The sequence below is a fragment of the Crocodylus porosus genome, unplaced genomic scaffold (genome assembly GCF_001723895.1).
Source record: "Crocodylus porosus isolate Cpor-Errol unplaced genomic scaffold, CroPor_comp1, whole genome shotgun sequence".
NCBI lineage: Eukaryota > Metazoa > Chordata > Crocodylia > Crocodylidae > Crocodylus > Crocodylus porosus.
The window spans coordinates 3,152,112-3,278,465 of record NW_017728929.1 but is presented as its reverse complement, the minus strand read 5'-3'; the positions used below and the strand labels follow the sequence as shown (position 1 = coordinate 3,278,465).

At 42.6% G+C, this 126,354-nt stretch overlaps 1 protein-coding gene and 1 long non-coding RNA gene across 3 annotated transcripts; one reads left to right on the top strand and one right to left on the bottom strand.

The window, feature by feature from the left end:
- Positions 1-22,279: 22,279 nt before the first annotated feature.
- LOC109315295 lies at positions 22,280-45,566 on the bottom strand. The gene is made up of 3 exons (XR_002102466.1): positions 45,477-45,566; positions 30,249-30,326; positions 22,280-22,418 (listed from the first exon to the last, which is right to left on the bottom strand). It is a non-coding gene; the product is annotated as an uncharacterized LOC109315295 (long non-coding RNA).
- A 346-nt stretch (positions 45,567-45,912) lies between these two features.
- On the top strand, positions 45,913-70,127 carry PLEKHB2 (pleckstrin homology domain containing B2). 2 transcript variants are annotated; one of them, XM_019542927.1, is made up of 9 exons: positions 45,925-46,003; positions 46,712-46,910; positions 53,139-53,186; positions 54,154-54,306; positions 55,740-55,842; positions 56,657-56,696; positions 61,680-61,772; positions 62,860-62,968; positions 67,861-70,127. In XM_019542927.1, exons 3-9 carry the CDS (start codon positions 53,150-53,152, stop codon positions 67,995-67,997), a joined length of 672 nt encoding a protein of 223 aa, XP_019398472.1. In that variant the 5' UTR covers positions 45,925-46,003; positions 46,712-46,910; positions 53,139-53,149; the 3' UTR covers positions 67,998-70,127. The 2 variants fall into 2 exon arrangements, with proteins under 2 accessions (XP_019398471.1, XP_019398472.1); XM_019542926.1 differs by lacking the exon at positions 46,712-46,910 and having other exon boundaries at positions 45,913-46,003.
- The last annotated feature ends 56,227 nt before the right edge of the window (positions 70,128-126,354 follow it).

Genomic DNA, 126,354 nt, shown 5'->3' with positions numbered 1-126,354 from the left:
GGTAAGGCTGCCACACTTGCCTCGGGCTGCTCAGCTCAGCCGCAGAGCTCCTGCTCCTGCGGCAGCCAGAAGGGAACTGTGAGGCAGGCTCCGGCCTAAGTTGTTTATAAAGGCCTGGCCCTGCCCCCTTCTGGCCACGTGACTCACCTGGTCACCCCGGCAACCGGCACCTGAGCTGCTTGGGTGATTGGCAGCTCTGCCAATCACCCTCCCAGTCACGGGGCACCTATGTGACTCCGTGACAGCAAACTATTCAGTAGGGACCAGCTACCAGGAGTTGATTGGGAGAAGGCGGGAGGACAGGGGGAAGAGGACATAAGTCCTTATGAGGAAGCAGGAAAACGGTAAATTAAAGCATAGCAGCAAATTAACCACACTTTACTATATGTAGATTCTTGTTATACCATGTTCATCACTTCCTGTTTCCCTGAAAAAAAACATACTTTCATACCAGTCTTCCAGGTCTGTAATTTAACCCAAGCCCCTGTGATGATAATTTAGTTTTAGCATTGTTTGTACAGTAAGATTTTTAATTCTTCATGTTTATTGCTGATACACCAGGTGTTAGTATGGAAACATCTCAGATGGTTGGGATGTTTCTCCCTTTTGTCTTTTTTTCTGATCTTATTGGCATTCACCACCTCATTCAGACTTCAGTCTTCTGTTTACTGAAGGTGCTCACCAGGTTCTCATTTTATTTGTTCACCCTTCAGCTTTTGTCAGAAGCCTACTTTGGACTTTGTTTAAAATCCTCCTCCCTAGGTTGGTGAGTCAATGTCCTATGATGCTCTTCTCCCCCATAGATAAGCACCGTATCTGTCCTGTTATCATTTGTAGACTACCAGTTGCAACCAGATTTGGTCATCAAAAATACATAATTAAAAAAACTTCTGATTTTTTTTCTCCAAATGTTGTTTCTGTCTTCACAAAAGGATGGGGAAAGTACAGTTAAATGTCTAAATGTCTTCTGAAGCAAATGCACACAGGGGTGCTCAACCCTCAGCCAAATCTGGCCCATGGAGTCACAGTATACAGCCTGCAGGTTTCTCCATGAGTCAGAAATTTGACAGCAGGGAGCAGTGGCAATTAATACTGCCTCCACTGGCACCAGACTCCCAAGCCCTCTGTGGCTAGGTTGGGCCTCTTTCTCCCATACAGCTGGATCAGGACTAGGGCATGGACAGGGCCATGCCTCCACCCGTTCCACGCAGCTACATTTGGGTTGGGTCATGCCCCTGCTCCCTACCTCCCTGCACTGGTTCATGTTCCACTGTGCTTACCTCAATCTGGATCAAACCCATGGAGGGATTAGGGACCACCTATCTGACCCATGGGGCAAAAACATTGAGTACTATTCTGTAGCCAGGTATTATATGGAATTAATTTATATTAAATAGCAAGATTAATCAAGCAATGCATCAGCCTCACATCTTTCTTGGCCAGCCTCCTTTGTCATTGTGGTATGTATCTGCAGAGCCAGCATCATCTTTGTCCCAGCCTACAATTCCCAGAAATGACTAAGTGATGCAGTGGTGTGCTAGGCCCTAGTGGGACATAATTTCTGAACTCTTGTCAGTGGAGATGGTGCTGGACTTAATTTTAATGTGGTATTGTATATTTCTAATAATCTTTTATTTAGAAAACTTGTTCTAAAAAAACATGAATTCTATGATACTGGGGCGAATGGAGCATCCCACAGAAGCGTGCCTCCCTCCCCCCCCACTCCGCTCCCCAGTATGCTCCCCAGCGGACCTGGAAGTGGACCGGAAGTACTTCTGGTCCACTTCCGGGTTCGCCACTGAGCATGTGGCGGGCCCCCCCCACTCCTCTGGGACGCTTCATCCGCCCCAGCATTGCAGTGTTTACAAGCTGTGCTAGTACCTCAAGGTATGTAGAAAAAACTTTTAAAACTGTGTCCATCTCTGAATCAGCATCAAATCTTCAGATTCAGCCAAATTGAATCAGGGACTGTGATCCGAATCAACTAATCAAATCACTGTCCCTGATTTGGGCCGAATCTGAATTGAATAGGGCCCACTTTGCGCACCCCTAATAAGTAGTTGCCTTTCTGAGTCAGCATTTCATGCCACTTCAGCTACCGTGGACATATGCATCCATGTCTGGATTTACAGATGTAGGCTTGAAGAACTGCAGTATCCAGTATGCAACCCCTTTCCATCAAAGAAGCTCCTGTTTCATTTCTAAATTACAAATTTCACAAAAAAAATGCTGCTTTACAATGACATTTAGAATTACTTATACTAGTTAACCTTGTAATCAGTGTTTAGGCAATGCATAATAATTTGCATGATTAGCAGAAAGAACTCTTAAATGAGAACCAGAGTCACTATTTGGGTAATCTTGTCATGCTATCAAAAGGTACTGAAATAGGGGTTTTGCCTTGCTTTCAAGAGACACAAGATTTGGCTCACAGGGTAAATAAGTATTAATATTTGCACTTCATGAAAGTCAGATTAATTTGCGGACAACCACTAATACTCTTCTTGGAAGGGTTATTAGCAGACAGGTGTGGGTGAATTCCTTAGTTCCTCATGTGAAGAAATCATCCTCAGTCTGTCTCCTCTATAAGAGGACAGCCCAACCCCCTCTGTCTTTTTTTCATACTGCTTGGTTGCTTTGGCAACTGAGCCCAGTCACCTAAGGGGAGCTAGGCTGTAGAGATCCTTTGCACTACTTTCCCGCCAAGATACCTGTGTGAACAACCTGTATGACCCTGTCCCCTCCACCTGAGGATGCTGATGACTGTTAAAAGGATTGGTCTGCATCATGTAGCCCCTGTTTCTGGTTGGGATGTAGTGATGAGGTCACAAAAGTTTTAAAAGGGGTCACTCCATTTTGGAAAAAAGGTCAGTCATTTTGGACCACTGAAACAAAGAATAAGTCTCCAGAGCTCCATCAGTCTGTGGATGAACATATGAGTAACTTGCCAGTAATTTAGGATTAAATGAACTAGATGCATATCAAAAGGGCCGACAAACCCATTCTGTCTTGCTCAAGTAGGTTTTCTTTCAATTTTCCATTGTTTTGTATTCCTTCCTCACTCTCTCCCTTTTTGTTCAATAAAGCTATCTGTTATAGTATGCCTTGCTGTAAATGCTTATGAGTGTGAGACTAGCCTTTAAGGCTCGCTTCACTCAGCTGGCTAAGGTGGTATGACAGGAGTGCCTCTTCTGGCGTCCATCTGTCGGTGACCCCCGCCCTCCTGTTATGGGCCAACCGCCTGCCTTCTTGCCTGCCATGCCTTGATCTTAATTAATTAATGGAAGTTAATTAGCAGGAGGCTGCCCATTTATTTTCCCCAGTGCCAGGAGGCACTATCTGCGGCTCCTTTTCCTCCCCTACACCGCAGCCCAAGCCTCACAGATGATACTGACGTGGTTTGATCTGGACCTTGTTGTAATTTGGCCTTCCCCTTGTCTTCCCTGGGCTTTCCACAACCCTGTCTCACTCTGTCTCCCTCCACGTCTTCCTGGCGCTCTGCTGCCCCCTTGCTCTGGGGCTCCTTGCTGGACCCTCGCTCTGGGGCTGGGGTTCCCACACCGCCATAGGTCCCCTATGAAGCCTCCTCCACCCCCTAATAGCCTCACCCAAACCTCCAGTAAAAGCAAAACACAAAACGCAAGCCTTTGGGCTATAACAAAAATCCAAGCTGCCCGACTAAAACGTCATTCAATCCCTAACAGGGAATACTCTCTCTCACACCAGCATCACAAGCTGCTTGTGCAGTCAGGCCTCTCCTCTCTGCTTACTCCGGCAGAGCTCCCTTCTTCCTTGGCTGCCAGCAAGGAACTGCCCTCCTGGCCTCAGGCCTGGGATTCATATGGGAACCCAGTCCTGCCCCTTCCAGTCAGCTGACTGGTGCAGGTGCAGTGAATTCCCTCCTTAACCAGTTGTCATGCCAACTGGCACCTGGGTTCCTGCCTCTGCTCTGAGAGTAGCAGGCACCTTAGTGTCCTGCTACAGGTGGGCATTGCTTTTTACTTTCCTCCTATACAGGAGGTTACTTGTGAATGCTTCAGGCTAAAATAAACAACCCAAAATACCACGGTGGGCTAGGCACCCCCAAGGTCAACAGTGTCTGTGTATCCCAGGATGCACAGAGCCCTAACAAAGACTAGGGCCTGTGTGGTGGTAGTGGTTACCCAAGGCTTGCAGGTGTGCTTCAGGAAGGGGGTTGGCCAAACATAGGCACCCCAGGGGAGACACCCAAAGCCTGGCTTTTGGTCGGGCACAGTGAAGTGGGTGGCTCAGCACAGGAAAACCCTCTACTGGCCCACCACACCTCATGCATATACCCTTCCCAGCCAGTAGTGTGTATCAGGAAAACTGTCAGGGACTCACTTCTCTTATTTATTCCCCTTAATGTAAGTTAAGGGCCTGATAAAATTACCATTATCCCTGTTTCACTCTTGAACAAGGTCTCTGAATTTACATGTATATCAGAGACCAAACTGACTGACATCAAAGGAACTTCATTAGTCCAAATATCTCCAACCAGACACTTCATCTAGACTCTGTCTAGAGAAAATGATATAGTTGGCACACCTACACCTGACATAGAAAACAAGAGGCCGCTCCAAACCTGAACCGGAGTAATTACCTAGTGTGTATGTCCCAAAAGGGCATTGCCATTAGAATGCAACTGACATGCATTCATCCCTAAGCTGATTTGACTTCTTCTCTGAAGTGGCTTTGGAGTGGTCAAGATGAGTTGATCTGCTTTATTTTGACACTGAGTCCCCTAAGCACTTTAGAGAATTTCACTATGCATCAGAACTTCTAGGCACCTAAACAACAGAAATTAGTTCCTTATCAACTCCTTTATTTTTTCAGAAATAACAGGGGTAGGATGGATAGAGTCTAGGTGCTGGCATCACAAGGTAAAGCAGAAAAAGTTACACCTACAGACTGGGAAAAAATATTAGGTTCTTCCAAATCTGCTGTTTAAGAGACATCATTTCTTTCATCTCAAGATTTTTCCATGACTCCAAGTCAGAACACCCCAGGATCCTGAGGAACCATACACCATAGCTTTAGTCTGTTTTAGCCAAAATTGTAAAATTTTGAACAAACTGTATATGAACAATGTAATACTTTCATCCAGCCCCTTCTGTTGATTCAGATAATTCTGCAAACTTTAAGGTAGCAACTGAGAAAAAACAGTGAGGTTTCCAGTTCCCCAAATGAACATAAAAATCTTGCTTGGAAGTGTCCTTGAGTGCATCTACACATCTTTGTATGATGATGTTACTATAGCGCTGTGCTTTAGTGCTTCTTTATGGAAGTACTAAAGCATGGTGCAATATGGGCAGTTACTACGCCATGAATGCAGAGCATGGTTAGATTTTGCTGCTACGTTGCCACAGTGGTGTGCTGCATCAGGAGAGCACACCAATCAAGCAATGTAGCCGGCAATCGTGTATGGACCTGTGTGATCACTATGTCACTGTAGTGCACCGTACGGCAACATAGCAGATCACTACGTCACCATAGGGCAACATGTAAACACGCTCCTTGTGATATTTAACTCTTTAGTCTTCAGAGACTGTGGAGAAGACAGACAAGAGGGAACCCGCAGTTACAATCCCTGTATTTTCTGAGCACATCATCCCAAACAGGCCACTGGAGATCTCCCTAGCTTGATGAGAAGAAAATGAACAAGGGTTTGTATGGTTTTCCCCTCCACATTAGGGAATTGATGACAATTAGGCATGCAGATCACTTACTGAAAATAGTTGGTCTTTTCTTTGTGAAGTCCTATGTACAAGTCCTCCCAGTAAAGTCACAACATATGCAAGTGATGTTTAGCAAGTAGAATTTTCTAAAAATTCCTTTATTTCATATGCCTTTTTTGGAGGAATCAGACAAAATGATTTCTCACATATAATATGGCCTGAGAACAGTAGCTCTTAAACTGAGGTTGAGGAGATTAAAAAGTACAGCAAGAAGCACAGTGCTACATTATGGACATTGAGAATTAGAGAATTATTTAATGTGAATGATAACCACAACTGGCATGTAAATTATTGATTATACTATGTACAAAATATTATCAGATAGTTTTCACCCACTGACTCCTCAATTTATATCTTCACTGACTGGCTCTCTTGCATGCATACCAGCCTCTGGCTTCTTTACTATTCATTCCATCCAGGAAGAGCACACACTTGTTGCAGGTATTTCCTTAGCCTGATGAAGGGTTTTTGTACCCAAAAGCTTTCAAAGAAGAATTTTTCCAACTATTTGAGTTGGTCTGATAAAAGATATCAGAGTTACCCAAAGAACCATATCTGCCATCAGATAGTTCTAACATTCACCTGGAAATGCTAGGTGGTGACAACCTGTTCCCAGAAAACATGGTTGCCATAAAAGCATAGAATTATAAATTTAGAAAGCAAGTGAAACAGCATATACTTCCTTGTTTGTTTAAAATCTCCTCAAGTGATTTTACTTCATGCTGCTATACATAAAATTAATCTACTGTTAAAGTATTCTTGATGGAATGGTTGTGCAAATTATTATTTTGTGTAACTGACTTCAATACAAAATTGCCTAATTTTTTATTCCAGTTGGTATTTTCATCAGCTCAATGTTCTGGGATTTCATATGAAGGAAGAATAGCTTGGCTTCAGATCATATGATTTTTCTTTCTGCACTGATTTTGGATACCCATGTTTTTATTTTTTTCACATTTCTCCATTTAACCTAGGCATACTTCAGACAGCTGATTTATAGGCATTTTTCATAGGTGGAATGTAATAGCATTTTGGTATCTAAGAATTTTAAGACAGGAAACAATATAGCTTAAGGAAATACACAAGAATGTTTCAAAACAACGGGAAGAAACTGAGGAGAAAAGCAGTGACTGGTGGGACATTATGAAAGCACCATTCTGCAGTGGTAAGGGCTGGATGCAAGAAATGGTATTTGTGGTGCCTTTCACTGGTCATCACCACAATTAATTATTGGCTCTGCTGCTGCAGAAATGCAGTTGAAACAATTAAGAAAAGTCAGCTTTCTGACAACAAGTATTCAAAGCTCTGTTGCTAATTTATCAGGAGACACAAATCTTTACCAAATGGTCTCTTACCTACAGCCTTACAACCTTGCATTGTAATCCTGTCAGATCTCATATGCTAAGCAAATTTGGGCCTGTCAGTGTTTGGAAGGGGAGCCTGCTAAGCACTGTGTGCATAGTAGGAGGCGATGGGAATCTTGTTTTAGAATCACTACAAAGCCAATGTCCCAGCTGGAGGTTAGATGTTAAACTGAGCTTTAATGTTAACCTTCTTTTTAAGGATTACATGACATTTTGTAGAAGGAATATGGTATTGGCACTGCCGTCGTAGCCATACCATACCTATGGTAATTATATCTGCCAGATGTTTCAGGCTAAATTGCAAAAATACTCTATAAAAGTCAGTGAGAAAATCACCTGCCTGTATGGCAAAGTTGTTTCCTATTCCAAGGCGGTTTGTAGTTGACATATGCTATGATGAATTAAAAGCCATACCTTCTGAATTATTTTATTTTATCCAATGTAAAAATAAATGTAATTCTTCAAAAAATCAACTTGCTCTTTGTCTTCCCCTCCAACAGCAGTAGTTGCTTTAGGGTTTAGCATTCGGCAGCTACAGATTCCTTTTCTCATTACAAAAGACGCAGGGAAGTCCCTTGATGTGTCTGTAGAATGTTGAAACACTAAATCAAAGTCCCAGAATATAAATTTCTGAGAAACAAGTGATTCACCTATATACTTACTTGCTCTATTTATCAGCCAAATTTTTTTTATCCTGTGTCTTCTGAGGAGTAAACCTAAGGTAAATTATGCACACATTTTGTAATGTAAGATATATTGTAATGTAAGACCTATTATTTTGTAATAATTTTATACTTAATGCAGTAAAAATAGAAATGGCACATCCTTCGCTATAAAAGAGAATTTAGTTATATATTTTCTTATCTGTTTCCTGTTTAAGCTATTTTTTAAGTTTGTATCTAGTTTCACAGAGTCACAGAAAAGGAGGGCTGGAAGGGAGGTCATTTAGTCCAAGCCTCTGCTCAAGGCAGGATCATTCCTGTCTAAACCATCCTAGGCAAGTCACTATCTAACCTGTTCTCAGAAATGTTGTGAACAACCCTCTCAAACATCTACCAGGCATGATGCCAGGAACATCAAACACAGCCTAACTTCCCACAGGTGAAGCAGGGGGACAAGGACACTGTTAAGGGTCTGACACAAGGGCAGGAGGTAGTACATTTAAGAGATCCAAGAAATCATATGCAACAGCTAATGGATTGTCTTTTAATAAAGCTACAAAGAAAATATAAAAGCGGAGGATGCTTATGCTTGGGCAAACATAGTGTGGACAAAGGATACTGACTTTTTTTGTTCTGATGCTATTGTGCTGCTGAACAGCTTACTTTATGTGGCTTAGGAATGACATTTAATTTTTTTCTCCTTGCAGCTTGCGAACAGCAATCTTAGCAGGTAGCAAAAAAAAGATAATTTGTCTTTAATAGTTAGCATGCATTCTGTCATCAAGTCTGAGTGGACTATTCTGTCCAAGTAGTCTGGCCTTCCCTAAAAACAGTACAGTGCTTATCTTTTAGCTATAAGTACAGCTGGTGGTGAGACCTGGCCAAGGCATAACTGTACTGGAAAAGAGAGAGTAAAGCCTGAGGAAGAGACTGGTGGAATTAGAACAATTAGAGACTGTACTGTCCATTCTACTCCAGCCTTTCCATATAGGAATATCAACATCTTCCAGGAACTCCAGCAACTCATCTTAGCAGACTTTCCAAGTAACTGTTCTATCAGATGGGAGATTTTGGCAAAAGGATGGGAGTGGCAGGGGAGGTGGCCTCCAATGCTATGGGACGTAGGGATTTAATGAAAAAGAAGCAGAAGCCCTCTGGACTGCTCTTCGGGGCCCCATCTGCTTCAAAAATTACTTTGCTATTGGTAAGCCTCACCATAGGTGTGCAGGAACAGCCATACAAGAACTAGGAATTAATGCTTCTTGAAGCAGGTTTAACTTTGAGTCAGGTGATTGCTGGGATACCTCTGGCCTCTATAAAAAAGATACAACAGTATAGGTGGCCCCTGCTCCACTCCACCACTTCTTCGTGCACAAATTCTCACAGGAACAATCATTTGCATTCAGAGTCATGGAGCTTCTTCAGGCTCTCAGAGTACAGGGGATGGCGGTGTCTTAGAACCAACTGTTCTCCTATAGTTTTGGAAGAGGTGGTTTTAGCACTCTTGTTAAACAATATTCATCAGTTAGAACTCACATACTTAATGAAGCAAACCTCTGTTAGACACTAGCTCAGTGATTTCTGCACAACACTTTCCCCACATCAGAATTTCCTCTACTTCTGAAAATACAACTTACCAGTGGTTATGGTTAAATATATAAGCAATACATTTCTGGGGCTCTTCAAGTTTCTACTGCTTAAGCAAAGCATAGTCTTGTATGTTAAATGAAACTAAGCAAAGTTTATAAATGATACGTATTTACTTATCGAATTTATATGTAACGATGGAAAAATGTATACGTATTCCATACAAAATGACAAACAATTTGAACTCTTATATTTTAACAGCACAGATATAAATCAGTTACTCCTTGATGAATTCAAGTGATTTATTTTATCAAGTATTAGGTAGTACATTATACCCAGCTATCTATAATGAATCCCCACCAAACTTTAGCCCCAAGCCAAAAAACAACAAAAACCTACAAGCATGGTAAAAAAAAGCATCTGGAAAAAGACAGAATTATATTTTTAAAACTAATGAAAAAAGGTGTTATAACATTTGTGGAATTTTCTTCATATGATTTTATCTCCTTGGTAGCAGCAAGTTAATGGTAATATTCCTTTCCTCAGCCTAGTTGCAAATCAATTCTTAACTCTCTGACATTTATGACAGGCAGGACCATTTTCTGTTTTGTAATTGTTCTCTTCAAACATGTCCCTTCCAAATCATCATCTTCCAGAACTGCAAACTGACATGCACCAGTCATTCTGGCCAACAGCAGATGGATATTACAGTAAATTATGAGCTATAGCAGGGACGGGCAATTATTTCAGGCAGAGGGCCACTTACTGAGTTTTGGCAAGCCATCGAGGGCCGCATGACAGGCAGCCAGGGTCAGATATATATTAATTTTCTAAATTTTTTAGGGGACCTGCGGGCAGGACAGAATGGCCTGGCAGGCCACATCCAGCCTGCAGGCCCCATTTTGCCTACCCCCGAGCTATAGGATTGACTCAAGTTACATTACATAAAGAACAAAATCATTAATATCTATACGGGACTGAAAATTTGATGAAGAATCTAGGATAGTGCTTTCAACAAAACTATGCATTGAAACTTCCTTTTTATGGTTGTTGTTTTTTTGCATGCATATCACTGTAATGAGACATACAATATATCACCTGAAAAAATGGAGTTTCATCTAGTTCTACTGATCCAGTGGAGAAAATACCATGTTGTTTGTTCTGACTCATGATGAAGTGATGATAGAATCAGTGGGAGGTAAGAGGTAAAGATACCATGTAGAAAAGAATACCTACTTCCTCCCATATTGTTTCTTCATCTTATAAAACACTCCACACATTTGCACAAATGCCCCAAAAGAATTTCCTACTTCTCGACAAACATTTTCTAAGCTACCCCCTGACTTGTATTTAAAAGCTTTGAACTGTATACTCCTACACACAAGACATCTCTAACCTGCCCCTGAACTAAACAAGGAAGTACCATAATTTTTTGCATACAACAAACCCAAGAATATAATACACATCTTGCATTTGAAAGGCAGAACGAAGAAAAAAAGATCTTTCCCTCTAGTAAGTAACTGTCTAGCAGCAGCTAGGGAGTGCAGCTTGGTTACTGTTCTGGATCACTGCAGATTTTACTTTCTGTAACCAACAGAACCTGCTCTTACCATTTTTTCACATATAATGTACAGCTGGATTTGAGGGGAAAGTTGCATGTTGTATGCAAGAAAACATGGTATAAGTCTCATTTGCTTTGTCATTGCTTAGTGCAAATTAAAAGCAACTTCAGTACTGTAATTATGTCTTGATCACCACCTTCTGGCCATGTATATAGAAACATGAACAAATATTTACTGCATTCTTACTTTTTAGGGATTTTCGATAGCCTGATCTGGGAACCACAAACCACTGAAAAATGGGCTAATGAAATCAAAATCTCTCAGCAAGAAGTGTCAGCTAAGGTCTACCAGGAGGTCATTTTAACTTATGTTAATTTAACTTGTATATATGATACAGGAGCAACTAACCATGTGTTTCAAGAAGAAGCTCAAAAGAATCCAGTGAGGCAGAAATATCCCCATTAGTATGGTGTCTAGTCTAAATAATTTCTGTAGGGAGTAGACATAACTAAATGACTTCATCTATTTCTTTTTTTTAATGACAAATAAGAGGAACCATTCTTTAATTTTCAAATGCCTTGATGATTAACAGTGCAATAAGCCTGTGTTTAAACCTTCTCCAGTTGTTCTCCAAGTTTATGGAGAATTTCAGCTCTGATGGAGCTTTTAACTTCTTCATTCTTCCAGCCAGGGTATTTTCTAAGTTCGGATTCCTCCTGGCTCTGTAGGTTGCTCAGAAACCACCCAAAGTGAAGGAGTCTGACACACCTCTGTTTCATCAGTGTCTGATGAACACTGTGTGATATGACCTTCTGTATTATTCAAGTGCTAATTCCTCCTGAGTTATACCAAAACCTCTAAAAGGTACTTTTCCCCACATGAGGAAGTTGTGCATTTTAAATATTTAAGATAATGCACATATGTGGTCAAGAATGTGATTGAGCATGTAGTAACCCTCCTTATGTCATGCCTCAGAAAATGTTGCTGCTTGAAAGCAATGAACCAGTTCAATGAAACCAATTTCTGCCTGTACACTAAAGCACCTGAGGACAATAATCCAACAGTGTACCAACAGCATCCAGCTCAGAGAACTCTGACATGTAAAGTTTGTGGAACAGCAGAACCACAGATTTTATATTTGTTCTATGGGTAAGGGAAATGGATAGGACTCAGATAGTCATGACTTCATGACTGTAACATGCACTGCTAGGTGGGGGGGAAATAAGCTATTCTCCACCTGTCTTGTTCTCCATAATTTGCGGTTATTTATATGTTAATAGGGAAACTGATTCTTGGTTCCTAATCACAAAATGGTTAAAAATAATGGATATATTTTTAATAATATTTACAAGTATATACCCAGCTAAGATGCTTTTTCTTTCACTGTGTGTATCAGTAGCATAAGGGTGAGAAACATCAAAAGTACTAGGCAGTAGGGCTGTGCGAAGCTTTGGTCGCTGATTCAATTTGGCAGAGTTTTGGCCTGATTCAGTGGCTGACTCTCTGAATCCAAATTGAATCAGAAGACCCTTTAATCTCTCCAAATCAATCTGGAACCCTCTGAATTGATTCAGAGAGATTCGGAAAGATTTGGAGATTCAGACATAGACATAGCTCTAAATGTGTTTTTTACATACCTGAAGGTACCAGGCGGCTTGTGAATGCTGCGATACTGGGGTGGATGCAGTGTCCCACAGGAGTGCGGGGTGGTCCCCAGCGTGCTCGGCAGCAGACCTGGAAGTGGACCAGAAGCACTTCTGGTCCACTTGCAGGTCCCCCAGGGAGCGTGCTGGGGGCCCTGCATGCCTGCCCAGCTTAGTGACTCCTCCTGGGTCTGGGGTGGCACCTGGGTTCCCCCCACAGCTGCTTGCTGAGCCAGGGGGAATGCAGGGGGGACCCTCCCCTGCGCACGAACCAGCAGGCCCAGAAATGGACCAGAAGTGCTTCCAGTCCACTTCTGGGTTCACCACTGAGCATGCAGGGGTCCCCCTTGCACTCCTGTGGGATGCTCCATCCGCCCCAGCATCGCAGTGATCATGAGCCATGCCTGGTACCTGAAGGTATGTAGAAAAAGTATTTAAAGTTGTGTCTGTCTGAACTGCTGATTCTCCAAATCAGCACTGAACCTCCAGATTCAAATTAGGCTGAATCAAATTGGGGACAGTGATCTGAATCAACGAATCAAATCACTGTCCCTGATTCGGGCCATATCCAAATCCAATAGGGCCCGGTTTGCACACCCTTACTACGCAGTTATTGAAAAGCAAACATTAGATAGCTAGAAATATGAAGGTTAAGAGGAAAAATAAAAAATACAAATGCTGGCATATATGAAGATAAGTCACTTAATCTTACTCCACTTGCATAGATAAGCCTAGCACATAAGGTGAAGTATTGACCACAGTGAAGACAATGGAATTTTATCATTTTCCATTTATTGAGCAACATCTAGATATTTTGTGCTGACCAAAAACATAGCACTAAACAAATAGAGAGCAACTGTCAGCCTGCTCAACTTATTCCTCACATTTCTATGTAGTCCTCTCCTCTGCTTGACTGCCAGGTCAAATATATCCCCCTGGATGGCCTGTATAATGGCCCTGAGTCTTTTATAACTGATGGGTCCTTGAAGACATTAATAACGATGTCAGGCATATCACAAGATAGGGGCACTGATTGGAACATTAGAGGGGCTCCTGATGTTACAACCCCCTTTTCATACTGTAAAGTATCACCCCTCTTTTTCTTCAATATTCCTGAAAATTCTGGGATGATCTTTAATTTTAAAAGTAGAAGAGGAACATGTTCTTTAGCAATATATAGGCCATTAGCAATGGTCCTGGCACAGTGAACTGTAATAATTAGTTATAATGCCAAGTATATCTGGGCCTTTACAAACAAAACAGAATCTTCCCCAAAAGCTTGCATTGTAGATTCTGAACAGGGCTAGCTGACAAGCATTTAAGGGCTTTTTCAGGGTTTTTTTGTCAAATAATTTATACAAATAATAATTGGGATCATTTAACTTCATATACTATTGGTACAAGTACTGTACAAGTACTGAAGGGATTTAGGAGAAAATTATTGTTCTTTTTTTTAAGATTTGACAATTTTAATTCTGAAAGGTTCTAAGTGCCTATATATCTTAGCATTTCTCAGGTTTAGGCCCTAGATTGACTGAATGATATGTGAAAGAAATGTTTTCTCAAATAGAAAATGGCTTGCAGCTGAGAAAATGACTGGAAGTATAACATTTGGAAAAAGAAGCCATTTAATATTTTCTGTCAATGACCTGTCATTTTTTTATTTGATGACACAAGTGCTATACAAGGCAGGTAAGAGATATCTATTCTTCTTCAACGATTTGAAAAAATAAAACCTTTATTTCATCATTTCACTGTGTAAAACTCTTCCTCTTTTATTTGATGTAATTGTCTACTGATTTCCAGTACTTCAACAGTATTGAAATTAATTGGCAAAAGACATTTTATTTATTTAGGCAGTTTATTATGTTCTCAATAATTCTTGTTTCTATTAAACTCTCTGTTTTCCTGGGATTTGTCTAGTCTATTATAATCAACACTGGTCTGAAATTTAGCTGAGAAAGAAAAGAGATGAGTTAGACAAAAAAGAAGAAAGTTGGATGTATTTCCTAGGATCTAAAAGGCATGGAATGAAAAATCTAAGAGTCAGAACATAATCTAATTATTACCCACCTACGTGCAATCCTATTTCATCCTACTTGAGTCCCACAAAAACCATTAATACAAAAGGTTGGTGGCTTGTTGTTCTCCTAAGTTTTAAGATTAAGTCACAAAAAGTAAGATGATGACACATTACAAAAATAAGTGTGTTAATGTTTTTCAGGGACTCAAGCAGGGAAGAACAGGATCACTGAGGTGACCAACAGAAGGAATCTGATCCTGAATGTTTTTTTCTTGCATAGCCCTATTACAGTATTCCTACATCTTAGGTCTTCTTCAAACAGAATCTATTGTTGAAGGTGTTAGTTAACGGTGGGTGCATCTACACATTCCATTAAGGTGATGTGATAGACTCCAGCACAGTTAGCACTGGAAAAAACTGCTCCTGGGTGCAGCGTTTACATGTGCACCCAGGACACCAGCATTTTCAGCCAGGGCTGAGCAGCCTGGGGCTGGTAGGAGGTGTGCGGGTTCAGCCCTGGGCTCTGCATGTTGTTACTGTTTATACATGTACTAAATGACTGCACAGTAACCCGAGCACACATTCTCTGGGACTCTAGGGCATGGAAAGATGCTAGCTTAACATGCCTATGGTTATGTGCTCTGATGCATTGGAACCTTTATTAACACTGGTGCCTTACCCTGGAAGCCTCCTGTTGAAAAGGGAGTGTGGGCAGCACTGAGATGACAGAAATTCCATCATTGCAGCCACTGCAAGGATCAGATGGCAAGGCTGCATACACCCACTGTGCAATCCTCTACCTAACAGAGCTAACAGAATAATTGACAGCTTGTCACGGAGTAGGGCCTAGGAGCGGCCGTGATCTCACTAGTGCCCCCTGTTGTGTCAATTAGGTGATCCAGCACCCTCTACTCACCTGCCACGTCTTTGATGTTATGAGGTTCAATATGGGAGGCTGCCTCTTATCACCCTGGACACCGCTGATGCTATTCCTCCGCTCCATGTGGTGTGCCCCAATGCACCCTGGCCTTATGGGCTATGCGTGCCTCCTACCTCCCCTTCAGCATGCCCCAAGCCTCGCAGCTCTTCCTGGACGTTATTAGGTCCTTGCCCTTCAGCGCCCCTGGGCTTGCCACGCACCCGGCGCCCCTCTCTGGGTTCTTGTCTCCAATAAGTAATTTGTTAGGCTCAGGTGACCTAAGCCTTACCTGGCCTCTCTGACCCTTCTGGGCCCTGGTTAAGTATTAGGCCTCCCCTTAGGCTCAGGCGACCGGAGCCTTACCTGGCCTTTCTGGCCCTCCTGCAGCCCCACGATTGTGGAGGCCCTCAGGGATCCTTTTAGTCCACACCCCGCTGGGGTCTCAATCAATTCGGATTGGGGCTCAGGCAGCCTAAACCTTACCTGGCCCCTTTAGGCCTTCCGGAGGCTCCAACTCCGTGGAGCCCCTCTGCGATCCTTTCCTGGTTGTGCCCCCCATCCCCCCGACTGGGGCTTAGGTGGCCACAGCTATACCTGGCCCCCTAGACCACCGTCCAGGTCCTTAGCCTTACTACGGCTTCTCCGTGAATCGCCCCACAGGGCCGGGGTCAACAGCCCTCAACACGCCCCACTGACACGAACAGCTGTGCCCACACGACACTGTTCACTGTGCCCACTGGGCACCAGGAGTCCCCAAATTACTGGGGAGCTCCCGTGAGGCCTCCTCACACCCCTACAGCCTCACCCGGTCCTCCGGTGTAATAATCACAACAACCAACCGAAGTCTCCCCCTCTGGAGTCACAACAACTTCAAAACCATAACAGAACACAGAGCCTCTCAGCTGTAACATAAACCTTAAGCCAACCTGGCTAACCTTCCGTCATCTCCTTATCAGGGTCTTCTCCACCCTGTATCTGCATGCCGACACTCAGGCTGCTCTGCTCTGCTCTGCTCTGCTCTGCTCTGCTCTGCTCTGCTCTAGAGCTCCTGCCACTTAGGCTACCAGAGGGGAACTGCTGGCTAGGCTCTGGCCTGGGCTATTTATACAGGCCTGGCTCTGCTCCCTTCCGGTCACATGACCGCCCGGTTGCCGCAGCGACCGGCACCTGAGCTACCCCCGGAGATTGGCAGCTCCCCTTCTCCACTCCTTAGGAACAGGACACCTAAGTGCTCCTGTGACACAGCTGAAGGACAGTGTTTTCTTTGTGGACTTACTTCATGATACAGAGGAGGATACAAACTTTGCCAGCCAGTTTCACTGAAGTATTCTAAATTGATGTTGAGATTTAGGAGCAGTAGATTCAATTGTTCAATTACAGGTCTTTCAGTGGGATACATCTAATAGGTTACAGACACCTCTGCTTCTATCTCTACAGCCTCTTCCTGTCCCGTTCAGTTCTTTTTGTCTTGGACCATACCAGCTTCCCCAGCTCCTGACCCTGTCTCCAGCTCCCTCTTGCACTGGCTTCTCACCATGTTCCCTCTCCCTGAAACAGCTCATCCCTTCTCATCCATAACTCCCACTCCCCTTCTCCCCTCCTCTTGAGTTCCTACCTCTTCTCCTCTGTGTTGTGCTCTTCCTTTCCTCATAGCTCATCCTTCATATTTGAATAGCGGGTAACTGAGCACAGGCCCTCTCAGAGGTCAAGAGGCCCAGGCCACTTTCATTTTTTGAGGCTCCCAGTATATTAAAAAAATATTAATTCATAGTGCACTACAGGCGGTGTGGCCCGGTAATGGGACCCAAGTTTAAAGTTGTATGATGAACATCTTCTTCTTTCCATCCTGTCAGTGTATCTCTGTGTCTGTATGTATAACCTCATTTGGAGATAACGTTAAAAGTCCAAATCTGAGGCCCTCCGTGAATGACAGGCTTGGGCCAAATAGCTCTCCTGGCCCCCACTGTGATAGGCCCTGACTGAGCAGACACCTGGCAAGGAAAATTTCAGCCCAACTCAGTTTGACTATGTTCTAAGCAACTGTAAACAGGGTCTTATAATGGAATGTGCCAGGCAGCCTTAACTACATCTGTGCAAAACTAACCTAAAATATCACAGACAAGAACAATGGTCACTAATTACAATTATGCACTGGAGGTAAAGATATAAGAATACCGAATTTAGAGTTCTTCATTATCTGTCTATATCATGGCAAAAGCCCTGCTGAGTAATCACATGCGCCAGACAAATGTTTGTTACATGGGGTTACCATGGAAACTTAGGATGTAGTTTCTAGAGCTCTGTTGTGGAGAAGAAAAATGTAGTTAACCTTAGTATTAGAATAACCTTTGCTGGGAGAAAAGCAAAATCTCCAACTGCTGTGGTAATTGGACTAAAGGGCTTGCTGTCCCTCCAAGGGAATAGAAGGTTGCCAAACTGCATGTTTGTTTCTGTGAGCAGCTGAACAATGATGTCTTCAAATTAAAAACCAAGTGAAAAAAAAGAGAAGCCAAGGTTGAGGATTGCACATAAGGAAACACTTAAGCACTAAAGCTCAATCTGATTCTGTCATTTCCCTTCTTGTTACTTAAATGGTAATTAAAAACAAATCTTTCACAGCCTTCTCCACTTTTCTTTTCTGTCAGAAACTTGTATATAACCCAATACAATTTAATATTCTACACATAGGCCATGTCTAACACAAGTGGTGGACTGCACAGTTGTTATTGCACAGTCATTTAGTGCTTGCATAACCCTGTACTAAATGACCAGTAACCAGTGTTACTGTGCAGTAGCATCCTGGCATAGTTTTCTTCTGATGCCACTGTGCAGTAGCAACGAGCAACTCATTACTACTTTGCAGTAGTACAAGTAGCTCATTACTACTGTGCAGTAGTGTGTCATGGTTAGTGCCCCCTGTGCTACTACACAGTAGCGTCTTGTGTTGGTGCGGCCATAGGGTACCATACTTTTGGTTAAGGCAGTGGCTCTCAACCTTTTTAGACTTAAGAAACCCCTGGATATACTGAAGGCATCCCGGGATAGACTCACGGCACCACCTGAAAAATGCCAGCTCTTTGTTTTCACTCCCTTTTTTTCACTACATATTTTTCTGTTGCAAAGAACTGAGAAAGACCACAGCTATAGATTCCAATATGAAATTTCTGTTTATCTGGTGAATCATGTTTGTATACCTACTAGTGCTAACATTGCATGGCAGGTACACTGTGGTACGCTTGAAAGGATTTCATGGCCCCCCTAGGTGCTGTGACAACCTGGTTGAGAATCACTGGTTCAAGAACTTTCAGCAATGAGCTGAAATAACCTTTTAAACCCATTGTGAATAGCCATGAAATAGTCTTAACAGGGAGAGCATACATGCTGTACCTGCCAGCCTGAATTCAGAGTGTCACTATTCACTGGATAGCTCTATGCTAACAGAGTGGTAGTGAAAGTGCCAAAGATGGTGGGAAGCCTGTATCTGGGCCACATGTTAGAATGCTTGCTATATCCAAGTTAGACAAAAATCCCTTTAATTGGGTGGAAGTTCCACCCAAGTAGCTACTAAAACCCTGATTGTGCAATGAGCTCCACACAGATGGTCCCCTGTATTGAATCCCGCTATCTGTGAGGCTTTCTGTGGGTGCAAGCATCTGCTCACACACAGCTCATGGTGGGACTGGCCTCCCATGATTAATCTGGCCAATACTTTGCAAGTGCTTAATGTGGGGAAAGGATGCATGGACACAGCCCATTCTCCTGTATGCTTTTGCTCATGCACCACTGGGACCAACAATCTTGTTCCTTCCTTGTTCCCTTATCTCCCAGGGTTTCTCAGTGACCAGGAAAATCTGCCTTGGTAGCAGCACAAAAAAAAGAGAAAAACAGAAAAAAAAACAAACAAAACACTGGATGGGGAAACAGAAAGTATTTTAGATGTTTATGATAATTTTTAATAACAAATGAATTTCAATATTCTTATTCCATGTTTTATCTAAAATTAGTAATATATTTTTCTGAAAAGTACCAACCGGGTCTGTGTGTGGGTGTTGTGCTGAAATAGTTTTAGTGCTGAAATAGTTTCCCTCCTACTTTTACCATAAATTATTTTTTTTTTTATATTAAACCTTCAGGACAGTGATTGTCAACCAGGGTAGGAGGGACCCATGGGGTGCCACAAAATCCTTTGAAGGGTGCAGCAGGACGTATGAGGAGATAAGCAGAAAAGAGCAGGTTCAGGCTTTTTCTGCCTAACTGCTTCCCCACCCCCACTGTCTGCCCCTTTTGCAAGAAGATACGTTTTTGAAATGAGGTGCTGTTCAATTCACAAAAAATATTCAGGGTGCCTTGAGTCTGTCATGGGGTGCCTTGAGTCTAAGAAGATTGCGAACCACTGTTTTAGAAAAACGGGTTACCATATTTTTGCACAAATAATACGTTCCCCCCAAAACAGCTGGCAGATATTGAGGTTGCATAACATGTAAGAAATATGGCAACATCACTTTCTGCTGCTCATGGATGAAACTGAAGGTAAAAATCTCCAGGATGCAAAAGGGAGCAGAACAATAAGCAAGCTTGGTTCCCTACCTGCTGCTATTGGGCTACTTACTACAAGGGAAGAACTTTTCTTCTTCAGTCTGCCTTTCAAAAATAAGGTGTGTATTTTGATTGGGAATAAAAATAAGGTCTGGGTCATATTACATGCAAGAAGGTATACTATATTTCCACAAGTTTTCCAAAATTGCTTTGTATTTCATAAAATTAATTTTGTTCATTTTATTAGGCATAAACAAATAGTGGGTTAGCTCATGTAATCCTGTGATGATCAGCAGAGCGTTATTCAATTACAGCAGCTGAAAACTTGACCCAATCATTTTGTTATTTTTACTGAGAGGAAAATTAACTCTCAGTGTAGTTTGCAATAAGACTAGAATTGCTTGGTACTGATATTTTTCTTCCTCTTTGGACACACACTGATATCTCATTCCTATGTTATTTGACAGCTCAGTGGTCTTCAGCTTAGTTGCTCTTTGTGGCATTTTTAGAGTGCCTCCAAATTATTAAAATGAGCAGTACTAAGGCCTTTGCAGATGATAATCCCTTCCACTAGTCTGCCCTCATAGATGCTTTTGTCACTAAGATACATCTGTAGAGCATTTTATTGTAGAAGAACCCTCTAAGGTTAATAATCAGTAATCAGCTTTGCAGTTGCTATTCTAAGCACCTATAATGGTGAAGAGACCCCATAAGAGTTAATTCCAGAAGGGCAAATGATGATTACCTGAAAAAACAATTTATGGCATTTTAAAGAAGCATTGTTATGTCCAGTGCCCTTTGGACCTCTTTCAACATACAGACTCTGGGAACATTTATTATTTTCCTTTATTTTTTGTCTGAATTTGAACACAAGAAAACATTCTCAACTATCAGTTTGCATGTAATAGGCCTGATTCTAAAACTATTCTGGGCCCTACTAGTTGTTGTGTTGTGTTTCTTTTCTGTCAGCACAGAGCATAATACTGGGTGCATCTACACATGCATTTGATCTGGAATCAGTTTACTTGCAAGTAAACTATGCACAAGTAAATGCTCCCAGCCAGGTGTCTGCACAGGCAGGGAAGCAGGAGCAGATCTGGGTGTTAGCCCAGGGGCTGGGACATGGTACCCTACCCCTGGGGGGTTGCCTGTTTCCGGGACAGGGACAATGTCCCCCTGTGCCAGCAGCAGGAAGGTCCTGGCCCTGGATCCCTGACGGGGGCAGAGGACTTGGAAATTGCTGCAGGGAAGGGGCAGGTCCCAGCCCCCTGCCCCATCCACCAGTTGGGAAGCTAGCAGCTTGTTCACTGCTAGCTGCCCTGCCAGTGGATTGGGGCAGGGAGATGGGACCTACCCCACCCCTGCAGCTCTTTCCAAGTCTCATGCCTCAATCACTCAATCAGGCACAAGGCTGGGACCTCCCCTTGACCAGGACAGTTTGCAGACCCTGCTCCATGACTGCAGGATGGTGGCTGGGGAGCCTGCTTCCTGCTCAGCTCCATAAGTGCAGAACTAGGCAAGGCACAGGCTGCGATGCCTGTTTCCCATCCAGCTCTGTGCTCGTAGAGCCAGCCTGTTCCCGCCCAGCTCCATGATCACAGAGCTGTTCAGGGAACAGATTTCCCAGCTCCCCACCAGCCGGGAGCTCCCAGTACCAGGTCCATAGCGGTGGAGTCAGCACTGGGAGATCTTTCTCTCCTAGCCCGAGCTCTGTGGTTGTGGGGCTTGGGCTGGGAGACCCTTATCTCCCAGTGTCCATTCCACAACTGTGGGGTGGGCACTAGGATATCATAATCCCCCAGCCTGAGCCCCTCACAGGGCTCCCACCAGAAGATAAGTATCTCCCAGTGTCAGCCCTGCAACCACAGAGCTGGTGCTGGGCAAAAAGGAGCTCCCAACTCCCCTCTCCCCGATTGTGATGGTGAAGCTGGGGCAGGGAGATCCACAAGAGCTACTGTGCCATTATTAATCGTGAGTAAATTTGCTATTTGTATTTGCACGTTTACTTGCAATTAATGAGGTTTAGTGTGTAGTAAGCATGTGCACATGTAAATGCACATGCTTACTGTGCAGTAAACTATGCTACTTCGCAGTAAAGCACCTTGTGTAGATGCTCCCACAGTTACATATCTTCCCAACATGTTCTGCATGTAAAGTTACACCAGTTTGGGGCAAACTTCTCACATTGTGTGATGATAATTACAAATTATGAGCAAATGCTTTCTTCTAACACTGGACAAAGGACTTTATTACAATTAGAAAATTCACATAATCATTAAAGCATTCTTCTTTACACTGTCTGTCTTCCTTCCTGTAGACCTTGTGTCCAAAACCTTTTCCAGCCCCTTCTTCTGACTGGCTTTCTCCTATGTAATTAATAAAACAATATACTTATGCCTCTTGTTGATGAAAAAAGTCTGATGTCTTTTATAACATGCCACATAGATTTGTGGAATGCTTCAGTGAAGGAGCAGTAGTATAACAGTTCGTTTAGATTTTTGCAAGACACAAAGGAAATACGTTAAAAAATGCTGGTGTCTTTGTACATCTTGATACAAGCAGTATTCTCTATTCAGTCGCATTCTCCCATATATGATGTCAAAAAATTACATAAAGGTAAGACTATTTCTAACTTGAATTACTAACTTCCATGGAACTTTACTAGGACAAATTAATACATTATTACCCAACCCATATAAAGATTAGCATAATTCATTCACTGATTTATGTACCCAGAGTTCTCAAGAGACTGGCACAGATTTTCATAAGATGTAAGAACACATGATTTGGGAATCCTTTCTTCAGTGACTCAAAGGCTCTTTGGTATTTGTGCAGGAAAAGTTGCTTTTTGTTAGCCAATATAATAATGCTGTCTGCTCTACAAACTATTATACATATATCTTAGAGAATCTGCAAAGACTTCCATACCACTGTACCTCTTCCAGGTATATAGAAATGTTCTAGTCCCTTTTAATGGGTAGTTTCTAGGGCTGTAGCTCTAATCCAGATTCACAAACTACAAGACAATGGCAGAAATGGAAAGAAGTGGAGGAAAAAAAAGTAGCTAACACAGCGTAGTAAGAAAAGAGAGTATTAGGATCCAAATTCATAGAGTAGGGCTGGAAGGGACGTCCAAAAGTTATCTGGTCATAGTCACTGCCTGAGGCAGGATCATCCCTATCCAAACCATCCCATACAAATCCATTGTCTTAGCAGAACTACACAGTCAGTCCTGATAACCGCAAGACATGCCATCCTAATCTGATACAGGTAAAGCAGGGGGGCCATAGCAGCCAATATCCTGCTGCTGCAAAGTTAGTTAAAATATGCTTGAGAGATCCAAGGAAAAGGAGCAAACAGCCCTGCACAGTTCATACCAATCTGACCCTGGGGTAAAATTCTTTCCTGACCCCATATATGGCAATTGGTCTGACCCTGAGTAGAAAGACAAGACCCTCTAGATAGGTAAATGCAGGTTTAAGTCCCAGCACACCCAATCAAAATCCCCATCCTTGGCTGCAACCAACACTCAATGCTTCTGAGGAAGGCTTAAAAAACCCCCTCTAACACATGTAGCAGCAGAAGGGGAAAAATTCCCTCTCAGCCATGTGGCACAAGCCTGGAAAAATCCCATAGTAGAACAAAGGCATAGATACTCCTGGATCATCCCTGACCAATGCTTGTCCAGTGTCTTCTTGAACAACTTCAATGATGGAGCGTCCACAACTTCTCTATGCAGTCTATTCCACTGCCTTGCTGTTCTAGTAAGTTTTTCCTCATATCCAATCTAAACCTGCTTTGCTACAACTTAAAGCCATTGGTCCGTATCTTACTTTAAGCAGCAAGAGAGGAAAGGTGTTTCCCTCTTCTTTATGGCAGCCCTTCAGGTATTTGAAGAATCTTTTCATATCCCCTCTTAAATGCCTTTTCCGCAAGCTGAACATGCCTAGTTCCTTCAACCTCTCTTTATATGACCTGCCTTCCAAGGTCTTTATCATTTTTGTCACTTTCCTCTGGACCCTCTCTAACTTCTCCACATCCTTTTTAAAATGTGGAGCCCCAAAATATGCTCTGAGTACATCTACATGAGATGCTATTGCACAGTGGTTACTGAGCATTTATTTAGTACTTGTCTAATAAAGTACTAAATAAATGAGAGTTACTGCACAGCAGTGCTGGCAAATGCCTTTGTAGTGACACTACTGTGCAGCAGCCTAATAATACTGCATGGTAATGTATTAGCACTGTTTGTGCTGTGATGTGCTACTGCACAGTATTATTCAGCTACTGCGCTGTTTGCATCTCATGTAGATGCACCCATTATATTCTAGATGAAGGCTAATCAGTGCCAAGTAAAGAGGCACTATCACCTCCTGTGTCTTGCATCTAATGCTTCTATTGATGCATCCCAAAACTGCATTCACCTTTTGTGTAGCTGCATCACTTTGCAGACTTATATGGGACTCCCAGATCCTTCTCTGCAGTACTGCCATTCAGCTGGGTGTCACTCATTTTGTATTTTTGACTATTCTTCCCAAGGTGTTAGCTCCAGCCCAGCTTTCCTATCTGTCAAGATCCTTCAAAACTGTGCTTATGCCTTCCAACATGTTTGCAGTCCTTCCCAGAATTATGTCATCTTCAGACTTTGTCAAAAAGCTCTCAGTTCCAGCACCCAAATCATTAATGAACACACTGAACAGCTGGGCCCAGGTGAGACCCCTGTGGGACTCCACCTGAAACCTCCTACCATTCTGACATGGATCCATTTGTAACTACGTTTTGCTTGAGGCTATTGAGCCAGTTGTCTATCCACCTTATAGTCCTTTTTTCCAGCCCACATTTTGCCAGTTTGTAAGATCATGTGAGGAGTCCCACCAGGTTTCCGTAATCCCTACTAGATTGTAATGCCCACTGGAGATTAGGAGGGTTAGCTCCTCTTGCTTGTTCCTCATGCTCCTGGTATTAGTGTACAGGCTCCTGAGTCCTCCTATTGACCCGTGGCTTCCTGTCATGCTGAAGGAGAGCTATTCCTTCAGCTTCCGCAAGAGTGGCTCTCCTAGTATCCCTATCTATGGCGCTTTCTTGTATGTAAGTCCCTGGGCAAGCTCCAGTCAGTGTTTCCCCATCCCCCAGGAATCTTAGTTTAAAGCTCTATCTAGAAGATAAGCCATCCTGGCTGAGATCAGGGACTTACTGCTCTGCGTCCCTTCCCAGGAGTCCTCTATCCCTGAAGTGCACACTGTGGTTGAGGAAGTCTCTCATTCAGATTTAGGTGTTATCTCTTTTGTACTGAAAAATGCAAGTTTCTTTCAGTAAGAAGGATAAATAACAAAACAAGAAAGCATAAAAGTAAAATTTCCAGGAGAGGGCACACAGCAAGTCTCTTATGCAACAGTCTATACAAAGAAGTACCCAAAATGGCTATAGAGAACAGTCCCTAGGTTGACAGGTGCAGTACTGAGAAAACAAAGCTATAGTACTAGCTAATAATGACCTTCAAATATGCCAGAGGCATGCTTGGGAAAGCTACTCATTAGATCTGCTTGGTAGATTACATATCAGTAATAGGCTTTATTTAGATAAGAAGTATCAGGAATATTCTGAGGTCTTATTGGCTCAAAATAGCTGAATCTCAATATATGAATTATGATATCTGCTACAGTGGGAACCTTTTACTGTGTAGGTGAGCTCAGGAAGAGTGGTGTGAGACCATCTGTCGGCAAACAGCATGCTGACACATGCTGGCAAAAAAAGTAAAGAAATACATTTCTGATCAGACTTTGCAAAAATGAAAGTGAGACTTTGCTTGTGGAAAAATAGGATCTGTCACAAAACAGTCTGTGTTCTGTTGTGACATTTCCCAGAATAAAAATGGTGTCACACAGCTCCTGACTAGATAGCTCTTATTTTTGGAATTCATTGCCAGGCAAGACCACTCAAGTGCAAAGCCAGGTGGTTCTGTCATGCTAAAAGCTCCATGTGTATGCTGCTCTTAGTCCATGCTTGGCCATTGGTGGGGGGTGACAGTAAAGAGACTGAAGGATGTGTACTTAAATGCATGTAACTCATTAAATAAAAAAACACCAAAGCGCCAGCTCCATGCTTCCTTAACAATCTGTTTAAAGTGCCCCAACTCTTTCTTAACAACTAAGGGTCTTTTTCAGTTATGGACTCGCATCAAGTCCCTTTCTGCTCATCCTTGCTTTGGTGTCTTTGGGACTTTCTACAGTTCCTAGCCTTGGCAGTAACAGAGATAAGACAGCCAGCTACTGTGCTAGTGTAAGGAACAGAATCAGAGGCCTGCACAGTTAAATGGGAAGGAATGTGGAGCAGCAAAAGGCTAATAGGTGGAAGACAAGGCAGGTGCAAGTGACATCTGCCAAACTATTCATCTCCAAGTAAGAATATTGACATCTATGTATTCAAAAACAGGCAGCAGTAATGACAGATACAACCTCTCTAGCTTGCTCCCAAATGCCTCAGCTCCTTTGGAGAAAAAAGCAAGGAAAGACATCATGGGATTCAGTGTCTCTGGATACTGACCACTTGGATTTTGATCTGCCCTAGCAGGGGAGAAGAAATGGGTCTTGGATCTAGCCAGATGTTCTCTTTTTCTTCCAGCATCCTTCAAAACAAAGGAGCCATTTCCTCTCCTCTCTAGATAGGTTTTGTTCAGCTCTTCCTGAAGCCACACCAAATACACTTCTAATGGATAGAGTACTCTCCTGTCAGCTGGAAGAAGGAAGAATCCCTTTGCATCAAGTCATTTTTTTAAGAAGTGCCTGCTCACAATACAGAAAGACCTGACTGCTAGACTTATTTCTCTGGGATCAACTGAGTTAGTAAAAGAAATGTGCAGAGTATTCATGGGCTCAGGTAAACAGCTTCCATTTATGTGTAAAACAAATTAAACACATAACAATAAATATCAGCGTGAAATGATTTTATAAGTGTGGCCATGGTGCTTGAAATGAAAAATCCGAAGAGAGTTTTTCCCAGCTCTCCTGCAGGCTCTATTTACTTTAAACTTAACTAATCATGCTCTGAATTGCTGACAACAAAATAATTGAACCATTGTCCCTGTCACATCAGTGACTAGTTCATGCTTTGCCAAATCTTACAGCTGACGTTGGGTAGTACAATTGCAACACTGTTGATTTTTCAGTATCACCCTATAGAGTGTGGCATGAAAATTAGGGAGCCTAACTCCTTCCCTGCTCTCCAGCTAGGGCAATCATATTACATGTGTGGGAATGGCCTGCAAAATTTTCTCATTCTTGGTATAACTTGACATCCACCAGACTGACTGATTCCACAAGGTCAAGGCAACAGAAAATCAGATCCCCAGAGGGTCTAGTTAATGAAAAGGGAAAGATGTAATTTGTAATGCATGGTGTTGATAACATGTTTCTTTCATGATGGTATTAGCTGTATAGATAGTGGACTACATCCTCACCTATGCAATGTGAATAAAAGAGAAGAGAAAACTGACAAGTTATTAAGGAAACTGTTGGGGATGCTAGATAGTTTCTTGCAAAGAAAGGGCATCATAGTAGGTCATCTAATTTACAGCTCCTTCTGTCATCCTTTCCTCAGGAATTCAAGGCACAGGGAAAAGAGTTAGAACAGGAATGACACAGAGAAGTTCAATGGAAGAAAAACAAAGGGGAAGTATGCAAGTTAATTAGTGACCCAACTTGGCAATGACAGCAGCTGTGCTTCAAAGACAACAGAAGCTTCTGTGAATGATTAATACATTATACAAGAGATGGGGAATTTAGCTCAGCAAGAACAGGGCAGATTAGAAGTGGGCTGTGCATATGTTGGTGGCAAAAGAAGAGAAGTTTGCTGTCACCCATTCTATGGCATTTCACCTGTTGTATAAATACCATTGACTAAGAAATACTATTCTGTAGGTGTGCTTCTTGAAGATACATTTCCTTTTCTGGAGCCATGCATCCTGTAAATACTCAGCTCCATCTGCATGGTAATGAAGGAATAATAAAGGTAATTTCCAGACCGCTTAGCCCCACGGAAACACAGCCAACAGATCTGTATAGAAGACTTGGGGAAACTTGGTGCTTCTGAACAAAATGATCTACTGAGTAAACTGATATCAGAAAGTGATTCTAATCTTGGAGCCAGTGCAAATGAGGAGACACTGCTCCAAGGAAGTAGCCATCTTGGAACAAATTTTCAAAGGCACTTCAAGACACAGAGAAGAACCTAGTAAGATTTTCAAAATTGCCTAAGCAGCTTGGGGGCTAAGTGCTTGGGCACCGATTTGCATCTTTGGGTGCTTGAATGCTTTGGCAAATCTGGTTCTTTCAGTAAAGACAGACCTCTGTACATTGATGAAGATGAGGGAAAACTGTGTGGGCACTAACACACATATATACACAACCTGATTCTTCTTCCAGTTGCACCTGTGTTAATCAGGAGAAGCTCCAGAAAAGCCAGTGGACATCTACTGATTCTAAGCTAACCTAAGTGAGAGGAAAATGGGAGCTGCACTTTTACGGCTGGATTTTTCCTTTTTCAGGTAGCTATATTGCAACTTTTTCTTTCTGGCATTTCACATATTCAAATGTATGAGTTAAAAAATGCATTCTGATAAATTCAAGAAAATTTGGCACTGACTTGAAACTACCAAACTGAGCATGTAAGTAGCCTAGTTTAACACTTCATGTTATGGTTCTTCCCATGCTCCCACCCCATTTCATCCTATTGTTTATTACACTTACTTCTTGCTTTCTGTTTGAAAAGAGATGGAAAGCTCTTTGGAGCAAGGAGTCTGCACTGTGCACAGGAACCACAGAAATAGATCACAGCAGGAGTTAAAATGAAATACATCTAGGAAATCACATAATATTTACTAAATTGACTGATTTTACAGCAGCTAAAAAGGAATTAGCTTAATATATTAGCTTTGAGGTTAAGAGTGAGAGGTGTTAAGGCAAGGGGATCTGAGGAAAGTAGCAGTTTTTTAATTAAACTTCATTAGAATAACAGTAGTCTCCACAGATTTTTAGAGTTTAAAGTCAACAAGGGACCATTAGATCATCTAGTCTAACATCCTTTATATTGCCATTGCCTTTTATCCTGGGTACCCCTACACTTTCATTAATGCACTGTAGTTACTGAACATTAAGTTTAGAACTTGGATAACCAAGTACTAAATCAATGCACAGTAACTCGAACAACGGTGCAGCAGCAGCAGCACATGGGTTTTTTTGGATGTTAACCATGCAGTAGCCTCATACTACTGTGCAGTAGCATATTAGCATAGGTTTTGCCCAGCATGCTACTGCACAGTATTATTAGTCTACTGCGCAGGTAGCATCTTGTGTAGATGCACACACTGAGCCTAATAACTTGGGTTTGACTAAACCAGGGGTGTGAAACTCATCAGGGTGTGCAGGCTGGAGGAGTGGTGCAGGACTGATTCATGGACCAAATCGGACCCACAAATTGGTCGCACTTTCTGGACCCAGCATGTGTCCTGAAACAGCCAGTGTGGGCACCATGTGCTGCCCAATCCTGCTCCAGCCACTCCAGGGTGTCATGAAGAGAGAGAGACAGTGACGGCACAAACCAACACCGGCAAGAGCCAATTAAGGAAAGGAGGGAGCCGCGTTTTCAAAGCAGCTGGTCAATGAAGCTAGAGAGGTCCTGGATAGAGAAAGAGGGCAGAACAGCCTCAGATGAAAACAGGGAAGGAGGCGAGGTATACTGGAATGAGAAAGGAGCTGATTGGGAATGTGGGTTGAAGGGGAGTGAAATGCTGGCTGGCTGGGGAAGCCGGAGAACTGCAATGAAATGGGAGATGCTGACATAGGATTCATCGTTGGGAACGATCCAGGAGCTGGCGCGGCTTCAAGAAACAGAAGAGACGACTGAGTCCTACAGTACAAAGTAAAACTGTTCTTATGTTTCTTTTCAAGTTGTGAGTCAGGCTAGAGCACCATTATAAAGAAGAAATGAAAAAAAACCCAAAACAATAAGCCTGATATCGTTTAGAGACTTAAAGGGGAAGGCACCATTTTTATTTCCATTGGACTGATACTCATAAAAAAAGGGGAAAAAAAAAAAGGAAATTAGGTTTGCTGAGCTGAAAGGCCAGGAACTATTTTTTTTTTCTGATTTCTGATTCTACTGTGTGATGCTCAGAGAAGTATCTAGGACATAACACTTACCTCCACTGAAGGAAAAGTTGATCAGTAGCTTGAAGAACAGACTCCTGTCACTTCTTTCAGCCCAGGAAATGCCAATACCTAAGAAATAAGAGAAACCAATGTAAAAATTTTAGATAGATACCTAATAAAACAACCTTGTTATAAAGGACACACTGTGAGTTTTCATCTTTTGTCAATCAGTTAATTTTTATGAGAAAATTCAAAACCAGAAGGGAATTGATCAATGACCCCTTTTTTCCAGTGGTGTTTTAAGTTGTACCCTCCCGGTATAAATCCTCTAACATCAAGATGTGGCAGGTGAGATCTGGGGTCAGCACTGAAGAAAAAAAGAAAAATGGGGAAAAATATCAGGTCATTAGAGATTAATTTGGGTGACAATGTTTTTCATAGAACAAGAGACTAGACAGAACCCCTCACACAGGGCTGTGCTGCACACAGCAGGCGGTCTGCAGGATGTTGACTGAAGTGGGTGCTGTGTGCAACACATGGGGCCATCTGGCATGCCAGCCATGTTGTCTGTGGGTCACTCTGAGACCTTCAGGCAGCACCAGGATTATACAGATCTGCAAATTCTACCTTTGACACACCCCTGAACTAAAGCATTTTTCAAGAATGGCAACCAATCTGAGTTGGAAGAACTGAAGAACTGAAGAATCCACCACTTCTTGTGGTAGTTTCTTGCAGTGGTTAATCACCCTCAGCATTAAAAAACTGACTTGATCTGTTTCCAGTTTTCCGCAGCTTGGTCTTTTACACTTTTTTGTTGGATTAACATGCTCATAAATTCTCCATATTTTCTCCCCGTAAAGATACTATCAAAGTCATCTCTCAAGCTTCTTGCTGATAAGCTAAACAGATTGAACTCTAAATCTCTCACCCAACACATTCTCTCCCACATTCAGAACATATTTTGTGGCTTTTTTCTGCACCTCTTCCAACTTTTCAATGTCGTTTAAAAATGTTGATACTAGAACTGCATTAAGTATTAAAACACAGGCCTTTCCAGAGGTAAAACCACCATCTTACTTTTGCTAGCTATTCTCCAGGTTAAATATCTACAGATCACGCTAACCCTTTTTGCCACAGCCTCATGCTGGGTATTCACATGGAGTTGTTTGTCTGCTAAATCCTTTACCGATTCATTGTTTGCAGATCTCAGAGTCACTTCTTTCCAGAATACAGTGATTCATTCTGTGGGTATTGCCTGCATTCTTTGGTCTGAAACGTACGACCTTGTCTTTGACTCTATTAAAATTCATTTTATTTGAATCGGTTCAGCTTACTCGGCAATGTAGCTCATTCTATCTGACTCCCCTGCCCTGATCATTATTTACCACTCTGACAATTTTGTATAAACCACAGATTTTAATCATTACTGATTTTATATTTACTTATAGCTCATTGATTTAAAAAAAAAAAACATTGAATAGTGTCTGAAGAAGTATTGAGGCCACCAGAAATGCCCCACCCAAGGGTGATTTCCTACTGACAATTTCCTGTTGCACCTTTAGATCTGTTATAGCTAGTTCTTAATCCATGGAATGTGAGTTTAATCAATACAGACCTGTTTTTTACCAAATGTCATTAACTGCTGTTAATTTTACTCCCATCCTTTTATTCTGTTAGTTGAATCCCATATCAGCTTTTCCATTATTTTACCAGGAACTGAAGACACATTAACTGACAATTAACTAAATTATCTCCTTGCCCTTTTCAAATATTAGTCTAATGCTAGGACTTTTCCAATATTCTTGTATTTCTCTGGTGTTGTAAGATTTATTACAAATTAACAGCAGCAAGCCACAGATCTCTACAGCCAAATCTTTTGGGGATCTTGAGTGTTGATTTGAAAAAGCTTTTCCTAGTAGGTGAGATTTAACAGCCTCCTCAGTTATGAATGGTCTGAAAAGCAGTTTATTATCCTGATGGGCTATAACAGGGGTCAACAACGTTTTTGGCCAGAGTACCAAAAACACTCAAACCTTGATCCATGACTCAACTTGGCATTCCTGGGTCAGATGACAGGGAAGCCGCGAGGGGCCCAATCCTCATCGCTGGAGGCAGGTGTATGTGTGCCTCTGGGTGGATTGCGAGGGAGGAGCCAGGGTTGCACTGCCCTGGCCCCTTTACTAACATTTGCCCAGAGGTGTGTGTGCAGCCACCACCAATGCCAAGGAGACAATGCCAGGGATTCAGACCCTGGGGGCAGCTGTTTGCAGCCTTCCAGCTGCCTGGCACAGTCAACCCTGACTCTGGGCAGCTGCTGTCTGCATGGAGCCCGGACTGCTTGCAGCAGGGCTTGCAGCTTCCCAGCTGCGAGCAACTCAGCTTCTGTGGCCAGTGGCAGCTATCCAGAGCCTGGGCTGGCTGTGGCATGCCAAGCAACATGGCCTTTCATGCCATGCTTTGACATGTGCTGGGGGTTTCTGATCCCTGGGATACAGGGATATCATCCTGCTTCATTCCAAATACAAAATAGAAATATTTACTGGATGCTGCTATGTCAATATTCATAACATTACCATCTGCATCTAATTAGATGACCAAAAGCCTTGGGAGTACTTCTGTAAGATGGGACTAATGACACCAACCTCCTCTGAAAGCACTTCAAAACATTCTGATTAAAAGATCTATATGAGATTATAATGATTTTTACTGTTGCTGTTATTGTTATTATTATTGCTGCTACTGTTATTATTACATCTGTTATCTTTTAACAACTGAAGGATCTAGCCTCTTGACTATTTAAGAGACTCAATTTAAAAAGTTTTTACATCTTTGCATAAATAAATTCCAGTTGGCTTGTGGGTTCAGAGGTCCTTCTAGTCTTCAGAAGAAGGATGGCATAGCTGTAGGAAAGTCAGACTGAGCCTGAGCCAAATCCTTGTGAAGGAAAAGAAAAACTCTGGTTTTCTTCCATGAGGTTTTGGATCATAGCTGTTATCACAACCTGAAGAAGAAAAGTAAACCAAAAAGAACAGATATCAGTGAAAGAGAAGGGCAATCAAGGTGGCAAACAAGTTAAAAAGTATTTATAGTGAGCTGAATGTAGGCATGTTATTAAGGACCAACTAAATGACTCCTATTAACCCTGAAGGACTTTTGACAGGTCCCGTATTAAACTGGACTCAATGAAAGTAATTTTCATACAAATCCCATCTACCAAGAAAATCATTGCTTCTTTCTGTTACACTGAAAGCGAGTCTTCTGTGTGAAGTGGCTGCTGAATGGGACAGGGACCTCCATGTTGGAGCCTTTCAGTGCACCATTGGGCTTTTGATCAGGCCTAGAGCTAAACTCCTGTTTTCTGGCTTGAAAATGGAAAAAGTGCACAAGTAACAAAGGCGTATACTCTAGTTATTCATGAATTATAAGCTTTAAAGACAAAGTACTAGAAGCAAGGATTAGAGCCAGTGTGGGTTACTTAGCCACTGTCTTGAAGGCTGAAAGGCAGAGAAAAAGCAGAGAGGGACTGTGCTTTAGGTATAATTTCTGCCCCAATTTCTTTGCCTACAGTGAGATTGATGTAAACTAAAGCCACATTAAATGCACTGGCTGCTTTTGGATTTGGTCTGGGACTTTGCCTTCAAGTGAATCAGAGACTTCAAATAAAGCACAGATCAGGAGCTGTCCAGGCCAACACTGGAAGAAGCTGTTGTTTTAATATCACTTATAAAGCAAAACCAGAGGGTTCTTTAGCTTTTTTCTAAAATCATTGAGCAGGGGTAGTCAGCTTTGAGAAATACAATTCATTTGCATCAAAAGTACTAGTGAAAATATCTTTCCTGCCATCTATAACAGTCCCTCGCAAGCCAACTTCTCAATGGCTGTCAGGTGCTGTTACACAAGGAACTACATATAACTGTAATAGCAGAATCTCATCCTTGAAGAGTTTGATCTGGTCAGTTACAAACGTTCCTAAAGCCTCATAAAAGTCACCATAGATGCCAAGATACTATTATGATGCATGTGGTACAACTCCCTAGAGCAATGTGGGAATGAATGGATATTTACAGCTTTCCTGAACTGAGATTCTTTACCTGTAAATTGCTTCACATGGTTGTTAAGCACCATTTTAAGGTAGTCAACCCTCAATGAATGTAGGCTGTTAATAATTTTGACCAGGGGTTTTGCCTGAGACTGTGCATAACTTCAAGTACATTAATACTCTACATTTCAGCATGACCTAGACAATTTGGAGGACTGGGTCAAAAGGAATCTCATGAGGTTCAACAAGGACAAGTACAAAGTCCTGCACTTAGGATGGAACAATCCCATGCACTGATGCAGGCTGAAGGCTGACTGGCTGAGCAGCTCTGCAGAAAAGGACCTGGGGGTTACAGTGGAAAATAAGCTGAATATGAGCCAGCAGTGTTGCCCTTGTTGCCAAGAAGGCTAATGACGTATTGGGCTGCATTGGTAGGTGTGTTGCCAGCAGGTTAAGGGAAGTGATTATTCCCCTTTATTCAACACTGGTGAGGCCACATCTGGAGCACTATGTTCAGTTTTGGGCCCCCCACTACAGGAAGGATATGGACAAATTGGAGAGAGTCTAGTGGAAGGCAACGAAAACGGTGAGGGGGCTGGGGCAAACGAGTTATGGGGACAGGCTGAGAGAACTGGTCTTATTTAGTCTAGAGAAGAGAAGGTTGAGGTGGGATTTAATAGCAGACTTCAACTACCTGAAGTGGGGTTCAAAAGAGGATGGAGCTAGGCTGTTTTCAGTGGTGGCAGATGACAGAACAAGGAACAATGATCTCAAATTGCAGCAAGGGAAGTTTAGATTAGATTTTAGAAAGAATTTTCTTACAGGAGGGTAATAAAGCACTGGAACAGATTACTCAGAGAGGGGGTGGAATCTCTGTCCTTGGAGGTTTTCAAGACCCAGCTAGACAAAGCTTTGGCTGGGATGATCTAGTTGGGGGTGTGCCTGCTTTGAGCAAAGGTTGAACTAAATGCCCTCCTGAGATCCCTTCCAACCCTAATTTTCTATTATTCTAATAGTCCCAGGGAAATCAGTTCTTGAAGTTAGACACATACTTAGCTACTTGGCTGAATCACTGCCCAAGTCACTGGATCTGAAACTAATGCTAATTGTGAGTGAACCCGTACTCATCTGACAGGCATTAAATTATGCAAGTATGTCCACTATTATTTCCTGCATGTACTGCAGTGATAATTAGTGTCCCCAGTTGAGACTGAAGCTCTATTTTGGCAAGTGCTGAACAAGTATAAAGTATGAAAACTCATTGAACATCTGGAGTGAGAGGGTAGGGAAAGGAGGTACATGAGGGGATGCTAACCACTACAGATGGGGAGACAGGTGTGGGGAAGAGGAAGGGAAGACTTACCTTCCCAGGCTATTGCTGCCACTGTCACCGCTATGGTTGGGCTCCCTGGGAGTCGACCATGGTGTCCCATTCATTCCCTCCCTAATCCCCGATACAGACATACTGGGTGTAGGGCTGCACCTACTCTGGAAAAGGGTCCTAGGGTCTGGGGCTCACTCCATTTACCCCGCTTCCCTCAGACACACTGCTTGGTGAGACACTGCCCTTCCCAGCTTCTCTGGTCAGGCAGGGTAGTACATAGTAAGACTCCTGGAGGGGAGGGGAGGGGAAGGGGTTGATTCTGGTGCCCCCTCTTAGCACCTAGGACTAGTGACCTGCTTTCCCTGTCCTAGTTATGCTACTGTATGAGAAGTTCAGGCCCCAAGGAGCTTACAAGTTTTTTCAAGTTTTGTAGCTTCTGCTTGAGTAGTGAATTCCACTTGAGTTGTGAGTTCCCTTAATTGCTTTCTTTGTTGGCGGTGGCAGTAGCAGCAATCCCTCACAGTCAAGGATTATCACTCCCATGGGTCAAGTAAAGGGTTGAGGATGAGTCTGTTGATGTCTAAGAAAGCCAATCCTAGAGCCACAGACTCTCAGGGAAATGCCACAGGTGGTGGTTAAAGGGAGAGTTGGAACAGGGATTTCTCAGTCTTGTTTCCTTTCCTTCCATTTCTGTCATTTTTCTGGCTCTGGGGCAAAATGGTTTTCCTCAAAGAGAGATGCACCTTCTCTAACAATACATAACCATGTAGCCCTGTCCCTGGCTGTGTTGTGGTGTCAATTTGTGGTGTCAACGCCACACTTCTTAATGTTTGCCTTGAGGGTGTCCTTGAAGTGTTTCCTTTGGCCTCCATGTGTCTGCTAAGTAACTGCTTTATTACCAGGGTTAGTTTGCCACACTGCATAAATTAATTCCTTTGTAGATGTGGATTTTTTTTTTAATGCTATACCAGATACAAGCCATGTGGTTTACCTTGGGCCCCTCTACACATACAGGTAAAGGTTTGATGGGATCTAATGCCCAATCCACACAATTGCACCTCCTGCCATGCCACCTGTGCATGGCAGGAGGCATGATTGTGGGATTGCAAATCCTGGGCTCTCTCTGCACGGGCAAGAAGCACTTGGCCACATGTTCAATTAATGGCACAATAAGAAGCAGCCATAAATGTTTTCCACATATTTTGCGGAATAACATTGTAGTTTATTCCTCTCTTTATCTTGCCATTAATTGACTGAATGTATGGCCAGGTGACTACTTAAGGCACGATTAACTAGTTAATGATGCCTTAAGTGCAACACATAGATGGGACCCTTAAAATACTGATACAGCAGGCAACAAAACCAAAGTGAAACTGCTGTCACTCAAACCACTGTACTTGTTTTTCCTGCTAAAGTCATTTTGAAAGCAGAATAGATGTGTACCTTATAGAGTAACCAAAGTGAGTGCGCACATGTATGCATGTGTATGTATATATATGTACACACACACAAACACACACACACACACACACACATAGCACAAGCTTGTTTGAAAAACAGCTTTCAGACTTGGGAGTTAATTCAGTGTGCGTGAAGAAAGCAAACAGGACCTTATCTATTAACCAGGCTTGAGAGATATACTGGATTAACCCTTTTAGCGTCTCATCTATTTAGGCTCTTACGTACCTCAGACTAAAGACTTTTTTCCTCTATGGGTGTGTTCACATGTTCATTAATGTTCAATCATTACTCCACATTTAATTTAGTATTTGTATAATCAAATGTAAAGTAACCTGAACTAAATACATGTGCAGTAACCTGAGTTACTGCACAGCGAATGCCTTTTTAGTGACACTACTGCACACTAGCTTAATAATATTGCGCAGTAGCATATTAGCAGTGTCTGTGCTGTGACATGCTAGCGTGCAGTATTATTAGGCTACTGAGCAGTTAGCATCTCATGTAGATGGGCCATATGTGTATGTACCACACTTAGCTCAAATCTTTGTTGGAATTTCTAGGTGTTATTTACATACAGTAACAACTGGTCTTTTCATCCCTATTTTCTGCTAGAATAATGATATTTACTTGACAAGCAAGGTAAAGAGCTTTCAATACATGCTCAGAAATCTTTATCATGTAAGCACAGTTATTAGCAAGTCAGACATTTACATATCACAATCACTTCCAGAGTTGATAATTACACGAACCATTATTTTTCCATTCTTTACTTTCTGGTGTACGCTTTCTCCAAGGTAGGCACAGATTGTGATGGAATAGTCTCTTAATTGTAATATATAAAGAACATGAAATATGACAGTCTCTATACAAATTGTCTGTAATATTTTTCTCTACAGACTATTAGAAGTTTGTCTTTTTCAATAGGCAGTGCTGGCTTGACATTGGGAGGATACCTGCAATATTAAAAAATAATAACCCTCGGATTTCATTTCCCTGCAATTTTAAAGAAGGGTCAGCAAATTCTGAACACTTGGGGTCCTCAGTAAAGAAGCAGCCCTTGGATAACATCTGCTCTCTGTGGGCCTGATCCTCACTAATTATAGGCCAAACTGGGGGAAAAGACATTCTGCTCCTCCTTATTCCCTTGCATTAAGGGAGTAGACCAAGTTACTCTCTAGCTCAAACAGGCTTGCCTACTGGACAGATCCATTTTAGAGATGAGAATTCAGAATACGTGTGTCCTGGTTTATATTTTACTCTATATTATTTTCAAACTGTCTTTCTGGAAAGGAGCTGTCAGATTAGACTTTCATTAAAAAGTGTGAAACACTGAGGCACTATGCGCCTGAGCCTATCTGCAAAACTACAAATATGTTGTTTGGAAAGCTCTGCCCTTAGCCAGAGTTCCCACTGCTTAATCAAAGGGACTGCTGGGGCTTCTGGGACATGCAGATACTGGAGTTTGCCCTGATAAAGCAGTCAAATAAAAACAAAAACTCCCATGGCAATAGGATGAATTTCAAACTAGCTGTAGGTTTTAGTTCACAGCAGAAGGGTTCGTGTCAAGAAGACAAGAGACTTAAATATTTTGGCAAGCTATTTGATGTCTGGCTAAGGGGAAAATAGGGTCAAATGCAAAATCCGCTGAAAACAATAGATGATTCAAATTGACTCCAATGGGCTTTATATTAGACCTTAAAAGTGCAACATCAACATCCACCTGAAGAAGAAGAAAACTGCAAGGAGTTAGCTTCCTGGCTCCAAATGGCTTTCTGAAGTAAGTGAAAGCTAGAGGTCTAACTTCCCCAGGTACTTTGAAAATCCTACCTCAAAGTCCTTGCTGTTCTTTACAAAACAACTGGAAAAATACTTGACACTGAAATTTCCTTCCCAATATGATTGAATTACCTTACAACAGCAATCCAAAGTGGCAAGTTCATAGGGCAGTGAGAACACTGATCAGTGCCTCACCTTTATCAAAGGAGAGGCTCTGGCCAGAGAACAAAGACAATCAATGAAACGAAGTACGGCTTTGTAGTTGTAGCACTAAACTGGGAATCACAAGACTGGATTCAGTTCTCAGTTCTGCCCCATACTTTTTGTATAACCTTGGACAAGTTCCTTACTACCTCTGTTCTTCCACCCCATCTCCAAAACACAGATAATAAACCATCCATTTAGGCTGCAGACTCTTCACCACAGATGTTGCCTCCTGTCTACCAGTAGCACAATGGGGCTTCTACCTGCTACTGAAGTATTATAACAAGCCTAAAAGCCGAGGGCTTGTTTCAGTGCTCACTGCACTTAACAGAAAAATTCCCACTGACTTCAGTGGGCTCTGGGTCAGGCCAGAACACCTCTACAGTGGAGGGTAGAGGGAGTGTTGTCAACCTGTTATTTTTCCCCCTTGCCAGACTGGCTGTGACGAGGTGAGTCTCTTCCTAGTGAAGTGGAAAGAGGCTGGACCATCACCAACAGTGATTTTTTTGTTTGCCCTGTCTACAAATAAAAGCTTATACTAAAATTCTATTTCTGTCCTGCAAGTTGGCACCACCAAATGAGAAACAGCACAGCTAGCCAGGGCCGGCAGCTATGTCTGATGAGTCTGTGGTCTCTCATGCCAGATTGATTTTAATTAATATAAAATAATAGAAGCTGACAATGATATCTGGGCCTCTCTGATGCAAAGTATGCCAGCTCCTGGCTGTGCTTCTTGCTTTGCTACCATCATTAGAGGATTCAGCACACTGATGCAGTCTTCCCTGCCTGGAAGGCTCCTTTGGCAGCTTGCCAGGAGTCCAACAATTGCATCCAATTTACATGCTAAGTTACTTCTAATTTCATTCTGAAGTAAATGCAGAGAGTAATTACTGTATTTGTGACCCACTTTATAAAACACACAGAAGGCAGGGAAATGAGTGGAAGAATGGTTCTGCAGTTACCTTAGATCTGAGTTACATACCCATTTTGTCCGCAGTCTTCTCATGTATTCCTGAACAAATTGCCTCATCTTTCTCACTATAGTTTCAGGTGATATAGGCATTGCTCTGACATGTGTGCAAGGCCTAGATGATTTAGATGGCTAAGTCCTATGTTCAAAACTGATAAAGACACTTTGAAATCTAAGTCCCACTGGCTGCGCCTACACGAGATGCTAACTGAGCAGTAGCCTAATACTGCTGCACAGTAGCATGTCACGGCACAAAATGTGCTACTATGCTACTGCACAGTTAGCGTCACTAAAAGCTGTGTGCTGGCCCTACTCCACAGTAGCTCCAGTTACTGTGTATTGATTTAGTATTTGGCTATACAAGTACGCAACTTAATGTGCAGTAACTATGGTGCATTAAATCTGTGTCCTGCATCTACACATTTATCGACACAGATAAATGTGCATGGTGCATTAATAAATGTGAGACTTAGGACCTGAAGTAATTTTTTAAAATAAGCCATAACCTATGTCTACACACCAAAATGATGGGGTGATGGTGGTAAGTGATACCATACCTATGTGAACTTAATTAATCTAGCATGGGTAACAACTACAATAATAATATCCTGGCATGGGCTTCAGCTTGCACTAACAACCAAGTTCCTTGTGTCATAATAGCAAAAGTAAGGTAGCACATCTTATGTCATCCTTTTTTTGCTGTGTAGATGAGTCACTTAGACCATGCAATCTTGAGTGAATTGATACCTAAATATAGATAAAAATCTGTGCCTCTCTGCCTGCATTTCTTATGTGTATAATACAGCTAGTATTCCCCTTGTCTAACCAGTTTGGATTTTAGCTCTTCAAGGCACAAATATCAGTTTATATTTTGTTCTGCACATCCCTGGTTAGGGCTGCCATGCAAAACCAATCCAAACCTATCTTCACACATTTATAGAAAGAAGGAGGCAGTTGTTTGTTCTGAAATGTGAATTCAGATTCACAAATTATTTTGTTTTGCAGATTTAATGGTCATATGTCTGAGATTTTTACACTGGGTGTCTGTCACTCACTAGGGAAGTTCTAAGGAGGCTCAAAGAAGTTTATCATTGGGATAAGGGAAGACACTAAATGTTGACTTAGTAGCAATGTTCCTTCAAGCCTGTGGTTCAGTCTGCAGGCTAAAGAATACAGTCTCCTGTTAGATTAGAAATACAGTTGATCTTTTTCTTCACCATGACACAAAGGAAACCTGTCAGAGTTTGTACAAACTGTTGCTTGGTTTGCTCATTACATGAATATTTAGACTAATCCTGTGGTTGCAAACTTGACATTTTTTTGTAGCTGTCCTCTGTTCTTATCCTATCTCCTAGTGCCTTAAATATTTCCAAATGCCTATCACTCAGCTATCTAAGCCCTGAACAAGATTAATCATTGTTGAAATCATATAATCAATTTAGGATGAACTTTGAAGTCCATACTCAGTTCTCTATTGGCCAGTACTACCACTGACTCTTACTTGTAACTGATGTCACTTTAATTGGCTCCTTCATATTTTCTGTTTTAAATAAGCTTTACTTTATTATACATTCATCAGTGCTGTACTTTGGTTTTGCAGCCCTGGTGAGCACTTCATACATACATCTATTAATAATAATACCTGTAATAGCAGTGTATCCCTAATCAGCACATATATCCTATCCATCTGTCTGCGTTCTCTCAGATTAGGATACTATTTTATAAAAAGCCCAGGCACATTTTGAAGTGTGGGTGTCAACAAAATAAGAAGGATCCAAAGAGGCTTTGAAAGGACCTGGGAAATTTAAACACTTAAAAGAGTAGTTGATGGCAAGAAAATCTTAACATGTATTGAAGAAGGAAACTAAAATGCATTGTGTAAACAGCTGATTGGTTAAGCATCAGTCATCACTGTTTCCAAAGACGTTTTTACAAACATCAGTCCTCTGATACAGCTCTTGATACCGAGCACTCAGCAGGCATTTAGAAATCTATTTTTTTCTTCAAATTGGAACTAGGGTATTGTAAAACCATTAGATCTAGCTGAAGTTTGCCTCCAGTATCTTTAATTTAGATGGTGTATAAATATTTTTGTTCTGTTAAGTTTCTAAATGATTGGTTAAAGGAATCTTCCCTGAATGATGCACCACATTGATGACTGTCCCACTACATTTAAAATGTATGTAGGCCAGATGAAAATGAAGCCTATTAAAAATCCTTCAGGTTTCAGCAAAAGTAGCCATTTTCATGCTTCACTGGTATGCTGTAAGTCCCCCTCTGTGCCCTATCTACAAAGAAAGTGAGTCTATAATAGTTCTCAGCTGAACAACTTAACTTCTTAGCTCAAGCTATATAGACTCAGGCTTTTCACTTTTCCTGCCACTTAACTGGGCCCAAAATGTTTCATTCAAAACATTTCAGGTTTGATGAACATAGGCCAAAGCCAAGGCACAGTTCCTGTGGGATCTTGCCTGGATACTATGCAGACTGTTTCACAGCTGGGAACCTGGTGTTTCCAAGGTCAATAGTGCCATGGCGCACACAGCAACAGGAATGCTCCACACCCAGAAACCCCGACTGTGACCTGATGCTTCCAGGGTTCCCAGCTCTAACATAGACTTGCCAAGGGAACTCTGCCAAGGACAAAGATACCAGGAGTTCCAGCTCCTAGGCAGTCAGTTTTTCCCGGGCCTCCAGCAAAGCCTGAAATCCCTGGGAGTTCCAATTTTAACCAGAGCACCAGACATGGAGATCCCAGGTAGCTGGCCTTCTTGTCAGATTCACTGAACAGCTGGAAGGTCCAGGGAGCATATTTCATTACAGAACCTCCCATGACATTTTCTTGGAGTGCCTGATTCATGGAAAATATGAGAACAGGTTTTGTTTCTCTGTAACTTGGACTCAAACCAAATTTTAAAAAACGTAATTTTCTACAAATTAGAGGCCCTGTTTTTTTAGCCCTTTCTACTACACAGGTCCCTATGACAATGATTAGTGTCTGCCAAGATGGCAACTGTCATATCAGTAGGAGCCCACTAAGGATTAGAGCTACTGTGAGTCTCAGATACTCAGGATGAGTTTCCCCAGTCTAGGGGAAGAATGTAACCCACTGGTGAGCAGATTACTTTTATTTCCATTGCTCGTTTAATAGTTTCAAACACCAGAAAAGATCTCATCAACTGTTGAGATAACACTTAAGTCTCCTTAAATGAACAGCTCTCCACAAGCAGCTGAACTGGAAGATGTGCTGCACCTCTTTCTGGACCTATTACTGTGAATATATCTATAAGTTCTGGTCTTTAAATCTGTAGTGGGTTGGGGAAGGGAAAGGTTCCCAAGAGAAGCTTGGCAGTGAAGCGTATACAGCATTTGGAATACGACCATTTTCCTCACCTGAAGAAGCAACTTCATCAAATGCCTCAGATTAGAAATTAGACAGAGATTCCTAACAGTTCAGGTAATTAACTAAACCAGGAAAAGCCTTTCATCACTTGAAGTCTTTAAATGAAAGCTGGACATCTCTCTAAAAGGGTTATACCAATTCATCCAGAATCTATGGCTTTGCTGCAAGAATCGCTGAGTACAACTCTCTCATGTCCTATGTGGATCAGACTAGAAAGTCCTGCTAGTCCCCCCACACCTTTAATCCTATAACTCTCTATGACTATTAGAAGAAAGAGGTGGCTAGCATGATATGGTGTCAGATATTGTCACATTTTCAAGCATCCCAAATGAGAGTAACCCAAACAGTAAATTCAGCCTTCTGGGACTTTCAGTTTGATAGGGCTGTGGACCAACTGATGCAAGAGGAAATGGACTTGAAAATATTAATTACCTGTCTTGGCTGAACGAGATGAAAATAATTATGACTCCATGGGTGCATCTACACAAGACACTACTGTGCAGTGGTTACTGCACATTTATTTAGTACTTATGTAAGCACTTGTATAAGCAAGTACTAAATAAATGTGCAATAACTGGAGTTAATGAGCAGTAGTGCTGGCAAACATCTTTTAAGTGATGCTACTGCGCAGCAGCCTAATAATACTGTGCAATAGTGTATTAGCATTGCCAGTGCTGTGACATGCTCTTGTACAGTACTATATAGCTACTGCACAGTCAGCATCTTGCGTAGATGTGCCATACTACTGAAAGATCTCTGAGTATTTCATTCCATTCAGCAGTCTAGTACAAGAATATCCATGCCTTCACCGAATGGAGAAGAGATGCAGAGAAAGTATGAGAGCTTTTAAGAGCCCTGTATGAACAAGGACTGTATTATGATTTTGGTCTCATTTAAAAAAAAAACAACAACAAAGCAGGAGATCATTTAAATATCTGGGATTATTAAACAAGGAACTTTCTGAACAGTTGCAGTAAGTATTAGAGCTAACAGCAGAGCAAGGGCTCTGCAATCTGAGTCACAAGGTAAGGAAACAACAAAAACATAGTGCAGGAAATAGCAAGGGAAAAAAATCCTTTGCAGGAAAAAGGGAAAGGCATTTGAAAGTACTGAGGTCTCTGGACTAAAAAAAAAGCAGGGGGGGAATTCAGGACAGGAGAGGTTTGTCTAGCAATCAGATTTGGGCATAGGAAATGTAAAAAGAAAAAAGACACAGGAGCATTTCTGCTGAAGCAATGAATCAGGGAGGTGGTCCAACAAAGGGTGGGTACTATGTTTGGACACAGGACCTGGGAAGTGAGTTTAATTTCTGAGCAGACCCAGATTTGTAACTGTGAAATTTGCAATCAAGATCAAAGGTCTTCCGGAGCCTACATACCACAATCATCTGCCTTTGACACCCCAGCCTGATTGGCCTGGTGCCCACTTACAGGTTGGTCAACTGAGGCTAGCTTTTTCTGTGACCTTGAAGCAGGACTCAAACTCCCACCGCTGGATTAGCAGAGACATCACCTCACAATCCTGAGAGTTACGCTGCTGTTATCAAATCTAAGGTTGAATCGGGATGCAAATTTGATTTGCAGACACTTCTAATGGGATGAGGCTTCATCCAAAATGGGAGCAGCCCAGGAGCAGGAGTCACGAGCACATGACAGCTTAACAGCCCACTGCCTGGCTTAAGTCTACGCCTGTTATATGTACAGAGGTAAGGAGCACTATATAAGTATGACACCTGCACACGTGACTCTGTGGCACGACACCTGCTACTGAGGAAACCACCACAAATGACTCATTTCACGCCTTGCTAAGCAGCCATCAGTCAGCCAACAAAACAACAGAGCCAGTCGGTTTCAAACCCTTCCTGTTAACACGAATATGAACCTCAATAAAGTAGCATTCATAATTGTATTAATAGATTTGGAACCTGCTGTAAAGGCACTTACACCCTGCCTAAAAATTCTCGCGGTCTCCCCAGGAAAGAGGGTGGTGCCTTTGTCACAAAGCAAACATCCTTCCTTCTGGCATCCTCATGGGAGCGCGCGTGGGAAGCACACCTCTTACAAAGCTGGCGAATGTGTCATTATTGTGACCATAATCCTTACCAAGGGCGTCACTCTCTCACAGGTCTAGGCGCACTCCTTGGGGAGTGGGGCCTTGCTACCGGGGCGCCCCCAAAATGCAGAGAAGCAGCGCACAGAGTCGGCAGCGCGCGCGCTGCTGCTCGACGGGCGCCTGTCTGACAGGGCGGTGCACCCAACACGGCCGGTGCGGGCCACCCCGATGGCGCCTGCCTTTCGCTCCCACGTTCCCCAGCGCCAAGCAGTGACCGCACGTCTGTCCCGAGCAGGAGTCGGGCAACGGTGCACGGGGGCCAGGGGGCTGGAGCGGGAGCGGAGGCTCTTCTGAGCCGAGCAAGGCCCCGGCGGCGCTGGGTGGGGGCGGAGCCGGGCCCGGCCCGGCCCGGCTCAGGGGCGCAGCGAACTACAGCTCCCGGCAGGCGGCGGCGCCGGGCAGCTATGACATCACGGATGACAGGGGGCTGACATTCAAAGGGGAGGATTTCCCCCCTCCCCTGTCCCGGCCACTCGGTCGGCGCCGGCGTTGCTGTGACCCGGGAGGCGCCGCGCAGGTCGGTGGGGCCGGGCCGGGCCGGGGCAGGGGGACGAGCGCGGGGCGGGGGCGCTCGGCCGCGCTCGCCCCACGCCCGTGGGGAAGGGGCTGGGGCGGGGTCTCGTGGGGCGGGGCTGGGCCCGCTCCTGGCTCCTGCCCCTAGTACCCGGGCGCTCCCGTGCCTGTGGCGGCGGCGACAGCCTGGGGCCTACCCCCGCCCCCGCCGGGGCTCGGGGACAAGGGCACTTCGGGGCCTTCCCGGGCCCAGCTCGTCGCCCAAGGGCCGGGCCGGCTTCTCGCCCCGTCGTCTGCCCGCATCCGCCCGCGTCTCCCCGGGCAGCGGTGGCCGCTTCATGGGACTGACTGTGATGCGCGGGCAAGGCTGGAAGTGCCAGGCCGCAGGGGCCTGCAGCTCCCTGGCTGCCCCGGCACCGGGCAGTGCGAGGGGGTGGCGGTGGCGGTGACGGCAGGGCCAGCGCAGCGGCCAAAGTCGCTGTCCGGCGGCAGTGGGAAGTGACAGGCTGTTCCTGGAGAAACACTCAGGTAGCAAAAATCAGTGTGAAAGATTAAGCGAGAAAGCGGTTGGCTTGTTCTAAGCGCGGCCCCTCGGTTGGAAAGGGAAGAAACCGGTATGCCATTTCTCTCAGCTGTTTGTTTCCAAGTCCCTCTGAGTCATAGGTATCAAGAGGTTTTTCAACTGGATGACTGTGGCCCTTTCTGGTTTCAGGCACAGACCCAGCCATTATTTGGGCACAGGGCCGTGTGTACTTCAGCAGAAGGAGAGCTGCCACCACGGTGGAGAGCCAGCTGCAGGATTGGGACACTTAGGAGGCAAAACACCTGGGTTGTTTCACTGGTCACAGCTGGAGTTGGAGTTAGCTCCTGCACCATTTACTGTGGGTGATTGGAAGCAGGAGGAGGATAGGGTAAGGACGGACACTGTGGGTAAGCGTGAAATCCTGCCTCAGTACAAAGGCAGGTGGTGGAGGGCTAGTTATTACTGAGACTCAGCACCGGCACCCTTCCAAACACAATTTTCTGGTAAATGGGTGTTTCTGCGTGTGACTTTTCAGTTCAGTCTTGCTCTGGCTACCCTTTGCTATACTGCAGTTTTATAGGTGAGAGTTAACATTTGTGTGGTTAACAACAGTGAAATGTCTGTGCATCTAACTGGGGGACCCAACTGGGTACCTTGGGGTGTTTTTACACATGCAGCAGAGGTGAGGGGCACTTTAATTAGAGCAGCTCCGAGAGCCGCTCCAATGAAAGCTCCTGCAATGTCTTGTGTATCAGCATCCCTGTGCTTCAAAATTGTGGTGGGGGCACTTTAACCAAATCTTGGCCAACAAGCTGTAGTTAAAGCACCCCCGCTGCCATTTTGAAGAATGGGGATGCTGGTACATGAGATGCAGAAGCTGCTGCAACACACTAATTAGCACGCTTCAGCAGACTCACTCCAGTCTGCTCTTACACACTGTAATTACACACTGCTCTTACACTCTGCTCTTACACACTGTATGTCGGAGCAGCCTCCCCACACATCTACAGGTACCCTTGGGACTTAGCCTCGTAGCCGGACTGTTGCACCCACAAAGAGCCCTACAAGATCCAGCTCTTGAAATATGGCCGTTGCAGTTTTAATTATATTAACTCTTTGTCATTTTCTTTGCCCTCCAATAGCTGGAAATAGGGAAGGTTATTATTATTATTTTTTTTTAAATCTGTTTTTGAGTATAGTATAAAGTTAAGGGAAGAGACATTGTAATTCTGGATCACAATTATGCTTACTGAGAAAAATGTTACTAGTGTGTATATCAGAGGAAGAAGAAGTATACGTCCTCTTTAGCCTTGCTTATAGTTAATTCAGGTCTAGTGTTTACAGAACTCCATTATATTCTTGCTGTTAGATTTCCATGACTGAAAAATTTGTTCAGATCAATAATCAGTTTCTAATATTTTTTGATCCTGTGTGTATATCAGTTGTATTTATGTAAAACTGACTTAAAGTGATTGCCGCTTACTCTGTTCTATAATTGTGGGGAACCTTTTTTTCATATGTTGTTCATTAACTGCAAATTCATAGATCTCATAGACATTAGAGCTGGAAGGGACCTCACAAGATCATTGGATCCAGTCAAGGGGCAGGAAGTCAGCTAGGGTCAAAGGATCCCAGCGAGATAGGATCCAAGTGTTTCTTGAAAGTGTCTAGAGGAGGTGCTAGCACTACTTCTGGGGGGAGTCTATTCCAGGTCATGGAGACTCAGACAGTAAAGAAGTTTTTCCCTATGTTCAACCTAAAATGGTCTTCCATGAGTTTGTGACTATTAGACCTTGTCTTCCCTTGGGGTGCCCTGGTGAATGGACGTTCTCCCAGTTGCTGAGGCACACCCCTTATGTACTTATAGGCTGCCACCAAGTCACCCCTGAGCCTTTGCTTCTCTAGGTTGAGGAGTCCCATGGCTCTCAGCCTCTTCTCATAAGGCCTGCTCTTTTGTCCTCTAATCATGTGTGGGACTCTCCTCTGGACTTTCAAGCTTTTCCATGTCCTTTCTGAACTGCAGAGCCCAGAATTGGATGCAGTACTCCACCTGCGGCCTCACCAAGGCTGAGTAAAGTGGGAGGATGACTTCCTGGGTTTTGCTTGAAATGTATTGATAGATGCAAGCCAGAATTTAGTTTGCTTTGCCAAGCTGTGGCATCGCATTGGTAGCTCGTGTTCATCTTGCGGTCAATCATGAACCCCAAGTCTCTTTCAGTCACAGTGATAGTGAGTGTAGCACTGCCGAGCCTGCAAGTGTGATGTGAGTTTTTTCTCCCGAGGTGGAGCACCTGGCATTTCTCTGTGTTGAATGCCATCAGGTTTTTGATCTGACCATTTTATGAGCCTGTCAAGGTCAGCCTGAATCACCAGCCTATTTTCTCAGGTGACTGCACTCCCCCATAGTTTGGTGTCATCAGCAAACTTGGTCAGTCCGCTTCTGACACCAGAGTCCAGATAATTTATAAATACATTAAAGAGTACAGGCCTGAGAGAGGAGCCCTGGGGGACGCCACTGGTCACCATGGGCCATGTTGATTCGGTTCCAAGGACTATACCATATTTCATCTAAAAATGAAGCTTTGGGAGGCTCAGGGATGGACATTTAATTGTTTGGTACCTACCTTACTCCCACTTACTTTCTACCTGGGTATCCAAGTAGAGAACAATTATATACATTTTACCCTGGTGCATAACATGAAATCATACACAAGGCACTGTAAAAATGCCAAGGGCTGGGACAGATACTGATGAGGATGACAACTACTAGAAATGTTTCTGTTGTCTCAGTAATCCCTGGTAGTGGTTCAGTGCGATTCCTGATAGTAATTCAATGAGACACATCCCTAGATGTATTGTAATTTTTCTTTTTGAAAACAGTGCCCTCTTAAAATGATATAGTAGTTCTTAACTTACCAATAATTCTTGTTCTTTCCCTTTTCTTCTAACAGTTGATTTTTTTTTTTCTTTCTTAAGACAGTCTCATGTTGCTTTGAGTGACAGTTGCATCCTTGCCTCATCCTATACTCCCAACTCTTACTGATGTCAACAGAAGTTCATTGTTGGAACTCTCAACTCTCATTAACTGTCTCCCCAGATGGGGGCCCTGAGTACCATACAGGATTGTGCCCTAATAGACACAGTGGTGTTTCCATGGTAAATGTCTCCCAGGAGGAGAGAGCTGAGGGGCTGCCTGTCCTTCCTTGCTTGCTTGCTTGCTTCCTTCCTTCCTCCCTTCCATCCTCTGTTTTATTTTAAAGCTTTTAATACAACTAAAGCTTTGGAAGCTCTCATGAGTGATCCACAGGATCGAGTCCTAGCCTCTGCTGTTCAAATGCTCTGCACTTCAACAGGCTTCCTTTGTGACTACCTCTACCTGTGTCTCCTAGGATAAGTTACTTAGTCTCTCAGGCCTAAATCACCAAGTGGCAATAACAACAAATCCCTACCTCCCTGGGGCACTGTGAGGATAAATACACTAAATGTTGTGAGGTACTCAGCCCACACTATTATAATAAGGGCTATGTAAGTACCTTAGCAGGGGGAAGAGGTTGGGCAGGAGACTTGTAGAGAAGAGAGGTTAAAATTATTCTTCCCCCCAGGAAAATACAGAACTGAACAAACTGACAATAAGTTCCAGGGCTTTATGCACTGATTACGGACATGCAGTGCAAATATAGAAAGACTCCAGTGTAACTTTGTTCTTTCTGATGGCTCTAAGCTACATTTCTCTCCAGACTTCACATTAATAGTTTGCCACTTTAAATGTGAATAAAGACTATATAAAGAAATGCACAAGAATAAAAGCACCCTGCAGGTAATATAATTGAAGGGCTGTAACTTGAATATTTCATATGCTGTTTTCCAGCAAATGCTAACTTTCCAGTGCTAGGGATTAGTGGGGGAATGGGTTTCTGTGCCCAGTGCTAGCAGTAGCTATATATTTTGCTGAAAAGGAATGCATTTGTGATCCTGTTGGCACAGCAACCAAGCACTAGAGCACGTTGATCCTGGTTTCATTAAGCCCTGCAAAGATTTAAACAAGTACTTAATTTCATCACTCTTAGTGTCACCAGGACTGCTTGCAGTGCATACCAGTATACACTTGCAAAAGTCTTTGCACAGTTAGGAGCTTTAGTGTGTAATATATTTTATGCCAGTAAGCCATCAGTGAAGCAGGATAGGAGCTTGCTTAGGACCCCTCACAAAAGACTCCAAGCAGGATTGGTCCCCCTGTCAAAATGGCTTAAATACCAGGTGTAATTAAAATAGATTTATTTCTGAGTACATTTCACAGTTTAATATCTGTCTAGAAACTGTTCTTGACCTACCAACCCTTCATAATTTTATGCTCTGCACAGTGGGAGCAGTTTTTTATATGAACAGTCCTGGACATAAGATCATTAGAATGGAAAAACTTACCTGCTAGCAGTTTGGTTTTTTCCCATAGATTTTTGACTATACCATAATATAAGGGTCAGTTAATATGGAAGAACACAACACTGCAAGTAATGAGGTACATCATAGGATAGGGCATCTACAGTCCTATCAGAATAGTATCATGGAGTCATAGAAAAATATGGTAGAACTGACCTCAAGAGGTCATCTAGTCTAGCCCCCAAGTGTTGGAAGTGCAAATGTCTGTTACAGTAACACTGAAACTATGCTGCATTGTAAAACAACAGAAATATTTTTTCCCACTTACAAACTGGGTTCAAGTTGGATTAATTTAGCCCATCCTCTCCACTTTACTGCCCACTACGGCAGTATTTCAAATTATACCTCTTTGGCCTTACGTTACAACAAGTAAATACTGGGGTTTAGGTACAAGGGGGTCTTAGTTGCCTTTAAATGCTTCTGGTTTTCACCAGGTGGCCTGGGTTTAAATCAAACCAATTTAAATCACTGGTCAGGAAACCTTGATTTAATCATTTATTTATTTATTTTACAAAAAGCGCGTTTTTGTTGTTGGATAGCCTTTATTCATTTAACTTCTTGAAACTTTGCACTTTACAAAAAGTAAGAGCTTGACTTCATACGCAAACTTGCAGAGAGACAATAGGGCTGATGGGTGGGTAATCAGGTCTGTTATTTCATTTCCATATACTGCTACCAAGGTTGTTATCTAAGGAGACAACAAATTCTCCCTATGCCTGAAGAAGGGTGTTTGTGCCCAAAAGTTTGCAAAGAACAAGTGTTCCAACTACTTAGTTGGTCTAATAAAAGATATCACATCTACCCAAAAAACCTTGTCTCCCTATGGTCTCTGGAGAGACAAATCCACAGTTTGAGAACTGAAACTAAGCATCACAGAGATGCTCAGTGGGATCTTCTTCTAGACTGATTTTGATATATTTTTTAAAAACTGTTGATTTTTATCCATCCTGGTTTTTCATACTAATTTACAAGTTTAACAAATTGTAGCAGAAAAGTTGACTTTGATGGAAATATGAAAAGTACTTTGATTCTAGCTGTTCTCTCTAATGCAGAGGTTCTGAAACTTTTTCTTATTGCACACCCCTACCAGATTTACCAGCTGCCTGCGTATCTCTGTCCTCCCTCCCCCCGGTATGTTTTGTGTACCCACAGGGGTACATGTACCACAGTTTGGGAACCCCTGTTCTAGTGAATCCTATTAGGCCAGATAGGTGGACTCCAGCCCTTTTAAAGCAAAACAGTCACAATATTTGTGTGCTAACTTCACAAACCCTTCCCTTCATATACAACTTATTTCATCCATGTCCATTGTAATGCTTCCAAAGCCATAACGTGGTGGCTAAGCTATTGAGTGTCATGCAATGCAACTTCTTCCTGCACAGTGACTAACTTCTTATTCAGTCACTGAAAAGCAAAAAAGGAATAAGAACTGTCCACTTGAAAAGTGCAAGTTCAAGAGCATAAATGCACCGTACAGAAAGGCACTGAAAAATTTGGTGATAGCAAAAGCCATAAAAGGTACCCTTTGCCTCTCTATTTAACATTAAACTGATTTTTTTTCTGTTATGGCTTTTTTTGTTAGCTGGTAGCAGCAGTTCAGCAGGAACAGGAAGAAGGGGAAGTTTGGTAAAACTGAGCGAGTGGGGAAATGAGGGTGGCTATGTGACTTACAAAGTGACGGGGATAAAATAGAGAAGTCCTTGGTGTCATGAGAACAATTTCAAAACTGCTGGCAAATGAATATGTCACTCTGTCACCTGCTGAAGCAGATGGTCTCAGGCTCACGTACACCACCCCAGCTTGACAGTGGCGGCTTTCATGTTGAATGTACTATTTTTATCAATTCAGACTGACCTCAAAACTTACCTTTAATAATCAGACTAGACCAGTAATTGTGACTGGGTCTCCTGATACCACTGGATAGTTTATCCCCATTCACTAATTTAAGATGGGCTGGAAAATCTTCATGCACCCTTGGCAGATCACTTTTCAGATGGTATTCACTGCTGCATCATATTCAAGGGGCCTACATGTCAGAGATGGGTTACTTGTGTGCACCCATCAGCTGGATGTACCTGGATGCTACAAGGATCAAGGACCCTTAGAGAGTCTTTTTCCTGTTCTCTTGTTGCAAGATATTAAAGTCTCTCTATGGTGTTTCCCTTCTTTCTCTCCCTAGATTAAACAGAGATGGCATTTGTGAAGAGTGGATGGCTCCTGCGGCAGAGTGAGTGGTGAATCGTTTGCCTGTTCTCAGTGCATATGCCAATGGCATGTCTAACTCTTTCTTCTGGAAGAATCACAATTAAAAAATATTACCCAAGGATCTTACTTAAATGGATCTCCAAGAATGTTGGGGATGGTCCTGCTTTGAGCAGGTGGCTGGACTAGATGACATCCTGAGGTCCTTTCCAACCCTAATTTTCTATGATTCTATGTTCACAAGGACCAAAGAAAATGACCTATCTTAATAACACCCCCCTCACCCCAATCCCTGGGATTGTATAACAGTCTGGACCCTACAGACCAAAGGGACCACCTTTCCCTTATGTTCCATCTCAATCCCTAAGGTTGACTAAAAGTAACCTCCTGCAAGTACAAAATGCACCAAATTTAATTGGTACAAACATGTAGGAAGTCATTTTCAGCAGCAGTACCCTCTGCTCCAGAATGTCTTCCCCATTGTGGCCTGCAAAAATTTGAACCTGGATATCTTCCAAAAGTGCTGTAATACCTTTATATGTGTAACGTTAAACAGAGGAATTTTTGTTATATACATATTATTTAATATTTTACCTGCTTTTATAAGTTTATTTTTCCCTTTTTTAGTCTACATGGCCTTGAGCCTTGTATTGGGAAATGTAGCATATAAATCTAATAAATAAATAAATAAATATTGGAAATGTCATTCTTGAGGATCTGGTAGCCTCAAGCATTGGGCTGTATGCTTAAAGTAAATTGCATTAGTGACCTTCTTCTTTAAATAAGAAACACTGGGCCCAGCTTTACAATGCTTGCCCTTTCATTGTTTTTAAGCTGGGATTTCCTTATGCAAAACCTATTAACAGCAAGTTTTGGGGAACTTAGAATACCCTGTTTCCAGAATCAAAGTGAAAAGCTTTTTTGGTCATTTTTTCCTAAATGGATAATAACATTTTGCAGTCAGTGTCCTCAAAATAACTTTGTTCTTTCAGGTACTATTTTACGGCGTTGGAAGAAGAACTGGTTTGATCTGTGGTCAGATGGTCATTTAATATTCTATGATGATCACAATCGGCATGACATAGAGGATAAAATCCACATGCGAGTTCACTGCATCAACATCAGAGTGGGAAATGAATGCCGAGGTAGTATGTATGGGCTTTGATTTGTTTTGTTTTTTTTCAAAGCTGCTCTCCAGCTAGGTCTGTTTTTTTTTGTAATCCTGCTGGAAAACTAAGGAAGTAAAATTGACCTGAAAGTGCATTCTTTCAGTTCCAGGTGTCACTGTAATGACTAAAGAGAGTGTTTCTTTCTCTTTTTTTAATGTGGTGTTCCTAAGTATTAGAATGTGATAGAGCATCTCAGAGTTTGTTGCAGTTCTATAAAACAAATGGAGCAATGATAATCTTCTAGCAAGTCATACTGGTTAGAAGGGAGGTGAGATAAGTTGCTACCTACCTGTAACCAACTGATGATCCTAATACAGTGCAGTTCCATTAGATATGGAAGAGCTGGAAATGACTTGAGGCTGGGAGTGGTGGGGGAGGCAAGAGAACAAGACAAGAGAATAATCCTTCTGCAGCCAAAATACTATCAAGCATATTTATAGCATGTATTATTTTGTTATAGGGTTCATCACTGAAAAGTGATGCCTTTCCAAAGGCACCTTTCCTCAAATCCTAACACAGTCTTAACTGGCAGTGTGTGAAGTGGTGTGAGGATGTGCTAGTGTATTTTTACCATGCAAATATGGTCTCAGACTAGTGTTCCTGTGGGGGAATCTAGTAAATGAATCTCCCTCCTGAGAGTCTCCCTATTACTCCCCCTATGCCTGAAGAAGGGTGCCTGTGGCCAAAAGCTCGTAAAGAACAATTTTTCCAACTATTCAGTTGGTTTAATAAAGATATCACATTTACCCAAATAACCTCGTCTACCTATGTCCTTAAACCAACGTAGCTACAACCAACACTCTTTATAATTTAATGTGTTTATCTCTCTTAACCAGCTGAAGCTTCAATATAAATGACTTGTGTTGTGCAGGGCTGTTGTATCTTTCTCAAACCACAGAACTGCTGGGGAGAACTGATCTGAAGAGTTGCCATCTGCTCTTTCAAATACTGATTTCAGATGAAGGAAGAAAACTAATTTGAAAATTAAACCTGGTCTCTGACAAGGGATCCTTAGCACTACAGTGACACAAATAAACTGTGTGTGTTTGACTGTGTTTTTTTTTTTACCTTTTGGGGCAAGGGAGAGCTATACATGTGATTTTTGTCTCTAGTGGAACTTTCAGTCTTAACATGCTGCAAACAGGAACAGTGGGAGTGGAGCTGGTTAGATGGTGATCTTCCCTAAGACCATTCCATTTGTAGCCAGTCCGAGCTGCATTATCTTTTTCCTGACCTGGTGGGACCTCTGGGAGATTAACACTTCTATAACTGAAGCTTCTTGCTGTGCTCAAACGTAGCTTGATGGATTGAAAACACTGGATTTAGAGCCCTCAAGGAGCAGAAGATTTAAGATTGTTTGTTTTCCAAAGTATCAATTTTCTTGCCTCTTTTGCTTTTTCCTGGATCAGATTTCCAGCCTCCAGAGGGGAAGCCAAGAGACTGCTTACTGCAGATCGTTTGCCGCGATGGGAAAACAGTTAACCTCTGTGCAGAAAGTGGAGATGACTGCTTGTGAGTTTCCCCAAAAATGTTTTCAACTGCTTCCCTTCTTTCTTGCTGTCTTACCTTTGGTTGTGTTGCAGTTCCAAACAGCCAGTGCATACAGTTCTCTCCTCCTTTCCTGTGCCAATAAAGGCAATTCCTACATTGGGTTTGTATTTTATAGAAACTTAATTTACCTAGTGAGGAAATTACAGCTTCTGTGTAGCTCTATACATGTCAAACTAGCTGCATTATCTAAAACAATAAAAAGTAAAGGAATTTCATTAGGGCTACTGGGAGACAAGATGATTCATGGAATTTAACTTTGCATAGTTTAGGAAAAAGTCCCAACTCTTCTGGACTTCCTTCATGATAATGTATACTGAGGAGGAAAATGTTCTTTTAATTGGGCTCTCTTAATTGAGCCAGCCTCTTGTAGATCCTTCCCTTCCTAAGTCACAGTTTGGGAAGGACAGGGTTATGGGACCCAAAGCCTGTCCTTTTCAGTTTACGATCTTAACAGTGCCCTGCCTTCAGCTTGGCTGCAGGTCTCCTTCCTCGTCATTCCTGGCCCTTTATTTGTTGTCTCTTGTATTGAGTATGCAAGCCTCCAGAACAGCCCGTGTTGTTCCGAACATAGGCCTAACATGTTCTTTATATGATAACTATGTGTATATATCCTAATGTAGTATTAGCCTACCCCTCTAAGAACTTGGGTAGACATTTCCAAATTGTTTGCCTGCTGAAATTTGGCTTTTATGATACCTTTTCAGTGTCAACTCGTTTTCATAATCTTAAAATAAATACCAAATATTTTTATTCAATTAAATGATGTTTCTTGCAGGGCATGGAAAATTGCTCTCCAGGATGCCAGAACAAATGCAGTAAGTATGCGGTGAATATGAAGAAACATGCCCGAGTGTCAGTCAGTAGCCTAGCAGCTCATTTTGTGTTTCCTTCAAGAGCTCATTTGACTATTGTGCTTTGTCCCTCTATGGCTTGGCCAGAAAGAGGGTATGACTATCACAGATCTAGTACCCACAAATCTGGGAAAGATGGGTTGTATGACAAAGCCTGGTGGCTTAAAGGGAAAGAGCAATCCACTGGATCAACACAGCATTTCTGTTGCAAGGCCTGTCCAAAGTGGCATTGTTAAAGGTTGGCAGGAATGCGCTTCTCTCATGGAGATGGGAGAGTGAGGATTGGACCTGTAGACAATGATGAAATCTTTTGTAACTGGTAAAGATATGTCTTCTGACTTTCTCACCTTTTGCTGCCTTTTGGTAGTAATCCACAAGGAAGCCATGTGTGTACATGTGTGTCGGGAGGCCTCTAGCTTTAATGAGCAACTCATGTAGCAGATGCAAAATTTGCCTTTGCATTGTACATTTTTGCAGAAATCATGCTGTGTAGGGCTAACTATAGGACATGAGCAAAAATGGTTCATATTGTGTAATAAATAAATACATGTATAAAAGCAATTGCAGGCATGAGGTGTAGCTTTTTCCAAGTAGTGCTGTATCTATTATCCAGAGGGCGCATCTACACATGAAATTAATGCTCAGAAAGCTCACTGCACAGTAAAATAATATGCAATAAGCTTTCTTTGAGCACGTATCTACACATGCACTCTTCAGGAGCAAATTTGGTCCTGATGAGAGCAGTTCAGGGCAGGGATACTTTTGCCCTGCTCTGTAATTATATGGTAGCCAAGGAGAGCTCTAAGCTGCCCTGGGTGCAGCCCCAGGCTGGCAGGAGGCACTGGTGTCATGCCTGGGCTCTGGGAGTGGGGGGAAATGTCCTGCCTCCAAGGTAGCTGCCTCCCACCATGCATCCTTGTCTTGGGCAGTTGCCTGCTGACTAACCCTCACTGATCATGGAGCTGGGCCGAGACAATGTCTCACTGCCCCAGAAGCAAGCAGCTCCGGCCGTGGCTCCATGATTGTGGAGCAGGGACTGGGAGATTGCTCCCTGCCCCTGGCAACTGCCTGCTGCTAGCCAGGCTCCGATTGTGGAGCCCAAACTGGGACAGTGTTCCCCTGCTCCAATCACAGAGCTGGGGCTGGGAGCTGCCTGCTGCAGAAGCAAAAAGATATTGTCCCTACCCAAGCTCCATGATAGGAGCTGGCTCCAGCTGCAGACAGTCCCTGGGAGAGGGGATTGTTCTCCTGCCCACTGCTGCCTGGGCTGACTGGGATCCATTTGCTCTCAATTCGATATCTAACCATTCACTACTGCTCAGTAGCTAATGTATGGTAAATCTACTACAGGCTTGTCCAACATATGGCCCACAGGCCACCATGTGGCCCGCCAAGCCATTTTCTGTAGCCTGTGGTGCCGCGACGGGAAACGAAAGTAAACGCTGTTTACTTTCGTTCCCACCCCTTGTCCCTCCCCCAGCTCCTCAGCAGCTTCCTCATGGCTGGGGAAGGGACAAGGTTCCCACCCATACCACGTCAGCTTGACATTGCCAACATGGTACGGCTCCTCCCCTTCCCTGCCCCACCCCTCCCCTCCCCTCCTCATTTGCATGCCAGCTCCTCCCCTTCCCACACTGCAGGGTTTCCATTCCTAGTCCCGCCACTCCCTTCCTCATTTGCATGCCGGCCCTGCGCCGGTCCCTGCCAGCCGCATGGGCTGGAGCAGGTCACAGTGCAGCAGGCGGGCGCAGGGGGCGCAGATGCTGCTGGGCCTGCAGGAGATTCTGCTGCTGCTGTGGCTGTCGGGGCAGGAAGCTGGCGCCACTTCCGCCTCCCAGTATCCCCCCGCACCCATAGACCTCACGCTAGGGGTGGTGAGTCGTGGGCCCCAGGGAGGGAGGGATTCCTGCCGCTTGGGCTCGGGCTGCCCCGGAGGAGAGGGAGCAGAGGGGTGTCCCTGCACATCCTGCACCCCCATGTAGAGTCCACACATGTCCCCCTGGCTGCTGAGCCCAGGCGCGCAGGTGTGGGAGCATCCTCAAGGCTGCCCAGGTGGCAGGGAGGACACGGCGGGGTCAGGAGGCACCCCTCGACCTCTGCACCCCCAGGCTGCAGCCAGACTGGACAGGCCATGCAAGCGCCCGCTCCTGCCAGCCCAGTGGGTGATAAAAAGTTCATGATCCGGCCCCACATTCAAAAAGGTTTTACATCCCTGATCTACTACCTGTTTTTACGGGTAGTAGAAAAACCACACAGTAGACTAATCTACTGCACATAGTTCATGCACATGGTTACAGAGTGATGCTTTACTGTGCAGTAGGTTAGTCTACTGCACATTAAAGCATTTCATGTAGAGACAACCAGAGATTACCACTATGAGCTCCATGAGAAAGGGAACTGGAAATCCTTTTTTAGCAACTAATACTTAGCTCATTTAAATTGGCTGGTCCAGTGCCTCATCTGTACAAGGATGTCTGTACAACTGCTTTTCTGATAAGAGCCTTTGAAGCCTGTAAGTTAACTTGCTCTTCTAGAAACATGATTGTTGACAGCAGTATTTTGTAGGGTCGAAATTATGGATTGTATAGGATGGCGTGGACAGGAATGATCCTGCCTCAGGCAGGGGTTTGGACTAGATGACCTCTGGAGGTCCCTTCCAGCCCTACTTCACTATGATTCTGTGATTACTTTTTGCCATACCTTCATTCTGCCTTCCAGAACACTTTGATGTTAGCTTTTCTTGGGTAAATAAACAGCAGTGTTTGAAGACTGAATCTGAAATATTTCAGGTCCATTGGGAAATCTTGATCTTTCCTTCCAGCAGCTTATTTCCTGTCTTTGATTAGTTGCACTCAAATTGCCACAACAGCTGACACATCATCACATGGCACTATTTATATTTGGGGATGTCTGAAGCTAATATTTATCATATGGAAACAGCACTCTCTTGTACAACATAATTACTGTAGAGTACAGCAAAGTTATACTGTATTAAGATAAACAGGAGGCAAAGAAATTAATTGCTATAAAAAACAGGGAGATAGAGGTGGATTTTACTTGTGAGCCAGTGCAATTGCACAGTGGAGATCAGGCATGGGGAGTTTAATATGCAGCCAGGAACTTCAAAGTTCTGAAGATAAGTAAGAGGTGATAGATCTGAATTTTGTATTGGTCATTGGTGCTTTAGGAGACATCAGCTTAACACACCATACCTTAAACAGGGTCTTTGGATGTTATTCAGTGTCAAAGCTTTAGAAAACATATTTTAAAAATCAGAGCCTAAAATTAGTCTCATGGTCACTTACAGTTATCTCAGTAATTGACCCAGTTTTTCAAAACTACTGAGTATCCAGTAGCCCCCACTGACTTCACCGGCATAGCTGGGTGCTCCTCAGTTTTGGAAAGTGGTTTATTTTGGCTGCGGTTCTGCAAACACTGGACCACCGAGTAGATCCAGTGGGTTCATTGGGAACCTGGGTGTATAAGTCCACTCAAGTACTTGTGAGATCGGGATTGGTTTCAGCAGCCAGTTAGAAAGCACAGCAAGATCCATGCAGCTGAAACCTTGAACATTATTTAACTGTTTAGTGATGTACAGTCACAAGATCAAATAAATATCTTTGACTGGGACTATTTATTCCATCAGTGTTAACAGAATAGGCCTGATTAGGGATTTAGGAACTATAGATTCTTTCTTTAAAATATTACCTCTATGTCCCTTATTTGGTGTATGAAATTCAGTCACTTCAAGTGCTCTGGGATCTACTGTTGAAAAGGGCTATCTGGAAGCTGGGCATTATGAAAGGGAAGTGCTGGACAAAAAAACCCAAACAAAACAATCCCTAGAATCTCTGACAAAGACAAAAACACGACTGAGGGCATAAAGCAAAAATTTATCTGACTAAGATCTTCTGTATCTCACCTACAGTTCAACAGAGAAATATTATTAGGAATGCAAAGGAGCAATGCATCTATAATGTTAGCTGTTTCTTTATAGGAAACCTGTAGCTTAAATAAGAGCAGTATTATGGATCTCCACAATTAGTGGCAAAAATCCAAGACTGTTCTGAAAAATTTAAACTGTTGAGAATTCATGGTAGATATTGTGTAACTCACTCACCACCCCCGCTCCCTTGCTGCCTTTTGAGGGGTATGGATTAACAGAATACTTTAAAAATTGCTCCTGGTGTAACATTATAAATTATGCATGCCCTTTTTCATAAAGAGCTGAAAGAAATTCAGAACTTTTTAAAATGTTGAACTGCTAGTTTCAGGACCTTGGCTTGTTTTTTCATAAAAAGTGGGTTTTCCTGAGAAGCTTAAATCCACAAATATAAATGTATGAACCCAAAGGTATAACTCTAGGCTTTTCTTGGAGGAAGTCATCTGCACTTGGTTGAACTAATGTAAGCCCAATGAAGTCAGTGGAACTTGTATGGGGGAACAAAGCAGAATTGATGGACTTGTATGAGAATAGTTGCTGTCCTCCTACCACCCCTCCAAATGAATGAATTAGTTCTGAACAAGAAAAGAATGATCCTTAAATTGAAAGCATAAAATGAGCGGAATAAAATGAGTCAAAAAAGCAAATGGCTTATTCAAGGAGCTGATCAGACTTTATCTGCATTGCCCTCTCTTACTCTCCCATCCTTCTGACCTCCCCTAATCAGGCTCCTACTGCAACACTGTAAGATGCACTCCTTTTCCTTCTGGAGGCAGAAAAGTTATAGCCACTGAAATATCCCCACAAACTATTTGCATTGTGCACTACTGTAATAAAATTACTCTTTAAGCAAGTGATGCTGATACTGTGTTATTGGGAAATATTTATATGCAGGAATTCTAGAGATACTTTATTGCTGGATAATTTGGTATTGATGTCACTTTAACTAGCACTTATTATATGGGCAGAAGTAATGATTGTCTGTTTCTATTAATGATGTTTAGGGTTACATTGGTTCTGAAGTGATGTATGATGAGACTGCCATTTCCTCAGCTCCTCCTCCTCCATACACAGCATATGCTACGCCATCACCTGAGGTAAGTGTAATAAGGAAGCACAACAAAAAATTTGATAGTGCAGATCAGTCATGCCATGCACAGGCAGGCATCTGCACTCTTACTTCACTCTTACTTCTTGGAAGAGCTGTTACTCCGAGTTTATTTTATTCTTGGGAAATGGAAAAAAAGTGGGCAAGTTTTTATATACTAGTGGTTTTAGGTGCCCAAATTGAGACACTTTATATAGGGACCAGTGTGTTTTTTGGGAAAACAGTTGCTTAGCAGCTCTGAAAACTCAGGGTCTTATCTTTGACTGGACAAATAAAAATGGAAACACCTCAAATAGCCAGTCAGTCTTTAATTTTGAACATTCACCCCCCAGCATAAGGAGACCAGATGTCTCTCATAAAAGGTTTCACATGATAAAAGCACTGCCAGGATTTAAAACAAACAAACAGCCAAACCCTCTTGCCCCTCTATTTTAAAAATTCTTAGGGTCTTAATAATGCAAGTTGTCATTACCACCACAAAGTAAGGACCTTATTTGTATCCAGGATTTCATGGCAACACACAACAATTATAACTTCTTTATGAGTGTTTATTTATTATGTATTTTACTGTGGGGCAATGGGGTGGAGAAAGGACAAAGTATGGACCAGTATATTTGCTAACCTTGGTATGTGCTGATTTGTGTACTATGGGATATTATCCAAACATCCCTTTCTGAACCTCTGGTTTCTTGGTCTTACAAGATCTAGTAACAATTATGAACAGTCGTCAGAGAGCAGTTTGCCTCGTTCCTCGAAAGGGGAGAGAAGATTTATCAGGGATGTAGGGGGCGGTAGGTGATCTTTATGAGGAATTGAGGTGGTGTTAACAGGAGATACTGACTTGCAAAACAGAAGAGCATATTTCTCTGTTTTATAGACTCAGAGGGATATGTTCCTTAATAAGCATTTGTACAACAAACTCACCCATGCTTATTTTACAGCCCAGTGCTACCATCTATGCAGGGGATTTCAATGATATTGCACTAGTAATTAGGCAGACTTAATCAAAGCACTTAAAAACTTGGAAGATACTTGATAAAGAAACTGCTTCTAATAGATCCTTTTAATTTTGCTAGGTTTATGGTTATGAGCAATACAATGGCACATATCCTCCTCCTGGTCCTCAAGTCTACTATGCCTCTAATGGACAAACGTATGCTGTTCCTTATCAGTATCCATACCCAGGTAACAAAGACCAGCATTTTCATTTTTCTTTGTTTCACCCTTTAAGGCAGTACTAGAGTTACTAAAGAGTTTTATATATTTACAACGAGGGAAAGATGTAGGCTTAATATTGAATTAATTGCCAGTATTGCTGTGACTTTTTACAGCTGTTTCAGAAGACTGAATAATTGATGCTGGAGGCCAAACTCTGAGGTGGTGCATAAGATGGTGTTTGACAAGGCTCACTACTGAGACAGATGATAGGTTGGTTTAACTTGCATGTCAAAGAGTAGGAACAAAGTATGGGTTAAATGGCTCCTGTTTTACACACCAAGGAGTAGGCAAGATGAATAAAGCCCAAGATTAATCAGCTGAGACTCAAACACAACAGAATAAACAAAAGTAACTGTAAGAGGGTCTTCATTGGGATTAGTTCAGAACCTACCCCAGCCTACTCTGCCAACTTAAATTATTCTAACTTGGCCTTTACTGTCCATTTTTTCTTCATTTCAAATCCATATGACATTTGAGTATACTTATTATACTTTCCATACCAGAATAGAAAATCCACAGAAGAGACAACACTAATTCAATTTGACTTCTAGTTATTTCATTTTGCTCATTCATAGGGAAGATGCAAACAGAGCTACTTACATCTTCAGTCACTCATAATTCTGGCCCATACATAGTACATGTGCTCCATAACACTTTAAAAGAGAACCTCACCTAGCTATAAACGAGTTCTGAAATTTATTTTGATTTTCCTAATGGGACAAATATGATTTATTAGTCCACTGAACAATTCCAGGCCTGATAACACTGCAAAGTGTGTTTTTTAAATTAATGTTTGCATGTCTCTTACTGGGGCTGAAGTTAGAGAAGAATTGATTTGCCCCTTTTATTAAACTGGTGTTTTACCTTTTCCAGCAAACAAAATGAAATGCTTCCTTCCCTCCTGCCCCTCCTTCCCCCTGCCAAAAGCCAGAAAACCTCAAGATATAACCTCTTTTTGGTCTGAAATATACCTTATTTACTTGATCTCATTGTTATTTAAATTTTGGGCACATTTGGAAGATGAATAATCTTCTTTCAAAGGAAAGATCTTTGCAACAGTAAAGCAGCTATAGTACTGGACTTAGTACTCTTAATATCGCTAGAGCTTTTGGGGTAACAATACCATATCTTTAGCTTCCTATTATGTCTCTTTCTCTGCACCCTGCTGTCTAGCCTAGCAATTCAAACACTAATGTTTAAAAACTAAATGTGACCTTTCAAACAGTTAAGAAAAGAGTTCTGATTGTGAAGCCATCACAAAAGCCTGCTGACAGTTCATTTCTTTTTAGACAGTGTGGGATCATTGTGAACCAAACTATCTTCAGCCATCTGAGAAATGTTCCTAAACATTATAGCTGCCTTGCATGAAATGTTATTGCATCCATAAAATGTATTAACCTTGCTGAAAGTGTCACTTAATGTTTTTTCCTAAGGGGTGCGAACATTAAAAATTCAGTCTAACATTTTACAACCCCTGTTTTCTAAAGACTTAGGCATGTGCTTAAATGGGTGTATTTCTGCACAAATTCCAGCGTATGTCTAAACTTCTTCAGGAACTGGCCCCTGTTTTATAGACTCAGAGGGATATGTTCCTTAATAAGCATTTGTACAACAAACTCGCCCCAAGCTACAATATTGAACTAATTGTTAATAAACTTAACTTAAATGCATCTGTTAACTAAATGCTTCCAAACTCTGTATCTGGCTTTGGCAAACCAGCACTCTTCCTTGTGACGGTCCCCATCCTGGCAGTCTTTTCCACTCCCTCTTTTCATATGGGGGAAGATGGAGTGGATGGGTAGGGGACATCTGACCAGCAAAAGTAGACAAAGTTCTTGAAACTTTACTGATCCATCTTTCCAATTTGTCCTGAAGCAGATGAATCATTTTTGCTTTTCAATAGCTGACTGCCAGCTGGAAAGTGCAAGAACAGGTTTAAAAAAATTCTTCTGACTTTGAGACCTAAAGGGTTTCTCAAGTCTGTCATATAAGAGAAGTGTGACATGGTAATTTTTAGAAATGGACCTAATTGCAAGTCTGGTGTAAATGAACAACTAGTCCTAACTTGCATGTTCATGCTTGATACCTGCATTGTTGCTGCTGTTACCCAGAGGTAGATGTTTCCTTGCACAACATATGTTTTTAAAAAATGCATGTAAACTCTTAAGGTCAGACACATGGCCAGGGCTTAATTTGGCTGATCCATCTCCAATCTCCAGATTTTTCACTGAATCTGTGTTTGCAAATTTAAGTCAAAGACCTGTTCTTACAATGGGCAAAGTGCCCTCAGGTCCCTTTCTGGGTGTTGGGACTGATAAACATTCACCACCTTGCAGGATCAAGCCCCAATCTCTAAGCAACCAATCTTTACATCCTGGAAGTCAGTGAGAGGTTTGTCACTAAATCCAGTGGCTATACCAGATCAATCCTGGAGATGGAAGTTACTCATATACTAGCCTATGATGCAGACTTATGTGCCTTACCTTGGGGGAAAGTGAGTGGTATAAATGGAGAAATGCACTGTGACACTTACACTCAATTAAATTACCACCATAAGCCAGTGGTTCTCAACTGTGGCTCTGCAAGAACCTGCCAGGGGTGCTGAAATGCTGCCTCCACTGCAGGATGAAATTGCCCTGCGTGCCTCATCTCAGGAGCCATGCTGGAGTCAAACCGAGAAGTGACTGCAGCAGAAAAGTGCAGCTGCCCGAATTACATCATGCAGGCAGGCATATTGCTTCTGTAGCAGCTTTTCCTGGTTTGCCTCTCATGTGCCTTCTGGAAACGGAAGCACGCAGGGATGTTGTACCTGGTGGCAATGGCATTTATGTCCAAGCTGTTGCCACCGTGGGGTGAACCTTCCCCTCATGCTTCTGTTTTCACACATCAAAGCTGGATTGGGAATAGCTGCAGCAGAAATGGTGCACCTGCCTGCTTAATGTAATGTAGGCAGGTGTGCCTTTATCCTGTGGCTGCTTCTCAGTTTGGCTCTGATGTAACACTTCTAGTTGCCCTGAGCACCTTTTTCCAGGACACATCCTATGGGGTCAGATCAGGACAGGCTGCAGCATAAGTGCTTGTTCCTGCCACAGTCTGACTCAGTGCAGTTCCACTTGGCTGTGGCAGCAGCAGCAGGGGGGTTGAGAAATATAGTATGATTATAATGATTTAATCCAGGGGCGGACAAAATATGGCCTGTGGGCCAGTTTCGGCCTGCCAGGCCATTCTATCCAGCCCACGGGGACCTTAAAATATTTAGTAAATTAATATTTATTTGCTCCTAACTGCCTGTCAAAGATGACAGGAGCTAGGGGCAGTAGGACTCCAGGGTAGCCTGCAGGGCTGAACAGCCCAGCCCCGCCCCTCCCACAGCCATTTCTCTGCCTTCCTGCACCCACCCTGCTGCAGTACCACGTGGCTCCCACCTGCATTGGGGGTGTGTGTGTGTGTGTGTAGGGAGAGGCAGTGTGTGTATAGGGTGAGTTCCACATGCGCACCCCACCATGCACATGGACCCAAACCCCCCTTGCACAGCCATACATGCAGACCCCCACACCCACACCCTCTCACACACACCAGCCACCTGTCCCCCACACAATCCCCCACAAGCTCCATACCCACCCACACCCTACATATCCACATGCAGACCCACATCCCCCACACCTATCCTACCCCCACACACACCCACATCCTCCACCACACTCCACATACCCATCCCCCCCACAATATACAAGAGTAAGACTTCATTTTAAGCTATTATATACAGTCACCTCTATGTACACTACACAAATACATGTAAACCTGGACAAAAATATTTTTTTGAAATAAAATTAATGAATGTGGTAGATGTTCAGTTTTTAGAATATAATTTGGTATTTTTCTAGTGCTGAGATGGCAAAACCCCTTGCTGAAAGGAATACTTCTGGGGACAAGGGGAGGGACTTCTGGTGGCAAGGGTTAGGGGGCAGGACTTCTAGTCACAAGATGGCAACCAGGGTGCAGGGCACCTGTCAAGGGGCAGGGCTACCCATGCGGCCCTTGACAGCTTGCCAGAACTCAGTAAGCAGTCCTCTGCCCAAAATAATTACCCGCTCCTGATGTAATCAATGCATAAGATTATTAATTAATGCTATCTATAATATTTATATTATAATCTTGGGGGGGTGTTTAATGGGGTACTGCTAATTTTTTAAAAGTTTTGGAGAGGTGCCTTGAGTCTTAAAAGGGTGAGACCCACTGCCATAATCTCTTCCAGCTACATCTAGATTTGTTTTCCCTGAGATTTCTTCTTCTACTGGTTTGAAGTGTTGCAGAGGCTTCAAGACTTGATGCTAAATATTTGGAGACCTAAACCAATGCAGAGAAGTGTTTGGCATGGCCTTATCAATAATAGTACTGCTGTGCTGTTCTTACATAGACCATATGTCATTTGGAGATCTCAAACTAACTGACAACTACACAAGGATTAAGCCTCAGCATCTCTTCAAGGCTGCTGAGGATACAAGATCCCCATTTTGATTACTGCATAACAGACAAACCAAGTGAGAGTTGCTTGTCTATGGTACCAGCCATATGGCACAGTAAGGCATAGAATCCGCAGATGTCTGGATGTCCATCCGTGCGCTCTTGCACAGGACTGCTCCATCTTCATGAGATACTGAAAAAGGTTATTGTGTACGGTCTCTCTTAACAGGATGGAGAACTTTCCAGGGTGGACTCTAAGCAGTGGTGCTGTCCACCATACCAACAAGATGAGATATACTTATGGTCTTTACGTTTTAAATTAAAGAACATGTTGATGCTTTTCTGTCAAGCTGTACATGCTCCAGTTTTCCTAACCAAACTTTTTTGTTTCCTAGGACCTTATGGCCAGCCCCCTGCAAACCATGTCATCATTAGAGAACGCTACCGTGACAATGATGGAGACCTTGCTCTGGGCATGCTTGCTGGAGCAGCAACTGGAATGGCCCTGGGGTCATTGTTTTGGGTCTTCTAGATTTCTTGGGATCCTCCTCTTTGTAGCTCCAAAAACCTGTATTTATTCTTTGTGTGTAATAATATATTTTGCAAAGTACTCTTGTTTACTGTAAAGGTTTTTAATGAGAAATGCAGTAGTTCTGTCTTTAGTAGTAACATCTTAATTGTACTTAACTGATTCTTAAACTGTCCTGAGGCAAGAGTTAAAAAGCATAATTTAATTGACATATGGCTAAATATGGCACTTGCTGATTTTAAGAGAACCTGTCTCTGAGGCTTTGTATGTTCTGTACACTGAGAAGTGATCGGCACTACTATCAATCTAATGTGATAAGTGATGCCATTTGTCACCACTCATGGAACAGACTGTTAATGTAAAGACTCAAGAAGAAGCAGTTATTTTTAAGCTGTGAACAATCCAGTCAGTCCAGCTGCTAATGCCAACTCCACAGTGCGCTAGCAGCAAACTCTACTGAAATAGAGTAGGTGGGAAGTGTGCACCACTGGTTTCATTAAACATTTCTAAGACAGATATGCAGTTCAATAAAATCCTCTTGGGATTAGATTGATTTTTCTACTTGTTGGGTATTTTCCTTTCCAGGAATGTTACTGTATTCTCAAATGGTGAGGACTGTTGCAGTGTATACTCAAGGTGTAAACCTACTTTACAGTCCACCTGTTAGCCTCTTCCCCAGGCACTTGGGACTGGGATATTAGAACTAAGAGAATTGTATGAAGGTGAGATAGGCAGGGGTTGAAATCAGCCTGCGCTATTGTAGTGAGATTCTGGGAACAGGATAAGCAGAAGATATTAATTCCCCATACTCAGTCCCAAACATTGATGGGGAAAGAGCTGTTGTGTGGAAGGTCACATTTCTGTGTTCAGTGCTTCTCTCACTATTCTGTTAATTGGAAGAAATGTCAAACCTGCATGTGGTTAGGAGGAGTTTGTTTGGGAGGAGGCAGAAAGACTGAGAGGGAAACAAGAAAGGCAGTCTTGCCTGCAGGCTGCAGCATGACTCTTTTGATGGTATAAACTAGCATGATGTAGCTGAGATGCAGGCCTACTTTTCCTCATCCGTTTCTCCACTGACCTCTGAGGGTTCCCGCCTGTGTGCGTGAACAGTCCTGGTGTGTCTGAGTTTTATTGTACATGTACACCTTTCCCTTACCTCCCACAGTGAGTGTTATCTCACCTTTACCACAGTTCCTCTGCCTCTTTCACACCTCCCATTACAGAAACACTTGTATGTGCTCTTCCCTCCCTTGACTAGTTAGTCATGCACAGATTCTTACTATGTTGCAATGGTCTAAGTGCAAACACTGAAACAGGACATAAGCTCACACCTGACCAGAGTCCTGCTTTATAATATAAACTGAGTTTGACTGGACTGGGTGGAAAAAGGCCAAGGAAGAGAACTGTACGTACTCTCTTACTGGATGGAACGTGGGGGTGCCTAAGCTTTGTTCTTTATAGAAAGATGAGTTATTTTTATACTTCCACTTCGAGCTTCCTGTAATGATTCTATCTGAATATTTCAAGGCTTTTCCTCTTTAATCTTTCAAATGGAAGTAGATTAAAATCTTCAAGGTTGGAAACCAGAGAAATGAAAATAGATAGAATCTGGCGGCCATATATGTGGATATGTGATTTTTTTTTCAGTTAACTTCAATGGGCCTTAGATCAGAGCTCGTTTTTTATCCCCCGCCCCCGGATGAATACAGTGGTTCCTAGTGAAATCAACGGGAGTTGCATGCGTTCATCCTAGACTGTGTTACAAGATATTGTCATACCAAAACAGTACACATTTGTGGCCTTTCCAGATTGGAATAATTCTGTTTAAAGCAATGCATTTCCCAAAAGGCAAAATGGCCCATGTACCAATCCAACTTATTGAAGTGCACTTGAAAGAGCCCAATCCTTGAAGTTTGTGGAGGATGAGGATAAACAGCAGTTCCTAAGATCAGGACCCTAAATTAACACTTGTTGATCTTTTCAACCTTAAGTTTTCTATAAAAGTGATTGTATTATGAATAGCAATAACAAACTGTATACTGAGTCATGCAATCTGATTAGCTGTGTGGCATCCCCATGTGTAACCTCCTATGCTGTTCTATGTAACTTACACAAAACAACAACTAAACATAAGTCCAATTTCTCGTGTATCTTGTTAAATTCCATAGGTAGTGGAAATAAAACACAAAATAGATCAAGCTGGTAATTTAGCAGGTCTACATTTTTACAAGCACTATTGACTGCAGCAGGGGAGCTTGTGCTGTGCAGAAAGCAGATAATTATATCTAAATCCCCAGTTGTGATAGCATAAGGAAAACGAACTTCATTTTTGCTAAGACTTTTATACATATATTTAATTACGTTTTAAAAGTGATCAGTTTGATTTCTGATTTGAAAGAGGACTTTGCAGGATAATACATCTTAAAGGGGGCGGAGGAAGATCTTTAAAGAGGAAGGTTTCCACTGGTTCTTTATAAAATAAACTGCTTTTAACAAGATCCTATCAGCTGATTATAGTTAAACATGCAAGGTGAACTATATTGGAACGTATGATGAAGAGTTTAGTTCTTTGCTGGGAGCCAGGATAACACAACCTCCTGTTCATGACAGAAAGCCCAGACGCTGTAGTAGAGATGTTCTGCTTTAGATCCAGAAGGCTTTGGTGGACAACCACCTCAACTTGATCACAGGCAATATATAGAAGCCTGGGCAGTATGTCTCCATAGTACTGTCTTGCATCTAATTCCTCATGATTAAAGCAACGGTTTAATTGATCTCCTGTGCAGTGTGTGGATTAGCAGAATTGGTTTTCTCCAGCCACCCTGAGCATCTGCGGTGTACTGCTCAGGCCATGTAAAGTCATGTCACTGGTGGGCAAACTTGCTTTTTCCCCTTGCAGTTCAAAAGGGAAGCAAAAATGATGACATCAAGGAAGAGGCTGCCTAAGGGTGGCTGGGCGTGGGTTATGTGAGTATACTTTTACAAACTAGCTTAAAATTTGGTTCTAAAAATACACTTTCTTCTGAATGGTGACGTCCTCTGAGACCCTGATTCCTATTCACCAAAGCAGTCAAGCCCGTATGTTTCTGACCTGCAGCCTGATACCTTTTCAATATCAAACTCTGAGAGCCACACGGATGCTACAATGACAATGATTTTGCAGAGTAAGATACTTATTAATGTAAGGAAGGGAGAATTGATTCTATGGTGGCAATTGTGGGTTCAGCTTAAGCTGAAGTATCTGCGAGTGTCATGTACCCACATTTTTAAATGTGACTTTTGACTTCTAGGATGCTTAGTCTGAGGCATCAGAAAAAGGCCTGAGTTTTAGAGGTGAGCATTCAGGCCACATCTACATTGCAGCAAAGAGTTCAGTCATGCTGCCAGGGAAACACTTTGCTCACCCGCTACTGCTGTATGTTTTTCAGCTGTGGATAACAACACCCTAATGGCAGCCCAGCATCCTCAAGGCCAGCAGCAGATGCTTTATAAGGTGGCAAACTACTCCCCTCCCCATTTCTATTTATTCTCCAAATTTTAGGCCACTGGCTTTAATTTAAATAGAACACTCTAAAAGTCAGGGTGATGACTTGATTGTAGAGGCATATGTGCCAGTGGGCTGGGGGTTTGCATACTTTTGGGAAGAGAAAGAGTGAGGTTTTTAAGAAGATGATGTTTCCTTTGGTAGTTTTGGAGCTTACTGTAACCAGTGCTGAGCTGGGTAGCAAAACTATTTTGATTTTTCTTTGCATGTCGGGCCTTTGCTTATAGAGCTGGCTAAAAAAGTTGAACAAGGAAGCAAGACAGAAAATTCCCCAATAGAATTTCTTAAGCCAAGTGTCCTCTTCCCCCTCCATACTTTGAATATATAGCATGATATGAATAATAATGAGGTAGACATACTGTATAGATCAAAGTAGCATACACCATAAATGTCTTACATTTCTAGATACTTTGTGTTCTATGCTCTATTCTTATGCTCTGTATCCTACCTGCTGCTGTTTCCATATGTCCCCATTCACCCTTCTGCAGTTCTAAATTTATAGTGAAAATATTCTTATCAATAAAATGCTTATTAAACTGCAAGATCGTGTCTTGATACATTTGCTGGTCTTTTCAGTCTGTCTTTTGTTTCAGCAGGCAGGCATTCGCTTTCAAACATGTACCAAGTGTGTACCAAATACGTTTCACTTTACCAGAAAATCCACAGGGTGTACCTGACTTTTCTGCTGCTACAAACTTTCCTGAGCAATTATCAAAGTAGCACTTTGATTTATGCAGGATAACAGAGCAAAAATAATGGAGCCAACATTGTTTAGAGCTGGGTGGACTTTTGTCTCTGAATTATGTGCTCTAGGCTGAAAGCATAGAGTCTGATTCTGGTTTATTTTACACTGTGGTAAAGCTAGAGCAACTTATGAAATCAGGGATATTAAGAAATTGGGGACTGAGATATCATAGATTAGAATCGGACCCACAGGATGCACATTTCTTCATTTCTTAAAAATCTAATCAAGTGCATCGATACAATAAGGTATAGAATGGTCAAATATGATGGAGTTTTATTAGATTCAAAAACACACATATTACTCAGGATTAGAATATGTACTCTTTGTCTCCTGGATGAACCCTGTGCAGTGTGTGTGTGGGGTGGGTGCACAATCTCAGCTGAACTGTAACTGAGCCTAACAGGTATTTGCTGTTTCTTAATGATTCCAGTGGGATACTACTAATCAGCACAACCAGTCATTTCCATACCAAAGCAGTGGACTTTCCCCAACTCTCAATAAACGAGCTATCAACAGAAGTGACTACTGTAATTTCCTTTCTATGGGTAGATTGTCTTCAATTCATTACTGTGATGAAAAATAAATTTACTTGTCAAAAAGGGTGCAAGGCATTCTGTAAAACTGAACTGGCTTTTTTTGGGTGTTTTGCTTTTCACTTGCTAATTTACAAAAGTCAGCAGTTTGCAAATGATCACCCACCCATCGCTATAACTGCAAGAAAAGAAAAATACTTAAGAAACTGCTTTGGTCACTGGTATGCAGGCAGCTTTCTGCAGCAGCTTTTTTGTACATATTTCAGGCCTATGTGGGAGCCAGGAATCCTTTGCTTTCCAAACTTGAGCCACTAGATGGTGAACAAACACAAGCAATGTTTTTGCCATGCAATAGTATTCAATATGAATTTCCTCTATGTATGCCTTCTGGATTGCAATGTTTGGTTACAGCACTTATGTTTATCTTATATAGAACAAAACAAAATACAATGCAACTTAATTTTCTGCAGTGCCTTTCATACAAATTGTATCCCAAATAGGTGGCCATCATAGAGGACATTCCGGTTTTCTGCCACTCTGTCCTCTATTGATCTGAAACCCTGATGCCTTTAGAAAAACAGGACATAAAGGCATCTGGTTTCATATCAATAGAGGACAGAGGACAACTGGATTGTCCTCTATGATGGCCACCCTAATCCCAAAGCACTTTACCTAGTTAGAAAATGTGTTTAGAAAGCTAAAACAATGAGAGCTATGGAAAACTAACTGGGAGACACTGGCAAGGAAGAATAGATATTTAGAGGTAAAAGGGCAAGCCAATGCAGTGAAGCTCTCCAGAAAGCCCACTGCAGAAAAAAGAGGAGCAGCAAAACTGAAGACTATGGTGACAAAAGAAGCTAGATTGTGAAGAAACAGAGAGAACTGGTAAGAGAAAGAAGAGGAAAGATGGTTATCTGAACTAGGTACTGGGAGGTCTAGCTGCAATGTATGGCTCTCCTGCAGGCTCACTTTGATGGCCTGGACAAAGGTACTTAAACTCTCTGGGCCTCAGTTCCCCATCCATAAAATGGGAATTGTTCTTCCCTGTAAAACATTTGTCCTAGATTTTTATTGTTTAAGGAGAAAAGCTTTAAAAAGCATAAAGAAGCCCCTCTATTTTAGGTCTTTAAAGGTCTGCTTCTGGGAAAATGTGACAGCAGTGTGTCAAATCCATGACATGAGCCTATTTGACAGGACAACAGTGGACAATGCCATCCCACGTTAAGATCTCTTTGGTATACAACCCATTTGGATCGCACCTCATGAGGCCCATAGGAAGGTTCCTACATCCTACTGTGGTTAAATACAGCACAATTAGAGCTTCTTTTTGGAAACCTTGCAAAATATACAGTTACTTCTCTGATTCCTTTTGTATCACACAATATTGGAGTCCTTTGTTCAACACCCACGTACATCGTTACTACATTTTTTTTTTTTTAGGTGGCGGGTTAAATGAGGCAGCAAAATTCTTTGGGGCTGGAACCATCTTTTTCTTCTCCCTCGTATAGTGCCCTAGCCAATAGCCATGACTGGGGTCCCAAGCACTACTGTTACTCATCAAAACTAATTTTCACTGGAACTCTTGGAGACAGGCATCTTTATTAATGAACTATTTCCCTGCCAAATTTCAAACTTTCAGCTGCAAAGCTGTTGTAAAGAAGTTCACACGTATTGTTTTTGCAATGGGGAAGTATCTTCATTCTAGAGTTGCCAACCCTCCTGGATTGGCTGGGAGTCTACCAGAATCGGCATCAATCTCTCCATGAGTATTGAAAGCAATCTGGGAGATTGATATTGTGAACAGGTTGAACAATACGTTACGTCATGTTGGGGAAAAAAATCTCCAGAAATAGCTTCAGTCAGAGTTGGCAACCCTAATTCATTCACATTTTCCTTGTACTCTAAGCCTGGCTAAACAGTTTTGCTTCAGACAAACAAACAAAATAATCTACTCTTTGGGCACATAGCAAGCCTAGGAAAGCTGAGCAAGGAAACCATTGTGCAGCCTGAACAATAGTTGTTGGCTGTGCTTACTATACACTCATAATCAGCGTACATGATATGCCTAACAGTTCTCATGGAATGGTATCTTCCCAAATAGCTCCTTAAGGAGGTAGATTGATATTATGGCTCTGGATCGAAGCTTTGGCATTCTGAGTGCATTTATCAGTGCAAAAACAGAGGATGATAATACACCCTTCCTCTGTCTCACTTATTCAGATTGCAAGCTCTTCAGGAGGGTGACTGCATTGCTAGGTATGTGTGTATCTGTGTGCACAGGGCCTTGATTTTGCCTGAAGCTTCTAGGCATTTCTATTAGTATAGGATGATCATCATCATCATCAACAACAACAGTAATAAGTTGCAAGGTACCTAAGATTTGGATCACTGGATTTGCAGCATCAGAGTAGGCTTATTTAATCGAGTCTGCTGAAGCAGCTAATTAGCACACTCCAGCAGTCCAGCAGCCTCTGTGTCATGTGAATTCAGTGCCTCCATGCTTCACAATACAGGTGGGGTGCTTTAACTAAAGCTCCAAAGGAGCTTTAATTAAAGCGCCCCACCACCATTTTGAAGCACAGGACACTGAATACATATGACACAGCAGGAGCTTTAATTTGAGCTGCTCTCTCTTACAGCTCAAATTAAAGCCATCTCACACCCTCCATAGCACATGTAAAGATGCCCCTACTGTTCATGCACTCCAGGGAATGGGATGGCTACACTGTCACAATAATGATTTAAAAAAGGGATGCTCATAGCTTATTTACTTTAATGCTGCTGAATTTTAGGTGGGGGGCTGCCTTCCCAGTGTTCATTGTAGGTATTTCTCCTGGCAGGTACAAACATCACAATGTTTGTCCTTTTTGCAAATCAGTGTGTGCAGCAGCAGATGGAAACGTGAGGGTGAAATACATAACAGACCATGCATAACAACAGAGGGACTTTTTGTGCATGAATTTAATGCCTGAAGCATAAGTTCTCACAAATTTTGTTTTGATACATCTTTACCACTGCACCAACTGGTTGTCAAAGAAGTGAGACTGTTTGCTGGGGAATACTTGCCCCTTATCTACTTAGAAAAAAAATTGAAGTAAACCATTTCTATGTTTTGGAGTACAGTTCAGTCTAATGAATAAAGTCAGCACAATACCCCAAACTGACCCTCTGCACAGGAAAGAATATCACCCACTATAATGTGGGGCTGGTGAATTAGTCTGAGAAAAATAGAATAAAAAATCCACCCCTTGGCCTAAGATTTTTTTGCCCCTTTCTAGAAACGAAATTGAAATGGAAGTTCTCATTTGGTTAAATGCCCCTTCCCCGTTTTTATTTTTTGTTTCAATGGACCTCCATTGCACCTAGGACCAAAATAACTGAAATGCTACAGCAGGCTGGCTTTGCTCTATTTCCAGGCAAAGTTTGGAATGGCAGCAAAAACATGTGAACATGTGTATGTAACTACAGCAAATCCTAAATGCTGCACCTCACCCAAAAGTACAGGTGACTGGTAGGAGGGATACAGGGGGCATGTGCCTCCCCACCCTCCCCACCCCCGAAACTGGCCCTGACTCGGCACTGCTCAGGATGGGGCAGTTTTTTTGTGGCATGGGCCGGCAGTGTGTTGGGGGGGTGCATTAAGCCATGGCACAGAAGTATAGGAGTGGATATGGGGCTTTTGGCCTGCTCCCGGGCCTGCCCACAAATTATGACCCCCAGACTCAGGAGGCACCAGTCACTCCTGCCCAGAAGGAATCAGAACTCCGAGTAGAGGTGATATCTTTTATTAGAACAACTAGATATTTGCAAAAAAATTCTTTATTTGCAAGCTTTTGGGCACACTCGCCCTTCTTCAGGGTGAGTGGGCCTGAAGAAGGGTGAGCATGCCAAAGCTTGCCTGTAGACCAATATATCTACAACCAGTGCCTCACCCAACAAACTTAAGTATCCCTTTGAACCTTAGAAATGGGCTTCTATCATGTATGGTGGCAATTGCACCTTAAGGTGTACAACATGCTGCCTTCCCCAGGAAACATCCAATTGCCTCTGCAATACTATTGAAACGTTACTGCTGCTGCTTTCTATTTTAACCTTTTTTTTAAAGCCCATCCTCAAAGTCCACAGAGTGTGGAAAGTCCTGACAGGTTAAGAAAGCAAAAGAGTACGTCTAAAGGACAAAACAATCCACAAATCAATCGATAGCTATATTTCTGACTGTTTTAAAACCTCTTGTTTCAGATGTCACTATTCTGAATAGCTTTTTGTTCTGATCAATACCTCATGGCAGCTGTACAGATAAGCTATCAGTGGAACTAATTGTTGTTGAAGCTATGCCCATTAGATCAGCAAGGCTGAGATTTTTTTTCCTTATGTAAGCAGTATGGCATGGTTTCAATTTAATTTCACTCGTGCCAGGTGTCACTAGCTCACTTCCAGGGACAGGCACTAGTTTAATGGAACAAAAACTTTGCTGCTTCCTCATTTAAAGCAAGGGAGGTGGAACCACTAGTTACTCAGTATCAGTCACAAGGCTGACCCCATGACAGTAGAGTGTGTGCCTAATTTTAAGTGTGCAAGGAGTCCGATTGGCTTCCATGAGACTGCTTGTGGCAGGAACAGGGTCCCCGTCTCTGCCATGCTCCCACGGAAATGGCCTCACTAGCTGGGAACTGACCTGCCCAGGCCCGGCCATGCGGTATGGCTCTGAAGTCTGGGACAATGTAGCTGCTGGCAATCCCAGGAGCACAAGAAGACACGCTCTGGGCAAGCAGCCTTTATTGGCCCACAGTGAGAAGCAGGTGGTTTAAAGGAAGGTTACAGAGGAGAGCTCAGTGTTCAGTGTCCTCAGCAGGAAAATCTTGCAGAAGGCGGCTGGAGGATGGAAAACTCCTAAAGAAGAGGACTAGCATACCAGACTCTCGGAAGCTGCAGAGACGAGGACAAGCCGTGAGCTGGGACCCACTCATTCTCCTAGGAAGATAAGTAACCATGGACAATGGGATGGACAGAGAGATTCTCCCTTGCAGAATCCCAAGCTGATACCCCAGGGGAAGAATTCCCATGAGAAGTAGTTGGAGTAAACCAGCTGAGGAAGGAGGGGAGGAGAGAATGAAAGTGAGCTGCCAGCTGGAAGAGGGAGGACAGAGGAGAAACCTGAGCTTGCCAGCAAAAAAGCAGGTTATACCCATCCTGCTGTTGAGGGGAGAAGCAAGCAGAGACACGCTGCCTGTGGCAGAGTGTGCCCAGAGAAAGAATAAGAGATCCAGAGGAGTTATTCATAAATTCTGAGTTATAAAGGAATAGGGGGAAGAGAGGGCTATGGTTTAGAAGCACTATCTTTGATTTAAACCCCTCTGCACTGAGGAGGAACTCTGGGGGAAAATCAGAAAAAAAGTGTGTGGGGGGGAACCCCTCACCTGAAGATTTGGTTTAAATTAAGAGTGAAGCCATATCTAGCCCCTGAAAAAGATAGTTGAGAAGGCCTAAGTCCGAGGGCCTAAGACGCACTGGGGGGGAGGAGGGGGGCGAGGAGCGGGGGAGGGAAGAATGGCACAGGATTTCATGGAGATAATTCTTATTTGATTTGATAAGAGTAGTCATATAGCAACTGAGCTGATGAAGAAACAGAACAAGACACTGCGAGTTGAGGACCGGAGAATGAGAGGCCAGAATGGTCTTCACACAACACCCGTGGAGAATAGGGACCATCCACCCCAGAGGAAAGAGGCAGGATGTAGGAGTGGTGGAGCTCTGCAGAAGATCCACGATGGGGTCAGACAGATTGGCAAGTCAGAACATTCTTCGTCCCCAGCTCACATCTTCCATCAAGACATGGCAGAAGAGTGGGAAAGAGAAACTGTGGTCAGGATAACCTGACACAGTTCCAAAGTGGAAGAACATGGCCGTCTTACACTGCTCATGTGCTTAACTTTATATACATGCCTAAGTGTTTTGCTGGGCAGGGTTTCTGTAACTAGGTAAGGCCCCAGGAGCATGCCAAGATAGTGTTTGGGCAAGACACAAGTCTGTAGAAGTCTGCCTGCACACTGTGCAAAAAAGTCTGTAGGCCCAGTTCTGAGTTTGAGTAAAGCAACATGAGTCAAAGGTATATTCAAACCTAGGCAAACCCTGGGTTAAGGCACATGAGTTTCTGAAGCCATTTGCACACAAAGTAATGGTGTAGCATTGCACAGGGTTGCCAGTGACTCCCCAGCCCAAATGACCAGGTACTTCCTTACAGAGAGAGTCAGCTCATGACAGCTTTCCTCATGACCAAGGCTCAGACTTGTGTGTCTGGATCTACCTTATGTACTCTGGCACTGCCACCTACAGATTAGCACTAATCTACTGAATTCATATGCCAGCTTTATCTGGAGGCTTTAAAATTCCACTCTCATTAAGGAAATTCTTATGGCATGAACAATACAGTCTGCTTTGTCTTTCATCCCAAAGTATTGCCAAATGCTTCAGAAGTGACCCTAATCTATTGTTGTGCAGAGACATCAATATATTCTTTCACACATGGAATCATCTACAGATGTTGTAGCGCATTGTACAGTATTTTAGTGCTGTGTGGGGAGAACGGGAAACTCAGAGAACAAAGTTGGGTTATTTTTATTAAAGAGACAGGAGTCATATGTCAGCAGAGGAAATATGGATAATAGGATTTGAACAAAACCACAGAGTTAATGAGACACAGTGAGGCTATTCCAGAGAATGAAGACATTGTATATCAGCCCCTGTCTGTGAGTGTGAGGTGGTTAAAATTACTGGGCCAGATATACCTATAGAATAAGCAGGTGCAGATTTTTGTCAGGGTCTAGTTTTCAGATGTGTGCATCTGTACTGCCATTGATACTAAAGCCTGAACTGGTTGAAGATTTTCAATACAGAAGGATGGGGATGAGGCACTCACACAAGGGAAAATTCCTTGAGGAATCACACAGGCCTGCCCAAACTGGAATTTTCACTTTATAGCTGCAAAAGCAGGAGCAGAAATGTATTAGGTTCCCACCTTGCTCCCCACACCAAAATTCAAGTTTTCCTGTACAAACTGGAAGAAATAACATGATTTCTTTGTTTTCATTTTCCATGGGAAAATTCCAATTTTTCCAAACAGTGCTGATTAAAAATTATTCAAGGAATTCAGTGCATTTCAGTGATGACCCTTCATACACTGCTATTCTTTTCCATCATTCAATATTATTTTGCTTTGTTATTCAAGGGGATCATAAAACATAAAAATCATAGAATAATAACATATTAGGGTTAGAAGAAACCTCAGAAAGGCATCTAGTCCAACCCCCTGCTCAAAGCAGGACCATCCCCAACTAGATCATCCCAGCCAAGGCTGTGTCTAGCCAGATCTTAAAAACCTCCAAGGATGGAGATTCCACAACATCTCTTGGTAACCTGTCCCAGTGCTTTACTACCCTCCTATGGGTACCTATACACGTGCATCAAAGCTGCTCTGATACGCTGTAACTGGAGCAGACTCGATTAATTGAGTCTGCTGGAGTGTGGTAATTACTGTGCTCTTCCAGGCTCCAGTGTCACGTGTATCAGTGTTTCTGTGCTGAATAATGGTAGTGGGGGTGCTTTGACTAAAGATTGTTTGACTATAAATGCTCCTAGTGAGCAAGTTTTTCCTATTATGTAACTTCCCTTGCTGCAGCTTGGGATCATTGCTCCTTGTTCTGTCATCTGCCACCACTGATAACAGCCTAGCTCCATCCTCTTCAGAACCACCTTCAGGTAATTCAAGGCTGCTTTTAAAACCCTTCTTCCCTTAGAGATAGGCACTATATTTGCTCTCTTCCAATCATCCAAGACTTCTCCTAATTGCCATGAGTTTTCAAAGATAATGGCCAGCAGCTCTGCAATCAAATCAGCCAACTCCCTCAGCACTCTTGGGTTCATTGAGTCTGGGCCCATGGACTTGAACACATCTAGCTTTTCTAAATTAGTCCCTAACCTGTTCTCTTGCCACTGCTGGCTGCTCACCTCCTCCCCAAACTGTGCTGCCAGGTGCAACAGTCTGGGAGCTGACCTTGCCTGTGAAGACTGAGGTGAAAAAGGCATTAATTGCTTCAGCCTTTTCTTCTTCATCTGTCACTATGTTGCCTCCTCCATTCAGTAAGGGACCCACACTTTCCCTGATTCTCCTCTTGTTGCTAACATACTCATAGAAATCCTTTTTGTTACCTTTCATGTCCCCAGCTAGCTGCAGCTCCAATTGTGCTTTGGCCTTCCTGATTTCATCTCTGCATGCCTGAGCAACGCTCTTATACGTGTCTCTAGCTGTTTCTCCAAGGGCGTTTATAAACCTACTCTCGGAGGCAAGGGCGCTTTAATTAGGGCAGCTCCAAGAGCTGTGCTAATTAAAATGCCTGGAGCATCATGTGCATCAGTGTCGCCATGGCGAAAAATGGCGGTGGGGCACTTTGAACTAAAGCTCATCGAACAAGCTTTAAAGTGCCCTGCTGCCATTTTTCAGCATGGGGATGCTGATACATGTGATGCTGGAGTCTGCTGGTAATTACCATGCACTAGCAGATTTGAATGATCGAGCCTGCTCTGATGTGCTATAATTACAGTGCAACGGAGCAGCATCCCTGCATGTGTACGGAGCCCCAAGTTTCCATTTCTTGTAAGCTTCCTTTTTGTCTTTTAGCTCACTGTAGAGTTCCCTGCTAAGCCAAGCTGGTCTTTTGCCATACTTGCTAGTCTTCCTGTGCATCAGGATGGTTCATTCCTGTGCTCTCAGTACAGTTTCTTTAAAGTATAACCGGCTCTCCTGGACTTCTTTCCCCCTCAAACTGGCCTCTCAGGGGATCCTACCCAACAGTTCCCTGACAGATTCAAAGACTGCTTTTCTGAAGTCCAAGGTCCTTACTCTGCTGCTCTCCTTCTTTCCTTTCCTCAGGATCCTGAACTAAATCATCTCATGGTCACTGCTGCCCAAGTTGCCATCCACCACCACATTCCCCACCAATTCTTCCTTGCTTGTGAGCAGCAGGTCAAGAGGAACATGGCCCCTAGTTGGCTTATCCAACACTTGCACCAGGAAGTTGTCTTCAATGCTCATTTTAACAGAGAACAAAGAATCCCACAATGGAACTATGAACTGTAGAGTATTAAGCTATTTTTTTCCCCATGTTCCCCTGACCTGTGTTGGGATGGGCACCATCTCTTTATGAAACAGTAAGCCTGCCAGGGTAAGGATTCATAATCATATACTAGAATTATACAAACCTAAATACATGTTTTGGTGGAAAAAATTCCTTGAAAAAAATCTATTTTGAAAATGTGAACAGATCCTGCAATGAGGCTGAAAGAGAGTCTTCACCTCAGTGCACGAATGAACACAATCTATTTATCAGGCTTAATTCATACTTGATATACCAAGTTCAAATAATCATGGAGCTGGTTCATTTCTACCCCATATTACTGCCAAGACAGGGGGCATAAAATGGGACTGTGTTGAGGACTGGGGTACGTATCTGTGGAGGGAGTAAAGGTAACAGCAACTGGCTTGAGGGGAGTAACCTACTTCATGCCCCAGCCAGAATTTTGATAGGAGCAAATATCCTAGAGGGCACAAGCTATCCACAGAGCATCATGAGTATGAGATAGGGTAAGGGCATGACGCAACTGTAATGGAGTCAACTACCCGAGACGTTACTCCATAATAAATTTACTCTGTAGTAAGGAAAGGACACATAAGCAGCTGTTCCAAGCTGGCACTTGGACACTACTTGGCAGAGGAGCCAGTTTGCATTGAACAAACTGAAACTGTACAATGAAGTTAACTGGGATTGTAGATGCATACCCCATATATGGGTGTATGTCATTCCTCACTTTCTGAAGTTAACTATCCTGGAGCAGCATGACTAACAGTAGTGTAAGGCTGCACATAGCTCCCCTCAACTTTTACTATGCAGTAAAATCAATCTCCTTTACTCTGTACCCATGTGTCCTTGCTCACTAGTCATTCAACCCACGTGACACTGAATCACAAGCAGATAAAGCCACATTGGCACTGGTGAGATATTATGACAACATTGCCGGAACTGGTTTTTACAAAGGTGAATGGCTTCTGGTGATTCTTTGGATGCCCTGAATGCTCTGCAATCAGACTTACAATACTAGCTTCCAAGCTCTGCACTTAGATTTTCTTACTGGCTGTAAATTTTCAGCAAAACTACTGAATAAATTTAGTATTTTCACCTACCACTTACTCTCTGCAGACCTCCATCTTAGTGTGAAGTTATGTTACTTTCCCTATCTCTCTTCAAACTCAGATAACTGAGTTACTATTGCAGCAATTTTTGTATGTGGAATAGAACTGCAGTTCAAGTACAAAAGGATTTTTAACACTGTAGGTCTGCTCTTCAAGGGCCATCTTAGCATTTGCTGCTTTCATGATACACCTCAAAAAAATAATTCACTTTTGTGATCTGTGCTTGCTTTTGACATCATCTAGGTCTGACTATAATATGATGTGAATAACAATAACCAATTTACTTGGCAGAGAAATGATTGCACAGACATGAGACCATGGCTTGCAAAACTGCAATTATATCTACCATTCAAATAAAGAAAGGAAATGGAGAAAACTACTATATGTGATATGATATCAATTACAGAGTAAGTGCCATGATGCTAAGAAAAGTAGCTGTTTTAGCTTGTGGTTATATAACAAATGTGAGAAAACTCTCATGTCTGTGGAGGTTTGACTATCATTTTAGAAACTGACAGTCTGCAAACATGCAACCTTGACTTGTGATCTCAAAGAAAACACAGTCATATTAGGTAGCTACTTGGCTGGGAAACCTCTACGTAATAACCAGCATTCTTTAAGACACTGCATTTATTTAGATGAAGTTACACTTACTGATGTTGCACTAATGCCTTTAAAGTATAATAGAAGTGTGTGACATTGTATGAAATGACTCCTTTAAAACAGACAATGTTTAGGGTTGGACTGCTCATGGTCATCAAGTATCCCACATCTTTTTTTACCTTTATTGAAATATTGGTCAGCTTCTATTTTAGGGAATTAATACTCAATCCACCTGAATTCTATTGCTGTTTTAAGGGGAACCAGCATTGATTTCTTGTAACAGTTGTACAGTCATTCTGGCACCATTATAAATAATTCATGGGTTAGAACCATAGAAAAATAGGGTTGGAAGGGACCTCAGGAGGTCATTTAGTCCAACCCCCTGCTCAAAACATAACCATCCCCAATGAGATCACTCCAGCCAGGCTCTGTCAAGCAAGGCCTTAAAAACCTCCGAAGATGGAGATTCCACCACCTCTCTAGGTAACTTGTTCCAGTGCTTTACCACCCTCCCAGGAAGAAAGATCTTATTAACATCCAACCAGATCCTCCCTTGCTGTAACTTGAGACCATTGCTCCTTGTTCTGTCTTCTGTCACCACTGAGAACAATGTAGCTCCATCCTCTTTCGAACCTTCCTTCACATGAGTGACTGGTGCCTCCCGAATCCGTTGTGGGGGGCGTGCACCAACAGAAGCCACTGATGGCGGTGGCCCTGCCAGCAGGGGCACCAGCCCTACCAACAGCATCAGTGTTGGCCTTCAGGTGGGGCACTGGCCCCTTCAGGGGGCACATGCAGCCCCATGCACCTACCAGTCGCCTATACCCCTTCAGGTAGTTAAAGGCTGCTATCAAATCCCTTCTCAGTCTTCTCTTCTCCAAACTAAATAAGCCCAGTTTCCTCAGCCTTGCCTCATAAGTCACGTGCCCAAGCCCCCAAACCATTTTCATTGCTCTCTGCTGGACTCTGTCCAACTAGTCCACATCCTTTCTATAGTGGGGGCCCCAAAACTGGACGAAGTACTCCAGATGTGGCCTCCCCATTGCAGAATAGAGTGGAATAATCACTTCCCTTGATCTGCTGCTTATTTCCTATTATATCATTTGTAACTGTTGCAAAACAGCTTCCAAAAAGCCTTACAATAGTACATGTTTGGACAGTGTTGGAGTGATGTAGCCATGATGGCCACACTTCTTCTAATGCAGCTCAGTATGCTGTTAGCCTTTTTGGCAACAAGGGCACGTTGCTGACTCACATTCATCTTATTGTCCAATTGTAATCCCCAAGTCCTTTTCTGCAGAGCAGCTGCCCAGCCAGTCCTTGTGCTTGGAATTGTTCCATCCTAAGTGCAGGACTTGGCACTCATCCTTGTTAAACCTCATGAGATTCCTTTTGGCCCAATCCTCCAATTTGTCTTGGTCACTCTGAATCCTGGCCCTACCTGCCAGTGTATCTACTACAGCCTCTGCGTAACAAGTAGTAGTTCTGTGTTCAGACTAAAATTCTGTTGTGTTTACAAATGTCGTAACTATTGATACAGAACTGGAACATGGAGCTAAATCCAGAAGAGATTGCTGTCATCCTTGAACTTGCTGAGGGTGCAATCCGTCCCATCTTCCAAATTGTTAATGAAGATATTGAACAAAACTGGCCGCAGGACCGACCCCTGGGGCACGCCATTTGATACCGGTTGCCAGCTAGACATTGAGCCATTCATTATTATTGGCTGAGCCCAACAATCCAGCCAGCTTTCTATCCAATACAGTCCATTCATCCAACCCATACTTCCTCAGCTTGCTTGCAAGAATGCTGTGGGAGATGGTATCAAAGGCCTTGCTAAATCAAGCTATATTACATCCACTACTTCCCTCACATCCACAGAGCCAGTTATCTCATCAAAGAAGGTAAGGTTGGCCAGGTTCACTTACATAGCCTGGAACAAGTCATTTGAATTCTCTCTGGCTCAGTTCCTCTTCCATTTTAAAATGTGAAATATTTCCTCACTGTAAATGGCATTAGGAGCCCCAAATCACCAAAGCCTTCAGGCTGCCCAGATATTCTCATGATGGGCACCATGGCAAAAAACTTCCCTAGCTGAAACACCCAAAATGTATTCCCAAGGTTGTAGTGTTTTGTTGGTGGGTAAACTCACATGGTCCCTTAAGGTATGCAACTCATAATGCTATAACATTACCCGCAAAATGTGCTTAAAAGCTGCTAGCATCTCTCATCCAACTGAGCGGGGATTGGCACCACACCCCAAATCTGTTCAAAGTTCAGAGTTACTCTTTGAACAGAAGTCTCTAGCACAGAACAAGGCTGAAGGGTTCCTTCTGAGTGGGAAGGAACACAGCTTTGCTCGCACGGTACTGCAGAGCACACAGCACTGTACGTGAGGGCTACAAGAACCAGAAGCAAGAGCAGTGCAGACTCTATATCTAGTCAACAGGTCTGTGGAGCATCCAGGATTGTTTCCTGGATTTTGCTCCATGTTCCAGTTCTGTATCAATAGTTATGACATTTGTAAACACAACAGAATTTTAGTCTGAACACAGAACTACTACTTGTTACATAGCAGCTGTAGTAGAGTTGTGCTGTGTGCAGTAAATGGAAAGAAATGGAAACAGATGGATTCCTGAGGCATAAATTACAGTCTGGCAGGACTGTAGGCAGGAGTATGAATTCAGCACAAGGTATAATGGGCTTTGTGCTGTATGGCAGTCTCTGATTTTATGCACTGTTTGGTCTGCTTTCAAACCTTGGGGGCCCAGATAAGTCTCCTGGGGCAATTTATCCTACGTTGACATAAAGGGATTGTTGCATCTTCCTCTGAAGCATCCAGCACTAGCCATGGTTGGCACCAGATAACAACTTAGATACACCAGAGTCCCACCTAGTACCCAGCAGAGTAATTCTTACTTTCTAGTAGGGGGTGGGAAGCAGGAGAGAGGGGCAGAAATACACACTTCACCATGGTAGCTTCCCTCACGCTGACTCCCTTTACTCCTTTCCTGCCCTCACTCTTTGGCTCCAATTGCCTTACCAGAGTGCTTTTCAAGAGCAGAGTGTGTCAAAGTCAGATGGTGACACCACAGGGCTTGGAACTCTTCCATATGAACCACTCCTGCAAGACTCTAGCTGCTGTCATGTGGCCAGGCTGTAGGCAAAGAGATAGGATGCTCCAGATGCATTTCCCAGTTCCAGTCCACGTTACTGAATTGAAAACAGAACAGACCCATGGCATGGCAGCTGTCCAGCTACACCTTCCTGCGCTCTGCAAATACCCTGAAGTCTCCAGCCAATTAAAGGTGGTGGTAAAACAAGGGAAGAACCAGCATTTTTCTGTACATTTTCAGCCACAACAGGTTATCACCAACCAGAATCCATTATAGCTGCATATTCCCTTGCCGACCAGTTCATCACATCAGAAACTGGTGCTATACATTTATTGGCTATGGACAATACTAATCTCTTTGATCCTGCTTATTTTCACAGGCATCATTCTCATTTTAAAAATAGAATAGGTGAGATGGCCGCAACAGGCTAACAAATACAGTGTCGAAAAACCACTTCAGCTATGCTATTATCCAGAGTTTGCCTATTTCTACAGCTGTTTGTAACTGCTGGGTAAAAGACTTCAATACAGATTCCTTGAATTATTTCCTATCAAGTTTATTTGAAGCAGTGTAAGGGTTCAAAGAAAAAAAAACTTACATACCATGTAGGTTGGTATGCCCAAGTTTGGAGTGCTCCTGGGCTCAGGCAAGCAAATATTTGTGTTATTGTAAGGAGCATGGTTGGGAAAAAGTTAGACAAGCTTTCAAACAGATAGCATTCTGCATCAGGCATCCCAACCATGCAGTTGGTCCAGTAAAAGATATCACTGAAAAAATCCTTGTCTCTTTACATAATCCTGAACCAGCATGGCTACATCACTCCAACACTATCCAAACATGTACTATTATAAGGCTATTTGGAAGCTGTTTTGCAACAGTTATAAATCATATAATAGGAAATAAGTGACAACCCTGGCATTGTAGTTGCAACTACTTATGTTCTGGATCCCTGTAAGAATTAGTGAAGCTACAAAACAATATAAGTTGTTTCTAAATCCCTGGTTCAGATGTGGCTCAGGGTGGTAGCCACTACAAATCAAAAACATCCAAAGACTGTCAACCTGATTATGTAAGATGAATTGTTAGTGTCAGTCTAGTAGGGCTGTATGAAATTTTGCCAGCAGTTTCATTTGGACACTGTTTTGACTCGTTTTGAGCTCGAAATAGTGAAATCAAAGCAAAACCGAGAGCTTTGAAACAGCCTCGAAATGAAATGAGGCAAGTTGAAACATTTCAAAATGTTTGAAATGTTTTGAGTTCTGAAGCTTAAGCTGGGCTTGCCTGCAAGGAAACAGAAACTAAAGTAAGGAGAGCGAGGGGAAAGAAGAGAGGAGGGGGTCGGGAAGGAGCGCTCTCATTATTGACTGTGTAGCTGGCCAGTGACTGTCACCCTTTCCTGAGGTCCCTTCCAATCCCAGTGCTCTGGGGGAGGGATGGAAAAACTGCATAAAAGGCAGCATTGTTTGAACTGTCCTGCTTTCTGCACTGGTGTCAGTTGAGTGAGAGCGCACCTTACCACACACACAGTGTCACCCACTCAAGTCACGAGTTTTGCCTGTCAGCAGCTAGAGCTGCAGGGCCCCAGAACCCAGACCCCCCCTGCACCTATCACCTTGACAGCTGGCAGGCTTCATGGCTGCAGCAGGGCCTAGCAGACCTGCAGTTTTCACCCCCTTGTGCCCCAAGACAGACACAGTCAGTTGCACAAGCACTCATGTCACAAATTTTGCCTGTCAGCAGCCAGAGGTGCAGGGCCCCAGAAGTCCCTGCACCAATCTCCTTGAAAGCTGGCAGGCTTCATGGCTGCAGCAGGGGCTAACATGCCTGCAGCTTTCACCCTGCTGCGCCTTAACACACACACACTGTCACCCATGTCACAAGTTTTGCTTGTCCGCAGCTTGAGGAACAGTTTCCCACAAACCCCTGCACCTATCCCCTTGACACCTGGCAGGCTTTGTGGCCTCAGCAGGGGCTACCATCCCTGCAGTTTTGACCCTGCTGTGGCTTAACTCATACATGTGACATGAGTTTTGCTTTCAAGACTTTGAGGTACAGTTTCCCTGAAACCCCTGCACCTATCTCCTTGAAACTTGGCAGGCTTCCTGCAAGATACATCCAAAATAGGCCAGAAATGACAAAGTTATAGGCTGTTTCAAACTTCCCCATTATAACCTATGGGCGAAACGTTGAAACAGCGAAACTGTTTCAACTAAATGAAATGGAACAGCAGTTTCGAATGGAAATGAAATTCAAAATGAAATTCGAAATTAGATGCTGTTCCATCAAAACACAAATCGAAACAGAATGGTGCTGTTTCACACAGCCCTGCAGTCTAGCTCCTAGCAGACAAGTGTCCAAAAAACCCCCACCAGATCAATATGTACTAATTGGTCCTTCTGTCAAAAGAGGCCAAAGAATGATTGACCCTTTCACTCTCAGAGATGGCACTTCAAGGACAAAGTAGTCTAATGTGGTGGGGTAAGGAAAGGGAGCCTTCTTCTGTCTGCAACCCAGTATGCAGCCACTGACAGACAGAAGTTGTCAGGTACTCAGATCCCTGAAGGGCTGCAAGGGCATCCACACTTTTTAAGCTTCAAGACCCAGCAAAATAAGTTGAGCAATGGTCAGACAAAAAAATAAAAGCAAACATCTCTAGAACTCTTGGTTCAGAAATGATACCTTTTATTAGACCAACTAAGAAATTACAAAAAAAAAAAAAATCTTTTTCTGCAAGCTTTCAGGCACACATGCCCTTCCTCAGACTCAGGGAAAATTAAAGATGGTAAAAAGTCCCCACAGGTAAAAAATAAACTTCATTTTTGCACAGAAGAAGCTGAAGGTGGAAGTCTGTTCCTCTGGGTCCATGGACTGAGAGGAACAGACTTCTATCTTCAGCTACCTTTGTGCAAAAATGAAGTTTATTTTCTGCTTGTGGGGACTTTTTACCATCTTTAATTTTCCCTGAGTCTGAGGAAGGGCATGTGTGCCTGAAAGCTTGCAGAAAAAGATTTTTTTTTTTTTGCGATTTCTTAGTTGGTCTAATAAAAGGTATCATCTCTGAACCAAGAGTTCTAGAGTTTTGCATTTCTTTTTGTCTTAGACCAACACAGCTACCAAATACATCCCTCAGACAAAAAAAGCATCCCTCATTATGATCCTTTGAGTTGTACCCATTCCAGTCATTAAAGTATGACAGTGTTCACAGCAAAATGTACTGCTATTACACGATTGTGTATATCCTCCTGACTCCCATGAGCTGTGTCCCACCTCACTGGGATGTGAATACATCTAGAGATTCTGCTGAGTCCCTGGGGTGTAACTTCCAGCCAGAGGTTCTATTTTTCTCCACTGGGCTCTTTGGGAGCCATCAGCAGAAGACATGAGTGGGAGAAAATCTTTCAGTCAAAAGATGGAAGAAGATGAGAAAACACAACAAAATGAAAAAAGTAACCACTTGGGGAGGAAAACAAAAAATCTCCCCTCCAAAAAAAATTCAAAACACAAGCAAGGAAAGAACAAGCAAAAGCGAGCAGAAGAGAAAAGAACAAAAGAAGGATAACAAATGGGGCAGCGAAGTCAAGAAGGTGGCACTGCAGTAGGAGGCAAAGGGTTGATGAGTGAAGGCAGGGACCCAGTGGCTAGTAAGTCACACACCGTGCTCTAGAAACCAAACACTGCCCTCCAGCAACTTGTTTCACAAGGCTGGAAAAAAAACTTCCTTTGGAAATTCTCTGATCTTGCTTCTGAACACTGGAAAGAAATCTTACTCTGAATTTCTTATTTTGCTTTCTATACACACAATTCATTAAAACTTGGCTTGACAGTGGTGGGTGAAGGGAACAGCTGGAGTGTGTGTGAAATGGCAGGCCTCCTCTGATCCAGGATGTTTTCACCATGGGAGAGCAGTATAATGGTAGATGCTAATATACCACTTTAATGAAGACAACCCCATGCAACATCTGACTGCACGAATATCTGTATTTAATGTTTACATGCATTGGCAAGTCTTGCTTATAAACCCAGCCATGGCTGCTGCTGTGCTGAAAACTTAATGTTGGAACTTTTATTAAAAAGAAAACCAACCCTCCGCCCAAACCTCCCAAAAAACAAACCCCAAAAAACTGCCATATGAAACTGAAAGTAGGCAATCGTTCATCTGGGTAAAGTGAATGTGAAAGTATTATTCTACATCCAAAGAAAAAAATACTTTGTATAATTGAGCCCTGATTCAGGAAATGATTGCTGTTCAGGATAATACTATAGCTTAAAACAAAGCAAGTGCTTAAAAGTTGTCACAAAAGGGGATGGAGTTAGGTATGCTTTTAAGTTTTTATCTGAATTGAAGGAGGCCTTATATACTTCATCAGCCAAACTGCATTCAAATTAAAAGCTTGACTGAAGTAAATGAAAAATGACGGACAAGTGCTGCCATCACCAATGGCAAAGATACAGGTATTTCAAAGCAACTATTGGCAAGCAAAATAGGTCAAAATCAACTTTGGTGCAACTGCAAGCTGATAACATGGATGAATACCATTTTCCCCTGAATATGCCTGGGAGTGTGAATGCATATATCACTACAGCTGGATGTGGGAGAGGATTGCTTATTTGCCACTAGGTTATTCTTTTTGCCTAACATTTGATAATATATTGCATTGATCTTAAAATAAAACCCTTAGAAGAGGTTTATGAGTCTGCTACTGCCATAGGCTAAAAGAGTTTGACCACATCTATAGAGTAAATTATTATCCTCCAGAGTGTCACCCTTAAGCATGGTAGGTTGCTCCAGGCAGGTTGCCACTTAAGCTGGATGCAGTATAGATGCGTCCACACAATGCTTTTGGTGAGCTAATTTGAACTGCCGACTGATGGTGCAAGTAGCTTGCCTCCATGTTAATTAATCTGCTTGCAACTCTATGTAGATATGGCTTCCAGTTTAGGAAGCAGAGCAGCCAGAGCAAAACAGGGGGCCTGAAGCCCTTGCTCTGGAGCATGGTAAATTTATCATGTGGTTGTAACCGTTTTTTCTTAGCTCTGTTGGGACAGTCTCACAATTTTACTGTTGGGGTTGGTTATAAAATACAGATTTTTATTAATATCATACCTACCAACATCATAATAGAAAAGAAAAATAGTTTAACAGAAACTAGAACAATTCTGATGGACTGTGAAGGTATGAGGACCTTTGGGCACAGAAATAATAGGAAAGCCTTTAAGCAACAAGGGCATTGTCCTAAAGCCCTTCTGTTGGGTAATCGAGGCTACCAAATATAGCCTTGAAATACTGCCCCTGAAAAATGCACTGCCAGGTGTTTCATTCCAAATGCGTATTGGTGGTGCTGCTGCTATGGCAGGAACCTGATGGCTGTCGGTAGGTATTATGACAAAGCAAAACTATCTGGCATATTTCCCCAGGCTGGAGTTTTGTAAGAATTTATTGAGCAGATATTTTAGTAATGAGGTGTGTGTGTGTGTGTGTATGTGTGTACATACACACACACATATATACACATACACACACACACATATGCATATATCGGGATCGATATCTATCTATCTATCTATCTATCTATCTATCTATCTATATGGCTCATTTTAGCAGGAACTACAGGATAAACTAGGTGACCTGATCTCCACGATCTGAATGAGAAGCAAAAAAGATTAGGATTTAATCCCCCCATTTCATTCTCTGCATTAGGTTTAAATCACTGCCTGGGTCAGCATACAGACAAGTACTCAGCACAAATGCAAACCTGACCAAATTGTGCAGTGTATTTTGCCAAGGCTCAATCATTTTCCAGGTCTACTATGAATTAAATGAACTGGAAAATCTTTCTAAGGATTGGTATGCAAAAAAGCATACCATGCATTTGACTTTGCTTGCAGCAATTTTCTCACTACCATATTGGAGATCATCTATGTCAATTATATTTCCATGTTACACAAAAATACAGGGGGCTTTAGGGCACATGAAGCTTAGGTTTGGGGAGCTAGGATTTGGGGATCTATGGAGCTGTGCTTCTCAGGAGCTTTTCAACCACTTAAACAGCATTGTTCAAAATGTATATTTGGCTTTTCAGGTTAGCAAAATGGAGATTGAAAGGAGATATGATTATTTTTTACAAGTATGTTCATGGGGTAAATATCAGGGAAGAAGAACAGCTTTATAAGTGGAAATACACCAGCACAGGATCAAATGGCTACAAACAGATTTTTGTCCTGTCTTATAGCTACCATTTACAACATGTTGGCTCATACAAGGGACCCACATGACCTCTTATACAACCCTCTATATTTCACACCTGGTTTATCATGTATGGAATGGGAAATCTGAACACTCTCCATATGACTCTCCAGAAATCTAGTTCTTTCTTGCTGCTGGTAATTTTATGGAGTGTGGCACAGCTCATCTCAGTACAATTCCAGGATTTGCATATACATAAAGTAAATTAATGGAAGGGTAATTTCTTGTCTGCTAATTTGGTTTCTGTAGATCCCTTATCAATCATATTTCCAGAGATTTTGTTACTGAAAAATGAAACATTTTATTGCACAGAGGCCCTTCAACTGTAATGAATGCATTAAAAGTTTTATAAAATAGATTGATTAATATTTGAAGAAATGTATTAAAAATTTGTGAGTTTTAGGCCGTGATTTTGCAAAGCATTTAAGCAAGTGAATAACCCAACTGAAGTCAGCAAAGTGTTTAATTAGGTGCCTAAGTTAAGCAAATATTCAAACGCTTTGCTGAACTTGGAATATTCCTCCAGTGTTATCAACCCTTCTACGATAGAGGTCTCACTTCTAGGATTTAGCTAATTCCTTCATGAGAAGCACTACAAAAATGTTCCTGTGCTGAATTTTATGATAAAGAGCTAAGGAGGGTTTTGAAGCCAGAGAGGAGGCATCCTAGGGGAAAGCTAAATAAGTTCCAGAAGAATGAAGCAACACAAGTGAAAGTATGATTCTTACTGCTGCTGGTACAGCTAACCAACTTCCATTCTAGACCTTAGTCAAAGATCTTTAGATAAGCTTTTTCTTCCCCCCTTTATACTTTCTATATTCTGGCTTTACTGGTACAGGAAACCAAAGTACTAAATTACTACTAGAAAAGCTCTTCTTACAGTATTTTCATCTTGTTTGGGAGCAGGAAGCAGTCTTTTCTGGAGGACACACGTCCTCTAGGTTTAGCCATATAAGAAAGTGCTCCAAGCACTGGAACACTTAATAGAACCAAACTCAAAACTTTTAGATGAAGAGGTGTCCCTGGCTATCACTCTGTTTGGAGTTACCAGAGTGGAGGCTAAGGTTTGAGGACTGATCAAGCCAGTGGTGCAACAGTGGGTGCGTCTACACGAGGTGCTACACTGCTGTAGCAACGAGGTACAATGATGTAGCTCATTGCTATGGTGACGTAGCACTGGCAGGCACTAACCGTGATGCCACCGCTACTGCGCAGTAGTTCACAGTAGCTACTGTGCGGGAGGGTTGGAAATGATTCATGCGCCACCGGGACCGTGCGCTACTGGCAATTACTGCACAGTCATTTAGTACTTGCTATGCACTGAGGCATACATGTAGATGTGCTCACTGTAGACTAACTGTTGATAAGAGGAGCTGACATGGAGTTAGTCCCCTGAGAGTTTCCCAGTTAGGAGAATAATTTTCCATCCAGGAGATATTTTGATACAGAATGAAGATGGAAAAGAAGTCTGTGAGGTTTCTAAGAAAGCTAAGGAGAAATATTTGATGTGAGAGGAAGTCAGAAATGTTGGGGTCAAGAAGATCCTAAACAACACAGACGAGCATCAAGCAACAAGGCTGTGAGGAGCCCCAAAACTGAGTGGCTAAGGATGCTGATGTGTGAAAAGGGGAGAGGAGGGAAATGGAGGGGAGACATCCATAAGCCAAAATATTTTAAATCTATTGCCTTTCAGGTAACTACAAAGTTTGCTAAGGTTTGAGGGACAACTGGGAGAGCGAGCATGATTCAACCCAGAGCAGTACTTTTGAGGAGCTCTTAAACTACTGTCTGGAAAGTTCATTTGAATGTTATGATGCAACAACATTCAATTGTTATTTTAAGTGACTTTTAAGTGGGGAACTTCAGTAAACATACATTCATAAATCCCATGTTTAGCCTGTCACTTTATCAGTATATACAAGCAAGATTTTAAGGTGAAAGGCTGCTAAATTCAGCTCTGTCTTACTATTTTTCATCCATATTAAATATCAACATCAATATCATTCAGTCAAAAACCATCTTTTATACCATAAAGCAAGCACCCACAGCTGTTTTCAAGGGGAGGAAGTGCTCACAGTTAAAAAGACCTACAGAGCAACTGTCTCAGAGGAGGTACAAACTGTGCATATCCATACCTTTTCCATTTGTTGTTTGTGAAGATTTCCAACCATCAGTATCTGTAGAAGAAGCATGTTGCATCCCTGGCAGGAATATACTGAACCGTGGAACAAAATGGGAGGTAGAGGTACCATTCTCAACAGCAGAGTGCAGCAACTCATAGGAGGTTTCTGTGAAAGAATTAATTTAAAATACATTTTATTTGCATTAAAACCCCATATTGAGATATATGCAAAGTCTCAAGAGAGATGTAGAGAAGGAGACAGCCACTGCACAGGTATCTGCTTCTTTCCACTTTTTAATGATCCCTAAATTAAGGTGTAGACTCCTGAGAATTCTTACATTAGAACAAAGCTTTTAGCAATATTATTGAACTCAAAGTAACCATCATCTTAGTTACCTGCAGACAGATTCTCTCTGGGTCATATAAGAGGGCCTGGCAACCCTCATGCAACCCCACCTTGTGGTAGGCATCCAGCACAGTATTGGAGGCATTGCTGCAGTTTCCCCTTGAAATTTCCTAGGGGCAGGGAGAAAGCTGATCAGCTGAAATCTGTAGAGGTTTGGATCATCTCCAAGCTCAAAAGCTTTCGTTAGTGATTAGTGTTCCTGGAAGTTGGCAGTAGGCTAAACATTTCTTTGATCATGGATATGATGCTCAGTGTCCAACTGAAGGGAAAAAACCCCATAAAAGAACCTCAAAGAGAATAGTTACCAATATCAGACCTTGGTTTTCTCAGTTTTCTTTGGTTCAAGATAAAGTCACTTGGATGTGATATGCAGTGTATATCAGAAACAGTGAATGTTGAAGAAATGGTTGTAGAAAGGAAGCAATGTTTTAACAAGTAATGAGAATAGCTTTATATCAGGAAGATTTTGGGTTTTGGTCAGGTATTTGGGCTGAGCTCTGAATAGTCAAACAGAGAGAGATGGTCCCTAGTTAAGACAGTGTTCACTGAAACAGGAACTGAAAAGTGATCAATACGAGTCCTTCCTTTCTCTCTCAGACCCCATGCCACATCCCCTCTGCATTGCCCATGCTCCCTTTGTTACACTGTGAAGTGGATGCTCCTAATCTAGGATTAGAGGGACACCGTTGGGTGGCAGCTGGGACTGTTTGCTCACTGGCTGAGACAGTTCCGACTTCATCTGAGAACCAGCTGGCATGTAGGATGCTACCGGGGCTGTTCAGAGGTAAACAGTAGACAAAAGTGTTGCTATGTGAAGCACACATGAGAGCAGTGTGTTCATGTGCCGGAGTCATGGAGTCTGGAAACATAAAAAAACCTTCCAGGTCAACTGGACAATATAGAAAATCAAAGCTTTTGAGGTTTGAATGAAAGCGATAGAGAAACTGAGACAGCCCTTCAGAACTACAGCAATCTTGTGACATCTGCTGAACATAAGGAGAAATGAGGATACTGGGAAGGAGAGGAAAACCTAGTTTAAAAATATGTATTGTCAACAAATAAATCTAAGACAAACCAAAACATAGAAAGGGGAATATAAATGGATTCATGATTTAAGTCCCATTGGCTTTAAAGTTTCCTTATGCATGAAAGCTGCTTTCAATATGAAACATTTTCAAATAATCTGTACTTCTACTGGGGGTGAGGTGAATCACCAAAGAAAGGAGAGAAATGCTGGTGCTGACAATGATGGAGAGAGAAAGAATAGAAAGGTAACATGCAATCCATCAACAGGGCAAGTTTCATTATTCACTGCTCAGTCATTTTGCTCTAAAGTTTAAATGTCATATAAGATGGCTTTTTGAATTTATCATGTTAAAATAATTATTTATTGAGAAAGGAAGCAAAATATTTTGTTGTTACTCAGTAATAATGTTGGACTGTCAGGTGATCAGATGTCCAGTCTTATCATGAGGAAAGCTAGGACCATGCCCTCCAGTTTATATAGATCATAGATCACTTGTATGATATTTAGAATTGGCTGAGCAATTGCGGTGGTTGTTGGTCCTCAGAGCTTACTCTGGATATATCTCAACTATCAGTTCACTCTTTTAACACAAGGCATAGAGAGGTAACTGAAACAGAGGCAGAGTTCTATAATATTTCATTTTCTTCCGTACCCTCATGCTTTGTACCTCTTCATTCCAGAGCCATTTAATGCCACTGCTCGTCAGTAATCTGTCTTCATGGAAGATAACAAATAGGTACCCCACTAGATAGAAGTATATATTTTGGATGGCAGAAATCTTGTGATGCACTGAGGTGATGCCCAGTTCCCCAAGGCAGCACTGAGAATCTCAGTTAAGATGTTTAATGAAGCCTTAGATGTCAGGCTCTGCAAGAAGGTGGAGAATCTCTTATTCTCAGCACAATACCCAACTTAGTCAGAGATGCTCAGGCATTGGTACACTTCTGTTTTATTTGGAAATGCCCAGAAATTTAGCAGGGATACATCTAGTGTAATCTTTCCTGCATTACTGTATTCCATGTCCATAGCCAATCCTACCCTGGTGTCCATCAAAATATTAAAGCTGTCTCAGTCTGTCCATTAATCCATCTCCAATGGACTGACTTCTCATTAGATTCAAAGCTTTTCAAACACCTAAGCAATTTCAGACAGGGGCAGCTTGTAAAAAGAGATTAGACCCCCATTAGTGAGCTTTACCTGGATTGAAAACCCCAGTGATGTCTCCTACTGATGGAAACATTTCAAACAATGGATATGAGATTTGGGTTGGATCTGACCTCAAGGTTTGGATGCTTAACCCAACTGACCAACTTGGCAATCATGTCAGAGCCACCTCCTCTGGGACTTCCACTTCCATTATCAGAAGGGAACAGAAAGTGAGAAATGAGAAGTAATAAATAGATTGAATTTGATTGATTGATTTATTGATCAGGAAATGTTTACTATGATTGGTAAAGAACTATGTTGTGATTCCTATTCTGTCTTGCCCAGTATACATATCTCCATTGCAAATATCTCTGACCTTTCAAACAGAGAGAGAAAAAGTCAAAGGATTTTAGGTCATCCTGAAATAATCACACTTTCCTGGAGTTCAGCCTCTACCAGTAGGTAACAGAAGTGTTGAGTTTCACTTGACTATTAGCCTGAGAAAAATATGAGATGCTTCTTATTTTATTTGAACCAGTCCATTCACAAAATAATAGAAGCTTGCAAGACAAGACATATGAGGAAAGGCTGAGGAACTTGGGTCTCTTCAGCCTAAAAAAGAGAAGGCTGAGAGGAGGCTTGGTAGCAGCTTACCACTACATCAGGGGAGTACATCAAGGACTTGGCGAACAACGGTTCACCAGGGCACTCTTGGGGTAAACAAACTCCCAGAAGACCGTTCCAGGCTTAACACTAGGAAAAACTTCTTCATGGTTACGGCGTCCAGACTGTGGAAAAACTCCCTCCAGCAGTGGTGCAATCACCTACCCTGGACATTTTCAAGAGGAGACTGGACGGTCACCTTGCTGGGGTCACCTGACCCCAGGTGTCTTTCCTGCCTAGTGCCGGCGGGTTGGACCCGATGATTTTGTGAGGTCCCTTCCAGCCGCTTATAATTTATGAATCTACGAAGTATAGTGATTAGAGATTATGTTAAGGTCTTAGTACTCCACATGGTCAAAGCACTGTGTAAGCTGGGTACGCCCAAGGGTGTGCCCTATTCTCAGCTGAGTACGACGGGTAGGCAGGAGGAGATGCTGTGAGAGGGATGCCAGAATTTTAAGCAGATCCCTCTTTCCTCTATGTAGTCAGCCCAAACCCAAAGTTCTTAACTATATACAATTTATTAAGGTATACTATATATAAACATCAAACTAAATATCCTATATATAGCTATATACACACACACACACACAGAACACTAACCTAAATCACAATACAACATTTCAATTACAAAATATAAGGCACAAACATGAACAATTTTAATAACATCTATTCCTTAATATAGTCCCTGACCCATGGCAAGCGATAGTCCTCCTTGCAATGGGGTCCCTTGGTGGGGTGTTCAGGGAGCACCAAGGCCCTCTCCTCTTAGGACCTCCACTAGCCCCTTCTCTGAGTTTGCCCATCCCAAATGTCTTTCCCCTGTGGGACCCAAGGGCCCATTGACTCACGCTCCCCCAGGCAGCAGTGGTCAGGGTGCAGCTTGATGGGGTCTCCTCTGCTGAAGCGCCTCTCCAGGCCTCTCCCGCGCTGCTGGGCTCCTCTCCACTCTGTGCCGCACTCTGCGCACCAAGGGCTCAGCTCCTCTCAGCTGCTGCACCACTGCTGCTGGCTCCTGGGTGCTGAGCCTCATGCTGCAAAACTACTATTTCCCTGTGCTGTGGCTCAGTACTGAGGGCTCTCTTAGCACAGGCCGGGCCCTCATGCCAGGTGGCTAACCCAAGCAGCCTCCGTGGCTCCCTCGCTCCCAAGGCTCGGGCCCATGTGTCGCCCTGTGCACCGTGGGACCTGGCTGCTTGCTGGGAGATGGGGCCTGAGCCACCTCACTGCAGCCCCCAAGGCCCTGCTGGGGTTGCAGGCTCAAGCCACCACTTGTGGCTCCCAAAGCCTGGGCTCCGTGCACTGAACTGTGCACCGTGATGTGATATGCCCGAGCAGTCTCACACTGCTCCCAGGGCCGGGTCTCCGTGCATTGTCCCTGTGCGTCATCAACAGCCCAAGCAGGCTCTTACCGCTCCCAAGGCTGCTCCTCCAGTGGCAACTTTAGGAGCCTTGGGTCTATTGCCTGCTGTAGGGGAGCTCCCAGCTTTTCTTGGCTCTGCTCTTCTTGAGTCCCTTGCAGCATCTGCCCCTTGTGTTGGGTGCACAGCTCCTTTTATATGCTCCAGGGCTCCGCCCCGACGTCTTCTGGACCTGACAGTTTACAGTCTTCAATCAGGTCCCAAGGAGCTCTTCTCTCCCCACCCCTCCTCAGGAAAGGGGCATGATTTTATTTCTCCTGCTGCTTTCTGATTGGTGGATGGGCTCCACCAATCAAAACAGCAGGATCTCAAGCCTGGGACTCAACCCAAGCTCTGAAAGGTAAGCCTGCTACAACTGTACAAATATTAATTGACCTTAAAAAAAGTATATGTACACTGTTAAATGATATTATCCCCATTTTCCAGAAAAAGAGACTGAAGCAGTGAGAAGACTCAGTCTGCCCAAGTTCACAGTGCAAACCACTATAAGAGCTGACACTGGGTTTCAGTACTTCTTTACCACTCACTCCTTGAGACTGCACTGTTCCTTCAAGGAAGAGCTATTCCAAAGAATATGATACACCAAGTAGGGCCTGATTAATGCATATTTTGTCCAGCTTATTTTTAAATATAATGCTAAAGATGCCTATTTTTCCACTTGTACAATATGGAAGAAAAGCTTAACTCTTTCATCCCAACCTTTATAACTCTTGTTGGTAAAGTTCTTTGTCTACTTCCAAAACTGCTTGTCCAAAATTATAGGCCTTTTTGAAAACATGTAAAGGACACAAACAAAATCTTATCTATGTGTACTGCAAAGTTTTATTCCTTCTTCCTGCAAAGAATCCCATCACTGGGTGCATCTACATGTGTGCATTTATTGTGCAGTAACTGAAAATACTGTGCAGTACAGGCACACATCTACGTGCACACCCATACTGTGCAGTAAATATGATGACTTACAACAAGTTGAGCATAAATTTGATACCTGCATCATGCAGGTATCAAATTTATACCCAGTTAGTTACTGAGCAGTAATGCACATGTAGATGCCTTACTGAGCAGTAACACTATGTGTGTGGACAGATTTGGGACTAAGGTTAGTCCCAAATCAGTCCACACACAGCATTCATTTGCTTTCATGCCTGCACGTGTAGAAGCCAACCTATTCCTGCTTGCTGTGCAGTAAATTGCTGCACAGTAAATTTAAGCCGGTGTAAATGCAAGTGTAAACACACACACTGAGAACATTGCTATTGTTCATCTTCCAATTGCACTGGCAGCCACAGTTGAGGTAAGAGCCCCATAACATTAGATGCCATTCGCGTGATATAATACACTTTTCTTGAAGAGCTAACAGTATGAACAGACAAAAGGTGGGACACATTGTCATTGCATCTCATTTGAGGATCTGAGGCACAAAAAGATTAAGCAGTATGACCAAAAATGATACAAGACATTTATGGCAGGGCTGGGAATTGAACTCAAGTCCCAAATCAATGGAACTACATATCTTTTCAAGAGATTTTAAGTGTTTTTAACATAAAATGCTTAGGTACACCAAAACGCTTGCATTACAGGAAATTATGCAACTAAGTTAGTGATCTGATATACATTTATTACATACTACAGTATATAGTTCTGGGCAATGAATATGTACAGTGCTGCCAAAACCAATTAATTAGTAACTATGCCTAGGAAAGAGGCATAGAATTAACACTGGACACACTGCTGGATTGGTCTTCTCATACACTAAAATTGAACAATATAGATGCCAGAGGTTTTAACTTGCAAGACTGAACCATACAAAATCAAATGGTATAAGACAGATAAAAAGAAAAATAGCAAAATGCCAGACACAGGTTACAGTGGCTAGAGTTCATCTGCAGCAGATGAAATATTCTTTAAATGATGAAGGAGACAATAACTCACAAGAGGCAGATTCTCGAGTGAATTATGGGATGCTGCTTCCAATCAGTCAGCAAACATATGGTTCCAAAATGTAAAGGTACTCATCCATCACTGATTCTGTTTATACAGATTTATGGATATATCTATATTTCTTTCCATTTTTTGATACTTTTATAGGTCAGACTGTTTTACTTACCTGTGGATGACTTAAAAAATGAGAGGTTGATAGGTGCCAAACAGGGTAATTAATTCACTGACAGCAGAAGTTTTTCTTCCTGGTGTGTCATGTAGAGCCAGCCAATATTAAACCTCAGTCAGCTTGAGAGCCAATGGAGTGGCTGAAAACATGAAATAATGTGCAAAATTAGATGGTGTTGGCTGACTGTTGTTGTTACAGCATTATTCTTGATAGGGAGAGCTGGTGAGATTCAGACTGAAGCTCCCCAAAAGAGCCCTTGAGGGTCACATATGAGCTAGAGTGATTGAGGAAAATTGCTACAATAGGGTCTGATTCAGCAAGGTACTTAAAGGACACCCATAACTAAGTACAGTCATTAATATAAGTAGGACTTTTTTGTGCTTAAAGATACCATCATTGACTATCACATGTTATGGAACAACACAGTACATATTGGCTCCTAAGATGATGAATGGGTCTCCAGAGTGCTGAAAGTTTTCTTTCATTTAAGCAAGCAACAAAAATACAAGTGCTTATTCAACTGTCTGAAACTGATGGCTCATGTCCTAATATTTTTGCTATCCTGTCTCCCTTGGTCCACTTGTTCACCTCAACCAAGTGTTATATCAGAGTCCCTGCTTTAAGGAAAAAGACTGTCATTTTCAGATGCTTCCACAGTACAATGAAGCACAGGTTTGATTAGCCTTTAGGTGCTTCAAAATGCTAGCATTAATAATAATATCTTTTTATAGTAAAAGAACATTAAGGTTGAAAAGTCAAACATGAAAAAGCTTGAAAATACCAGAGTTAAAACTGCATGTGAAGCCTTACTTCATCCTTAGCCAATTCGTTATAATTCTACCTTCAATTACATGACCACATACTATTTTTACCACAGGAATGAGGCTGGGGTTCTGTGGAAAAAAGACAAGAAAAGTATGTGATCATATAATTAAAGATTATATCATAGCATATAGGCACAAAGAGGATGAATTAAGATTGCCCAAGCAAGCTTACATCTGGCATTGCTTAACTTTTGAGTGCTTGACTTTGCAACCTTCATGTTATTATCTAGAACTTGTGAAGTGCTTTGAGTGTCCTTTGTGATGAAAGGTTACCTACAAATTATTAATAGTTGTTTATTGAGTGTAGAAGGAAACACACAGTTATGTACAGCCTCAAAACCTCAACTGGTTTTATCTAGGGCACAGTATCCTACAGAGTAAATCATGAATAGCAGTTTTTTGGGAACATGTATATTTATAGCCTTCCAAACAAACAAAAAAACCCTGAAAAAGAACTATTATGAAAAATATTTCAAAGGAGTCCAGGTAGCACCTCCTTCCCTTGCCCACTTATCCATCCCACTCTATGTTAATTTCCCCCCTAAAATATGCAAATACATATGCAAATATCAATTATATCTAAAATGACTAGTCAGGGAAACCAAATTCTTCATAATTTTCTTTTGAAAATGTCCTTCTCTAGATGTACTGTCAGCTAGAATGCAAAATTAGCAGGTGGGATTTTGGTGTATGTATTGATAGTCACAGGATATGATGTACATATTCTAAAACAGATGGACTTAATCTATTATTTTACTCTTTTCTGAATAGCTTATGTGTAACATAAGTTGGCAGCAGAATACACTGCAAAAGAAAAAAATGCTTAATGTTAAATTAACGATTCATTTAATCCTTTCATGAATAATTGTAAGGTATTTGGAACTGGAATGATTTTGTAGCTGCAACATGGTTTAATCACAAGAAATATAGTCTGAAGGGAAATATTGCTACATTTTACCACATCTGTGAAAACAAGGACAGTTTTGCTTCTCCTGCTTCCAAGTCTTTGGGCAAGCTGTCAAAATCAGTATGGAAGATTGGACACTTCAGTACAGAAATATGAAAGCTGTTTTTCTGTCAGGAAAATATGTAGGTTTATTTGCTGCTGTGCACATAACATACGTCCCAAACTTCAGATTATTTAGCAGTGATTTGACTGCTGAAGTTGGACCTGATCTGAAACTCTCTACAATCAAAAAAAGTCTTTTTTTCACTGAATATCCTTTGGACCAAGATCCAAATGCTTGCATACAATTACATTAATTACTAAAAAAAAATAGCTAGTTGGGCACCCTACTAATCTGAGGTCTCTGACTATATCAGTCAGGAGCCGTTTTGGCTAATATTATCTATATCTGCTGGTGACCCATCACCCTTTCTCTTTACCAAGGGCTGAAATAGCATCTTGCACTCAAACCCAGCTATGGAACACCTGGGCTCACAACAGAGCCCTGAGGTCTAGAAAATGTTTTTGTGGGGGATGAGGTCCAAATATGAAGAGATTTATAAAGGAATTGCAAGTTGTCATGCTACTTGTATGGATACTCTAATGTGACAGCATTGATTACTGTGCACCTGGAGTAAAGGTTTACCTTGTCCAAGTTTGTGTGAATATGTAAAGCAAAGCCTGAGCACTAAATGCTTTGTTCTTCAAGGGGCCTGTGGCCTTTTTCCCCATAGAGAGGTACAGTTGCAGGGAACATCGACTCTAGGAGATAGAGGGGAATTAGTGAGGACATATATTCAATGCAGCAATCCCTTTTCCTTCATGGGCCCACCTGAAATGTGCAGGAGCTTGTGTTTCTGTTGCTGATACCATGGCCCTATGAAAATCCCGAAGTCAAACCCAGTGAGCCCCCTAGTTTCTCTCTACTATGTTGATCATTGGCAGCATATCTGACTCCAGGTCCTATATTGTCATTGACTGACACCTCACTCTATGACCCCTCTAACAGGGTAGCAGACCTCTATCTTGAACTACACTAGTGAAACCCTCACTTTCATGCAGAATTTAATTTGCATAAGAAAGGCAAGGTGCTGGCTGCATGACAAGAAAAAGCAGAATGCTAGTAGTGAGCCTTAAGGAGCATTGACCTAGTGATTTTAAGCCATATTTAATTTTTAAAATGTAAAATACTTTATAAGGAAATTTATTATATACAATGATGAGACCCATGTGTTTCAATTGTCCACCACTAAAATCCAGGGGGTGGGGGGGTCGGAAGGTTCAGTAGGAAATTGGAGATATAGAGAGAGTAACCCTGCTACTGCATCTTGTTATGCAGATGCAATGGGTTAAAAATGGGTTTACTCACATGAAAACTGTTCAGTAGCTTCTCTGACATAAGCTTGTGGTCACAGTCCAGTTCCTGGAGGGCAGGCGGGATCCTAGTGGCTATCACATAAAGCACCATTGCTATTGGAACTAATTGGCTCCTTTGTTGGCAGCTTCAGAGAAGAGGCAAAGGGCTCAGTGGTTCATGGAGAATTGATTATTTTCTCAGCCACAGAAGTAGAATATGTTTCTTCCTGCAGAGAGGAGGGTAAGGAAAATTGCACTGCCACTGCCAAGGGCATGCCCACAAAAAGGACATCAGTCTTACAAAATTAATTATCAAATCTAACACAGAATGTAATTACTGAAAAAAAATTAACAAATTGCAAGAGAAGCTGGCTATATCTTTAGCACTCAGGGACAGACTGTGGCTAGCCCCTTGTCTGGGCAGAGGAAGGTCAAGGCAGAAGGGCAAGGAAATATGTTATTTATTTGTAAAGTCAGGGAAATAATACAATAGCTGTGGTTGTCAGATATTGACAACCCTCCTCACATTCAGTATCTCTCCCTGCCTTGCTTCTCAACCTTTATTAGGAGTGCATGATAATTATGAGCTAGATTGTGCCCCTGTCTTATATGGCCAAGCAGGAAAGTAAGGGGAGTAGGTACAGTGCACAGGCCTGGGATTGTATTTCATTAGATAGCTTTGGACCTCAACAGCAGTAAGCTCCCTTCCTCCCTTCCTCTCACAAACCAACCAGATAACAGGTCCAAGTCTGGTGCAAAGCATACCTTCTATTTTATAGAAACTCCTTCTCTCTAAGCTGTCTTGCCTACTTGCTGCCTGCAATAGCTAGGGGTGAAGGGACAAAGCAGCACACTTGAGATCTGCAGTTACTTCCCCCTGGGGTCAGAATTTCTTTCGAAGGCTAAGAAGCACCTAGCCCAGAGTGAGGACCAGAGACCAGATACTGGCAGATGACAAATAACATCACTTTCCCCTTGCATACAAGAGGTCCGTTCCCTGGCATACCTTTTGCCAGATCTCCCTGAGACAGATCTCCCTATGCCAGTTTCAGACCCTCTGTACTGTACATGTCATGGTCTGGATTCTAACTTTGTTTCCATGATCTCTTGATCACACATGTCACACCACCATGGAGTACAGTCAAACCTGGTTTAGCTCAAAGGAGGCTAGCAGAGCTTCCAGTAAACACACAGTTATCTAGACCCGCAGATTACAGTGAACGCTAGGGACTAGATCTGTATTCTTCTTTACAACCCATGAGTAAACATGCCCCTGTAATCAATAGGTTTGCATGGGGCCTAAGCCAGAGCAGGATTTGGCCCTATGTATTTAAACAGAAGCCCCAAGTTCATCACATCCTCCAATTCTGTTTACAGAAGAAAGGTATAAAACAAATTTTACTCTATTTTCATAGGATTGTTACAGCTTTCCCCCTGCTGGCATGTGCTGACAGATGAGAAAAAGAAACAGTGAGTACTTCATCTAGTACAATAGCCCTGGAGTGTTGGGAGAGAGAAATACCAGAGTGCTGGCTTGGCACTGCTTAATGTGGCAATGGGGTGCCACACAAAACAAAAACTGACAGCAAGCCAGACATCTGTGCCCATCACTGCATGAACCAAAGAAGAAAAAGACCTAACTATTTTTCCTCTCCAGTGAGATTTATTTTTTAAAAAATCTCAGTGATCTAAACTGACATATAGAACCACTGTCTCCTACTGATTTTTTAACCCAATTTGCCTGATGCTAAGTATGCCAGATCACTATAATTTGTGTATAGAGCCTGATAGCAGCAGTGCAGTGCAATAATCATCTGCTTTGTTAGGTTGATATTACATCAATAGCAGGTTTGAATCTCAATTTTCTATACATTTTAGGGTTTTGAATATCAGTATTTATGTCCTTGGAGACACTAATCTTTTGCCTCTTTGCATTTCTCTCTGTTCTCCAGACACTTCTTGTGCAGTTTAGTGCACTAAGTAAAAGAGACAAATTCTCAAGATATAAAGGTACCTCCCACTATACCAGTGCCCCACTAACCTTTTGCCAGATCTCCCTGAGAGGCAAGAACCAAATCCATTCAGCCATGACCTCCCTCAACATGGCCTCGTCACATGCCTGTAAAAAGAGTTGGGCATTTCATTATGTCCAACCAAGTTACACTCAATGTTAGGATGGAAGAGAGTATTAAGGACTTCTCAGGGGAAACACAACTGCAACCAACCCCATCTCTTTTTAATTATGGCAATATCTCAGATTCCTCTCTTGGCTCTGTCTCTGATGATGTCATACAGAGAGAAGCAACAATGGCCCAAGCCATTCAATAATTAACAGAGCAAAACCCAAATTTAATCTGAAAAATAGCAGACAGCAAGTACAAATCAGCAAGTACAAATATCAGATCAGCAAGTATATTAGCCTTACTTCATAAAGAGGCAGCCACACTTTGCATGAACTGCAGTTTGCAGATGGTCCTAGGACACATCCCCTTCTAGAGCCCACGTAGTCATCTGATGTGTCCAAAAGCATCAAAGGCACAGCTTACTGTAGCTGCCTCTGAAAGAAAAAAATTGCATATTTCTCATCTAACCTACATGACAAAAACTGTTTTGGCTGCACCTGCTTACTATTTCTATGAGCCACTAAGGATCTGATATGTCTCTAAGGCAGAGGTGGGCAATTATTTTGGCTGGAGGGCCGCTTAATGAATTGTGGTGAGCTGTTGAGGGGTGCAAGGGTAGTAGCTCTGCCTCTTGACAGGTGCCCTGCCCACTGGTCACCATTTTGGGATTGAAAGTCTGGCCCCTAACCCCTGACCTTTGCCACCAGAAGTCCCTACCCCTTCCAACAGAAGTACCCTTTTTGGGAGGGGAGGGTTGCCATCTTGGAACCAGAAAACCCCTGACAAATCATATACTAAAAGTCAAACACCTGCTATAACATATTTTAATTTTCTTACAAAAATATTTTTGTCATGATTTGGTTCATATACAGTATATAGAGAAGATTGCATAATAACTCAAAAAGTCTTATTCTTGTATATTATGTGTTAAGTGTGTATGGGGTATGGTTGGGGGGATGGGGGTGTGTGTATGGTGGGGTGTGTATGTGTAGGTGGGTTGTGACGGAGTGCAGCTGTGTGTGTAGGGGGATAGGGTATGTTGGGATGTATATGTGGGTGGATTGTGGGGGCAGAGTGTGGGTGTGTGGGGTTTTGGGGGTGTGAGGGGGTGTGGGTATACAGCTCCCACTGCCAGCAGCAGCAGCAGCAGCAGCAAGCGGCTGGTACTCGAGGTCCTGGTGGCCCATGCATGTGCTGCTGCATGGTGGTGTGTGGCTCTAGGCAGAGCTGCATGTGGTAGCATGAAGCGCAGCCAGACTGGCTCACCTCTATCATGTGGGGCTCCTTGCAGCACACATGCAGCTCCCAGCACTTGAATGCCACCAGGGGGGAGAAGCCCCACACGATGGAGCCAGCTGCCTTCTCTGCCCCCTTATGTGCAGATCCTGGGACTTTGCCAGAAGTAGAGGGAAGCAATTAGGCGGTGGCCACCCACGGGCTGGATGAAATTGTATGGTGGGTTGGATATGGCCTGTGGACCAAATTTTGTCTGTCCCTGTTGTAAGATCTGTAGGAGAATAATAAACAGCAAGCATGCTCCCTGTATCAAGGAGACAGATGTAACTTTCACCATCTCTTCTGGGTGTTTCTCTCCATTTGCCATGTTGCCTCTCCTTCTACTGCGGCACATCCATCAGTATTTTCTGCTTCTGCTTCCAGCCAAGCTAAACAGCCAGCTTTTCAATTAATATTTAGCACAAAAGGCTGAACTGAGAGTTAGTTTAATGCTGCTAATTCCATTTCGTAAGCTGGAAAGTTGAGGGGCAAATTGTGGAGAGATAAAGGGCAAACAGAAAAATTTGTTTCTTTTTTTGTTTCTCAGTTTAAAATATGCCTCAACCCATTGCTAGGCATAGAGATGGAAGAAAACATTGCAAACTGTATTTGAAAAACACAGGTGAAATTGCAAGCGCTACATTACAGCATCATCCCACCATGACTGGCAATGTGTTAAGGCCACATGCATCTCTCTGACTTTCTCTTTAAAACCCCAGGGAAAGAGTCGAAGCAACTCTACCTTGCAGCTTATGACCCAGAGACCACTTCTGCTTCCTTTCTTTTGCAGAACTAAACTGAGTTCCAAAGACTCTTCCAATGACCTCCAGGCAAATGGACATCAATGCTCATCTGTAAGTCACTGCAGGATTGTGGGGTCTACTTTAATATTTTCAGCTGAAAGAGAAAATGGTCACTGGGATACAAAATGGTGCTGATAGGACATTCAGGAGATTAGCTATAGATACTGCAGCTTCCCTTGCTTTGTTTTTTTAAAAGCATTGTTATTAGGGACAATTTTTCAAGCTGGAAGCTTAAATTGCATAAAACACTACAGACCTAATTTTTAATTCAAGTGGTGGTAAGTCATGACAGGAGGCATGATTAAAGCCATGTTGAATGAAAGTCTGTCCAATATTTTGAGGAGAATTGATTTAACTTCAATGGTTTTTGCTCATTCTGAGCATTAGATTTTTGGGGGCTTGCTTCACTCAAGTCTCCCATTTGGAATATCTGAGCACCTCTTTGTAACCTCATGTTTCATCTCCATTAAACATAACTATTTAAACTAGCTGAAAAAACTTCACTAGACTCATCTGCCATCAGAAAATCCAGTTTCATTTAATTCCTTTGTAAAACTGTGCTAGTCTTATGGCAAGGTTGGTTCAGGGTAAAACAAAAGAAGATATGAAACTGTCAATATCCCATTTAGACATTCTTTGAAAAAAAGTTTCATGTTTCATTTTTCAATTGTATTTTGAATTATTTTATATATTAATATATAGTATAATTGCCATCTGCTGCACAGGCATGTTATTTCATTTGCTGCAATAAGGGAACCAGAATTGCGGTTGACACAAGTACTTACAAATGCCCTCATTGACTACATACTCAGAAATGATGCATCTGTGTTTTGGATACTGGAAAAAGTCATACATTTGATAACCAGTGATAGAAGGGAATGAGAACAAATAAATTAAATGATGTTTATGTTACTGTTTGCTCAAGTCCTGAAAATGACTTACTTGGAAGGGATTCACATACATTTTTGAGGAAGCTATAGCAAAGATTAATTGAAATATTAAATCAATTTTATTACCGTAAGGGAGAATACAGTTCAACCCTATTTGTTGCCATATTCACTAAGGCACTACAGTTTAAGGATTAGATTTACAAATAGTGGGGGAAACAACTTGAAAACGATAATACTGCAGTGTGTCACAAAATGAAAAGATTTGTGTAAAAGGAAGAAATTTGTATCTATTGCTGTTAAAGTGGGAATGCATGATTTATGTAACAGCATGTAAATAAAAAGGACCTGGAGCTGAATTTTACATAATTTTCTCTCTGTTCTCTCTAGAGTTGGATGGCAAGACTTGAATAACTGATGGGAGAGCAAGGGGAATTAAGACATGCTGAGCACTTGTGAACATCCTGCTCTTTATTTTTGTGTTTCATCCTGCTTGTCAGTTTTGTCAGCATCCTATCAGACCAAAAGTAGCCACCAAGGCTCATTTGCCAAGTGCATTAAGTGACATTCAATCTTAATGAGACAAAAATGACTCTTAAACATGGCATGAAGAATGATCCTCAAACATGACTCCTGCTGAAACCACTGGGTCCCCAGCTTGACTACAAATAACTGTAAATAATGGTGGCATGACTGCATTTTATTCTATTAGGATAGTGCATTATCTTGGCCCATCATTATAGACCAACACTGTATTATAATGAAAGTTGTGTAAAGCAACTCATTAGAGCGTCACACCAGAAGTCAGCTATGGTTCTTTATGGGCTTAATCCAAAGCAACTGATAGATTCCCATTGACTTCAGTGGTCTGTGTCAGGTCCCATAGCTTCAGTCACTCTCAGATACCTCTAGATCCCCTTTCCTTTTTTTAGATGTTGGCAGAAATTAGAAAAAGTTGGAAATTGGAAAAAATGGGAAGTAGTTAGAAAAATCTATGATACCTGACCATATGCTTTCATCATGATTTCATTTAAACTCAGTGCCACAGTACAAAAAAAAAGCAGAGTACGAACTGTGACGAATGGAGTCCCCCAAGTGTCAGTGCTAGCACCAATATTTTTTAATGCTTATATATCAGACATTACTCGTGCAAGATATAAGCAATACATGTACGCTGACAATGTTGCCACAGTAGCCCAAGGAACTGATGTGAGAGACCTGGAAAAAATACTGAGTATCTGACATGGAACTCATTGTTAACTATCTCCACAAGTGATGCTTAAAGTTGAGCATCAATAAATCAGTATCATTACTCTTCCACCTGGACAACTGTTGAGGCAAGAGCATGCTGAATATCAGATAATACTGGACAGTGGCTCATAGATTTGGAAATAGATATCTGATTCCGTATGAAAGAGAGAGGTGTTGGCAAGACTGCTTTTTACCTGTCTTTCTCTTCCTTAGTACTATATAATAAAAAAGTTGCATGTTTAATACTATGTTTTAATTGTATTACATTCTAGGTTGTTATGGGGTTTTTTGCCATATAACAATGATAGGATTTCGAGAATCCTAGGATAGAACGATATCATCAGAACCAAAGCCAGGAGCATATAAACTGAAGTCAATGATTAGAGAGACTCGTGTTATCAGTATCAGGTGGGCATTTTAAAAAAATGTTTAAAAGATTATCTTTTCCAGCACACAAAAAGGAAACAGGCTGATGTCCAGCCTTGTCATTGACTTCCCTCATCATCTCCATTATTTGAAAATCTATTTGCACCTAAGTCATCATAAATATTCCCTGAAAAAATAGAAGCAAAACTCCTAGTACAAAAATAAATGACCAACATCAAGCCTGCTTTTAAGTATTCTGTTGGAACATGGTCCATAAGGGTTTAGACATGTAACAGATCTTCCGTTAAAGAACAGAGATGCCCTAAGGTAAAAACTGACTTCTATTCCCAAGCAGATTCTCCCACCTCTTGCTGAATTAGCCTACTAAACGCTTCTAATTCTGGCTTTAGTTAGGTATTGCTTCTCCTGAAGGACTAAGATCTATGGAGCAGAAAAACAGGAACAATTTTTAAGTTGCCTTGCTTAGTCGCAAAAACATGTATCTTATTCAAAATTAAGGTTTGAATTAATAGGCCCAACTACAGTTGGTGCATATCAGGATAGCTCTGTTGACTTCAAGGGAGCCATGCCAATTTACATCACCTGAGGAACTGGCTCTTTATGACACCCTTGGGCTACCTGGAAACCAGCTGAGTGAACCTTTCTAGCAGCACCAAGCTATTCTGAAAAAGAAACCTAGTGATAGAAGATCGGTCACCCCCAGTGGAAAGCATCAAACCTGGAAATGCAGTTCAAACAAAATTATTCCTGTCACCGTATTTTGTCTCTCATGTCAAGGTGTTATCTAAGGTGCTTGTGGGAATTACACTAGGAGGACTCAGTTCTCTTAGGGGAAAGTGATGTTACAATAGAATGAACAGCTAGTTTAGACCAGCAGTTTAGAGTTTATAGTAATATTTGTTAGCTGAATGATGTAAAAAAAAGTTATAAATCAGAGATAGAATAATATGTCAGAAACTATCCAGAAGGTCACACATCAGTGGTTTTTGCTGAAATGGGAGTTATAGGAGTGTATATACAATTATGCACATGTGAATACATATTATATCTGAAATACACACAGGGAGATTAATGTCTGATTGCCAAAATGCCAACACTAATGCTTTGTGTCAGCCTCTCGAGTATAGTAATGTACAGTATCTTTAGATTTCTGCTGTGGAGAACTGAATTCTCCACATCTGACACACCTGAAACTTGACTAAGCAAATGAAATGTACAGCAGTTTGGGTTTTTTTTGGAGAAATCATCTCAATTTGTCTGCTAACGGGTAATGTTCATACTCTAGCTTTCTTTGTGAGTTAGAAATAAAAACTTTGGAGAAGTGCTCATGAGTAAATTAATCTGTGATTTACTCCTGAAGAGAACAGATTTCTGAGGTTTTTAATTGCTGATTGCAATATGACTGTTTGAAATGCAAGTGTTCCAACAGCTGGCAACATTTCAAAATACAGTAATTTTGAAGGACTATTTATCAATTTAATTATTGGTCATGTGACTTGTAACAGACATTTGTTTTCTTAACCCTTGTGTGTTTTACCCACTATCAGCTATGAACTAGTAGAAAATTTAAACTGGAGGTTCAGGGGCTATATAGCTATGTACCTCCACGACAATCCACCAGTATATATGCAGTTGTGCATTTTGGATCAGAACAGAGAAATACTGCTTTCTCTTAAACAACTGGTTTTTAATATCTGTTTTAAATGTTTTTAATATTTAGGTACTTATTGGATGAAGTTAAATAGCCTTACAATGTTGAAGCTGGTTGCATAGCCATGATGATCCAGGAAATATGTGAGAGGCAAGGACTTTTGTGGGTGATATTTTTTACTGGATGGTTCGGATTCATAGATTCACAGAAAATTAGAGTTGGAAGGGACCTCAGGAGGTCATCTAGTCCAACCCCCTGCACAAAGCAGGACCATCCCCAACTAGATCATCCCAGCCGGGGCTTAAAAATTTCCAAGGATGGAGATTCCATCACCCCTCTAGGTAACTTGTTCCAGTGCTTCACCACCCTCCTAGTGAGAAAGATTTTCCTAATATCCAACCTAAACTTCCCTTGCTGCAACTTGAGACCATTGCTCCTTGTTCTGTCATCTTTTACCACCAAGAACGGTCTAGCTCCATCCTCTTTGGAACCCCCCCCCACCCCTTCAGGGAGTTGAGGCTGCTATCAAATCTCCTCTGAGTCTTCTCTTCTCCAAACTAAATAAACCCAGTACCCTGAGATTCTCCTCATAAGTCATGTGCCCCAGCCCCATTTTTGTTGCTCTCTGCTGTACTCTCTCGAACTTGCCCAAAACTGGACACAGCACTCCAGATGTGGCCTCACCAGTGCAGAATATAATGGAATAATTACTTCCCTCAATCTGCTGGCAATGCTCCTGCTAATGCAGTCCAGTATGCTGTTAGCCTTCTTGGCAATAAGGATGCACCACTGATTTATATCCAGCTTATTGCCCACTGTAACCCTCAGGTCCTTTTCTGCCAAACTGCTGTTCAGCCAGTCAGTCCTCAGCCTGTACTGGTGCATGGGCTTGTTCCTTCCTAAGTGCAAGACTTTGCACTTCTCCTTGTTGAACCTCATGACATTTCTTTTGGCCCAATCCTCCAATTTGTCTAGGTCACTCTGAATCCTAGCCATACCCTCCAGTGTATCTACTACACCTCCAAGTTTGGTGTCATCCGTGAACTTGCTGAGGGTGCAATCCATCCCATCTTCCAGATTGTTAATGAAGACATTGAACAAAACCAGCCCCAGGACCGACCCCTCGGGCACTCCACTTGATACCAGATCCCAGCTAGACATCAAGCCATTGATTACTATTTGTTGAGCCCAACAATCCAGCCAACTTTCTATCCACCTTACAGCCCATTAATCCAACCCATACATTTTCAGCTTGCTTGCAAGAATGCTGTGGGAGACCATATCAAAAGCCTTGCTAAAGTCAAGGTGTAGTATGTCCACTGTTTTCCCTACATCTACAGGGCCATTTATCTCAACATAGAAGGCAATCAGGTCAATCAGGCATGACTTGCCCTTGGTGAATCCATACTGATTGTTCCTAATCTCCTTCTTCTCCTCCAAATGCTTAGAAATGGATTCTTTGAAGACCTGCTTCATGATTTTTCCAGGGATTTAGGTCAGCCTGACTGGTTTCTAATTCCCTGGATTCTCCTTCATAGTTTCATAGTCGGTAGGGTCGGAAGGGACCTGAGAAGATCATCAAGTCTGACCCCCTGTGGGCAGGAAAGAATGCTGGAGTCAAATGACCCCAGCTAGGTGGCTGTCTAGCCTCCTTTTGAAGACCCCCAGGGTAGGTGCGAGCACTGCTTCCCTTGGAAGTTGGTTCCAGCTCCTAGCCTCCCTGACTGTGAAGTAGTGCCTCCTGATATCTAGCCTGAATCTACTCTTAGTCAACTTATGGCCGTTGTTCCTTAATACCCTTGGTAGTCCTCGGGGCTCTCCCACTGCCTTCTGGTGCCCTTTGGCAAGTTTATAGGCAACCACCAGATCCCTTCTCAGACTTCTCTTGTGGAGGCTGAACAGGTTCAGGTCCTGTAGCCTCTCCTTATAGGGCCTACCCTGCTGCCCCCGATCATGTGAGTGGCCCTCCTCTGGACCCTCTCCATGCTGGCCACATCGCTCCTGAAGTGCGGCCTGACCACTGTCACATAGAGGGGGAGGATCACCTCCTTGGACCTGCTCGTGATGCATCTATAGATGCATGAAAAAGTGCGGTTAGCCTTTCTGACTGCGTCCCCACATCGGCGGCCCATGTTCATCTTGGAATCAATAGTGACACCAAGGTTTTTGGTGTCACTGCTTGGGTCTGCAGGGGCCTAAAGGGGCCTTCTTCCCTTTCTTAAAGATGGGTACTGTATTTGCCCTTTTCCAATAGTCTGGGACCTCCCTTGAAAACTACATGTTTTCAAAGATAATGGCCAGCAGCTCTGCAATCACATCAACCATCTCCCTTGGAACCCTTGAATGTACTGGATCCAGCCCCATGGACTTGTATATGTCGTGCTTTTCTAAATAGTCCCTAACCTGTTCTGTCACCAGTGAGAGCTGCTCGCCTTCTCCCTGAACTATGCTTCCTGGTGCAGTAGTCTGGGAGTTGACTTTGCCTGTAAAGGCTGAGGCAAAAAAGGCATTGAGTACTTCAGCCTTTTCCTCATCATCTGTCACTAGGTTGCCTTCCCCATTCAGTAAAGGACCCATACTTTCCCTGAACTCCCTTTTGTTGTAACATACATGAAGAAACCCATTTTGTTACTAATCACTTCCCTTGCTAGCTGCAAATCCAACTGTGCTTCAGCCTTTCTTACTTCATCCCTGCAGGCCTGAGCAATACTCCTCCCAAGTTGTTTGTCCAAGTTTCCACTTATTGTAAGCTTCCTTTTTATAAGCTTTGAGACGAGTGCAGCTGTGCGGCATGTGGCACTGCCGACACATTGGTGGCACCACATACTGCATGTTCATAATGCAAGGGAGCAGTGTAGAGGGATTTTTTTTTAACCCCTGGATATCCAGGGGACAAAAAACCTGAGGAGAAAAAAAGCAGAGCAGCACATGCATGAGCAGCATGCACTGCTCAAAAGCAGAGTCAGGCAGCCTGGAGTTGTGCTATGGGTGTCAGTCAGGCTTTGAGCAGCCGAATTGCTGCTGCTGCAGCGTTGGGAGGCCCCCAAGACCACAGATAACACTGCTAGAGGCAGCCCAGTGCTGGCCCCGGCCTCCTCTACCCCACCTGGTGTAACTTGTCATGTGCCAGAGTGTGTGTAGCATGGGCATTCCCCAGTGAAAACTAGCAGCAGTGCAAGGTGAGCTGCTGCTAGTTGCCCCCAGAGAACCAAATGTCCACGCATGGACGTGGCCCAGGATGGTTTGTTCCTGTGCCCTCAGTAAGGTTTCTTTAAAATACAACCAGCTCTCCTGGGCTCCTTTCCCTCTCAGACTGGCCTCCCAGAGGATGCTGCCCATCAGTTCCCTGAGGGTATCCTAGTCTGCTTTTCTAAATCCAGAATTGATTTAGACAAGCTTTCTAATGTATTGCAATGCATTCCAAAGCTCATCTATCCCAACCATGAAGTAGATCCAACAAAAAATATCACCCTCAAAAATCCTTGCCTGTCACTTAAAAAATGCTGAAAATCATTAATTTAGAAATGGTTTTGGATCCTCAGAAAAGACACCCATGAAAGTTTTTGGTGTGAGACAACAGAAATATGAAGAGCTTTGCACATTGTTTAGGATTAAAAAGCTCCAACTATGGTTTGCAATAATAACCTGAAAAGCACTGTATATGACAAATGTGCCAGTGTTACACAATTTATCAGACAGAAACCTTGGAACCCCCCCCAAAAGAGGAAAAACCATAAATCCCAGGAATAAATATTGAAAGAGGAGAACGGAGGAGAGAATTTTTATATTATTACATCATTTGATATGAAGGCACAGGGATAAGAAGATTTATTCACTTATGCTTCTCACCAGAGATGGTTTTGTAATGTAATGAAGCAGAGGTTGTCAAATGCAAACACCGGCTAGAAAAGGTCGAGACATGGTAGGCTTTTATTTTTAGAACTGCTCTGGTCACAGTGGCTGCAACTGGGTTTGACTCCTTGTTACACTTATTTCACAGGTTTATAGTTGGGTTGTACCAATTACAGATCTGCTGAAAATTTGCCTCATAATCTTAGCCTTGCAGTTGTGTTCTCATTGCATGGAGATAATGCAACAATTAATCTTGACATCTGGGCACTTTAATTTGAAAACCCTACTTTTGGTCACTAAAAACTTCCTCAGGAGATAAGCTTCTCCATGTTTATAATCCAACCCAGAATTTAGACTTTTAAATGTACAACAGAAAAAAAAGTCTGTTAATCTAAGTTTTTATAAAAGCTGTTTTTTTTCCACAGGGTCTAAATTTTGGGACTAATGATGTTCTTCTAAATACCAAATATTAGCTTTTAATTTAAAAAATCCTTTTTTTTAATCAAACTGTGGTTAAAGATCATGCCCTACCTTTATATGGGCAATCCCAGTGAAATGACAGAAATAAGGCTTATTTTATGTGCAAGACAGCAACCTATATCCATGTGAAAGACTGTTTACCTTCTGTTGTCTTCTTTAAAGAATATATTTTAAATTATTATTTTATAATATTTATACAAATATATTTTATAATATCTATACAAATATAATTATTTGTATTGCAGTAGCACCTAAAAAGTATAGTGAAAGTCACACTTAGGACCCCGTTATGTCTGGGGCTGTAATCATGGTACATAAAAAGATACTTTGGCCCTAAAAATACCCCTGGTATGGCCACAGCTGGGTCCCTCTCTTCCCTTCTCTTCCTTAGTCCCTCTTTCCCATGCATCTTGAACTGCTTTCTGCATTTACTGTGTTCACTTCAGCTTCTGCCTTTTCCATATCCTTGGCCAATTATCTACTTAGTCTGTAAACCTTCTGGAGAAGGGACTCTCTTATCCTGTGTACAATGCCTAAGACAACAGGGTTGTTCCCTAAATGCTACTATAATAAACATAGAAATTTATAGGATCTTGCATTCTGAAGTTGTAACTCTGTAAAGATGGACATATATGTCCAATTTACGCCGTGTAGGGGCATGTCTGTATGGTGTAAAGTGGCACCATGCCTAGACATCCCTCACCTTCTCCTAAACCAGAAACAGTACAGCATGTTAAATATGACACACTGTATGCTTGCCAGTAAACTTTGCCTCTCAGCTCACTGGCATATGTATGACACCTTATGACCACAGCCTCACAGCTTCCAGTGCAGGATGCAGCACTTGCAGGGTGGGTAAGGTATATCTCCTTGGGCAGAGCCAGGATTTTGTTTTGTGTGGGAGCAGCAACTGGTGGTGCAGGGGTGGCTGCACCCCCATTCCTAGCTTCCCTACCCCCAAGGCAAGCAGACCATGCCACAGGAACAGTAGCAGGTGACTTTTTAAAGTTTCCAAATCAGGTAAGAATCCTGCTCCTGTGGCTCTGGGCACCTGCTCCCTTGACCTCTATGCTGAGGCACATTCCCTCCCTTCCCATTCCCCACCTCCCCTACCTGGCCCAGCTATTATTCCTGGCTAATCTGGGGGTGGGAGGAGCTCCAGAACTGCTCCTGCCCTGCTCCAGCTGGCCTGAATGGGGAGCTGGGTTTAGCTGGTGACAGCAGCAGTGGCAGCAAGCAATGGGTGGGTTCCCACTTCCTGAGCCTGCTTTCAGGCTGGCTGGGAACACCCAGGGGAGGACGAGGCAGAGAGGAGGAACCCACCCATTGCTAGTGCGGTCAGTGTCTCTGGCTAAGTCTGGCAGCCCGTGCAAGCTGGATGGAGTGGGCAGGAGTGGTTCTGGGGCTCCCTTGCCCCCAGGGTAGTGGGAGCAGTAGCAGAACCAGGTGGGGGAGGGAAGGGACATGTTGCTGAGCACAGAGGTAAAGAGAGCGGTGGGGTATTTATCTGTAGGGCTGAAACTTCAGCAGCTGTTTTGGCTCATTTTGGCACCCAAAACACCGAATCTGAAATGAAACAGAAGGCTCTGAAACATCTCCAAAATGAAACGGAACTATCCAAAATGTTTTGGAATGTTTCAGAATATTTCTGAGGTGGACTTGTGGGGAGAGAGAAACTCAGACTAGGGAAGGGGAAGAGTGGGTGAAGGACTGCTCTGGTATTGATATCTGTAGCTGGCCAGTGTCTGTGATTTGTCCCTGAGGTCCCCTACAATCCCAGTGCTCTGGGGGAGGGACAGAGAAAGAACATATAAGGCTGTTGGTGAACTGCTCTGTCTTTTTTGAGATCTGTCTCTTGCAGCACGAGCAGAAGAACACAGTATCTGAAGGGTCTAGGCTGGTAGCAGTAGGTAGTCTGCTGCTACCAAGTTGTAGCCAACCATTAACCATTCCTTTCCCACTTACCCTTACCTACCATCTCTATTGTTAATCCCTTTCAAATATTTATTCCCCCAAATCCTGTTATTTATTCTTGTTTGTTTTTTTTTTCACCCCAAACAAAAAGAAAGCTGTGCTTTACCTGGCAGTGTCTCATCAACAACCAAACAACAGCTGCGCACCAAAATGAATACACACAGGACATCTATTAAAGACAAGAACACCCAATTACCAGTGGGAGCACATTTTTCACAAGAAAACCGCTCTCTCTCCAATCTCTCAGCCCTGATCTTCAAACGGAATTTACAAAACACTTTTCACAGACAGGCCTATGAACTTCAGTTCATTAACCTCCTGGATACAAAAACTCATGGACTCAATACGGCATTGGATTTATGACAAACTATAACCTGCCTGACATCTGACTCCCCAGGTACTTTCTACTTTTACCCACTACATCCCCTTTCTCCCCTCCCCCTCCCAGCCTGTCCCTTACCCCCTCACACATCAGTTTACATTTTCAATGACTGATATTCTTGCCTGCATTGCATGCCAGACTCTGGCTTCTTTACTATTCCTTCCATCCAGGAACAGCACACAGACACACCAACTCAGGTGCTTCCTCAGCCTGATGAAGGGTTTTTAAACCCACAAACTTGCTAAGATATATTTCTCCAACTATTCAGTTGGTTTAATAAAAGATATCAAAAGTAACCTTGACTGGTCTGTGCTGGAGCCAGGACCCAAAACGAGGTCAAATGACCAGAGGCCCACTGCAAGGAATACCCAGAACAAGAGGCTTGGGATTTCAACTGGCCTGAAGGCAGGGCCAGGACCTAAGGGGGAACCAGAGGTCCCAGAGAGGGGATCACAGCTAGAGGGGGTGAAGGATTCAATGTGCTTGGCATGGACTACAGTGTAGGGGAGATATGGAGCTGCAGAATGGATGTCATCCCAAGACACCTAAATGGGCAGCCTCCCGCCTGGATAACATCTGAATCAGTTTTCCACCAAGGCGTAGCAGGAAAAGAGAGATGGGCAGTTGGCTCAGAAACAGGTGGGCAAGCAGAGATCTAACTGGCACCAGGAAGGCCCTCTGTTACAGGCTACCATCCCTGCTGGTTTCATCCCACTCTGCCTACACACACACACAAGTGACATGAGTTTTGTTTTCAGAAGCTTGAGGTGCAGTTTTGCAGAAACCCCTGCACCTATCTCCTTGAAACTTGGCAGGCTTCATGGCCTCAGAAGGGGCTACCATGCCTGTTTTCATCCCACTGCACCTTAACACACAAAAAGTCACGTCATGAGTTTTGCTTTGAACATTTTGGGTACAATTTCACAGAAACCCCTGCACCTATTTCCTTGAAACATGGCAGGCTTCATGCCCTGAGAAGGGGCTATCATCTCCATTTTTTTCATCCTGCTCTGCCTGAACAGACACATGTGACACGAGTTTTGCTTTGAACAGTTTGAGGTGCATTTTCACAAAACCCCTGCACCTATGTCACTGAAACTTGGCAGGCTTCATGCCTGCAGAAAGAGCTACCATACCTGCAATCATCATCTGAATCAGGTATGAAATTACAAAGTTATAGTCATTTTAGTGATCCCCATTTCGGCCTATGGCCGAATCACTGAAACAGTGTCGAAACTCCAAAACAGATTAATCCAAATTGAAATGGAACAGTGATCTGAAACACTGAAACAAATCACTGTCCCTCCAAAATGGCCAAATCCAAAACCTAATCGAAACATAGCCATTTTGCACAGCCCTACATACCTGCTTAAAAAAAATCCCTGGCTCCTGTTTCCGTGGCGTGATTAAAGAGGCATGTGCAACCACACCACCGCACCCCCTCTGGAACTTCCCCTATGTGTCTCAGAACACCACCATCCTATATCATATGAGCACACTTTTAGGTAGCCCATACAGTGGAAGCCCACGCAGCATGTATCATTTGACATATATACAGGATTTTGCTAAGAAAAACTATCCATTAACTCAGCTTGGGATGCTGTGGGCCCCAGCTCTCACTTTACGACCAAGTCCAGAGAGCAGGAGGCAGCACAAACAGAGTGATGGTTTTTATTTATAGATAGCTATTCTCATCCTCCTAATTATTTTCACTGCAGAAGCTTTTATTAATATGCTATTTTATTCATTTTTTACTCTGATCCTCCTAATTATCATCGGTGTGCCTCATAACAGGAAATGTTTAGTCTCTTTGTGTGTTTGTATTAATGATGCCCACCAGGCAGCATATGCTGGAATTTTAAGTAACCTTTGTTTACTCTATTTTAAGCTCTATTTTAATTGGGTAGATAACCAGATTAACAGTTTGCTGTGGGGCAGCTCCACAGCAAAACTGTCCCAAACAGGAAATGCAGTTGTCATTCACTGCCCAATCACACGTTGACTGGAAGGGGAAGTTCAGCCAAATGGGGACGGAAACATATGGTCTGGTATGTTAACTCAACAACACTCATGTGGGCCAGGAATTTCTGGTTTAGTCCATGAGACAGCTACTATTTTGGGCCTAATCCTGCTCTGAGAATTGATCAGTGAAACAAATGCCCTCACTGACAATGCCCCTTCTAACTACGTGGTTGCTGATGTAGGTCTCAGGCTTTAGGCTGGAAAACTGTGTTTGGATATATGTGTTCACTGTTATATTCCAATAAGGGTTGCAAATCTTTTTTGGACATTACATAAGATGGCTGTATGAGAACAATGTCTTTTATTTTAACCTGCATATTGGCAGGAAACAAAAGCTGCAGGGAGCTAATTAAATACCATGAGCTACTAGAGATCATTTAGAAAAGGATAAAAGAAGAGGGCTGTTGCTGCCGTTATTCTTTCCCCCTCATGTGCATTTTAAGTTCTATATCAGCAACCCTGAAGTTCTCCTTTGAATAGAGTACTTCACCACTGGGTTTACTTGTGTGCTACTTCCAATTCACTTCTGGCTAATCTCTAAGTAGGAAAGTTTAAAAACTCCTAATTCAAAGCCACCTGTATTTGATGCAAGCCTTTGCACTGACCTCAGTGGGTTTTGGATCAGGTTCTAAGGCCACATGTAGATGTCAGAGGCTTGTGTGCATGACACTTTAAAGCAGGGTAAATGCTTTTGCATTGCTTTAATGGTGTCGATGTTTGCACATGTCAGCTATGTATTGCGCATTAATTCCAGCCGCTGTAGGAAATTTGGCAGCATAACACACCTTAAATGACTTGGGGTGCAGAAAACTACAGCTCCTTTGAGGAGTTTTAGTCTGCTGCCCCCACAGCTGTGGAGCAAAGCACCGGGCTCTGTGTAGCTCCATGGCTCTGCAGGCAGCCTGACAGCAGCCCGGGAAAGCAGGCTTTACCCAAGAAAAATGGTAAGCCTGATCCCCTGGCCCAGAGCCTGCCTGCCTGAGTTACATGGGGGCCTGGTGCTTCCCTCCATGGCTGTGGTACCCCCGGGAACCACCCAATCCAGGTGCCTGAGGGCAGGTGCTGCTGTGGGAGGGCCCACCACTACAGCCCTGGGACTGCTCCATCTGCTAGCAGCTCATTCTCCCCTCCCTGCCAGAGAGGCAGGTAAGGTGTATGCATGACATGGGGATTTAATCAGCCCTAAATTGAAGTGGTGTTTTTTAAAGCCACTGCTTCAATTTAGGGCCCCTGTTTTGTCTACACATGCCCTATATGACTGCAAGTTGTTTATAAAAGGAGGCAGTTTTTGCTATTGCTATACTGGTCACATAACAGTGGATCATCTCTCACCATTCTGTCAGGTAAAGTTAAACTGCTTCTCAGGAAGATTAGGGATTGATTAAAGTCCTTGCACTCAGGGATATATATCTGTATTAATCTTGGAATTATTTGTCAAACATCCAAGATCTCTGCTATGATTTGTGGGATATATTCTGAGAATCACCATTTAAAAGCTCGTAAGTCATTTAAAAAAAAAAAGAAAATGCACAATGCTTTGTCCAAAAAACATGCAATTTTGTTTTAATGGATGATGAGCTCTCTATATTTTGGACTCATGTTTACATTGTAATGAATGAAGCTGAAATTGTAGAAGGCATAAGGCAGGGGTTGATCACATGGAAGCTAGTCCATAGACCATAAACTCCGCTAAAAATGAGACAGGATCAAGGTTCATGTTGTCAAGACCTTAGCAGGCCACTGAAAAGGTTGCATAACAATAAACTTCTTGCCCAACACTAATGATAGGCAGATCCTTTATGCCCAAGATTTTGAAAAAGCCACTAGCTATGTTATGTCCATCAATTTTTAGGTGCCCACTGGTAGCGTGTCCCAAAATCCCTCGTTACCTTAGAAACATTTTACCATTGTGCAGTAAGGCATTATAAAAGTGGTAGGAAGGATCAAGATATGTAATGTAGTAGTGTTGCAGGCCTTCAGTCTGGCTTTTCAATGGCATAACATAATTTAGGGCTTATTTAGACTGTTAGAGTAGGCACTGAGGATAAACCTGGAGCAATCTTACTGGGGACCATCTGGCTCTGAACCATAACAGTAGATTCAAGTGGGAAGGACCTGCTCAGTTCCATCCTCCCTGAGACTAGCTGCTGGTCTGGTATAGACAAACACTTAACATAATCTGACTATACTTGATTAGCACTGGGAATGAAGAAATATGGAATCATAGCAGATAAGGGTGGGATGGACTGCTTGAATCAACCAGCCTAAGCAAGAATGGATCTTTCAATACTTGGGCCTATACTTCATTTAAGATGGCATGATGTAATGTGCTAAAATTATTTTAACAATTTGTTGTCATCTCTGATACTATCCATTCTTGATCACACACAGTAAGAAAATGCACTCAATTATTTGGCTGTGATTCAACAAAGGAGCTGTGATGCACCCTCATCTGAGATTTCAAAAGCTTCTGACTTAACAAGCAGTGGCAGTCTAATCAATAAATAACACTAATGGGACGGAGTCTGGCAGAATGATGAGATCACAGGTGCTGGCTGATACAAATAGCTGATGATGCACTACCTCTGAGGTTTCAATCAAGGTTGAATTTGACCCACTAGCTGTAATTGCTCAACTGCAAAACTAAATGAAAACCTGAAGAGTGAGTGGTAAGTAAAATTTGATTAGTTGATACCTCAGATACAGATTCCCAAGAAATAGTCAATACAATCAATTAACAATCCCCCCACAACAAAACTAAGGGTAAGACCAGAAAAAAAACCCACACAAGTCTAATCAGGAAGCAAGTTTAAAACTTTGTGCAGTCTACATCAATCATAGATGAGAGCCTATAAATGAGCTCAGAGCTTGCATGCAGTGTCTCAGGACATGTAGACCCCATGTCCCAAATCATGCACTGCAGGGCACTAGTAATCTAGGTGCTTAATTCACTCCAGTCAAGCTGATTTCCCTGAAATGATCTAATCCTCTATTTGTTTAGTGTTTTAAATTATTAACTGGTTCAGGGTTCATTTATTATTTACTTTGGTTAGTTTTGCAGTTCGTGAGTGAAGTTTGGTTAGTTTGTAGTTACAGATCGTGAGTGAAGTTTCTAAGAGAAGGACTGATGACTACTACAAAATAAGACTTATTTCCCAGAAAGGTTGAAAAATTACTAAAACACCAGTAATGCCCTTCACCACAGGTTTAACAGGTGCTTGAAAAATCATACATGTCCTAAATTTAATCAGTCTGAACAACAATGGTTGTTTGAAATTCATAAGAATCAATTGATGGGTTAAAACTTCAGTTGGTTTAAAAGAGCTAATTTACTCTAGCTAATTTACGCCAGCTGAGGATCTGACCTAGCATGTCTGTATTAGGCTTTTGTGTCAGACATGTTTGTCTTTGAAAGCACAGATCCATTCAGTTATCTGTAAAGAGTTATTAATTTGTAGGTTAGAGAGGCAAGAAGCTCCAGTGATCATCTGATCATCTGATTTTCTATACAACATAGGGCAGGGGTGTCAAACATCCCAAGCCTGATCTGGACTGCAGGGGCTCTTCCCAAGCTGGATCCATGGAGTGAGCATCAGTTGTAGTGGGTTCAAGTCTGGGGCCAGTGGCATGGGTATGAGAATGGCCAAAAGCACTGGTTGGATATTGAGTAGCATTGCAGGTGGGGGAGCCTGTGGGGGAAAAGGCAGCAGTGCCAGTGGGGGAATGCATAGCAGCACAGATCTAGGTGTGGGTGGCAGTGGGGCAAGCGAGGGCCACATTTGCACAGCCATTGCTCACCTCTCTGCCACTGATGGCAAGGTGGGACCCTGATTTCTGTGGCGGGGCACTCTCCAGTGGCCATGCCCTCCAAATTCCAGTAGTCCGTCAGACTACCGTTGGGCCAGATGGAACATATGTTTACTTAACTGACTTTGTGTCATTGACGAATGCACAGTCACATGGGTGGCAAACTGGGTCGATGTTGACCTGGGAGGGTGTAGGCAGTGGAGTCTCCCAGGGCTCAGTCCTTGGGCCGGTGCTGTTCAACATCTTCATTAGCGACCTGGATGAGGGGGTGGAGAGCACCCTGTTCAAGTTCGCTGATGACTCCAAGCTGTGGGGTAAAGTGAATACACCGGCAGGCAGGGACCGCATCCAGGCAGACCTGGATAGGTTAGAGAAGTGGGCGGATCTGAACAGGATGCGGTTCAACAAGGACAAGTG

Coding starts and splice junctions, on each gene's coding strand:
- PLEKHB2 (XM_019542926.1), top strand. CDS start 53,150: ATGGCATTTGTGAAGAGTGGATGGCTCCTGCGGCAGA. Junction 53,187..54,153: donor TGGATGGCTCCTGCGGCAGA/GTGAGTGGTGAA, acceptor TTGTTCTTTCAG/GTACTATTTTACGGCGTTGG. Junction 54,307..55,739: donor AGTGGGAAATGAATGCCGAG/GTAGTATGTATG, acceptor TTCCTGGATCAG/ATTTCCAGCCTCCAGAGGGG.